Raw genomic sequence first — 144179 nt, 5'->3', positions numbered from 1 at the left:
TTTAACCAAATATAACTTTAATTTTGTATCAATATACAAAGATCTATACTAATGTGCAATTTTCTCTAGTTATAGCTCTATAGTTCAATAATCTACCCTTTATTTTTATTATTCCTGTATTAATAGGAATTGTTATTCATTGTATGCCCCATTTTCTTGAATCTCCATCTTTAACATTATATAAGAAAGAAGCATGAAGAAAAGAAAACCAAAGAGAAACCCTTGAGTCTAATTTCCCTTATTTTGTTTTCTCCCTGACCATTAACAACATGTAACCAACTTCCCTAAAATGTCAGTAAATATCTATCACTCATCAAACAACCAAAACCCACTCACTCTATATTTTTGAAAATATGGTATCATTCTCATCAAATTGCTTCCTTCTGACTTCCAATGTTGTTTCCTTTGTGGGGGGAAGGAAATTTTAATAATGGGCAAGTTCAAAAAAACCTAGCTTTAGCAGTTGTTGTCCTATCTATATGCTCAGAAATTTCAGGGCTTAAGGAAATTCTGACTGGAACTGTGTTTGATGGTGGACAGTCTAGATACCTGTTTTTTTTTTTTTCTCTTGGTTGCAGACTTTTGAGGAATCAACTATTGAGACTGACTGAAGTGGGATCAAACCATATGTTTTAATAAACATGTTTTAGCAGACCTAATAGTCAACCTTCCAGGGTGGCCTCAATTCCATTGGTATGTGATTTTGTTCTTGGTTTCTTGGCTTCCTCTTTTCCATCATTAAAGTCTTGGATCCCTGAGTCTACATAGTCTTGTGGTCTACCTAAGATGAAAATATGAACTCTAATGAGATAAATAAGGTTCCCCGTTCTGAGATCTGTTTTTTTTTTTTTTTTTCTTTTTTTTTGGAGCTGGGGACCAACCCAGGGCCTTATGCTTCCTAGGCAAGGCGCTCTACCACTGAGCTAAATCCCCAGCCCCCTGAGATCTGTTTATACCTCTTATTACTACATTTTATTAAGTCATTTAACCCTTTTCTCACACTCTTAACAATTTTGAACTCTTTGTATATTCAATATGTCTTATTTTTATCCTTATTTTTTGTTTTATCCTTAAACTGGATTCTCTTTTCCTTTCTTTCACATCTCTGTCTTCAAAGTTCTTCTTACATCTTTGAAAACTCATCTCAGCTATTATCAAGAATCCATTTCAATCCCCTTTCTCTTAAGTTTTTGCCAGTTTCTCTGTACCCCATGTACCTCTATTATCAACATATTATTCTAGGGAATAATATGTGTGTGATTCCCTAAGTGTTTTGTTTTTAAATTCCATTGCTGTGATATTAACAGAAAAAGTCAAGATGTATGGTGCTCATTCTTCATGAGAACTACTTCAGTGCTTGCCATAAAATGTTCCATTTATACATTTGAATTAACATGTACACATGGTTTTTTAATTTATTTTTATTATGGCCAGAAAACAGTTTTATTTTTCCTGAATGAAACTACTTTCTCTATGCTCAGACAATAATCATAGTAGGCAAAATTATCACTAAGAAAAGAAAATGAATTCTCCATTGATATATATTCTTGTCTCAATAGGAAACCACTCCCTATAATACATACATGGAACTAACATTTTTTAATAAAAAGAACATTTTATTTACCATAGGAATATATCTTCTATTTTTACATGGTCTTACATTCAAGCATGAAACTACCATTACTTTCCCCTAAACTGTCAATTTTTCCAACAGTAATGTATCTATGTCACATGTTTGAAGCAGAGGATCAATAACTTAAAGAACGATTGGGAGAAGAATGTACATCAGTCAAATTTTGGAACTTGCTACCATCAAATAACAGCTTCACTACTGGTTCTATACTCCAGTGATGTTGAATGACAATGTCAGCTTTTATATTTATATATCACACACGTAGGTTGAAAATAGCCCATTTGTCACCTATTTCTATTTAATCTTGCTGGGTTGTATGTGTGTGTAAATTAACTTTTGCTATTTTACAAAATAAAGTATTGCTTTCTTTGTTTTTCCTAATGTCAATCTCACCACAAAAAGAAAACAGCATAGAGCAAGACTGTTTATTGCAGAAATAGGATGATAAATAGAATAGAGAACAATTAGGGAAGAAATTTTGCGAAAATGTGCTACTAAAGAACTCTGAAGCTCTGTACCAAAATCCCAAGAGGGAGAGAGCTGGACTCTCAGAAGTACAGACAATCCCGAGAGCTCAGGGGAGACCTTCATGTCTGCTCACATTCCTGGCCCAAGAGGAACCTGCCTAGTGCCCTCTGAATACAGGAACATAGAATCAGTCAGGGACAGGACCCATCTGGTTTCTGCCTAAGCCCAGAGCTAAAAGACAGGCACATGGAGCACGGACACACCTGAGAACAGAGGTAAGATCAACTCTTCGACTCCAAGCATCATGACAGGAGGCTTCAAGACACCCAAACACAGGAGCAGCTCTCTGTTCCCATATCTGGTTGAAAGAAAACAGGTTTACAGGAGTTCTAGCAAACAGGCTTACAGGAGGGTCAAGCTACTGTTAGAGATAGCAAGACAAGCAAACACAAGGGAAAAACCTGATGGCAGGAGGCAAGCACAGGAAACAAAGCAACAGAAACCAAGAATACATGGCATCATCAGAGCCCAGTTCTCCCACCATAGCAAATGCTGGGTATTCAAACACATCAAAAAAACAAGATTTGGACTTGAAATCACATCTCATGATGATAATAAAGGACTTTAAGAAGGCAATGAATAACTCCCTTAAAGAAATATAGGAAAACAAAGGTAACCAATTAGAAGCCCTTAAAGACAAAACACAAAAAGTCTTTAAAGAATTAGAGGAAAACACAACCAAATAGGTGAAGAAATTGAACAAAACCATCAAAGATTTAAAGGGAGACAACCTGGAGATAGAAAACCTAGGAACTAGACCAGGAGTCACAGATGCAAGCATCACCAATAGAATATAAAAGAGAGAAGAGAAGATATCAGGGGCAGAAGATACCATAGAACACCTTGACACAACCATCAGAGATAATGAAAAATGCAAAAAGCTCCTAACCCAAAATATCTAGGAAATCCAGGACAAAATGAGAAGATCAAACCTAAGGAAAATAGGTGTAGAAGAGAGAGAAGACTGTCAACTTGAAGGGCCAGTAAAAATCTTCAACAAAATTCTAGAAGAAAACTTCCCTAACATAAAGAGATGCCCATAAACATACAAGAAGCATACACAATTCCAAATAGATTGGACCAGAAAAACAATTACTCCCATCATATAGTAGTCAAAACACCAAATACACAAAACAAAGAAAGAATATTAAAAGCAGTGAGAAAAAAAAGTCAAGTAACATATAAAGGCAGACCTGTCAGAATTACAACAAATATCTCAACAGAGATTATGAAAGCAGGAAGATTGTGGGCAGATGTGATACAGACCCTAAGAGAACATAACGATGGAGAAACCAAGATATTACATCTCAAAACCAAATTTAAACAGTGTGTTTCAGTAAGTCTAGCCCTACAAAGGATAATAGATGGAAAACTCCAACACAAGGAGGGAAACTGCACCCTAGAAAAAGGTAGAAAATAATCTTCTTGAAAAAAAACAAAAAGAAGGGAGACACACAAACATAATTCCACCTCTAACAACAAAAAAATAACATGAAACAACAATCACCATATTTAATACTTCTTATTATCAATGGACTCAATTCATCAATAAAAAGACATAGACTGACAGAATGGATAGTAAAAGAGGATCTAGCATTTTACTGCATACAGAAAACAAACCTCAATGACAAAGATAGACACGACCTCAGAGTAAAAGGATGGAAAACAATTTTTCAAGCAAAGTGTCTGAAGAAATAAGTTGGAGTAGTCATTCTAATATCAAATAAAATTGACTACCAACCAAAAGTTACCAAAATAGTCGGGGAGGGACACTTCATATTCTTCAAAGGTGAGTCTACCAAGATAAACTCTCAATCTATGTTCCAAATGCAAAAGCACTTACATTCATAAAAGAAATCTTACTAAAGCTCAAAGCACAAATTGCTCATCACACGTTAAGAGTGGGAGATTTCAACACCCCACTCTCATTAATGGGCATATCATGGAAAGAGAAACTAAGCAGAGACATAGAGAAACTAACAGAAGTTATGAACCAAATGGATTTAACAGATATTTATAGAACATTTCATCCGAAAACAAAAGAATATACCTGTTTCTCAACACCTCACTGTACCTTCACCAAAATTGACCATATAATAAGTCACAAAACAGGTCTCAACAGATACAAGAAGATAGAAATAATCACATGCATCCTCTCAGTTCACTGTGCACTAATGCTGGTACTCAATCAAAACAAAAATGTCAATAAAAAAATTGAAGACTTTTTTAGCATTTAATGAAAATGAAGGTACAACATACCCAAACTTATGGGACATAATGAAAGCAGTAAGAAGAAAAATCATACCTCTGAGTGCTTCCAAAAAGAAAAAGGGAGAGAGAATACATGAATTGCTTTACAGCACACCTAAAAGCTATAGAACAAAAAGAAGCAAATACAACAAACAGGAGTAGAAGGCAGAACTCAGGCCAGAAATCAACCAAGTAGAAACAGAAGGGACTATACAAAGAATCAACAGAAACAAAAGTTGGTTCCTTGAGAAAATCAACCAGATAGGTAAACCCTTAGCTAGACTAATCAGAGGATACAGAGGCAGTTTCCAAATTAACAAAATCAGAAGTGAAAACAGAGACATAACAACAGAATCGGAGGAAATTCAAAAAATTATCCGATTCTACTACAAAAGCCTATATTGAAGAAAACTGGAAAATCTGTATGAAAATGGACAATTTTCTAGACACATACCAGGTACCAAAGTTAAATCAGGATCAGATAAACCATCTAACAGTCCCATTTTAATAACAGTCCCTAAATTAATAGATCAGTTATTAAAATCTCCCAACCAAAAAAGACCCAAGACCAGGTGGATTTAGTGCAGAATTCTATCAGACCTCCATAAAAGACTTCATACCAATACTGTCTAAACTATTCCCAAAAATAGAAATGGAAAGAGCACTACCAAATTATTTCTATGAAGCCACAATTACACTTATACGTAAAGCACACAAAGACACAACAAAGCAAGAGAACTTCAATCCAGTTTTCGTTATGAATACTGACACTAAAATACTCAATAAAATTCTTGAAAACTGAATCCAAGAACACATCAAAAGAGTAATCCATCATGATCAAGTGGGCTTCATCCCAGGGATGCAGGGGTGGTTAAATATATAGAAATCCATCAACGTAATTCACTTTGTAAACAAACTCAAAGAAAAATAAAACCCATGATCATCTTGAAGGAGCATGAAAAATTCAGACCCCCTAGCAAACAGCGTAGAGCCAAAAATGAACAGGCAGTTCAGTAACTGTTTCAGGAACTTGACTGACCAAAGAACTGATGATTATGCCAGCCAGTTCGGAAACTCTCTCTCAGGCACTAGTTGACCATAAAGTTAGATTACAATCTTGAAAAACAGGAAGCTTCTCCTTGTGATTTTTCACTGATGTTATCGACATTTTCCAATACGCCATCACTACCCCCTTGGGTTGCAGTTTCTTTCTTAAAATACCCCTTTCTCCCAGCTACTCAGAGTCGAACTATTCTACCCCTGCATGGGATTCAAGTCTTGACTCCAGTGCACTGTTCCTATCAATAAACCTTGTGTGATTACAGCAAGGATGATCTCTCATGAGTTCTTGGCAGGTAGTGTCATCCCGAGACTTGAATGAGGGTCTCCCTGCTCTGGGGGTTTTTCAATCTCATTAAATGCTAAAAGAGCATTTTAAAAAAATCAACTCCCTGTCATGTCAAAAGTCTTGAAAAGATCAGGAATTCGAGGCCCATATCTAAACATAGTAAAAGCCATATACATCAAACCAGTAGCTAATATTAAACTAAGTGGAGAGAAATGTGAAGCAAACCCACTAAAATGAGGGATAAGACAAGGCTGCCCACTCTCTCTCTCTACATATTCAATATAGTTCTAGAAGTCCTAGCCAGAGCAATCAGACAACAACGGGAGATCAAAGGGATATAGATTGGAAAGGAAGAAGTCAAAATATCACTATTTGCAGACAATGTGATTGTATACTTAAGTGATCCCAAAGGTTCCACCACAGAACTACTAAACCTGATAAACCCCTTCAATAAAGTGGCTGGGTATAAAATTAACTCAAATAAATCAGTAGCCTTCCTCTACACAAAAGAGAAAGAAGCTAAGAAAGAAACTAGGGAAATGACATCCTTCATAATAGTCCCAAATAATATAAAATACCTCGGTGTGACTTTAACCAAGCAAGTGAAAGATCTGTATGATAAGAACTTCAAGCCTCTGAAGAAAGAAATTGAGGAAGATCTCAGAAGATGGAAAGATCTCCCACGCTCATGGATTAGCAGGATTAGTATAGTAAAAATGGCCATTTTACCAAAAGCCATCTACAGATTCAATGCAATCCCCATCAAAATACCAATCCAATTCTTCCGAGAGTTAGACAGAACAATTTGCAAATTCATCTGGAATAACGAAAAACCCAGGATAGCTAAAACTATCCTCAACAATAAAAGGACTTCAGGGGGAATCACTATCCCTGAACTCAAGCAGTATTACAGAGCAATAGTAATAAAAACTGCATTGTATTGGTACAGAGACAGACAGATAGACCAATAGAATAGAATTGAAGACCCAGAAATAAACCCACACACCTATGGTCACTTGATTTTTGACAAAGGAGCCAAAACCATCCAATGGAAAAATGATAGCATTTTCAGCAAATGGTGCTGGTTCAACTGGAGGTCAATAAGTAGAAGAATCGAGATCGATCCATGCTTATCACCCTGTACAAAGCTTAAGTCCAAGTGGATATAGGACCTCCACACCGAACCAGATACACACAAACTAATAGAAGAAAAATTGGGGAAGCATCTAGAACACATGGGCACTGGAGAAAATTTCCTGAACAAAACACGAATGGCTTATGCTCTAAGATCAAGAATCGACAAATGGGATCTCATAAAACTGCAAAGCTTCTGTAAGGCAAAGGACACTGTTGTTAGGACAAAATGGCAATGAGCAGATTGGGAAAAGATCTTTACCAATCATACAACAGATAGAGGGTTTATATCCAAAATATACAAAGAACTCAAGAAGTTAGACTGCTGGGAGACAAATATTCTTATTTAAAAAAATGGGATTCAGAGCTAAACAAAGAATTCACAGCTGAGGAATGCAGAATGGCTGAGAAATACCTAAAGAAATGTTCATCATCTTTAGTCATATGGGAAATGCAAATCAAAACAACCCTGAGATTCCACCTCACACCAGTTAGAATGTCTAAGATCACAAACTCAGGTGACAGCAAATGCTGGCAAGGATGTGGAGAAAGAGGAACACTCCTCCATTGTTGGTGGGATTGCAGACTGGTACAACCATTCTGGAAATCAGTCTGGAGGTTCCTCAGAAAATTGGACATTGAATTGCCTGAGGATCCAGCTGTACCTCTCTTGGTCATATACCCAAAAGATGCCCCAACATATAACAAAGACACATGTTCCACTATGTTCATAACAGCCTTATTTATAATAGCCAGAAGCTGGAAAGAACCCAGATGTCCTTCAACAGAGGAATGGATACAGAAAATGTGGTACATCTACACAGTGGAATACTAGCCAACTACCAAAAACAATGACTTTATGAAATTCATAGGCAAATGAATGGAACTAGAAAATATCCTGAGTGAGGTAACTGAACCACAGAAAAACACACATGGTATGCACTCATTGATAAGCGTATATTAGCCCAAATGCTTGAATTGCCCTAGATGCACAGAACACATGAAATTCAAGAAGGATGACCAAAATGTGAATGCTTCACTCCTTCTTTAAAAGGGGAACAAGAATACCCTTGGCAGGGAATAGGGAGGCAATGTATAGAACAGAAGCAGAAGGAACACCAATTCAGAGCTTGCCCCACATGTGACCTATACACATACAGCCACCAAAATAGATAAGATGGATAAAGCAAAAAATGCAGGCCGACAGGAACCATATGTAAATCTCTCCTGAGACACACACCCAGAATACAGCAAATACATAGTCAAATGCCAGCAGCAATCCACTGAACTGAGAATGGGACCCCCATTGAAAGAATCAGAGAAAGGACTGGAAGAGTTTGAAGGGGCTCGAGACCCCATATGAACAACAATTTCAACCAACCAGAGCTTCCAGGGACTAAACCACTTCCCAAAGACTATACATGGACTGACCCTGGGCTCCAACCTCATAGGTAGCAATGAATAGCCTAGTAAGAGCACCAGTGGAAGGGGAAGCCCTTGGTCCTGCCAAGACTGAACCCCCAGTGAACATGATTGTTGGGGGGAGGGTGGTAATGGGGGGAGGATGGGGAGGGGACGCTCCCGTAGAAGGGGAAGGGGAGTGGTTGGGTGTTGTTGGCCTGGAAACCGGGAAATAGAATAACAATCGAAATGTAAATAAGAAATACCTAAGTTAATATAGATGGAGAAGAAAAAAAAAAAAAAAGAACTTAAGAGTGTATAGAGCCTTTTTTGGTCTACTTGCTTTTAAACTCTTGATGGGAATTCGACGTTATCAGGACAAAAGAAAGAAGCCCAGGGCCGGAGTTTGGCTTGGGCTTGGGCTCAGGAAATGGCCCTTTATTATGAACATTTACCTTTGAGTTAATGCAAAGCTCAGAGCAGGTTCAGGATAAGCAACTGAGGCAGTCCTTTCATCTTGCTCATCCTGACCAGCCCCTAGAAAGGTATTGACAATGTCTTGATTATTACCTTTTGTTCCTCAACTCAGAACTTATCTTACCATTCTTTATATATTTAAAGTGGAATAAAAGCAGATTGGAAAGTAAAATATCTATTTCAAGGTCAGAACTGGCTGGAGTCCTGTTAAATGTTGACTATTTGTCTTTTTTTCTTTTCAATCCTCACTTCTACCCTGGAGTACCTATTGATTGACTCTGCTGGCTTTGTCATTCATGTCTCTGAAGAAAGAAATTGAAGAACATCTCAGAAGATGGAAAGACCTCCCATGATCATGGATTGACAGGATTAATATAGGAAAAATGACCATTTTGCTAAAAGCAATTTACAGAGTCAGTGCAGTCTCCATCAAAATTCCAATTCAATTCTTCATAGAGTTAGAAAGATTGATTTGCAAATTCATGTGGAATAACAAAATGCCAAGACCTACAGGGGGTTCAGCAGAGACCTGAGGTAGGATTGAAAGAATGGGGGACAAGAGGTGCAAAGGAGAGCAAGTAGTTGTCTGATCAAGCTCTTGAACTTTATTTCAAGGCAGTGGATTCTAAAGACAAGCAAGTGAGAAGGTCACACAGGGCCCAAGACCAATCCATCACCATCCCCACCTTCTCATTGTTCCTTTGGTTTCTGTGACTGCAAATTTCAGATGTACTGATAAGAACAGATAACTGGCTAGGTTTTCCAGAAACATGGGCTATAAAAGTGGGCCTGAAACATTCCTGAGAACATTCCTGAAATAGAGGGTTTATAAGAGGTCTTGGCTCCTGGCAAGAAAAAAATCCAGGATATTGAAAATTATCCTCAACAATAAAAGAACTTCTATGGAAATCATCATCCCTGAATTCACACAGTATTACAGAGCAATAGTGATAAAAACTGCATAGTACTGGTACAGAATGGCAGGCAGATCAATGGAATACAATTGAAGACCCAGAAATGAACAACACACCTAACATCACTTGATCTCTGACAAAGAATCTAAAATCCTCCAGTGGAAAAGAGATAGCATTTTCAACAAATGGTGCTGTTTCAACTGGAGGTCAGCATGTAGAAGAATGCAAATCAACCCATTCTTATTGCCCTGTAAAAAGCTTAAGTCCAAGTGGACTACATAAAACCAAATACAATCAAACTAATGGAAGAAAAATTGGGGAAGAACCTTGAACACGTGACTGGGGAAAATTTCCTGACCAAAACACTATGACTTATGCACTAAATAAGGAATCGACAAATGGGACCTCATAAAACTTGAAAGCTTCTGTAAGACAGAAGACAATGTCATTAGGACAAAATAGCAACATGTTGGTTGAGGGAAAAGATCTTTATCAATCCTATATCCTATAGAGAGCTAATATCCGATATATACAAACAACTTAATAAGTTCGACTCCAGAGAGCCTAATAATCTTATCAAACGTGGGGTACAGAGCTATAAAAAGAATTCTCAATGGAGGAATATCTAATGGCTGAGAAGTGCCTAAAGAAATGTTTAACATCCTTACTCATCAGGGAAATGCTAATCCAAACAATCCTGAGACTCTACTTCATGCCAATCAGAATGGCTAAGATCAGAAATTCAGGTGATCAGATGCTGGCGAGAATGTGGAGAAAGAGGAACACTCCTCCATTGTTGGTGGGATTGTAAACTAGTACAACCAGTCTGGAAATCAGCTGGAGGTTCCTCAGAATATTGGATATTGCACTACCTGAGAACCCAATTATACCACTCCTGGGCATATACCCAAATGATGTTACAACACACAACAAAGACACATGCTCCACTATTTTCATACCAACCTTTTTGTAATAGTCACAAGCGGGAAAGTGTGGAATGTGTGGATCAAGCAGACTAAAACTATCTTAGAAAACATCAGGTGCCTAGGGCTTCCCAAAAACACCAGGTGCCTAGGACTTCCTGCTGGGAACCAAGCATCAAGCAGACAAAAGCTATCTTAGAATACTCAAGTATTTGAAACTTCCTGCTATGGAGCTCCACAAGAATTTGCTGAGTAAACACCCCATTCTAGAAGTATCATAACCACAATAGGGACAGAATCCTCCACCACCCACTCTACAGTGTCAAAGATATCTCCCTGACAGAGCATGAATGTATGTCATACTTATTAGCCAATAGATTTAAAGGTCAATATATTTAGCCAATAAGTTTAAACTGTAACCTTGCTGATGTAATTTGTACCCCTAAAACAGTATGAAGTGTATTTGCCTTTGCTCCCGGGGTTGCCTCTGCCCTGATTGCAGAACGACCCTAGTGCATTGGACTAGTAAAACCTCTTGTTTATTATATTTGTCTCAATCTCTGAGTGGGATATCTGGGACACAGGACTCAGTGAGCTTTTCTCAAGTCTTACATTTTGGTGCATGGGCCGGAAAATCGTCTTACTCATGGAATGAGTGACTGAAAATGGAGGAAAAGCTGCAGCAGGTACCGTCATTGTTTTAGTCTGTGTCTTGTAATGAGCCATATTGGATTTGGGCCTGGCTGCTTTGTAACTGTATGGCCACAGTTAAGAAGTCATGGGATTGTTGGACAGAGGCCTCTCCCATGTATTTACGGCACAGGAAGAAAAGACGAAGTAGTAAACACCCGGTGTCTCCACTGCATGACCACTGCTGAGCCTGGCTGATGCATCTGGAACCAACACACCTGGACCACACCTGGGTGGTAGTCAATTTACTTCTGCCTTTTGCTTCCTCAGCCTTTATCCTTGAGATTTAGGCTGGTCTTCTTGAATTTCTCCCTAATTAATTCAGATCTCGTAGTCGGTCTTTTGTTACCCAAGTCACGAGCCAGGTAGTCACGAGCCAGGGTTTCCCACTGTGCTTCCCAGATACTTTCTACCTGGAGACTTGGGTATATAAGTGGTGAATAAAGCTACAGGAGACTCTTCTGCTCTCCTTCCTCTCTCTCTCTGACTCTCTCTCTCTCAGACTCTCTTCTGCTCTTCCTCTTCCTCTCTCCTCTCTCTCTCTCTCTCTCTTCCTCTCTTCTTCTCCTGGCTTGATACAATAACCTCTCTCTCTCTCTCTCTCTCTCTCTCTCTCTCTCTCTCTCTCTCTCTCTCTCTCTGTGTGTGTGTGTGTGTGTGTGTGTGTGTGTGTGTGTGTGTGTGTGTGTGTTTCTTTCATCCCGTAGGCTTTTGCCCGATTCTTGGTATCCTGTCGGTGCTGGTGCCGACATGTCTGACTTGCCTAAATATATGTCTAGTTTTTCTGAATCTGTGCGGACTCTGGGGAAGAGGTGGGAGGCCGCTGCGCCATCTGGGAGTTGGAACCGTTACCGTGGTTGTCTTTGTCTGTGAATCTGTGCGGCCATTGGGGCAGCAGTGGCAGCCTCTGTCCTGTTTGGAACGGCCCAACTTCACTCAGAAGCAGTGACTGGGAGGCCACTGTGGAGCTTTCTGGTTTGGTCTGGTCTGGAGAGAGTCAGGAGGACTCCACTCCTTTTAGAACCTGTTAGTGTGTGTACTCACTAAAATCATGGCAGGTGTGTATCAATCTTGAATTTTCTGTTTTTCTGTTTGCATGTGTACTTGTGACACTTGTGGCAGGACTGTATCGGTCTTGTACCTTATTTGCTTGTATGTGGACTTGGACTGATGATATTTTTGGACAGCATGGGACAGACTGTAGCAACTTCCTTGAATTTGACTCTTAAACATTGGGTAGAAGTGAAGTCTAGGGCCCACAATATCTCAGTAGAGGTGAAAGAGCATAAATGGGGACTCTTTGTGCTTTGGAGTGGCCTTCCTTTGAGGTTGGGTGGCCAGTCATGGGCTCTTTTTCCTCGACTCTTATTCAATTGTTCAAACAATATTTTTTGGGGGCAAGTCCTTAAAGTCACCCAGATCAAATCCCATATAGTCTGGTCTGGGAAGATTTGGTATCTAACCCTCCCCCATTGGTAAGGTGTCTGTTTTCACTGTCACAGGACCAAGCCAAGAAGAACGTCCTCATGGACACTGAAGCTGACCTTCTTCTCCTGGACCCCACTTCCTCCCTATCCTCCTAGTTTCCAGCCTCGACAGGTCCAGCCACCAAATCCCTGGCACCATCGGCTGCAGGCTCTTCAGCCCCACCAGACGAGAGAAAAGGGGCAGAAAGTCTGCTTTCAGGACCAAAGGGACCTGAACAAGGGACTTGAAGCAGAAGAATGATGGCACCGGACCAGACAAACATCTTGCTGCTCCTAGCCTATGGCCCCCCTGTCGATCAGGGCCTCCAACCTCCTCAGTATTGGCCGTGTCCAGCAGACAATTTATAAAACTGGAAGACCCACAACCCTTCCTTTTCTGAGAATCCTCAGAATCCAACTAACCTCATTGAATCTCTCCTCTTTTCCCATCAACCCTCCTGGGAAGACTGCCAACAACTTTTACTGGTTCTGTTCACCACTGAGGAGAAACAGCGTATTCTCCTTGAGGCCAGGAAAAATGTCCCTGGGGCAGAGGGGTGACCCTCCCTTCTACTGGTAGATATTGATGCGGGTTTTCCACTGACCAGACCAGACTCAACACGCCTGAAGGTAGGGAGCATCCGAAAGTCTTTTGTCAGACTCTGCTGGCACATCTCAGAAGGGAGGCGAAATGCCCCACAAATTTGACAAAGGTGAGAGAGGTGGTCCAGGGACTGGACAAGTCTCCCTCAGATTTCTTAGAAAGGCTCATGTAGGCTTTCCGCCAGTTCACTCCTTATGATCCCAGCAGTGAGGAGCATAAGGTTACGGTTACACTTGCTTTTATTGATCAGTCGAGCTGAGATATCAGGAAGAAGCTACAGATAAGATATCTGGAAGGGATACAAGAAAAGTCTTTGAGAGATCTAGTGCAAGTTGCTGAGAGAGTACTTCATAACTGAGAAACAGAAGAAAAAAAAGAAGACAGGAAACACAGAGAGCAGGAAGCTAGAGAATTAAGGAGAGAAAAGAGGCAGAAAAAAAATCTTCACAGAATCTTGGCCACAGTAGTTAGAGAATCTAGAGTGGGGACTCAATTATTTGTGGGGGTCAAGGGGGACCCATACCTGCGGGAGAATGGGTGAGAAAGAGGAGCGAGACCAAGCAGAGTCCTTGTCAAGGTCTGTTTATTGAAAGGAATGTACAGCATTTAAAGCTCTGAAGCAGGAATTGAAACTTAGGGCGGGAGTGGGGGGCGGAGGAGGAGTACTGGGAAGTGCCCAAGGTGAATCATAGGACTACAAATATCCTCCTTAGACAAAGAGGCAACAGTCTTCTGGGGACATGTTCTTTCTTTGAAAAGGTCAAGTCCTTCTCAGGTATCTGCTCAGGGCAGGGCTCTAGCTTTGCCCAGTCCGGCAGTCCAGTCCCAGTCCCCAACATCTCCCCCTTTCCTTAACTCTCAGTGGGAGGAAGGTCTGGGCTATATGGTGTGCATCCACGACCAGCACCTATTAGGAGTCAGTGAAGCCTCGTGTCTTAGGCTACACAGGTTGCCCCCACGTCTCGCACTCTCACTTAGGTTTCATTATTTCCAACAGGGTGGAAGTAGTGGTCTGAGATAGACCAGACATACCTCACAGAGTGCCCAGCTCAGCCATGGCGAGCCACTCTTGAAGTTAGGACTGCACCCCAATGGCTAGGAATGATCTTATGCTTTAACACAACGTTCTGGGCTATACGTGTGTGTTCTGTGAGAGTGGGTGACCCAGGTCATGGATCTGGCACTCTCACTTAGGTTCCATTATTTCTGCCAGGGTGGAAGTAGTCATCTGAGATAGACCAGACATGCCTCACAGAGTGCCCAGCTCAGCCATGGCGAGCCACTCTTGCAGTTAGGACTGCAACCGAATGGCTAGGAACAATCTTATGCTTTAACACAACGTTCTGGGCTATACGTGTGTATTTTGTGAGAGTGGGCAACCCAGATCGTGGACCCATGTTAATCCCATTGTAAAGTTACTTCACAGAGGTGAGGTGTGTGTGGCACCATAATATCCCCGTCATTGATGCTTCCACCAGCGACTGATTTTCAAGCCTGAGTTATAGACTGTATTTAGGGTGGAGAAGTCGAGGCCAGCCACGGGCAACCAAAGGAGAGTATCACACTCCCCAGTTGTCTCAGCCTCCTCATAATGGAGGTGGTGGCAATGGACTGAGACCTGCTTGGTATCTGAATCTACCTGGGCCTTGATAAAATCAGTTAACTTTCTAAGCACCCATGGACCAAAGGAGATGAGCAGCAGGAGTCCTATAAAGGGACCCTGGATACTGGGTAGAAGAGTGGTGAGCAGGGGAGAGGCAGAAAACCAATTTTTATACCAGGCTTCACTCTTTTCTCTTTCTCTATGTCTCTTTTGTAGATTTTCTCTAACTTTTGTAGGCTGTTTTCTACTAATCCTGTCTTATCAGCATAAAAGCAACACTCCTCCTTGAGGGCCACACAGAGCCCTCCCTGTTGGAGAAAGAGAAGATCTAATCCTCTTCTATTTTATAGAACAACCTCAGCCAAGGAAGCACCTGAATCTTTAAGATAGATTATTCCTTGTTGAATATCACTGATGTCCCTGTCTATGGCGGCACTGAGCTGATGATAATTCTGTTGGGAGGTGATCACGGAGGCAACCCTGGTTCCTGTCCCCACAGCTGACAGGCCTAGCAGTACTGCAAGAGTCACGGCAGTGATGGGTTCTCTCTTCGTATGTGTGGAGGTGCCTCTTTTCCAGAATTGCAGGAACTCAAGATTGGGACAGGGAACTCGTGCAGCGGTGGTGGAGTTGGAAGACACCACATCTCTGGCACCATTAAGAATCGCCCAGGTATAGTTGAAGATCTGGTGAGGTGATGTAGCAAGGGCAGATGTGATGATGCTTCCAAGGATCCAGATGAAGGGGAACATGGTCAGCATGGTCTGTAATTCAGCATAGTTAGACTTTTCCTCACGGTTGTCCCTGGGTGGGTTAAAGGTCTTAAGGCTCTCGGGTAGCCAACAGGCACCCCCAGTCTTTGAATCATAAATGCAGGCTGATCCACGTCCCCAAATGAGGACTGGATCAGGGCCACACCATTGGGATGTTAACGGGTCCTTCCATAGGACTCATGCATAATCATAAGTATGGGGTGCCACAGGCGGTCTGCTGCAGTTTTTCCAACCTTGTCCATGACAATGTAGTTAAGGACAAAGAGTGCATGATTTATTAAATTTTTTGTTATTACCGGCGAGGGGGAATAATATTCCCCCATTTGACTCTAATTTATGGATCATATTTTTAAGGGTTTGGTGAGCTCTTTCAACAAAACCCTGTCCCTGAGGATTATAAGGAATGCCGGTGACATGTTTAATTCTGAGTTGGGAACAAAGGTCTTTAAAATTAGAACTAGTATATCCAGGTCCATTATCTGTATTAACAATCTTAGGCTGAGGTAAAACTGTGAGGCAAGCCAGAACATGACTTATAACATGTTTGGTGGCCTCCCCTATCTGCAGGGATGTATAGATAAAGCCGCTAAGGGTATCAATGATAACATGAATATATTTTAATTTAGCAAAGGAGGGAAGATGGGTGACATCCACTTGCCAGAGCTCTCCAGGAACCAGCCCATGGGAGTTGACCCCTGGGTGGGGGTCAGGCAGTAGGGTCACGCAGCCTTTGCAATTACAGACTATTTGGCTAGCCTGTTCACAGGTGATCTTATATTTAATCCTAATGCAATAAGGTGCTATAAGTCATGTGCTTTTTGGGCAAGTGTAAAGGGCATAGAGAAGGCCTCCTGGGCCAAGGCCACAAGCCGGGTGAGGTGATCAATGACATCATTACCATCAACCAAGGGGCCTAGCAATCTGGTATATGCTAGGATGTGTGCCAAAAGAAGGGGCAAGAACGCCTCTGAATATACTTTTGTAAGGTAGCAAACAGGGGGGCAGCATTGGTGGTAGGACACTGTTTCTAACATGGGGTAGAAAACGCAAGATATGAGCTATCTGTATACAAGTTAAAGGGTGCATCGGGCAGTGCACGAAAACTGCAAGGATGACTTGAAGCTCTACCAGCTGAGTGGAATCTAAAGGGATAGAGAACTTTTGTATTTGCCCATCAATGGAAAATGTGACTTGTCCATTAGATGAGCCGTTTGTTTTAAGACAAGGTGGACTCCCAACATAGGGTGGTCACGTGTTACCTTTGGAAAGACCACTGGGACTGTAATTTTGTGAAAAAACTGTATTAACTTATCTGAGGGGTAATGATTATCTATCTTACCTTGAAAGGCAATGCAGCTAATTGTCCATTCGTCTACATGTTGACTAAGTCAAAAGACCTGGGAGGGGATATAGGGTAAGAATAAAGCATCGGAGTCCCTTCCAAAGAGCTTATGGGACTGTTCTCTTCCAAGATGTATGATTTGTGCCACCAGCAAGGGATAGGTGGGAAGGACCCTAGTTGAGGAGGCGGGTAAATGTATCCATTAAAGAGGATATTGCTGCCAAAAAACTGCTGTTGGGGAAAAGAGGGTAGGAAGGACATCATTGGAAAATGTCGAGAACACCAGTGAAAAATCACAAGGAGGAGCTTCCTGTTTCTCAAGATTGTTTAACTTTATGGTCTGCTAGTTCCTGGGAGAAGCTTCCTGCTTCTCAAGATTGTTCTCTAAGGTTTTAATCTAATTTTATGGTCAGCTAGTTACTGGGAGAGAGTTGCCAAACCCACTGATATAATTACCCATTCTATAGTCCTAGGAGAAGCTTCCTGGAACCTACAATTCCAGGGCCTAACCAGTTTTTTTCTTCTACTCTGAACTTTGTCTGGTGAGGTAGGGGTAACCTTAAAACTTCTACCTTTCATTCCCCACTTCTTCTAGTGGCTAGTTCTAATCATAGAACTAAATTAAAACATGATATTGTTGACATAACATCAAAATCTGAACAGCACTTACTCTTTCTCTAATGAAGGTAACTAGTTTATTTAACACACGTGGACTTATAATCAGAAACAGAAGCAAAATTAAGAAGGGTCCCATAAGGGAAGATATCAGAGTAGTCATCCAAGGAGATCTACTAAACCAGCTCTCGAACCATCCCTGATGGTCTCTGTCTCTCTGTCTTTTGTCTAACCCTTTTTTAAGTTTACTCTTGGAGTCTTTAATTAGTCCTGAATGGTCTACATAAAAGCAACATTCTTCTTTTAGTGTAGTACACAGACCTCCTTCTTTAAGGAATATCAGGTCTAATCTCTTATTCTGAAGGACTACCTCTGAGAGGGAGGTTAGGGATTCTTGGAGGTCAGCTAAAAAGTCGTTTTTACTCTTTCTATATCTAAGTCAATGGCAGATCTGAACTCTCCCTGTGTTGCAGGGCAACAGCAGATGTCCTTGTAGCTGCCCTTGCAGCACCTAGACTCAGCCTTAACATAGCCATAAGTAATTCTCAACTCTCTTTTGTGTCTTACTAAGTCTTTAGCATCAGGATTCCAATCTGGACACTATCTGAACCTACACACAAAGGTCATGACTGCCTTTTAGAACTTCTAAACTCATACAGGTTGTGATCCCTGAGGCACTGTCCCAAGAAGTGTTAGGAGTACTAACATAGGCAATGTTACATCATTTGCAATAGAAATCAAGCCTATCCCCACACCTATCCTGATGGAACCCAGGGCATACATGAAATTCTTGTTTCTAAAGCACACTCCTCGAGTGAGCATTATAGATTTTCTGTAACACCTACTAACAAGCATCTCATGTGGGATGGTGAGAAAACAAGAAGAGAGTCCAGAAAATAGAGGTCTGCCGAAAAGGACAAAAGCATTCAGTCACACAGAAAGACAATCCAAAGATTAACAGACAAAAAAAACAAAACAAAACAAAACAAAACAAAACAAAAAAACAAAAATGCACACAAAAACAAAAAACAAGCGGCCGCCGCAAGATTGTCCCAAAACCGAACTGATTCAGATGGGAGCATCCACAAGCTCACCAAAGACAGATGAAGGGGAGCAGATTCCACATCACTCCTCCTTCCCAACCAGAATCTTCCCATTGTCAAAGTCACAAGTAACAAAAAACAAAGACCTAAGACACACAGACAGAGAACACTCTAAAATACAGACGGCCGGGAAGGCGGGTCTTTTCTCCAACCCAGGAGAATCACTGAATCCTCACCGGCACCCAGACAGGAATCTCCCAGGCATCCGTTGGGTCCCTTCTCACCTCCTGGGACATCTCCTAGGGCAGTGCAATCAGTGAGCCCCTGGCACATCTACCGCCATGATGCCCCCCTCTCAGCCCGAGATGGGAGCAACTGCAAAACCAGAACTCCAGAACTCACGAGTAAATACAGACCCAGAGTAGCAAATACAGACCCAGAGTAGCAAATACAGACCCAGAGTTTAGCCGGCACAAAACACAAAGACACAAAGACACAGATGTTATCTCCTGAATCGGAACCACCTCAGATCCTTTTTCTTACAATAAGTCATTTAAACACTTTCCAATCTTGTCCCAACTATATGAGCTAATTTCTGGTCCTTCAATAATAAACCAAGGACAAGTTTCTGACACAAAGACAAAAAAAAAAAAAAAAAAAAAACGAGATCCTTTTTCTTAACTCTTACTCCCCTTTCCCTGAGAGAAGCCTTAAGGTCTTTGATAAAGACCACTTCCTTAGACATTTTTTGCCCATTCTCAATTAGACAGAAAACTCTTACCTGCTGTGTCTTTCTCTCAAGAGCTGTGAGAGTGCGCGGCCATGAACACCAGTTCCGTGCAGCTACTTTCACTTTATCTGCATCGGTTTCTAGACAAATACCTCGAGGTCTGTACCTCGAGCCTCATGCTGGGTGCCACTTGCCCCCCACCAGCGGGGACTCAGTTACTCGTGGGGGTCAAGGGGACCCATACCTGCAGGAGAACGGGTGAGAAAGAGGAGCGAGACCAAGCAGTGTCCTTGTCAAGGTCTGTTTATTGAATTTAAAGCTCGGAAGCAGGAATTGAAGCTTGGGAGGGGGGAAGTACTGGGAAGTGTCCAAGGACATAAGGTGAATCATTAAACCACAAGATATCCTCCTTAGACAAAGAGGCAACAGTCTTCTGGGAACATGTTCTTTCTTTGAAAAGGTCAAGCCCTTCTCAGGAATCTGCTCAGGGCAGGGCTCTAGTTTTGCCCTGTCCAGCAGTCTGGTCCCGGTCCCCAACACTAGAGAATCTAGCATGGTAGTACCTGACAACTGAAGAGAACCCCTGGTCAAGGACCAATGCGTCTACTGTAAAGAATAGGTACATTGGGCGAGAGACTGTCTCAAGAAAAAGAAAAAGGGACCCTATGTTTCAGACAGGAAGCCGGCAGGGCCTAAAGTACTGGCCATTCAAGGGGATAGTGAATAGGAGGGACGGGGTTCAGTGGACCTAGGCATGGGCTAGGTAACCTACTCGTTCCTTGTCATCCCAGAATGTCCATGCCCCTTGTTGGGAAGAGACCTTCTCACTAAAATGGGAGCACAGATCTATTTCCTCCCAGAAGGTCCCCAGGTTAGACGCTGAAACGGAGAACCCATCCAGGTGCTGACTGTGAAATTAGAAGATGAATACCAACTCTTTGAGAGTAAAGATTACAGGACTGAAGATTATAGACTGGTGGTTACAGAAATTCCCACAACTTTGGGCTGAGACAGCAGGAATGGGAAAAGCTAAGAATCAGCCTCTGATCTATGTGGACCTAAAAGCCCAGGCCAGCCCAGTCACCTGTATGTCAGTATCTAATACCTAAAGAAGCCCTAGATGGGATTCAGTCCCTTATCCTATGCTTCCTCCAATTAGGGATCATGCAAAAATGCCAGTCTGCATGAAATACTCCTCTCCTCCCAGTACAAAAGCCTGGGTTCAATGGCTACCGACCTGTCTAGGATCTCAGAGAAGTGAACAAATGAGTGACCAACCTCCCCCTTACAGTCCCTAACCCATATAACCTGTTGAGTTCCTTGCCTCCCTCTAGGACCTGGTATACTGTGTATTGGACCTCAAAGATGCCTTCTTCTGTCTATCCCTTGCCCCTAAGGGCCAAGAGTACTTTGTCTTTGAGTGGAAGGTTCCGGAGTCAGGTATAACAGGCCAACTCATGTGGACCTGCCTACCTCAGGACTTCAAGAACTCCCCTACTATTTTTGATGAGGCTCTACACCAAGACCTAACCACCTTCTGAGCATCCAATCCTCATGTATCCCTCTTGCAGTTCTTTGATGACCTCCTTTTGGCCATGTCCAGCAAAGAACTGTGCTTGGAAGGGACTAAACGTCTTCTCACAGAACTGGGGAAGTTGGGCTATCGTGCCTCAGCAAAGAAAGCCCAAATATGCCACCAAAACATCAGTTACCTGGGGCACCTGCTCAGTGAGGGGAAGAGATGGTTGTCAGATGCCAGAAAGGAAACTGTTTCACATCCTACCACCCACTTGTCAGAAACAGGTTAGAGAATTCCTGGGCATGGCAGGATTCTGTCACCTATACATACCCTGGTTTTCTGAGATGGCAGCCCCCGTCTATCCTCTCACCAAGAATAAACAGCACTTTGTATGGGGTGAAAAGGAACAAAGAGCTTTTGACGCTATAAAAACAGTCCTCATGTCAGCCCTGGCACTGGGGCTTCCTGATATGACTAAGCCATTCCACCGATATATGGCAGAAAATAAGGGCATAGCCAAAAGAGTTCTGACTCAAAAACTGAGTCCGTGGAAGAGGCCGGTGGTGTACCTCTCAAAGAAATTAGACCCTGTGGCCACTGGGTAGCTTGCCTGTCTGACAATTGTGGATGCAGTCGAAGTGTTGGTCAAGGATGATGATAAGCTGACTTTGGGACAAGACCTGATAATATCAGCCCCACATGCCCTGGAGATTATAGTCTGCCAGCTTCCTAATCATTGGCTCACAAATGCCTGAATGACTCATTATTAGACTTTACTGCTCAACTCTGACAGGATCATGTTCATGCTCCCCACAAGCCTAAATCCAGTCACCTTCTCCTGGACCCCAACCTCAAGCCATCCACAATTCTCAGCAAGTGCTCACTGAGGAACATGGTTGGCACAAGGACCTGTCTAATCAGCTCTTGGCTGACATGGAAGAAATTTGATTTGCAGATGGGAGTAGTTACCTAGAAGAACGGCAGAGAATAGCAGGTGCAGCTGTGGTTGATGGGCAGCAGGTTATATGGGCACAAACTTTGCCAGAAGGAACCTCTGCTCAGAAAGATGAGCTCATTGCTCTCATGAAATCTCTTGAGCTAGGAGAAGGCAAAAAGATCAATATCTACACAGATAGTAGGTATGCCTTTGCCACAGCCCATGTCCATGGCACCATCCACCGACAGCAGGGGCTACTGACCTCAGGAGGCAAAGAAATCAAGAACAACTCTGAAATTCTGGTGTTACTAGAGGCCTTGTACAAACCAACAAATTAAGTATTATCCACTGTCTGGGCCACCAAAAAGGTGATTCCTTTATAGCTCGAGGAAATAATTTGGCAGATCAAGAAGCTAGGGTGGCAGCCTCCAGAACAACTCCAGTGATGGTGGTCAAAGAACCTGAGTTGCCTGAACCTAGATTTCAGTACTCCACTGATGATCTGGCAGTCATCTCAAGGGACCCTGAAAATCATTTTGATCAGAAGAGGGTCTGGGTGAACCCATCAGGTAAGAGAATACTGCCATAAAAACAGGCAAAAGCAATGATAAAGCAGATGCATCAGTGGACTCATCTAGGGGTAAGCAAGTTAATCCAAACAGCCTTGAGACCTAAATATCAAATTCTAGGACTGAAACATCTAGTAGAGCAAGAGGTTCACAATTGTGTACCTTGTCAGAAGGTCAACACTTGCAGAAACAGAACTGACCCCGGTAAAAGATACCAAGGAGACTGGCCAGGAGTCTACTGGAAAGTAGACTTCATGGAGATGAAACCAGGGAAGTATGGCTACAAATATCTTCTGGTTTTCATAGACACTTTCTCAGGATGGGTAGAAGTTTTCACTATCAGGCAAAAGACTGCAATGGTGGTGGTCAAGAAGATACTAGAAGAAAATTTCCCCTGATTTGGAGTGCCCAAGGTAATTGGGTCCGTTAATGACTCTGCCTTCGTTGCCAAGGTAAGTCAGGGAGTGGCCAAGTATTTAGAGGCTGAATAGAAACTTCATTGCATTTATAGAGCTCAGAGTTCAGGACAGGTAGAGAGGGTGAATAGAACTCTAAAAGAGACTTTAATTAAATTGACCATAGAGACTGGCGCAGCCTGGGTAATGCTGCTTCCCTTGGTCTTGTTCAGGGTCAGAAATAGCCCTTCCCACTTCAATTTGACTCTTTTTGAGATTTTGTATGGTACTCCAGCACCCCTGACCCTGCTAGGGGATGTTACTGAGCCAACCTGTCACAGTAATAATGATTTATATGCCAGGATAAAAGGGCTGCAGGTGGTACAGAAGAAGGTGTGGTCGAAGCTGGCAGCCACCTATGAGACAGGGACCCCTGAGACATCCCATTGGTTCCAAGTCAGAGACTCAGTCTACATGTGGGGACACTGAGTGCAGACACTTCCACCTCACTAGAAAGAAGCATTCCTAGTCTTGCTGACCACCTAGACAACTGTCAAAGTAGATGGGATAGCTGCCTGGATCTACGCATGCCACGTGAAGCCTGCTACTTCAGGAGAAGAAGACAAAGCTCAACTCAGCTGGAGGGTCCAGATTACTAAAGACTCTTAAAAATTAAAAGTCACCAGGAGAATCGAGGAATCCTCCTCCTGACAATGGTATTGTATCTTGGTCCCTTTCCCTTGGGACCAACTAATGCCAGCCCTGAATGGTGATAAATGATGCAAAAAACATAGTATGGAGCACATCCAAGGTCACCACTCCCAACCAATGGTGGTCAGACTTGTTCCCTGACATCTGCAAACTGGCTATTGAGGCCAACAGCTGGGACCTAGAGGGACACTCAGATCTTCAGAAGGTCCCCCTTACCTGTCCTTCGGAATGGCAGGTCAGAGGATGTGCATGGGGAGGCTGTTGTCACACCTACTGGAGAAGTTTACTTTGAACATGCGACTTATATGTTTGCCCTGGGTTCCATTGGGATAGATCCCTTAATCCTAAGTGTGGGGATAAACTCGATTTTTATTATAAAAATTGGAATCCTACCTCAAATTGGGATTACATCAGGGTAGCTGCTAACCATTCCCATGGAAATTTTGGGGGAGGGGATCCCTATATAGAAGAGTGTAAATGGAATTGGTATCACCCTCTCAGAGTCACTTTCACTGAAAAGGGAAAAAAGGATACAGATTGGTTAAAAAGATATATGTGGGGCCTCAGAATCCATTACGGAGGACTCGTTGAGAGGTTAATATTCACCATTAAATTACGGGTAGAGGCCCTTTATGCCTCCCTTGGTCTCAACCTAGTTATAAGACCTCAGATATCCCCCAATCCTTCAAGACCATCAGGAAAGATCACACCCACTGAGGGCGTGTCCACCATGACTCCCACCATTGAACCTCTGGGAGAAGGCTTTCATCTCTTTAATTTAGTTAATGAGGCTTTTAAAACTCTTTTTTTTTTAAAAGATTATTTATTTAATGCATATAGTACATTGTAGCTGTCCTCAGACACACCAGTAAAGGGCATCAGATCCCATTACAGATGGTTGTGAGCCACCATGTGGTTGCTGGGAGTTGAACTCAGGACCTCTGGAAGAGAACTCAGTGCCCTTAACCGCTGAGCCATCTCTCCAGCCCGAGGCTTTTAAAACTCTTAATGCTACCAATCCTAAAGCTAGAGAATCATGCTGGCTATGTTATGATGTGCCCCCGCCCAACTTATTATGAAGGCATAGAATTTATAGAGACTGTAAATCAAACAAAGGAGGTCAATCAGTGTAGGTGGCAAGAGTGAAAAAAATGTCAAAACTTACTCTATCTACAGTCACTGGATCGGGATTATGTGCTGGAAAAATTTCCCCCCTCACAGAAATTCCTCTGTACCCAATCTTTATTCCCCCCAAGTAGAGGAAAATTCCACAAGATACACCCCTCTCCTATGAAAAATTCCCCTGCCAGCAAATTCCACCAGTTATAACTCATCCACCAATTTTCGGTTTTATGACCTACTTACACCCTGTCCTTGTGGGCCTATTGAAAGACCCCCGGAGCAGGGAGACCCTCACTCAAGTCTCAGGATGACACGACCCCCCAAGAAGTCACTAAAGACTGATCTTGATGCAATCAACAAGAATTTTATTGATAGGGATGAAAGAAACCAGTGCACGGGGGTGGAAACTTGTAACCCAGGCAGGGGTAGAGGAGTTCGACCTCAAATGGTTGGGAGAAGGGGTATTTAGAGGAAAAATCATACTGAATCACAAGGAAGAACTTCCTGTTTCTCATGATTGTTCTTTAAGATTTTAATCTAACTTTATGGCTAACCAGTTCCTGCTACTATGGTCAGCTGCTATTATGGTCAGCTGCTATTATGGTTAGCTAGTTTCTGGTACAAAGCAGCTGAACCAGCTCGTGCAATTACTCTTTTTGTGATCAGCTAATTTCTGGAACAGGCAGTTCCAGGGCCCACTTTTGGCTTCAACTTTTGTCTAGGGGGCAATTTTAAACTTTTTCCTTTCACTATGTCCAGCAGGTGTTAGTCTCATGACAGGCAGGTCCAGCAGGGACTTTTCACCACCCAAAACCACAGCACTGCTCCAGTCACCAAAGGCCATATGGTGACTAGGACATGAACCAATGAAGTTAAAGGGGAAATGGTTTCAACTAATCTTTGTGTGCCTCGATTTACCCATCCCCATTCCTGTGGTTTTTGTGCTTAAAAGTAGCCTGTATCTATAGCACAGGATTCTGCTCCTTCTCCCACTTGAAGGCTAAGGAACCCTGGGGCGCCAGAATACAATAAATCTCTTGCTGATTGCATCAAATCTTGCCTCTGGTGGTTTTTGGGGATGAGTAGATCTTTGGTGGTGGTCCTTTGGGTCCAACACTCCCACCCACAAAGGATAGTGGACCTGTTCCTCCGGACCCTTGTGTTGACCTGCAAGTCTTGAGAGATACCCAAGACTTCTGTGTCCTGGTACAGCTAATCCCCAGACTTATTTACCACCCTTATGGAGAACTTTTATCCCATTGGCATGACATCCAGCCATGGGCCAAGAGAGAATCCCTAGACATTATGCCCTCTGTTTATTGGGTCTGGGGCTAGGGGCAGCAGGCACTGCCATGGGAGCCTCTGCCTAGGTCATATAAGATCAAAACTTTAAAGGCTTGCAAGCTGCCATGGATGCATATATACAATAATTGATAAATTTCATCTCAAAACTTCAAGAATTCTTAACCTTATCAGAGGTAGTACTTCAGAATAGGAGAGGCTTTGATATTCTGTTTCTTCAACAAGGGGGTCTTTGTGCTGTGCTTAGGGAAGAATACTGCTTTTTTTTTGTCAACCATTCAGGAGTGATAAAAGATTTTATGGCAAGGGTTAGAGAAGGACTGGCAAAAAGAAAGAGAAAGAGAACACAACCAGGGACGGTTTGAATCATGGTTCAACTCTACTCCCTGCCTCGCTCCTTTGATTTCCACCATTACAGGGCCTTTAAAGTGATTTTAGTGCTTATTCTGACTTTTGGACCTTGCATTTTAAATTGCTTGCTTATGATTAGGGAACGTATTAGTACAGTACAGATTATGATGTGTAGACAGCAATATTTAGAGTTAAATCAAGATGAGGTATAACAGGATAACAAATGATCCAAATGATCTCAGGAATGAGATATTCCCAAGGAAAAGGGAGGAAAGTGGAATGTGGGGACCAATAAGACTAAAGCTAAACATCAGGTGCCTAGGACTTCCCAAAAACAGCAGGTGCCTAGGAATTCCCACTGGGAACAAAGGACCAAGCACACAAAAGCTACCTTAGAAAACATCAGGTGTCAGGAACTTCCCACCATGGAGCTCCACAAGAATTTGCTGAGTAAACACCCCTTTCTAGAAGTGTAATAACTGCAATAGGAGTGGGATTCCCCAGTACTCCCTCTACAGGGCCAAAGATATCTCACTGCCAGAGCTTGAATATATGTCATACTTACTAAAGGTCAATATGCTTAGCCAATAAGTTTAAATTGTAAGCTTGCTGATGTAGTTTGTACCCCTAAAACAGTATAAAAAGTATGTGCCTTTTTTCCTGGGGGTCGCCTCTGCCCTGATTGCAGAATGATTCTAGTGCATTAGACTAGTAAAACCTTTTGTTTATTACATCGGTCTCTGTCTCTGTGTCTCTGTGAGAGGGACATCCCAATCGCAGGACTCAGTGGGCTTTTCTCAAGTCTTACAGAAAGAATTCACATGCCCTTTACCAGAGGAATGGATACAGGAAATGTGGTACATCTACATAACGGAGTACTGCTCAGCTATCAAAAAAAATTACTTCATAAATTTGATAGTCAAATGGATGGAACTGGAAATACCTGAGTGAGGTAACCCAATCAAACAAAAAGCACTCATGCTAGACACTCACTGAAAAGTAGATAATAGCCCAACAGCTTGAATTACTCACCCACGTGAATCTCAAGAAGAAAGATGACCAAAATGGATGCTTCAGTCCTTCTTAAAAGGGGGAACAAAAATATTCATAGGAGGGGATATGCAGACAAAGTTGGGAGCAGAGACTGAAGGAATGGCCATTTAGAGCCTGCCCCACCTGGGAATCCATCATACACACACACACACACACACACACACACACACACACACACACACAGAGCCACCAAAACTAGTCAGTATTGATGGAGCCAAGATGTAAATGGTGACAGGCACCTGATATAGCTGTCTTCTGAAAGACTCAACCAGAGTATGAGAAATACAGAGGGAAATTCTAACAGCAAACAATTGAACTGAGAACAGGGTCCCTGTTTTAGGAATTAGAGAAAGGATTGAAGGAGCTGAAGAGGTTTCCAACCCCATAAGAACAACAATATCAACCAACTGGAGCCCCCAGGGACAGAAAATTGGACAGTGAACTACCTGAGGACCCAGCTATACCTCTATTGGGCATATACCCAAAAGTTGCCCCAACATAAAACAAAGACACATGCTCCATTATGTTCGTAGCCATCTTATTTATAATAGCCAGAAGGTGGAATGAACCCAAATGCCCTTCAACAGAGGAATGGATACAGAATATGTGGTATATCTACACAATGGAATATTACTCAGCTATCAAAAACAATGACTTTATGAAATTCATAGGCAAATGGATGGAACTGGAAAATATCATCCTAAGTGAGGTAAACCAATCACAGAAAAACACGCATGGTATTTACTCATTGATAAGTGCATATTAGCCCAAATGCTCGAATTACCCTAGATGCACAGAACACATGAAACTCAAGAAGGATGACCAAAATGGGAATGCTTCATTCCTTCTTTAAAAGGAGAGCAATAATCCCCTTGGGAGGGAATAGGGAGGCAAAGTTTAGTACAGAGGCAGAAGGAACACCCAGTGAGAGCCTGCCCATACATATACAGCCACCCAATTAGATAAGATGGATGAAGCAAAGAAGTGCAGGCAGACAGGAACCGGATGTAGATCTCTCCTGAGAGACACAGCCAGAATACAGCAAATACATAGGCAAATGCCATCATTAAACCACTGAACTGAGTACAGGACTCCTGTTGAAGGAATTAGAGAAAGGACTGAAAGAGCTTGAACATGCTTGAGAACCCATATGAACAACAGTGCCAATCAACCAGAGCTTCCAGGGACTAAGCCACTACCCAAAGAGCTGACCCAGGGCTCCAACTTCATAGGTAGCAATGAATAGCCTAGTAAGAGCACCTGTGGAAGGAAAAGTCCTTGGTCCTGCCAAGACTGAACCCCCAGTGAATGTGATTGTTGCCGGGAGGGCGGTAATGGGGGGAGAATGGGGAGGGGAACACCCATAGAGAAGGGGAGGGAGAGAGGTTAGGAGGATAGGGGGATGTTGTCTGGGAAACCAGGAAATGGAATAACAATCGAAATGTAAATAAGAAATACCCAAGTTAATAAAGATAAAAAAAAAAAAAAAGAAGTGGATGGAGATGGGATAGTGGACTTATGTCTGGGAAACCAGGAAAGGGAATAACATTTGAAATGTAAGTAAAAATATCTCATTAAAAAAGGGAAAAACCAACCAACCAGACAAACAAACAAAACAACAAAATACCTAATATATAGATATAATGTATAGATAGCTTAGCACAGGATTTTTAAAAATGTTTTCTGCTTGCAATTCCTATTTGCCCAGAAAATTTCTATGCAACTCTAGGTATAAAAATATACAAAACATGTAAAAGAATGAAATGTTTATTGATAAAAATATTAATAACATTTTTAAATTGGGAGGAAAGGCATTGAGATTAACAGCATTGTTGTGAGTTTTTAGGAAGAGAGAGCAAGTTTAGAAGGAGAAGGAAGAGTGGACTAACTTAGAAACTATAGTTAATATAAAAACTAGGAGAGCAATTTGCAGAATGCAGAGCAGAAAAGGAAATAGAGAAGCTGCAGAGAACAGAAGGAGCAGGCAGGTTTCTCCTTACCCTGTGCCAAAACATGTGTTTTCTTACTAACAAGGCAGTCTTAATCTTCTTAGAGGAACAATGCTTTCTTCTTATAAACTTAGGCTTAATTCATTTAACATTAAAAGGGTAGGCACTTTCTTTCTCTATGCAATAAAAATTGGAGCTATAAAAACTAAAAGAACGTTGAAAACTCTTGACCCTATCCTGGAAACAATTAACTTTATAATTATTCATTACATAGCAACTTGGAAATATTTAGTCCATGTTAATTAAGGAAAATTAAGTAGCAAGCAAGGTTTGTACTGAGACAGAACAACTTGAGTGTTTTCATTTGGTGGCTTGAATGTTACTTGGAGTTTTAGATACATTAGTTATCTTGATAAAGTATTTGGAAGGACCAATTCCTTCCCAGTTGCATCTTTCTGGGGCACAGCTGTCAGAGGTGAGATTTTCATGGTCTCCTTTTTTGTTTGGCACTGGATTCACCCTTTGGTCCCCAGGAGAGAAGTGGGTTGCCAAAATCATCCTGTTACCTAGCAGAGGCCTCTGAGGACACAAGCTTAAATATCTTGAAACCCTGCCCCACCAATCCTTTTGTGGTTTGCCCTGGAGTTATTTGTATTTTGATGCTAATTCCACTGCCCTAAGGACAGTTGTCTAGTCACTTTAGCAGGAATCAGGTGACTTCACCAAAACCTTCTGCACATTGAATTTGTAAAATTCAGGTGGGGGCAGGCACAGGATAGAAGGAGACCTGTCATTGGAGGAAAAGGAAGCATGGGCAGGAGAGAAATTTGAAGGAAGAGAAGGAGACTGGAATAGAGAGAAGAGATGGAAGGGAGAGGGAATGAAGTCATGGCAGGTGACGTGAAGATTCTGCTCTGTGAATTTACAGATTGTTAATAATGTTCTTAAGGGATGGTTGGTACTGGGCTTTGTATGTTTAGGTGGACAATTATACCTCACTAATTGGGTCTAAGGTTATTGTGTTGTGTGTTCTTTCATGTATCTGTTTGAGTGTAGAAAAGTGTGTCGGGGCAGGAGACACTGGGACACCACAGTGCAGGACCTAGCAGGGTAAAAGACAACCGTACCTTCTTATTTTTTATATTTTACAACAACAGATAGCAAATCAACTTGTGGGCAAGAGTTCATTAGTAATCCTAAGAATTGAGAGAAAGTTTTTAGTTTCTAAGAGGAGACCAGTACCATGCTAAGTCATGTGATATCTCAAGGGTGAGAATTCAAACAAAGAAACAGGGAAGCTTGGGCTGGCAGGCTATAGGTCCTCTGTTGTGTAATAAGTAATGACAGATCAGAGAGTTAGAGATTAAAAGCTGTTTTTGTTTTTTTTTATTTTAAAGAAAGTTATTTAGAAAATCTTTCAGGATACTAATATTCCCTCTAATGTGGGCTCCATGGGAATTTTGGGTTGAAATTCTATTTAGACTAGCTACTTCATAATGTCAGATATTTTTAAAAGGTGATTAAGTTTGTTCTTAGAAAGAAGAGAGTAAAGAGATTACCTGAATCATGTGGTGATTTTCACCCACGGTTCAGAACTTAAATAGGGAAAAATTAGTCACTAACTGCAGGTAGAGAGTTGTGATAAATGTCTGTAACACTGGGCAGAATGAAAGCAGAGATATATTATAGAAGTTACTATGGTTAAATGAAAATCTGTGGCTCTGGGTAGAAAGCTTAACAGATGGTTATATTCTGGACTAAAGTCCTGGTTTGATACATTGCTTATTGGTATTAGAATTGATAGAAGGTGTTTAACTTTGTTTTAAGGAGCACATAGAGATTACGCAAATCATGTGGGGATTTTCATTCATGGTTTGGAACTTAGGGAAAAATTAGTCACTGACTCCAAGTAGATTATTGTGATATTTACAAGTAATTAAAGTTAAATAAAAATCTGTGGCTCTGGGTAGAGAGCTTAACAGATGGATATATTTTGGGCTAAAGTCCTAGTTTGATATGTTGGTTATTGATATTGGAATTGATAGAAGGCATTTGGTTCGTTTTATGAATTACCCCACTAAAGGCCATATGGCTCAGTGATGCCGGCTAGCAAGGGTTTGTTTTTACTTTTGATATTTACCACAACAGGAAGCTCAGATTCTCTTAACATGTGCTCCACAGAATTTTGGGTTAATTTCCTAATGTGACAGATTACAAAAGACTACCAAGCTCATACACTATTTTTTTTAGCTTACTACCTTTTTAAAAAATGCTTAATCTTCATAATGTACTTGACTTTGAGTTTTATGGTTATATTATTACTCTGGGAGAGAGTGCAAAATACAAGCTTTTCTGGTTACAGACTAAGAAACACAGTATTTTGGGAGAAAGATTTTGTCTTTGTGTTTTTAAAAACTGTGATTAGGCTCTGGAAACCTCACAGCATCATACTGATCAGATTTGATAGTGGTAGACCTCCTGAAAAAAAAAATGATTCAGGAGAATCAAACAAAAAGATATCTCAATTCTAAACTTTTGTCTTGAGAGTTATATTTTAGAGTGTGCCTACTTAGATTCCTGGTCTCAAGGACTTTCAGCTGGGTCCAGTCAGGACACATTGACTAAAGAATTTGTTTCATTCTTCCCACCCCTTACCCCAAGGATATCTCAACGCCCATGTACAACTTGAAGAAGTTATGGAGGAGTCATCGTCCCAATTCCCTGGACTTTTGGGGTGCTGAAAGCGGTTATTTTAAAGTTGTTTTTATGAGAAATTTAGAAATGGTTGTAATTTAACAGAGAGGAATCAGCTAGATTGAGTTATACAGTCATAATCTGATTTAGTAACTACGCTAAAATCATCTTTGCTTTGGTATAGAATTTATTTGACAAAGTTTAAAAGTACAAGGTTTAGAGCCAGTCCTTCTAATGATGTCATTACAAATTTCTGAGTTTATTACACATGTGAGTTAAGGGCCAAATAGCAAATTTATGGCTCTGAGTTTGTGAGAGTACTTTCAAGATAATATTAAGATTTAAAGACAACAGTTCAGATAGTCTTATATAGATAAACGGTTCTAAAAAACGTCAGAAATCCACAAAATTTGAGATTTAAAGTTATATATCTTTTGTTGAGACATATTTGCTCCTAACAGTTCCTCTTTGTTGGATTTAATAAAGAAAATGAACATCTCTACCTACAGGTGAGGCAATACTTTGTGGCTAGGCAGCAACTGGACAAAACTTCCTGTTTCATCTGCAGACTAATACTGTCCAGAAAAGGACAAATCATACAGAATAGTTGACTGATAAGCTCTGACAAAACAGGGTCATCAGCCCTTCAAAAATCTGTGGGCTAAAAGGCTGAAGACTTGCGCTCACATGTTGCTAACAGATGACTGTGCTAGTGGAGATTTGTCTCTGCAACCTCTTAGTTCTGGAAGCCCTGTTAGGCTTCCTATATGTGTAGTTATTGGGTCATTCAAAGATTTCTGATGTGGATGAAGACTGGTAGTTTTGTAAACAACCCAAGCTGTTTAGCATTGAGAAGGATAATAAATTTGAAAGAGTGTTTTTTTAGATGGTGTACAAACTCAAACCAGGATATAAGTCAGGTATAGAATTACAGTCTTTTAGCATAGGTAACACAAGGTACTTTAGGTAATGGACAAAATTAATGGATGGGGTGTTATGTGTATCGCATGTTTTATAAATTGTAGAATGGTAATAATTTATATATATATATATATATATATATATATATATATATAGAGAGAGAGAGAGAGAGAGAGAGAGAGCACCTTTTTAACTGGACAAAAAGGGGGAAGTGTGGTTTGCCATGGAGTTATTTGTATTTTGATGCTAATTCCACTGCCCCAAGGACAGCTATCTAGTCACATACGCAGGAATCAGGTGACTTCACCAGAACCTTCTCCCCACTGAATTTGTAAAATCCAGGTTGGGGGGGGGCAGGTACAGGATAGAAGGAGGCATGTCATTGGAGGAGAAGGAAGGATGGGTGGGAGAGAAGTTTGAAGGAAGAGGATGAGACTGATCTGTTTCAGGAGAAGAGACAGGAGGGAGAGGGCAAGAAGCCATGGCAGGTGACGTTAAGATTCCACGCTGTACCTTTGCAGGTTGTTATAAATGTTTTTAAGGGATGGATGTGTACCAGGCTTTGTATGTTTAGGTGGGCAATTATATCTTATCAATTGGGTCAAAGGTTATTGTGTTGTATGTTCTTTAATGTGTAGATTTAAGTGTAATGGAGTGTGGGGCGGCTGGTCTGGGCTACCACGGAGTTGGGATGTGTGTTTCTGGCATGGAAACTTGCCTTGGGAACTAGATAGGTAGAGAGATTGCTGACAGCTCAGAGAGAAAGAGGCTTTCAGCAGTGTGATATACGATGGAGCAAAGTGGGTGAGAGGCTTTGCTGACTGGGAATTAAGATATCTAGCAGATATCTTGGGGCACTGCAGTGCCGGACCTAAGTGGGGACAAAAGACAACTGTACTTTTTTTTATTTTTTATATTTTACAACAATACAACCTTTTCCCATTTATGTCTGTTTAGGGGCACAGCCAGCAGAGTTATGTCCTCCAAACTCAGTTGTCTGGCCCATGGGTCCCATTGGCTTCCTGAGAAGTTCTACTGTTATAATGATCATCCAACAGCAAAAAGAGATGGTTATTCAAGAAAATCAATAAGAGAGACCCTTAGTCATTGGCCAATTGACAGAGTCATGTGGTTCCTTCTGGATAGAAACACCTTTGCTGAGTTTTGAATTGTGTTTGATTAGATCAATCTACTGCTGCTAATTCTTGTGAACTGAACAGCACAGCTGATATCCTGACAAAGCAGATTAGATTCACTCCAAAGAACTATTTCTAAACAGGAATATATCTTCTTTTATTCCATTATCCTTTTCTTTTACTACCTCTGGTGGGTGGTGAACTAGAAAGGAGGTTAAAGCATTTAAGTACACTTATTAAAATAGGTTTTGAAAAATATAAGCCTACGCCAGATAATATAATTAAAAATTTGGTACATTTTGTATGCCTTTGACCTCCTTTTGCTGTCTAATTACTCTCACAAGAACTTCAAGTACTGTATTGGAAAAAGAGAGAGAGTGGGCAGCCTTGTCTAGTTCCTAATTTTAGTGGGATTGATTCAAGTTTCTCTCCATTTAATTTGATGTTGGCTATTGATTTGTTGTATATTGCTTTTATTATGTTTAGGTATGTGCTTTGAATTCCTGATCTTTCTGAGAGGTTTAACATGAATTTTGTGAAATGCTTTTTCAGCACCTAATGAGATGAGCATGTGATTGTTTTATGTGAGTTTGTTTCTGTACTGGATTACATTGATGGATTTCTGTATATTGAACCATCCCTGCATACCTAAGATGAAGCCTATTTGATCATGGTGAACGATCATGGTGATGTGTTCTTTGATTTGGTTTGCAAGAATTTTATTGAGGAATTTTGCATTGACATTCATAAGGAAAATTGGCCTGAAGTTCTTGTTCTTTGTGGGGTTTTTGTATGGTTTATGTATCAGCATAATTGTGGCTTCATGGAATGAATTAGGTAGTGTTCCTTCTGTTTCTATTTTGTAGAATAATTTGAAGAGTATTGGTCTTTGGTCTTCTTTGAAGTTCTGTAGAATTCTTCACTAATGACTCAGGCACTTAGATCAACTATAGGCAAGTGGGACCTCATAAAATTGAAAAGCTTCTGTAAGGCAAAGAACACTGTCAACAGGACAAAATGGCAACATACAGATTGGGAAAAGAACTTTATATACCCTACATCCCATAGAGGGCTAATATCCAACATACATAAAGAACTCAAGAGGTTAAACCCCAGAAAACCAAATAACCTCATTTAAAATAGGGTGTAGACTAATGCCAACCAATCAGAGCTTCCAGGGACTAAGCTACTACCCAAAGACTACACATGGACTGACCCTGGGCTCCAACTGCATAGGTAGCAATGAATAGCCTAGTAAAGGCACCAATGGAAGAGGAAGCCCTTAGTCCTGCCAAGACTGAACCCTTAGTGAACGTCATTATTGGGGGGAGGGAGGTAAGGGGAAGAGGATGGGGAGGGAAACAACCATATAGAAGGGGAGGGGGAAGGGTTAGGGGGATGTTGACCTGGTAACTGGGAAAGGGAATAACAATTGAAATGTAAATAAGAAATACCAAATTTAATAAAGATGGAAGAAAAAAAATCTGTAAAATAAGAAAAAAACCCAGGATTTATAAAGAAAATCCTTTACAATAAAAAAATGGGGTGTAGAGCTAAATAAAGAATTCTCACCTGAGGAATATTGAATGGCTAACAATCACCTAAAGAAATGTTCAACATTCTTATTCATCCGGGAAATGCAAATCAAAATCACCCTGAGATTCTACCTTGCACCAGCCAGAATAGCAAAGACCAAAAACTCAGGTGACAGCAGATGCTGGTGATGATGTGGAGAAAGAGCAAAACTCTTTCATTGCCTGTGGGATTGTAAGCTGTTACAACTACTCTGGAAATCAGTCTGATAATTCTTCAGAAAATTGGACATAGCAATAACTAAGGACCCAGCTATAGCACTCCTGGGCATATACCCAAAAATGCTCCAACATATAGCAAAGGCATGTGCTTCACTATGTTCATAGCATCCATATTTATAATAGTCAAAATTTGAAAACAACCTAGACGTCCCTCGACAGAGAAATGTATACAAAAAATATGAAACCATTTACTCATTAGAGTATTATTGAGTTAATTTAAAAAGAGGACTTCATGATGTTTGCAGGTAGATGGATGGAATGAGAAAATATCATCCTGAGTGATGTAACCCAAGTCACAAAAGAACACATGTGGTAAGTACTCACTGTTAAGTGAATATTAGCCCAAAATCTCAGAATACCCACGATACAGCTCACAGATCATATGAAGCTTAAGAAGAAAAAGACCAAAGCATGGATGTTTCAGTCCTATTTATAAGGGAAACAAAATAATCACAGGAGGTAGAGAAAAGGAGGGTCCTGGGAAGGAGGGAAACTGGGAGGGAGAGAGGAGGCAGGGGGAAAATTGGGGACAAGATCAGGTGTGAGAGGATATGGGGGAGAAGTACAGAGTGTCAGGAAATTGAATGTAGTTATTTAGCAGTGGGGGATGGAGAACTGGAGGAAATCACTAGAAAGTCACAGGTGCCAGGAAACAAAGAGGTTTCCAGGACCAAACAGAGATGACATTAACTGAAATACCCAATAAAGAGGAAAGAGAACCTGTATGAACCATATCCAGTAGTTAGGCACAGCCTCTGGTTGAGGGATGGGCCACCCACCCATCTCAATAATATTAACCCAGAATTTATCCCATCTAATTGAAATACAAGGACAAAAAGTAGAACAGAGACTGAAGGAAAGGCCATCTATAGACTGCCCCACCTAGGGATCTATCCTATATGCAGACACCGAACCCAGAAACTATTGCTAATGCAAAGAAATGCTTGCTTATAGGAACCTGATACAGATAGTCCAGAGAGGCTCTGCCAGACCATAACCAATACAGATATGGATGGTCACAGCCAACCATCTGACTGAACATGGGGATTCCAATAGAGGAGTTAAAGAAAGGACTGAAGGAGTTGAAGAGGTTGGCAACCTCATAGGAAGAACAATATCAACCAATCAGATCCCTCAGAGCTCTAAGAGACTCAACCCCCAACCGAAGAGTATATATGGAGGAACCCATGGCTGCAGTTGCATATATAGCAGAGAATGACCTCATTGGACATCAGTGGGAGGGGAAGCCCTTGGTCCTGTAGAGGCTCGATTCTCCAGTAGAAGGGAAAGCTAGGCCAGTGAGGCAGAAGTGGGTGGTGGGTGGTGGGTGGTGGGTGGTTGAGCATCCTCACTGAAGCACAGGCAAGAGGGCATTAGAAAGGGGATAACTTTTAAATGTAAATAAGTAAAATAACTAATAAAAATTATTATAAACCCCAACAGAGAACTCTCAAGAGTGGAATCCATAATGGCAGAGAAGCACTTGAAGAAATCTTCAAAGTCTGTAGCCATTAGAGACGAAAAAAAAAAAAAAAAAACAAAACCCTGATATTCCATTTTATATACCAGTCAGAATGTTTAAGATCAAAAACATAAGTGACCCATCATGCTGTTCAGGATGTGGAGCATGGGGACCATTCCCCCATTGCTGGGAGTGCAAGTTTGTACAGTCACCTTAGAAATCAACATTACAATTTTTCAGAAAATTGGGAATTCATCTACATCAAAACCAAGCTATATCACACATGAGTATATGCCCAAAGATGCTCTACCATACCATAACGATCCATGCTCAGCTGTGTTCATAGCAGTCTTATTCTTAATATTTAGAAACTGGAGACAACTCTGATGTCCGTAAATTAAAGAATGAGTAAAGAAAATGTGGTACACTTAAAAAATGGAGTATTATTCTACTATGAAAAACTACATCTTAATATTTGTAAGCAAATGGATGAAACTAGAAAAAATGTTGAGGTGAGCTAGTCTCACAAAAGAAAACAGGATAACCTTGCTACAATACACAGACTCAAGGAGGACAGAAGGGGCAAATGATGGATCTCACTGTGAAGGTGAAACAAAATAGATATCTCAGGTGGATGGGAAGAAAGGGCTAGACAGGGATGGGGGTGTGTGAACAGAAGGGATCAGGTATGTAGAGGACTGATGGAGAGAGAGTACTGAACAGACAACTGAAATTGGAAGAGCAGGACAAAAAAATACTCCCAGGAAATGATAAGAGTGACCCTAACTAAGTCTCCTTGTGGTAGGCATACAGACCCATATCCTAAAACCAGGCAAAAATTTTAGTATAGATATTGGGACAGAAACTCACCCACACAACCTTTGACTTATAATTTGTCCTGCCTCCAAGATGTACTGGGGTAAAACTAGAACAGAAATTGTGGGAGTGGTTAACCTGTGACTGGTCAAACTTGAGTACCATGTTCTGAGAGGGGGTCTACTTTTGACACTGCCTGGAGGGCCAGAAATCAGAGGCTGGATAGCTCAGAGACCCATGAAAGAATCAAACACAAATAGGAAAAAAGTCAATAAAATGATTCCTAATGATATTTTGTTATACTTATAGATTGATGTGTAGCCCAATTGTCATCAGAGAGAGTTCACCCTGCCACTCGTAGAAACAAACGCAGAGACACACAGCCAAACATTAAGCAGAGCTTGAGGGATTCAACAAAAGTATGGAAGGAATGATTTTAAGAGCCAGAAGGGTCAAGGACTTCACAAGGAAACCCAAGGAAACAAACAACAAGTGACCATAGGGACTCATAGAGACTGAATAGTGAACCAGAAAGACTACATGGGACTTACCTAGCTCTTCTATACATATGTTTCCGTTGTGTAGGTAGATCTTTTTATGGAACTCCTAACAGTAGGAGAAAGAGCTGTCTCTGACTCTGTTGCCAGCTTTTGGGATCCTTATCCTTTATTGGATTGACTTGCTAGCCTTTAAAGATAACAAGGTACATAGTCTTACTGCAACTTGGTATTGAAATGGCTGGTTGATTTCCACTGAGGTCTTCCCTTTTCTGAAAAAAAAAAAAAAACAGAGGAAGAAGGGATAGGGGGTCAGAGAGGAGGTGGAAGAGGGACTGAGAAAAACAGAGAGAGGAAAAAGTGTGGTTGGTATGTTCTGAAGGAGCTGAAGGGGTTTGCAACTCTATAGGAAGAACAACAATATCAACCACCCAGACACCCCAGAGTTCCCAGGGGCTAAACAACCAAAGAGTACCATGGTAGACCCATGTTTCCAGCTGCATAAGTACTAGAGGATGGTTTTGTCTATCATCGATGGGACAAGAAGCTCTTGTTCCTGTGAAGGCTCAATGCCCCAGTATAGGGGAATGCTAGGGCAGGGAGGAGGGAGGGAGTGGGTGAGTGGGTGGGTGGGAAGGGAAGCACCCTTATAGAAGCAGGGGGATGGGGGATAGGGTAGGGAGTTTCCAGAAGGGAAACTAAGAAAAGGGATATTTGAAATATAAGTAAAGAAAATATCCAATAAAAGAAATGAAAAAATAAAATAAAAATATATACTAATTATGTATATAAATATATAATTATGACTACATTATTTAACATATAGCAATATAATATGATAAATATAATATATAAATATTATGGCTATTAAGCATGTAAAGTTAATAGTTCAGTCTAAACTACCACAAGATCAGGCATAATACTATCAAAGTGCAGCCTAAGTGTGTTTTGGTACTCCAAAACACATGAGCTAAAGTGAAGTGTATAGAGAGCTAAGAATGTTGAGTATACACTTTAGAGACTAAAAGATTGGATATTATAGCCGGGTACATAGCTTACTTGAGCTACTGGATAGGAAGGAAAAACGATTATCCACTATACATGGTTCAGCACAAAGCCACGTGAGATATGGAGTAGTCTGCTAGAGGTGCCAAAATACAATGTTTAGTTACTAACTTTCCTTGTGCCTTTGATTTTTATTGGTAGAACCAAAAACATCTATTATCTATTTATCATTCTGAAACTATTAAGTATATTGTTAAATTTGCTGCTCTACTTGAATTCCAGACTATCTTTTTTCTCCCTCTCTAACAGTGAGCACCTCTAAAGGATAATTCTATGCTAGAATATAACCATAGGGTGATGAAATTACATTATCTCTCATGTGACTATTTGCAGATGATATAATCAGATTTTTCTCATTTTGGCACTACTTTTAGTCGTTAATTTTCCTTAAAATTCTGGAAGAATACATAATACAACATTCCTTTTTATACTTTAGACTTTCACTGGAAAGGTACACCTGGCCCCTGTTAGACTGTGGAGGAGTGAAACACTGTCTTCTGGATGTGATATAGCTGACATACTCATACACTTAGAGTCACTGTCATTATGTGCATGCGACTAGGCTCTTCAATATTTTGTCACAGAAAATGTTCATGATGCTCCTACCTTTCGTACTTCTGACAGGTTATGGTAGCTGGAGGAAGTGATACCACTTTCGTTACCTGTAACTCCACAATGACTATGTTGCAGTAAATAACCTACTCATGCTATAACAGCAAATGTCCCCAAAGAAACTAGGAATAAGAGAAGCATATCTTAATACAATAAAAAACTGTGAGGATATAAGAATATGCCATAAAAAATGGTATGTGTGTGTGTGTGTGTGTGTGTGTGTGTGTGTGTGCATGTGTGTCGATGTGTATGCATTCATGCAGTTTTTCAGGCTGGAAATCCAGAAAAGTTTAGTCTAGTTAATAATTTGACTACTATATTTCACACATGGCTTGCTATAACACAACAGATATGGTCCTTGTGAGCTGCCAGATTTATGCACAAATTGACTGTAGGGAAAGCTTTCTTGAGTCTTCTGGTACTATGGAAGAACACTCCATCAGGGAACATTTATAAAGATGTTGCAAATTTTCTTGCTGGAGACATAGAAGGAGGAAAAAGATTAGGGAAGTTCTGGGCTTTGCATATATAAAAAGAAAGGAGAATCAGAACTGATTTCTTTTTTTTTTCCCACGTGGAAAGGTTTAAAGAGAGAAGAGTAGAAGAGGAGAGGAGTAAAGGCCAGCCATGAGCATGTGGAGGGAAGAGGGGGAGGGGAATGGGGAGAAAAGGGACAAAGGGGAGAGGGGAAGAGCAGGAAGCAAGAGAAGAAAGAGAAAAGAAAGACCAGAACTGATTTCTTATTCCAATACATCAAGTGTAATTTTTCTTTGGTTCTGTGGGAAGGATAAAAATCAAATTAAATGAATTATCTTGACTACAAAGGTATATCTGCTTTCTAGTGTCTTTTCCCACAAAATTTATCAATCTTACCTAACTCCTAGGTACCCAAAATAGATAAATATATAAATATATAATTTACAAATTATATATATATATATATATATCCCACAGAATAACAAGATTTAAAGACTTCTTTAATTACACTTTATAGATTGCTTGGTTGCTTGATTGTATATGTGCATGTGTATGTGTTTGTGGGGGGTGCTTCTGATTGATGATATATATGTAAAGGTTAGAGCAGAGCTTGTGCGCAAGATAGTTCTTTCTACCATATGGTTCATAAGCACCAAATTTATGTCATCAGGTTTGATGGTAGATACTGATACCTGCTGAGCTATCTTTTAGGTTTATATTTGTTAATATTATATTATGATAGATCAGTGTAGCTAGGTTTCTGGGCATGAATTGCTCAGCTTTCTCCCTCTTAAAATAAAACCATAGATTATTCAATTGCAATATGATTTTGTTAGTTTAAAGTAGAGGTAGTGTATTTACTACCTCTGAAGCAAATTTTCTAAATGGAAGGTAGGTTATAATTATCTTTGATAATGTTAATTCAAATATAGAACAAAGCTCTCTTTATATTGAAAGATTTTGAAATTTATTCTTTAACAGGAATACAAAGAAACTCTTGAAAGCAAAGCTGATGGTGCCCAGTTCATATTTGGACTTCCATTTCTTTATGGTTTAAAAGTCAGTGGGAGGACTATGATCAAAGGCAGGGCGATTCCTATGAGAAACCGTGAGACCACTTCATCTGAATCACTTCCGGTAAGAATCTTTTATTCAAATCACACACACACACACACACACACACACACACACACACACAAAATGTCAAATAGATTCAGATTTTTTTCTGGAAATAAACTTCCACTGTAAACAGGAAGATGTGTAATCCTTCAAGTGTTTCAAATACTAACTGTTCACAGTTCCTAAATGATAAGGAAATGGTTCAGTTCTAAGCTCTGATTTTTTTAATCCCTGGGGTTACAGAAGCCCAAAACAGGGAGGATAGAGACAACTAAAGAATAATGACACACAAGTATAAAAATTCCATAGTGATTTTGATTATATTGTTTGATTTAAAAAGATTAAGATAAGTTTTAGAACTTTTTTTGGAAAGAGGGGTACAGTAATAGTTAATTGAAGAAATAGGAAGGGAAGGTAGTACTTAATGTATTTAAAAATAGCTGTAAAAATCTGTCATTTAAAGAACTTGAAAATTGCAATATCTTTACTAAAGAAGATAATTAGGAATTAACTGAGCTGAACATATGATATTTTACCCAAAAGTTGGAAGAATGCAATTTTCAAAAAATATCATCAATTGTAACACAGAACAGAGAGACCTATGAAATTTTTTAGTAGAATTGATCACTATAGGCCATGGCTAGTTTCAAACTTTTAATTTACTTACTCAGCTCCGTGTGTTTGTGTGTGTGTGTGTGTGTGTGTGTGTGTGTGTGTGAGAGAGAGAGAGAGAGAGAGAGAGAGAGAGAGAGAGAGAGAGAGAGAGGAGGGGGGGTCCCATTTGTGGCTAAGATTCAACTAGCACATATTCTCTGCTCTTCAATCAGTTCTTAGTTTCTTTGCTACCTGTCATTGCCTGTACAAATAAATAGCTCTGGTGAGATCTGAGAGCCAATCAGTGGTTGCAGAGGACTGGGGACACTGTGTTTTGAATGTGACAGATCCACTGTACTCATGAAGCCACAGAACCTATGGTTATCTGCAAAAGACCTGCATAAGATCAAACCTATTGTCATGCCACCATAGAAGGGCACATAAATCCTCATGTGAAATTAAGGTGGTATGGGACAATGCAGACCCTGTTATACCCAACAAATTCCAGGGGATAGCACCACATATATGAGTATATGGATAATACAATGTGGATTTCATGAGTTTGAGGGAGGGTAGCATGAAGGAACCTAAAGAAGGAAAAGAGGTGATACAATACTATCTCAACTAAGAACAGTAATATTAACCCATCAAAATATTAAAAAGAGAACATGAAGTTGTGACAGTGTGGGTAATTGGAGCAGTTAGAGTGAAGAGCCTGTATGTAGAAGTGGGGACATAGATTTCTGAATAATTGGAGTGAAGAGCTGTGTGTAGGGGTGAATTTGATCAAAATACATTGTATAAAGTCCTCAAATAATGAATACAAATGAAGCTACAAGAATTTTATAATTGCAAAACATGTAATTAGTGTTTAATTACTATAGCTGAGACTCATTTCCAATCCTGTATCTAATTTTAACATAAACAAAGACATATAGGCTTAATTGATGCAATGGTGAATTCAACCATGAACCTGTAATACAATATAAATACTATTAAGGATGATGGTAATATTAATAATAAATTTAAAACACAGGCTTGAATTTAATCTGGTAAAATGTGAAATCACACAGTGGGATCTTTTACCATAGGCTGTGAAACAGTATGTACACATGTATCGACTACATATATAGCATACATATGAATATGTATTTAAATAAGTTAATAGTACTGCAAACAATCATTTCATATCTGTAATGTCTATTTAAGATCTGATTTTTCCAAAGTATAAAAGGAAAGCTCAGTACATTTTTACAGTTTGTTCTAAACAATTAAGAAGATTTAGAATTAAAAGCAAATTGGAGTAGGGAAGCAATAATAACTCTGAGGTTTTCTTTTGTTTTGAAATATGCTCTGCCCATTTAAACTTATCTAACTTACCCAGACTAGCCCTTTGCAAATGAGCATAAAAACTCTGTGGCTTTTGTGTCCTTCAAGTTAAAGCCCAAGCCCTTCTAAGATCAGGAGGAGAGGAAGGTGCACAATCGCTTTCACCAGGAAACTAAGCTTGGAACTCCTCCCCTGGAATACTGCAATTTCCTCTTCCTTTTTACCATCGTCTATTAAAAATTTCAGAACAATCTTTTTTGGAACTAACCAAGGGCTCTGGGGCCACCCCTGCGACTGGTGGCAATGGTTCAAATTGTAAAACGAAGCTGGTGTGCTGAAACTAACACTCAAGAGACCCATAGTGTGGCAAATCTGTTCTTGGTGTATGAATCGCCACTGCCCTTGGTTTTCCCAAATGCATATCTGGAACAAGGAGTTCAGTGGTCTAGGTTCATAGGAACCTCCTGCATGCTCCTTAGGGTCAGGTCAAAGAGAGGAGTCTGCACAGGAATAGATCAGATGCAGGACAACCTGACAAACATGGTGCAGGAGGTGAGCGGAGCTGTCCAGCACTGGAACTTAGAAAGCTGGAGCTGAGAGATGCTCCTCCAAAAGAGCCCCCACAAATGAAGCAACAAGGAACAGATGATAGCCTCGCTGACCTCGTGGCCTCACTAGAGGGGGGGGGGATCATCCTCACAATCTGTCCCGTAGTTTTTTTCCTTTGCCTGTGTGTCCGCTGGAGCAGTTGATGTGACTAATCTGAACTTCTAAAATAAACTAGAATTAGACATTGGACTTTGGACATGGCGCGCGTGTGTGTGTGTGTGTTTTGAGTGTGTGTATGAGTTTGTTTGTGTCCGTGAGCACGCCTGTGTGTAGGGACCCCAATACTCTAGGTCGGGCTGTCAGTTTTCTTCAGAGAGAGATCACTCCCTCAATTCTATGGCTCTCACCCTATCGTCAGACATTGGGCGTGCTCACTGCCCTTCTGTTTTTCAGGGGCCAAGGGACATTTGGGCTTAGGAACCTTTAGCCCTATGACAACTACTGTACGCTCCCCCTGGTATCAGGGCACAATGGCTGGGAACCGAAAGAACAGCAGCAAAGTGTCCTAGTTGCTCCCGAAATCTGGCGACAGAAAAGGAAAAGACTTCCAATGAGTATGCTTGGGACACGTGATGCCCGCGGAGGCAGCGCTGGAGGGAGGGGGTATAAAGGGAGGAGAAGGGAGTCGCGCAGCTCCTGGAGGGGGCGGAGGACAAGAGCCACGGGCGATCGAGATGCAAGGCGGAGGATCCTTGCTGCATGCACCCTTATCTCCGCAGTCCTTCAGTGGGAGCTTTGTGCACTGGCCGGTGCTGAGGCTGAGCTTGGAGAACAGCAGCTGCAGAGTCAGCGGTGGCGGTACTTGAGTCCTCAGCTCATCTCCGGCGCCACTGCGGAGCCTGGGCCGTAAGGAGCCTTGGCAACCCAAGTTCCCGCCATGAGCAGCTGGCTCGGGGGGCTCAGCTGCCCCAGGGACACGCATCTGGGAGAGCGCGAGCGCAACGCCAAGCGGCCCCGAAGCGACTGAAGCTGCCTGCTACAGCATATCCAGCCACGGTCACCACCACCACTGCGTCCCTGCCTCCACCACCACTACCACCACCATTACCACTACCACCACTGCTGCCGCCGCCGTCTCTGCTGCAGTAGTGTCTCCAAGCAGCATGTCTCGCAGGAAGATTTCATCCGAGTCCTTCAGCTCTCTGGGCTCCGATTACCTGGAGACCAGCCCGGAAGAGGAAGGGGAATGCCCCTTGTCTAAGCTCTGCTGGAATGGCAGCCGGAGCCCGCCAGGGCCACCTGGCTCCAGAGCAGCCGCTATGGCTGCCACCCCAGTCCCCGCTGCCTCTGTCGCTGCGGCAGCTGCTGCAGTCGCCGCCGGGTCCAAGAGAGCCCAACGCCGCCGGAGGGTCAACCTGGACTCACTGGGCGAGAGTATCAGTCTCCTGACGGCGCCCTCGGTGAGCCGGGAAAGGGATGGGGAAAGTTGGATCAAAGCTATCAGGGGAGCTTGGGGAGCTCCTGTCCGCTGGGGGGCGACTCGGCCTCACCCTCTTCGGCCTTGAGTTCCTAGTGGTCCCTAGAGGTCTGGGCTTAGGCAGAAGGGGAACATTGGGAAATAATGAGACCCATTCTTTCCAAGGTCTGCCTATCCACTTCCAGGCTTAAATCAAACTACACTGTTGTCTTCTTTGATAGCCTCAGGGATCCTTCAGGCCACCTGTTTTTCTATTTTCCTTCTTTCTCTTCTGCTTTCTTCTCCTTTAACTCTCTTTTCTTTCCTCTCTCCCGGTCTTCTTTCTTCTCCCTCCCTTCCTCCCTCCTTTCTTTCTTCTATCTTTTCTTCCTCCCAACCCTCCCTTCTTTCTGCTCAAAACTTTCCCAGGGTGTGTTCTGGTTCTGCAACTCCCATTTCCCTTTCCAACATTCCAAAGAGGCCCCAGCCCCCTCCTCTGGAAGCTCTTACTCTTCCTATTTCCCACACTCTCTTGGTCTGATTCGTGACCTTTTAGGGCATCTCTGAATTCCACAGGCTCACAGCAGTCTCTGTTGAATGCTTTTCTCACATTTAAGAAAGCTCTCTTAGATATTTTTCTGAGTTGTTTTTTCTCATACAAACCTGTAATGCTATGTTTACACACACACACACACACACACACACACACACACACACCATTACCTTTGCACACACAGAGACAGAGACAGAGAGAGAGAGAGAGAGAGAGAGAGAGAGAGAGAGAGAGAGAGAGAGGGCACTTTCGTGATGTTTTCTTATTTGTTATAAATTTATTGGCTCAGTTTTCCTTTTAGGGCAAACCTGGTATCTTTGTAAAAATAAAAGTCACTTGTACCCTTACCTCATCCTTTACTTTCTTATCCTTAGATTCTCCACTGTTTCAGTTTTTTTAAATGTTTTTATTTCTTCTTTTATGCCTTCGTTATATTAGAATCCACTACTATGTTTATTGAATGAATGCATGCCTTCATGTACTTCCTTCAAACATATGTTGATCTTAGGATATGTAGTATTAGCAGTTTCCCCTGTACACCCTGGTTCTAGTCATTCTTACATACCACTTCTTATTCATTCCTCCTCAGACATTTCTGCCACTCCTGCCTGTATGATTTTTCAGGAATGTCAGGCCTCTGTTTTTTACCATTTACCAAGCAGACTTTGGGTTTGTAGAAATCCACTCAATTACAGAATGTAAAGGAGATTCAATGTCAAATTTGCACCCACTTTTGAACCTCATCCAGGTTTTGAAAGCAAAAACTTTAACTTTCTTTAAGAACTACATTTTCCCCTTCTGCTCTCATTTCTTTGACTTTAACTTTCTCTGAACTTCCCTCAATGTATTTGGACAATGTTCTCTTATTTAGTGTATCCTAGGTTTCCCTTGGAAAGCATACTTGTACTCAGTGTAGAAAAGTCCTGGGGAAAAGCGAGATGTTAAGGATCTATGTTCTGGTCCAGGCAATGCCACAGACATCACTGTGGTATCTGTGTTATTGGAGAAGTGTTTCTTTCAACACTGAAACATATTTTCAGTCTCTTTTCTTTCTGGTGTGTTTTACTCTTTAACACACCATCCTACAGATAATCTAGAAAGATAATTCAGATCAGGTTGGCTGATTTGTTTTCAATCTTCCCTATAAATTTGTCCCACAGAAGATAATCCTGAGACATATATAATGCTACAAATTGTCAAACATAACTGACTATGAGAGGAATTCAGTAGCTGTGCATATGTAGGTTTGTATCAGCCCACAACATAACATTTTTGCAACATATCAATACTTCAGTTAACAGGTTCATATAACTAACTAAATATAATGATCCATTGGTAAAGAATCCTTGTAACCCAGATTTTTTTCTTTGTGCTTGAGAAGTAAAATATAGAGATTTCTAAAGTGTCTTTGATAATGATTTTGCATAGAATATTCTCAAGTACTCACTTGAGGCTTAGGGAAAATAAAGTGATAACTGATGTATCTACTGTGAGAATGAGAGGCAAGAAATAATTTCTGGTGGTTTCTTTTGTAAGTTGGAGTTTAGTGACTGATGTTAAATACATGTGCCCAGATAATGCTTTTCAGAACAAGAAATTTGAAAGAAATTGTGATATTAAAAAGTGCAGAAGGTCTGTGTTCTTTATAAGAACATATGATTTGCATTGGGAAACTTTGTAGAAAGTTACATTACTTTCTTAAGTTGTAAACATCAAGTCATTATTGTATTTAACTAATAACTAAGGCTCCACTGTGTAGCAGATATTGGATTGGGGAAACAGATGCTGAATCATCTACATATAGCTTTTATGGACTTCTTTAGTCCTTAATTTGAGGAATGTGAATTGAAAGGAGCATAGGAACTTTGATTGCACTGTGACATCCAAGGAACATTTTGTGTGTATTTTTTTTTTCACCGTGTGTCTCTGCAGTACAGTCATAATAACAAACATTATTGTACAGGCCCAGTTGGAGACATGACAATAACTTACTATGTCCTTTATTTGAAAGTAATTGGATACTTGGACACAAATGGAGTTATTAGCACGAGACTTTGTATCAAGGATGAATTTAGCAACTCATTTTATTGGATTTTATTTTATGACTCTGACATCAGGTTAGGATTTGTTCTCATCAGCTTGTTAGTGGATAAACGAAGTCAGATCCATTCAAGGTTCAGACTTCTTTTCAGAATTCTGTACATTATTGAGCCATTACAGGTAGCTTTGAAGATCTTAGAAAAGCTGGAAGAAATGTAACACAAATTGAAAGATGATAAAACAAGAGAGGAAATTTTACAACAAAAAGAAATTATCCCAAGAAAGTGTGAAATGAAAAATAGAGATACTGGGCATGCCCGAAAAACAAATAATGTTTCCTTATTTAGGGAAAGAAAATTATATTAGTGAAAGCCTAAGAAAAAGCAAGGAGAGACAATCATTATATTTAGCTTCTCCTGATACTACACAAAATAACTCTGACACATGTAATCACTGAAAATCAACCTCAGAAACAACGTGAACAATGAAAAATATAAAAAATTTCTTTGTGAAATAGGATATCTAATAATTTATGTACTTTAAAATTTTTGGTTCAATTTAATTAAATCATGAAAAGCAAATTGACTATACTCATAAAATTAATAGAATATATTCATAATGAAATATTTTCTTAGAAACATGTGTTAGTGTGTGTGATGGCTTGTATGTGCTTGGCCCAGGGAGTGACAGTGTTAGGAGGTGTGGCCTTGTTGGAGTAGGTTTGGCCTTGTTGGTGTAGAGTATGAGTGTGGGACTGGGCTTTAATACCCTCACCCCAACTGCCTGGAATTCAGACTTCTAGCAGTCTTCCAGTGAAAATGTAGAACTCTCAACTCTGCCTGCCTGGGTGTTGCCATGCTCCTCCATTGATGATAATGGACTAAACTTCTGAACATGTAAGCCAGCCACAATTACATGTTGTCCTTAGAAGATTTGCCTTAGTCATCTCACCTGTTCACAGCAGTAAAACCCTAAGATATTATTTTATGTATGTTTACTTTTTAAACCTTCATTAACTTAGTAAGAGGTTTTAGGGTGGGACTCATAAATTACAATCAAATGTAGATGCTTTGAAAAATGTTAACATTTTCTTTATTCCTCATTTTAATAGTATTATTTATAACCGTAATAGAAAAAATACAATAAATTCCATTAAGAGGAAAAAGTAAAAATCACTTTATTTTGTTTTATTAGCCAACAAATTCATTTGAAAATTTAAAACTGAGTCGCCTTTTGATCATTCTAGTTATGGTTCATAAGTGTACACAGGCCTATAAAATCATTGTACTTCTCGAAATTTCTATTAAACCACTAACTGCTGTGGGGAAATTCATAAAATTCCTTTAGGGACCATGTATTGACAGGAAGACAATTTTGTGTGATAGAATATGAATATTTCACAGAAAATGAATTAAAATTGCAAAAATGAAAGTACTTATTTTGGTTTTGATGAGAATTTAAAAGATTCCTCATCTAATGCTTTCAATCTAATCAGTATATGTATTCAAATTATATATAGGAGGCTGCAAGATAATACAATAAACATCAGCTTAAATCCTGTGTTCTTGGCTGCATACCTAGTGCTCTGTTCAATAGCTAAAAGCTCGGTTGCAGGCTTTTACTTTAAAGATACAATTGAACCACAGGGATAAATGTCACTGATCCTTAGTTGATGAAGAGATGATGCAATTACTTATTCAGTTTTATTGTACAATTTGTCTACCTTGAAGAATTGTGAGAGGCATCATAAAATTTCTTAATTTTATTAAAAGTATTTCCCCTGTACCTCATCATTATTTTTTGCAGTGATCTTGTCTATTGTTGTGTGTCTGTTTATACAAAGCTGAAAATAAAATATACACATCATTGACTGTGAGAAAAATAAATGCAGTATCTATAAATATCTACATTTGTATCATCAATTACCAAGAAGGTATAATTTTCCATTTGGGGATTTTTACATACATCAAGGAGGAAGAAAAATTTAAGTTGTGGGGGAATGTATTCCAAGGAGAATATACTGACTGACTCATTTGTAAGCTATTGCATGACACAGGAGCAGAAATTTAACTAATTCAAAACCTATTTAAATCTCAAATTTTTAATACTTTCCTATATTGTTGAGCACAGAGCTAAGTACCGTGTGTGTGTGTGTGTGTGTGTGTGTGTGTGTGTGTGTGTATTCAATAAAACGTATTGTAAAAAAATTGATATTTTCATTAATTATCTAATTGTGTTTGATATTTTTGCTTTTATTAAATGAAAATTGTAGAGTTTATACTCAGGCTCAAGAGTGTAAACTTGAACAAATTTTGTTTATTCCTTCTATTTGAAGTGAAACATCAGAATGTAGTTACAAAAGCTTGTGAAATGATGTTCTCGTCTGATAGCTCCTTGAGTACTTCATGTCATTTTAAGAGTTTAGATAAATGAAATGATACTCCACCAGTCTGGGTTGCTTCCATGTTCTACAAACTTCTCTGTCAAATGAGAGAAATGTTTCCCAATAAGTGAGCCACTGTTGCCAAAAACATACTGCTAGAGGGTGGACATAATGTCATTTAGTTGTAAAACATCACATCATTATATGATATAGAGATACAAAATATGTTCTGTGAACCTTGTGGAATCGAAAATTCTAGGCAAGGAGTGATTTAGGAATCAAGGTATTGGAGAATCTTTGAAGTCTAGAGATTTATTGGAGTTGTTGTGGGGAGTTGAAGGACAGTGAAGATTCTTATAAACATGTCAGGATGGAAGCATTACTTCAACCAATTTATTTGAGATTTGCTATCCTGAAATTGTTCATTTAAACTAGAGGTTATCAAATCAATGAGTAACTGGGGTTAACTTTTAATATACAGTTTCTTGCATCCTATCTTAGAGAGTCTAGTTTTAAGCCCCAGAAGCCCGGGGATTTGTAATTAAACTCAAGGTGATAGATAGACACAATAAATTCATGGTCAAATGTGGTTGTTTTTAATGACTAAAAGACAATTAATTTCTGCTCACTGAACTTTGTACAATGACTTTGTAATGACCGATCTTGGAAGTTCCTTTGATATGAACATATGAAATAATGTTCTCCTCTGAGAACTCTTTGAGAAGTTCATTTTTATTTTAAGAGTTCTGTTAGATGTAAATGTGCCCATGGGTACACACAGAGATCTTATTTTCATTCATTATATTGTTTTTGCAGAAATTACTATTCATTTCTCCACTAAACACTAAGCAAGTGAGTAGGGTTTAGTTGATATATATTTTTTCTTTTTTCTTTCAAGACACAAGTGCGTGTGCATGCACACATGCAAACACATACACATACACATGCACACACACACACACACACACACACACAAATGACTGTTTACTTTTGTAGCTTTAATTATTTTTGAACTCTTGCAAATTTTCCTGAGGACATTTTGTTGTTTCTCCTGTTTGTTTTCAGGACCCATTGATATAAGTAGTCTTGCCAATCAAAATGAAAGAATACACATCAAAAGGGATGGGATTATAGAGGGCAAAGAAAGGGTTATTGTGGCAGTCAATTTTGATATGACCAGGAGTGCTTTGTATGAGGTTAATATCTTCCTTGAATAACCCATCCAATGATTTATTTTAGAGAATGATTTGTTCCAGAAAAGAAACAACAGTAGGTTCAAATACTCATTGTATAGGAGTTACTTCTCAAGCCTGCCAAATTTTTACAAAAGTAAAGTCTGTTGCTAATATCTACAGTTTTAGAAAATCAATCATTGAAATAATCGTGGTTTAGTTTTCCTTAATAAATAAATAGCGATTCAGTATTGGGTTAGCATTTACAAACAGCTTTAGAATCAATGTATCATGAAAGAAGACAGTCTGTGTGGAAGCATCAGTATTACCTCAGCAATATGACCATGGAATCCATTAACTTCTTTTCTACCCACTGCAATATTCTTGTGGTCTGCATGGCAATAATCAACATGCTTTTGTTCTTCATTGTGTTGTACCTATGCATCTTTCATTCAGAAACACCCAACAGCATTTGCAGAGAAGATTTTTTATTTGTAGATGCACATGTGTATACACACACACACACACACACACACACAAAACACACACAAACACACATCTTATTTTCTTTCACTATGTATCCCTTAAAGATATGTGTAATGCTGTAAGCTAGAGGCATAAAATAGCAACCTATGGTTTTATTTATTTTTATTTTAGAGTATGGTAAGCAGTCTATTGAACAAAATGCTATAATTCAGGAATTCGTAAAACTATCTTGTAATCATTAGTAACTATAAGAGCATTAGAGATCTAGAGTCCTTGGCAAATATGGTATGGTTAGAAATGGTAATGATTGTTGAGTATTTATTTTATGGTTAGAAGAAATTCTTGAAAAAATGTGGAAACTTGTATATTTTGTTCAATGAGTCATTTACAGTTTGTAGTTACAACATAAGGTTTTCCCTTAAACTTTCTTCTTAATGAATGGATGGCTCTCGAAAATTTTCAGGCTTTCAATAAAAAGGTATGATGTGAAAAGGATAGAAGGATAGGTTTGGATCTGAGTATTTTGTATTTGGATAATGTGAATACTGGAAGACTGTGAGATCATTAAAAGCTTGGCATCACTGAGTTTCCAGCTTTATCACACTGCTCAATGAAGAGAAAATTGAGGATTCAGGATTACAGGTTGGAATAGTTGGTTAATAGATGGTTAAAGATAACAGCTTTAGAGGTGGCAGTTAATATTTTGAAAATTGACAAGTTAAATGAGTGAAAGGGAGAAACCAATAATAGAGAAGTGAAGACCAATGAACCCAAATAAACAAAACCATGAAAGAAGCTGTATCAAAATGTGTTTTCATTTGGAAGAAGGTGAGATGGTCAATTTAATTACTTTGCAAAGTAATTAAGAAAAGTTAAGAATGGCAATTTCAAAACTATTGTGAATGAACTGCCTCCAATGTTAGAAAAGAATACTTATCCTGCATCTGAAAAAGTATGAAATGAGATTTATGAGGAAATATATAACTAATACACAATGATACAGTGTTATACCTTTCTGATCTGATGTCCTTACCCATTTACCATCAATATGCTAAATGATATGCATTTTTCATTAAATACACCAGCAAGGTAGGCATGATGCCTTCACATGGTCTAAAAGGCATTAGTATCCGTTGTCTTAGTCCTTACATGGGGATGATTTGTCTAACTTTTACACATGGTTCTATAATATAGGTAAGGGAAAGTAGACATAAAATTCCATTCCTATAATTTGTCTCTGTACCAATACCCTATAGTTTTTATCACTATTGCTCTGTAATACAGCTTGAGATTTGGGATCATGATTCGCCAGCAGTTCTTTTATTGTTGACTATAGTTTTCGCTATTCTGGTCTTTCTGTTATTCCAAATGAATTTTCAAATTGCTCTATCTCTATGAAGAATTGAGTTGGAATTTTAATGGAGATTGCATTGAATCTGTAAATTGCTCTTGGAAAAATGGCCATTTTTGCTATATTAATCCTGCCAATCCATGAGCATAGGAGGTCTTTCCATCTTCTGAGATCTTCAATTTCTTACTTCAGAGATTTGACGTTCTTCTAATAAAAATCTTTTACTTGCTTGATGAGAGTCACACCAAGGTATTTTTTATATTATTTGTGACTACTGCGAAGGGTGTAGTTTCCCTACTTTCTTTCTCAGCCTGTTTATCATTTGAGAGAGGAAAGCTACTGATTTGAGTTAATTTTATATCCAGACATGTTGCTCAAGTTGTTTCAGGTTTAGGAGTTCTCTGGTGGAAGTTTTGAGGCCACTGAAGTATACTATCATAGCGTTTGCAAATAGTGATATTTTGATTTCTTCCTTTCCAATTTGTATTCCCTTGACCTTCTTTTGTTGTTTAACTGCTCTGGTTAGGACTTCCTGTACTGTATTAAATAGGTAGGGAAAGAGTGGGCAGCCTTGTCTAGTCCCTGATTTTAGTGAAATTGCTTCAAGTTTCTCTCCATTTAGTTTTATTTTGATACTAGTTTGCCTTATGTCATCTTTACTATGTTCGCATATTCCTTGAATTCCTGATCTTCCCCAAATTTTTTCTTGAAGCATTATTGAGTTTAGTCAAATACTTTCTCAGAATCTAATGAGATGATCATATGTTTCTTTTCACTGTATTTGCATAGTGGATTGCATTGATGGAATGAACCATCCCTGTATTCCCTTGAACATGATGAATCAATGTTTTGATGTATTCTTGGATTCAGAATGCAAGGATTTTCTTGAGATTTTTGACATTATTCTTGAGTGAAGTTGTTCTGAAGTTCTCTTTCTTTGTAGGATCTTTGTGTGGTTTGGCTATAAGCGTAATTGTGACTTCAGAGAATGAAATGGGTAGTGTTCCTTCTGTTTCTATTTTGTGGAATAGTTTGAAGAATTTTGGTACTAAGTCTTCTTTGAAGGTCTAGTAGAATTCTTCACTAAACCCATCTGGTCCTGTGCTGTTTTTGATTGCAAGACTTTTTTTTTTTTTTTCTTTTTTTTTTTTTTTTTCGAGCTGGGGACCTAACCCAGGGCCTTAAACTTTCTAGGCAAGCGCCTACCACTGAGCTAAATCTCAACCCCGATTGCAAAGACTTTTAATGACTGCTTCTATTTCTTTAGTAGTTATGGGACACTTTAGAAGATTTATCTGATCCTGATTTTTCTTTGGTACCTGGTATCTGTGTAAAAAGTTTGTTCATTTCCTCCAGATATTCCAGTATTGTTGAATATAGGCTTTTGAGGTAGGATCTGACAATTTTTGAATATCCTCCATTTCTGTTGTTATATCTCCCTTTTCATTTCTGAATTTTCTTAAATTTGGATACTATCTCTGTGCTCTTGGGTTTGTCTGGCTAAGGGTTTATCTTTGTTGTTGATTTTCTCAAAGAACTAGCTCCTGGTTTGTTATTCTTTGTACAGTTCTCTTTATTTCTACTTGGTTGATTTCAGCTTTGAATTTGATTATATCCTGCCATCTACTCCTTTTTGGGTGTATTTGCTTCTTTTCTTTTTTTTTTTTTTCTAGAGCTTTTAGATGTACTGTCAAGCTGTTCATGTGTTCTCTCTCCGGTTTCTTTTTGGAGGCACTCAGGACCATGAGTTTTCTTCTTAGCACGGTTTTCATTGTGTTCCATAAGTTTGGGTATGTTGAGTCTTCATTTTCATTAAATTCTAAAAAGTCTTTAATTTCTTTCTTTATCAAGGTATTAAATAGATCATTTTTCAGCTTCCCTGTATATGTGGACTTTCTGTAATTATTGTTGTTATTGAAGGCCAACCTTAATCCGTGGTGATTTGATAGTATGCTTGGGATAATTTCAATCTTCTTGTATCTGCTGAGCCCTGTTATGTGACCAATTATATGGCTAATATTGGAGAAGGTCCCATTAGGTGCTGAGAAGAAGGTATATTCTTTTGTTCTTTAGATTAAATGTTCTATCTGTTAGATTTATTTGGTTAATAACTTCTGTTAGTTTCACTGGGTCTGTTTAGTTTCTGTTTTCATGATCTGTCCATTGATGAGAGTGGAGTGTTGAAGTCTCCCAGTATTATTCTGTGAGGTATGCAATATATGTTTTGTGCTTTATGAAAGTTTCTTTTATAAATATGGGTACCCTTGCATTTGGAGCATTTGGAGGATTTATTTTTTTCCCTGATGACTATGGAGTGTCCTGCCTTATCTTTTTTTGGCTAACTTTTTTTTTTATATTAGAATGGCTACTCCAGTTTGTTTCTTGGGACCAATTGTTTGGAATCTTTTCTCCAGCCTTTTACTCACAAAGAGTGTCTGTCTTTGTCACTGAGGTGTGTTTCCTATATGCAGCAAAATGCTGGGTCCTGTTTCTTATTCAGTTTGTTAGTCTATGTCTTTTTATTGAGCAATTGAGTCCATTGATGTTAACAGATATTAAGGAATAGTAGTTGTGGTTTCCTGTTATTTTTTGTTGTTAGAGGTGGAATTACATGTCTTTGATACTCTTCTTTTGGATTTGTTGAAAGAAGATTCTTTCTTGCTTTTTCTAGACTGTAATTTCCCTCCTTGTGTTGGAGTTTTCCATCTATTATCCTTTGTAGGCCTGGATTTGTTTGAAGCTATTGTGTAAATTTGGTGTTGTCATGGATAATCTTGGTTTTTCCATACATGGTTATTGAGAGTTTTGCTGGATATAGCAGCCTAGGCTGGCATTTGTTTTCTCTTAGGGTCTGTATGACATTTGTCTAGGATCTTCCAGTTTTCTTAGTCTCTAGTGAGAAGTCTGGTGTAATTCTGATAGGTTTGCCTTTATATATTACTTGACCTTTTCCTCTTACTACCTGTAATATTCTTTCTTTGTTTTATGCATTTGATATTTTGACTATTATGTGACAGGAGGAATTTCTTTTTTGGTTTAATCTATTTGAAGTTCTGCATGCTTCTTGTATGTTTATGGCCATCTCTTTCTTTAGGTTATGCAAGTTTTTTTTTCTATAATTTGTTGAAGATATTTACTGGCCCTTTAAGTTTGGAATTTTTGCTCTCTTATTTACTTATTATCCTTGGGTTTGGTCTTATCCTTGTGTTTGGTCTTATCCTTGTGTTTTGGACTTCCTGGATGTTTTTGGTTAGTAGCTTTTTTGCATTTTGCATTTTCTTTGATGATTTTGTCAACATTTTTAATGGTATCTTCTGCTCCTGAGAATCTCTCTTCTATCTCTTGTAGTCTGTTGGGGATGCTTGCATCTATGACTCCTGATCTCTTTGTCAGATTTTTTTTCTCCAAGTTTGACTTTCTTTCTGATATCTTAATTGCTCTTTTTTTCCATTTTTAAATCCTGGATAATTTTCTTCAATTCCTTCACCTCTTTTGTTGTGTTTTCTTGTACTTCTTTAAGTGATTTTTGTGTTTCCTCATTAATGGCTTCTACATGATTATTTGTGTTCTACTGTATTTCTTTAAGTGAGTTACTTATGTCCTTTCTAAAGTTCTCTATCATCATCATGAGGTGCAATTTTTAAATCTGAGTTTTGCTTTTACAGTGTGTTGGGGAGAATTGAGGACTAACCTGTTTTGTGAGAATTGTGATATGATGATGCCCAATAGCCTTGGTTTCAGTTGCTTAAGTTCTTGTGCTTGCCTTTTGTCATCTTGTTATGTCTAGTGTTAATTGGTCTTTCTGTCTCTGAATGGAGGTTGTCCCTCCCTTTTAGGTGTGAGAGCACTACTGGCAGACCAACTCTCTGGACAGGATTTAGGTCTGGAGGGCTGTTGGTCATTCTTAGCCCCAGGGTGCAGATAAAAACAGGAAGAATCCTGTCCCTCGCTGCTCCCCAGTTCCTGTGACCTGCGACTCCTTGGCAAGTCCCTCTTTTAAAAAGTATTGGAAGGAAAGTAGGGTCTCAACTGTGGTCTTAGGAATGAGTGCACTTGGGGAGATCAACTTTCTCTGGACAGGATTTGGGTACCCAGGACTCTTGGAATGTCTTAGCTCCAGGGCCCAAATGGAAACAGCCAAACTTAATATTGTATCATTAAACAGATATTTGTTACTGATCTTTCTTGGGTGAAGAATTTGAAATATCTCAATTATTGATGAAAAATACAATTTCCTTTTATATTCTTATTTGATTTTTGTCTCACACATTACAGGAATGGAATTCAGATGCATTGCATCTTGCTTCCATTCTTTTTCTTATGGTCTTTTCGCAAAGGATAGCAGAAACATTTGAAAGATAAACTTACATTATTCCATCAACAAATTCAAGGAGCAGTTGTTGCTATACTGACAAAAAGCCTACAACTTTTATTTAGTAGAATCTGTAGACTTGAACAAAAAATATTCTATATATATATATATACATATATATATATATTCCTATTTATCTGATTGTTTCAGTGAGCTTTCTTTAAATTTTATGGCTTTTTTTTCTTATGAGATTGGTTTGTTTATGAGTGCTTTTATTTGCTGAATTTTTTCAATCAAATATCTGGTATTTTTGGTTAGCGATGGTTTTTATTTCCAAGAAAGGAGAGGACCAGAGATGCCTATGATTTACTTTAATAGTGTTTTTGAAAATCTGACATTGTGTTATTGGCTATATAGGGAAAAGATGATCCTGTTATTGGATTCTGAGTGGAGCAATATCATTTATTTGAAATTTGCAGAAAGCAAATTTATTCTCTGTATCCTTTTAAAATTTGCCACAAGTAATAAAAAACTTCCGTATTTCTTCAAAATATATATAAATACAACAACACAATTCAACCAACAGCAAAAAAGTTCTTGTTCTCCCTAAAGCATTTGTTTTAGAGAGTGATAATGTTGAGATTGGGTTGGCAGGCAGAGACTGAACGAGTAAATTTTAGCTATGGACAATAATAATTCCATTTGAAGCTTCAGACAGATATGAGGGAGTTTGTGGTGTAAATTCTAGAGAAAGGATATTTATTGTTTCTTCCAGATGCAAATATCAATAAATACTTTGTGGGCCTGACAGTATTCAGATTATAAAGTATCTCTTTTTTTCCCTCTTGTGCTAACTAACTGTCATTATGAAGGTAACTCAAAAAAAAAAAAAAAAAAAAAACCAAAACCAAAAAACAACAACAACAAAAACAACAAACTATCTTTCCTTTTGTTTTAAATTAAATTCTTTCTCCAAGTGGATGTATGGAAACTCAAACCTTTCTAGCCTGAGATACAATGGAGGAGACTCATGTACAGAGTGTCATCAGTGGCTGGCATTGTGAATGCCTCTTGTTTGCATTCTCTTTTCCTTCAGTAGCTGCACACTTAAGGTTATGTCTACCCTGGTTTCATTTCTGTTGCTGCAATACAGTACTAAGGCAGGCCTTTACAGCAGAAAGGTATTTCTGTATACAGTCCCAGGTCAGAGTTCATCACTGAGGTGTACGAAAGGCATGATTTTGAAACAAATAATCTTAGTTCAAAAAAGACTTCACATTCAGTCTTACTAGTGCCCAGTCCTTTCTGCAAAGTTAATAGTCGAAGATCCCATACTAAGGGACTGTTGCCATGCAGGGTGCCCAGTTCCTTAAAGAACAGTTAATGTAAATTATATATCTCCCTAATACAATCCCCAGAGCCTAACCTGATCTGGACAATCTCTAATGATAATTTTCTTCTCTAGAGATTCTAGATTGTGTCAAATTAATTATTAAAATTAACTATCCAGTTTGAAAGATGAAAAGCATCAAATATTAACATGTAAATGTAAATTTTGTTTTTTCCTCTTTTTATTTATTTAGTTTTACACTACAGATTTTCTTTTGGCAATGTACTTATCTTTATTATTAAGTAAAATCAAAGCAGTGTAGATAATAAATAGATAACCACTTATTTCAATTATAGAGCTATGATGTTTACTTTTCAATAGCTACATTAATAATATAGTAATATAATTATTAATGTAACTATTAACTATGATGAAAAACTGCATTAGACAAAATGCAAATAAATCATTTTAGTAAAACTTATTCAATCAGTAAACTTTTCAAAAATATAATAGAAAGATATTTTCATATATGCATCAATGAAAATATTGTAGTCCTTTTTAACAATGAATATGAATGTACAAATATGAATCAGATCAACTTTTGACTGCTAGGTGAGATATTCCTTCTGTGATTTTATAAATAAGATCTTGTTGTTTTTACCTGAAGATACCTTAAAAACTTAATATAACAGGTTTTATTATATTTCTATTCTATTATTATATAACATATTTTATTGTTTCTCTTCTAGAGTTACTAATAGATGAGAAAGGCATGACATATCAAAGCTTAGGTAAATTCTAACTCTGTATTTTATTTAGAATTTTTAATTTTTGTGGGTTAAGAGTAAGAAAAGGCTGTTAAGAAGTGAATTTTAATAATATATACTTCCCTCCTTCCTCCTTCTATCTTTCTCTCTCTATTTTTCTGATCCCTGAACCAAACTCTCACATCACAAATATGCCCCATGAATCTATCCCAATATATTCTTACTGAACATATTTTGAATGCAATTTTATATTAAATTTATATAATGGATCACTTTGATGGTTTTCTGTATATTAAACCATCCCTGCATGCCTGGGTTGAAGCCTACTTGATCATGGTGGATGATTGTTTTGATGTGCTCTTGGATTTGGTTTGCCAGAATTTTGTTGAGTATTTTTGCGTCGATATTCCTACGAGAAATTGGTCTGAAGTTCTTTTTCTTTGTTGAGTCTTTGTATGGTTTAGGTATAAGAGTAATTGTGGCTTCATAGAAGGAATTCGGTTGTGCTCCATATGTTTCAATTTTGGGGAATAGTTTGGATAGTATTGGTATGAGGTCTTCTATGAAGTTTTGATAGAATTCTGCACTAAACCTGTCTGGACCTGGGCTCTTTTTGGTTTGGAGACCTTTAATGACTGCTTCTATTTCAGTAGGAGTCATGGGGTTGTTTAAATGTTTTATCTGTTCCTGATTTAACTTCAATACATGGTATCTGTCTAGGAAATTGTCCATTTCCTACAGATTTTGACGTTTTGTTGAATATAGGCTTTTGTAATAAAATCTGATGATTTTTTGAATTTCCTGATTCTGCAGTTATGTCTCTTTTCATTTCTGATTTTTTTAATTTGGACACACTCTCTGTGTCCTCTTGTTAGTCTGGCTAAGAGTTTATCTATCTTGTTGATTTTCTCAAAGAACCAACTTTTGGTTCTGTTGATTCTTTGTATGGTCCTTTTTGTTTCTACTTGTTTGATTTCAGCTCGGAGTTTGATTATTTCCTGCCTTCTATGCCTCCTGGGTGTATTTGCTTCTTTTTGTTCTAGAGCTTTTAGGTGTGCTGTCAAGCTGGTGACACATGCTCTCTCCTGTCTCTTTCTGCAGGCACTCAGCGCTATGAGTTTTCCTCTTAGCACAGCTTTCATTGTGTTCCATAAGTTTGAATATGTTGTACCTTCATTTTCATTAAATTCTACGAAGTCTTTAATTTCTTTCTTTTTTTCTTCCTTGACCAGGTTATCGTTGAGTAGATCATTGTTCAACTTCCACGTGTGTTGGTGTTCTTCCCTTATTGTTACTGAAGACCAGCTTTAGCCAGTGGTGTTCTGATAGGACACGTGGGATCATTTCTATCTTTCTGTATCTGTTGAGGCCTGTTTTTTTTTATTTTATTTTATTTATTTATTTATTTTTTTACCAATTATATGGTCAATTTTGGAGAAAGTACCATGAGGTGCTGAGAAGAATATAATTTATATCCTTTTGCTTTATGAAAGAATGTTCAATAATATCTGTTAAGTCAATTTCGTTCATGACTTATCTTAGTCTGTGTACATCTCTGTTTAATTTCTGTTTCCATGATCTGTCCATTGATGAGAGTGGGGTGTTGAAATCTCCTACTATTATTGTGTGAGATGCAATGTGTGTTTTGAGCTTTAGTAAGGTTTCTTTTACGTATGTAGGTGCACTTGTATTTGGAGAATATTTAGGATTGAGAGTTCATCTTGGTGGATTTTTCCTTTGATGAATATGAAGTGTCCTTATGTATCTTTTTTGATGACTTTTAGTTGAAAGTCGGTTTTATTCAATATTAGAATGGCTACTCCAGCTTGCTTCTTCAGACCATTTGCCTGGAAATTTGTTTTCCAGCCTTTTACTCTGAGGTAGTGTCTGTCTTTGTCTTTGAGGTGTGTTTCCTGTTGGCAGCAGAATGCAGGGGTCCTCACTGCATACCCAGTTTGTTAATCTATGTCTTTTTATTGGGGAGTTGGGACCATTGATGTTGAGAGATATTAAGGAATAGTGATTATTGCTTCCTGTTATATTCATATTTGGATGTGAGATTATGTTTGTGTGCTTTTCTTCTCTTTGTTTTCTTGCCAAGACGATTAGTTTCTTGCTTTTTCTAGGGTGTAGCTTGCCTCCTTATGTTGGGTTTTACCATTTATTATCCTTCGTAGCACTGAATTTGTAGAAAGATCTTGTGTAAATTTGGTTTTGTCATGGAATATCTTGGTTTCTCCATCTATGTTAATTGAGAGTTTTGCAGGATACTGTAACCTGGGATGGCATTTGTGTTCTCTTAGGGTCTGGATGACATCTGTCCAGGATTTTCCGGCTTTCATAGTCTCTGGCGAGAAGTCTGGTGTGATTCTGATAGGTCTGCCTTTATATGTTACTTGACCTTTTTCCTTTACTGCTTTTAATATTCTTTCTTTATTTTGTGCATTTGGTGTTTTGACTATTATGTGACGGGAAAACTTTCTTTTCTGGTCCAATCTATTAGGAGTTCTGTAGGCTTCTTGTATGCTTATGAGTATCTCTTTCTTTAGGTTAGGGAAGTTTTCTTCTATGATTTTGTTGAAGATATTTACTGGTCCTTTGTGCTGGGAGTCTTCATATTCTTCTAGTCCTATTATCCTTATGTTTGATCTTCTCTTTGAGTCCTGGATTTCCTGTATGTTTTGGACCAGTAGCTTTTTCCATTTTACATTATCTTTGACAGTTGTGTCTATGATTTCTATGGAATCTTCTGCTCCTGAGATTCTCTCTTCTATCTCTGTATTCTGTTGGTGAAGCTTGTATCTACAGCTCTTTGTCTCTTCCTTTGGTTTTCTATAACCAGGGTTGTTTCCCTTTGTTCTTTCTTTATTGCTTCTATTTCCATTTTTTAATTCCTTCAATTGTTTGATTGTGTTTTCCTGGAATTCTTTCAGGGATTTTTGTGATTCCTCTCCTTATAAGCTTCTACTTTTTTTTTATTTATGTTTTCTGTGTTTCTCTAAGGGAGTTCTTCATGTCTTTCTTGAAGTCCTCCAACATCATGATCAAATATGATTTTAAATCTAGATCTTGCTTTTCTGGTGTATTTGGATATTCAGTGTTTGCCTTGGTGGGAGTATTGGGCTCCGATGATGCCATGTAGTGTTGGTTTCTGTGGCTTGGGTTCCTGTGCTTGCCTCTCGCCATCAGATTATCCCTGGTGTTACTTTGTTCTGCTATTTCTGACAGTGGCTAGACTGTCCTATAAGCCTGTGTGTCAGAAGTGCTGTAGACCTGTTTTCTTTCAGCCAGTTATGAGAACAGAGTGTTCTGCTTTCAGGCGTGTAGTTTTTCCTGTCTACAGGTCTTCAGTTGTTCCTGTGGACCTGTGTCCTGAGTTCACCAGGCAGGTCCCTTGGAGCAGAAAAGTTGGTCTTACCTGTGGTCCCGAGGCTCAAGTTTGCTCCTGAGGTGTTGCTTATGAACTCTCTGAGAGGGCAGCAACCAGGAGGACCTGCGCCGCCCTTTCTGGGAGCCCCAGTGCAACAGGGTTCCAGATGGCATTTGGTGTTTTCCTCTGGAGTCAGAAATGTGGGAAGAGTGTAATCTCTTCTGGCTTCCCGGGCCTGTCTGCCTCTCTGAAGGTTTAGCTTTCCCTCCCAGGGGATTTGGATGCAGAGAACTGTTGACTGTGTCCCTTCATGTCTGGTCGGTGTCTGGACTGAGGGGGACCTGCTGTTCTATTTCCCCTATCTACCGGTTTCTAGAGGCCATGTACAGTTTCCACTTTGGCCAGGGATGTGGGCAGGGGTGGGCAGTATTGGTGGTCTCTTCTGTTCTGCAGACTCAGGAGTGCCCACCTTTCCGGGTGGGGAGCTCTCTCTCCCACAGGGTTTGGGAGCAATGAGGTGTGGGTGGGGATCAGCGAGGTTGGGCTCAGACATTTTTCTTAATCTTTAAATAAGGATATAACTCTTTTACAGCTGACCATTTGGGACCGGATTTATATATTGGTCTTTTTCCTCATACTCAAAGCTTGAAAAGAGTTATTTCAGCCTTGACCATATATTAGAGAAAGCTGGGTTTCTCCAGACAAGATGAATAGGAAGTTGTAGTGGTTACATACACTCACTGGTATTTTCACCAAAGTTTCCCAAAGGTTGACAGACAGTTGAGAAGCACAACTATAGAATTTGTAGTTTAGTATACTAAGTAATCTCTTAGTTTTCACCGCTGATAGATAATGTTATCAGGCTCAAATAAATAAAATAGTTTTCTATGGGTAATTCTTTAAACCCATCCTGTTGTTTTCATTATGTCTACACCTTATGATTATGCATTGGGCAACAGAAATGAGGAGTTTGTTTAATTAAGATTATACATTTTTGTACAATGAAAAGTTACTTATATCATGCAAAAGTCATGAATATCAAGTAAAAGAATCTCAGAATATAAGTATGGCAAGGGATTTCTAAGAGTATCTAATAGAAAATAAGATTCATTTTGAAGCTTGCAATGCTGATGTAACTTATTGCCTATATAATCTTGTAGAATGTATCATTCCTACCTTACCTTTTTTCATCTCTAAAAATGAGATGCACATGCCATTTCATCAACTAACAAGTCACTTATGCTGCCTGTGCATGTGTGCATGCATGCTTAGGCATGTGGACAAACATACACCCTGATGTTCCCTGCACCATCTGGCATGGTATCCTGAGCAGGGACTCTGTGAGTATCTCTGAGGGACTGCCTGCGCATGCAACAGCCAGCTCCTGGGATCATTCCCTCTTACTGTCAATGCCTAGTATCTCTAGTTCTGTTATGTCAGATTCACAACTGTTTATTTTGATCTTGTGAACTTTTACAAGCATAAAGTTTGGTGTGTGGAGTTAGGCATTACAGGAGAGGTGGAGTAATGCTTCTTCTGACGATGCCTCCTGCCACAAATTAGAAGCTTATGGGAATCCTCTGCCTGAGCTCCAGAAAATATGTCTGCCTTCTCTTTCCAACTCATTTCCTAGCAATATTTTTTTATGTGGAATTGAAACAACTAGAGGCTACTGTCCTTATATTATAAGAAAGGAGAGAAAAATCAAAGCATTCTGAATGGATTTTCAAGATAGCAACCTCTCTCCAATCTCCCTTCTCATTTGTATTTTTCTAGATCTTTCAAAATAAACAGAGCACTAAGCTCACTTCTTATACATTCATTGTGGCAAGAAAAGGAAGTTCATGAATGTTTCTTACTAGATGTAAGTATCTCTTCGACAGGTCTTATTTTAGCTATGCTCTTTCAGGATGTATTTATTTGTAGATTTAACTTTAGCCATAACTTCAGTTTTTATGTTGAGAACTCCTTGAGTCACTATTTCCCTGAACTGACCAAAGGGAAATATTTATAAATTAGCTTGCCATTTTCTTATTTTTCTTTTCTACTAGCTTCTCATGATTATATAGCAGAGAGAGCTCTATTTATTATCTAATTAATTGGTAATACTTTTGCATCATATCACAATTATTGTTTGATACACACACACACACAACACACACACACACGCACACACACACACACACACACACACACACACACACACACACACAAACACACACTTTTGTTCTCCAAGAGATTTTGGGACTGTGGAGTTTAAGAACATGTTTTTCTCTTTGGCACAAGCAATGACTGTCATTTATTATCAATTTACTATATGCTAGACATGTTGCTTTATTTCAGATATTTCCCATAAAATATATGTACACATGAAAACTCTTATTTATTTATTTATTTTTAAAATTGGGCAGTGTTTTATTTTCCTTTACAATTTAATAAATCCTTTTGATGACTGCACATGGGGTAATGCTGCTTGGTAGTTCAGAAAGATCACAGCAATGATATTTTCCTGACAGTATTCAGTCTTCCATAGTCACTGAAATGACCTGTATGATGTAACTGTCAAACCAGCAAGACTGCATTTATGCACCCATCATTTTCAGGATTGTTTGTGACTTGAGCATACTTTCTCCAAATAAGCTTGCCTCCTTGTGTCACAAGGACCAGCTCGTTCACATTCACTTCAATAACTGTACCTTTGGTGATCACACCCAGGGTTGTCTATAATGGGGATGATGGATTCTTTTTCACACCGAGTTTAGGCAGGTAAAAGATAACTTTCAGCTCAGGGTGTGTGACATGGTCTTTTTTGAAACATAGACCAATTGGCCTAATGAACCTTTCGTATTTAGGTGTTTTTTTTTTTTTTTTTTTTTTTTTTTTTTGTAAAATCATCACCAACAAAGCAGACTTTTGTAACCATTCTCTTCCATGCCTTCTTTTTTCTTTTTCTTGTTCGAATAACTTTCAATACTTCTGTTCCTCCTTGGGAATGAACTTTGGGTAGAGGGACCTTCCATTTTCTCACCTTTTCATTTCTCTTAATCATGTTGGAAAGTGCTTTTGCTCTCAACTGCCCTTCTCTGTCCAGCAGATAGGCAGGAACTGCTTCCCATGGAGTCTTCTCATCATCTTTCTGCTTAGTGTTTCTCTTTTCATGTATCTTAATGGTGTTTTTCATTTGTATTTTCTCAGCATGGCACTGTTTATTGTAGAGCTTAAACTTCAGGCCAATCTTTTTTTTTCTCCTTCTTTGAATGTTCATTTGCCTCCAGACATTTTTCCTTTCTCTTTTTCTCATGGTAGTCCAAACAATATCCATATCGTTTACGGTACAATTCAATATATTCATTTTGTGGCATGATGACAGCGCCGGAGCAGCCATCTGGGACCTCCCATGTTCCAAAAAACTTGTAATTCCTGGGTGTCACTGGCCCAGAAGCCTAGTTCACTCAGGCCAGAATGGGAAAGGGTAGTCGAAAGCTCTTATTTTATATGGTCTAATTAAACTGCTGAAGTAGATATAACTAATAAATCAGATTTTGATTTTGAAATGAGTTTGACATTAAAGTCAAAGTATAAACTATAAAACATGTTTTTAAATTTGTTCTTAAAGGTAAAGGGAAGTAGGTTAGAGGATTGGGGATTTTCCCCATTTTCTATGCTGATTTGCATCATTAGCACATATGAACATTTAAGAACATTTAAGAGTGTTTTAAAATTTTCTCTCTCTGTCTCTGTCTCTAACTCTCTCTCTCTGTCTCTCTGTCTCTCTGTCTCTCTCTCTCTCTCTTTCCCTGTGTGTGTGTGTGTGTGTGTGTTTGTGTGTGTGTGTGTGTGTGTGAGTGTGTGTATGGTATAGGCATATGTGTGGAAGCCAGTAGCCAAAGTCAGTTGTTTTTCTTCAATACTCACTACTTTATTTATCTGAAACAGTGTTTGTCACTGTACCTGTACCTTATTAGTTCAGCTAATCTAGCTGATCAGTGACAAGCCTACTGTCTCTGTGTCTCCTGAGTAATTTTGGTGTGCTACCATGCATTGCGTGGTAAGCACTTTACCCAGTGAGTTGTTTCCTCATTGCACCACAATAAAGACATGATGAAAAAGTAGTTTCCCTCATTTGAGATATATTTTTAGTCATTCATTTCATGCTACTTATTAAAGACAGAAAGATCATGAGACTATGTGAAAATATCTCTCACTGGTAACACATTAGGTTAAAGCCATGAAGTGAAATCTGAAAACAGAAATCAATCCATACTTCTCAGGCACTCTAAGGGGTCAGGATGGTGTTGAAGTTGTCCTTGACTCCATTTCAGAGATGTCTTCAAACCTGCCTATCTGTTCAGGATTCAGGCCACTACTATGTACCCACTAACTGCTCTTCAGAAAGAGCAAGTGTGTAACTATTTATCAAGCTGAAGGATTTCTGCTTGTCTTCAAGAATGATTTCTTCCAATGTGTTTGTAAACTGAAAGACTAACTTTTAGCAACCGTAGAGGTAATTCGTTCACACAAGAGCAAAAGTCAGCTTTTTAATCAGCACAAACATTTTCCAAAAAATTTACCATTAAATGATGTAAAAATTTCTAGCGTAGGGAAAAGTTGTCTTTTTGGACAAATGAGATCATTCTCATAGTTGCAGGCTCTGTGCCAGAAACCTCTCAGGGGCCTTGGATGTGAGAACATCTTTTCTTTATCACAAAAGGAGCCCTGTCTATTCCACTCTTTAGATTTCTCAAAATGTTTCATGATTACTTGATTCCAGAGTATATTTTCTTTCTTAGGTATATTCTATTTATTCTGTAATATTCACTGTAATAGTTTGATATCTCCTTTATCTTTCAACTTAATGTAAATGAAACAATCTATGAAGAAGAGGAGGCAGAAAGATTGTAAGACCCAGGGATGACAGATAACTTTAAGGAAAAAGTGCTTTTCAACTACAACAGAGCTGAAACACAAATCAATTCACAGAAATTGTGAAAGTATACATTACATAGGCCCTGCAGAGGTTTAGGATAAACAAAATCCCATCAGAGAAGGGGAAGTAGGCACAATGTCTCACTTTGAATTCATAGCGTATGTTTTTTTTTTCTAACATTGTCTCATGCCTTGGCTTTATCTAGGTAAAGACTATGTGCAAAGCCTTAAATTTCTACAATGGAATGATACTCTGACCTAACCTTATATACTCTTGTATGTCATAGTGTGTACCCCTGTTTTATTTTATTGCATAAACTCAGTTCTGGCTTTAAAGCAAACATTCCCAACAAAGGGAGGTCTAAAAGAATTGAACGAAGATCACCAAAGTTATCCTGTATGTTATATACAGACCTAATGTGGCTTGGGTTGAAGTAAAAGTTAACCGAGATCTCTTGTGTCTGCTTTAATTTACATGCTCTTTTTTGTCTATTTTATTTAATATTTTGTGTTTAATTTTTAAAAAAATTGATATTTTATTTATTTACAAAAATTATCTCCTTTCCCAGTTTCCCCTCTGTGAACCCTTTATCCCATCTTCCTTTAACCTGCTTCTATGAGGGTAAGTTATATGCTTTCAAGATTCAATTTGAAGAATTAGAAACAAGCACTAGTCAACCCTTTCTTAGGCAACCAGCTCGGCAGTAGATCTTTCTACAGATGACCTTTGAGAGATACTAGTTTTGTAGAATTCATTAGTAGTGGTCCCTGGCATTACCAAACTGTAGTGGTACTTGCATATAGAAGAACATATGTTATTGCCATATTTCTTAAATTTATCCTTGGTATAATGGATCAGCATTTTGCTAAATATATAATGGCTTTATTTCTGTTGGACAATAGAGAACAGAAATATTTTGAGAATTATTGTCAACAGAAATTGTTTGAGAATTTCATATAATATTTGGTCAAATCTCCCCTTTACCATGTAACATTTTTCCATTTATCTCCTCACTTCTTCCATGGCATTATATACCTACAAGAAACAAACAAACATAAAATAAAAACCAAAAAACTTCACTAAGTTCACTAAAGTCTCCTTCCTATATATATAATTGGTGTTATGGAATCATCTACTGGAACATTGTTAGATTCTCAGGAGCCACATCCCTGAAGAAAACTGGTTATTTTTCTCAACCAGCAGCCATCAGTTGCCAATAACTCCTCAGGTAGGGGTAGAACTTCATGAACTCCACACAGTATAAGCTGGGGGTTGTTGGATGGCTTGATCTCTTGTAGATTTTGTGCAGGTAATCACACCTGCTTTATGTTCATATATATACAACAGCTCTGTCATGTCTGCCATGTTCCTTCTTCCACTACTATCTCTGAGTCTTTGTGTTGGCGGTATGATACCAAGGTCTCATTTAGAGCTGATCATGCCCTCACCAGTCTATTTTCTATAGGTTTCTGTCTTAATAATATACTGAAACCTCTTCTGATACCTGAACGATACATAATCTATGGGTATAAATGTTAGAATTTAGGGGGGATACTTTTGTTTTAAAGATTTACTCTTTTGCCATTGAGAATTTAATTATTATAACATCCTAATAAAATTAATGTTCTGAGATATTAGTACCTAATTCACTTGTATACATGGATTTTCAAAATTTAGAGCACTACTGTTTAAATAAATTTGTCAATAATTCCTTGATCTGGAATAAATAATGTTAGAATTAATAATGTATCTGAACCTGCCATGGGAGGGAAAATTACATAGTTCATAGATGAGTTACAAACTTCTCTTTTGAAGACATGAGGGAGAAATCCAAAGCACTAGAGGCCTGTTCATGAGACATGAGAACAATCTTCTATTTGATATTTCTTGAGTCACACAGGAAGTTAGGCTGACTTGAAGTATTGCTAATGGACTCTGGGTGACTGCTTCCCATATTATTCCAGCCATCCTATGACTATTTCTAAACAAATATTAATACAAAAAAGAACATTGAGTTTAAAATATATAATTATAGAGTTGAAAGTTTTAACTCAATTTACTGTTACTTCCAGACTACCTTTGAAAGTCTCCTTACGACAGGAAAGAACAAATAAAGGTGTGAATTTTCAGCTAGTTATTATCTCACAGAGATTATACAAGGTACCTGGGAAGGAATGCAAGTCACATTCCAGTAGTGCCTTTTCCATTTCTCCCAAACCTTCCACTGAAGCCACTGAGTATTTTATTTTGTACTCATTAATAGCTCATCAAAAGAATTGAATACAGTACAGAAAAGACCATTGTATTCAACATTGGTAAAGTAGGCGATTTCTGATTGGCTCATTTAGTACCTCTTGGGAATACACATGACCAGATGGTAATTGCATTAATACTGTAAAGTTACAACATTTATGAATTAATCTGCTTGTCCTCAGATTGGAAACTATACTGATGAACTGATAATGTGTTTTCATTCTTGTAGCCTCAGACGATACACATGACTCTCAAGAGGACATTGCAGTATTATGAACATCAAGTTATTGGGTGAGTAAAAATGTATTTTAGCTCTTGATGAAAAAATTCAAAATGATTTATCAGGTGCAGCTCTTGAGCTAGTAAGTTAGTGTGCTCCTAAAGTTAACTTTATGGTGTCTGTTTGTTAACATGTAGGCTAGGACTAATAAGAGTACTTTACAGTGAAAAAAATACTTCAGTTTATTTGTGTTTTCTGCTTTTAAATGTAAAATAAAATTCTTTTTTTGTTTTCCTCACATTTTCCTCCTTTCTTATGTTATTTTTCATTTGTAAGACTGAATCTTATAATTTTGTTTTGCTACTACCAATGGATTATTGGTACCAAATAGAGGTTTTGAACAGGGTTTTGAATCTTTACATAGAGTTTGGATGCAATCAACTTTAAGGATATATCTTGTTTTAGCCAGTGCCACATGCTTCATGTTTTCTCTGCTAGCACCCATTTCTTAAAAATGGTTTTGGAAATTATGTGTATTAATAATGCTTCATAACAAAAAGTAAGAAATAGAGACCTTGTACAGAGATATTTTAATAAAATGTAATGGTTATGTTAATAACCCAAAATAGATGTCATGATTAAGTGATATTTCAGTGAAAGAATTTTTCAGTAAGAAAACTCCAAATAAATAGGCCTAAACCCACTTTTAATTAACCGTAGTAAAAAGAAGTCTGGCAAATAACAAAAGAAATTTACTTTTGGGAGTAATCTAGCCTGTCATATTAAATCAACTAACACTAGAAACAATGGATATTGTCACTGTTCCTTGTTAGTAGTTTCTTTGTGTGGCAAAGGTTTGGCTTATAAAAATTCAAACATATTTAATCCCTGAAATATTATTTGGGATCATTTTACATTATAGGGATCATTATAGCCCACATTTTGGAATATTGGGATATAATATGATTAGACTAAAACAGGACAGAAGAATACAAAGTAATCTCAGTGCTTTACATAATGCCATGTACTTTAAAGCACTTGATTATTATGTTGATTGTCACTCAGTGGCCATTACTTCAAAACATTGACACATTAAATCTCAGAAGTTCAGTGCTAAAAAATATATTTAAGCTTATTAGATGGCTTTTAATCTGAAGCCATTAGTGTTTTAAAATAGTTTATCTTAATGGAGCAAGAGAATGCCAAGTGAACCTTTCCTTGCACATTTTAAAATAAGAGCAATTACCCATTAAAGTTGCTACCTTCCAAGTATATTCTGTGGCTAAACTCAATACATGTACCTAAGCAATTTGTAAATTATACTACATAATTGTATATTTTTATAATCATTTTAAATATTTTTTTATGATAATGCTAGTGAATAAAATCAAAGTATTGTTTTTTGAAATTGTAAGTGCCAGGTTTTGTTTTGAAATGAAGTAATTGTTAAAACGCTCTTATTTACAAACCAATTGCATTGCTATAGGGACAAATTGGGAGAGGAACTCTTACATGTCCATCGAAAAAAGTAATTAACCTCACTGTGATAATGAGTAGAGTAGCCTTTGGTCATTTGTGGGATGAAGGTCCCTTTTATCTTACTGCCATAATTCTCCTCAGTATGTATGTTGACATGGACTGAGATAATTCCTTTCCTGTTTATTAAATTATCTTTCCTTAGTTCTCGTTATTCTGTCCAACACCATATAAGAATTATGGATAATCTGTCTATAACAAGGTGTCCTGATGTTGTACTTGATTAAAATAGACCATCAACCTGTTTACTTGAATGATGATTAGGATATGGACCACCAATGCATCCATTTGCCTGATACTGACGGAGACTAAGAAGCTAGTTGTCTACAGTCTCATTGAGTTTGCCTTTCTTGACACTGTCTTCCCCTTTCCCTACTTCTCATTCTATAGCTTCCTTTTACAACTTTCTTATTTGACTTTAAGTCTATCTGCTCCGTATTTCTCTTTACAAAACTGAAAAAAAAAAACAGAAAAGTTAATATAATTAACACTGGGATTAATGTCTTCACACCTATGTGCTGCTCCTCCTCACAAAATAGTTTACTTATTTCTAACTGTGGAAATTGATGTATTTCATTTAAAAGAATTTCAAACAATGGCAAATAAGCACTACAAAGCATAATTTTCCATAATTTTGGGAGACATATTCCTATCAAGAAAACACTTTTCCTACTTTCTGAAGATTACACTACTCAGAGGAAAATTTTGTAGTAATTTGGAAACTATAGATTGAGAATCTAAACCAGCAGAGATGACAGAGTGCATGTATAGGTTCTTTTTAATTTCTTAATATGGTCTCAACCTCTGGCTTACCAATTTCCACTCTGCTTTCCTTAAAACTGTATTTTTTGATCTGTTTTACATATCAATATCAAAGGTAGCATATAACACTCCTTGAGTTCTTATAAATGTTGCCAATAGAAACTTGTGGAGGCTTTTGGCAGCCAACAAAATCCTAGGATTGGACTCAAAGAGCATCTGTTCAAAGGATCACAAAGAGGATGGAACTTCTTGTTGTAGAGTCATATAACCTCTCTGCCAGAGGCTCTTCATCTTAACACAATTATTCTATAGTTTAATTAATTTAATTTAATTTATTTAGGAATAATTTTTATTGGAAAAATGAATGCTAAAATAATATATTCGTTCTATGTGATAAATCTCTCCCTCTCTACTGTTGTGGTCATCATCATTGACATCATTATTATAATCATCATCGTCGTTGTCGTCGTCGTCATCATCATCATCATCATCATGATGATCTCTTACTGAGAGATTTTGACCTAGTTTTCTGGCATCTGCTCATTCTTACCTAGTCCTGAATTTTTATTATAAAAATTTATTTAAAATAACTTTAAGTCAGTGGTGCTTAAATATTAATTTGCATTAGGATTACCTTGTAACTACATATATTTATGTATGCATATGCACCCCCCCACACACAAACACTTACAAATGACAATGTATTAGTTTGACTTTGAAGCTGAACACAGTGGTTCACAGTGGTTGATCACACACTGGAGTGAAATCAATAGTGCCCAGTCAAGAAGCTGGAAGCTACATAATACAGAAAACAGTTAAGTGCCCAGTGTGAAGATAGAGGCCCAGAAGCCATCTTGAAGAATTTGTTGTGTAAATTTGGATTTAAAAGCTGATGAATATCATGTCCATAGGCAATAACAACAAGATAAGTTCATCTGTTTAAAAAGAGTTGAGCATGTAAGAATGTGCTAGCCTCTCTCTTTTGCTTTTGTACCATCTCAGATCCCTATCCTATTAGGTAATGGCACTGATGCTCAAGGTGACTGTTTTCTAATCAGTTTACTGACCCACACATTGCTCACTTCTGGAAGCATATTCATAGACACACTCAGTAATGACAAAGATTAACCCATATATATCTATATATCTATATCTATATATATATCTATACCTTTACCTATTCTTATATCTATATTTATCTATGTCTATGTATCTCTCTCTCTCTCTATATATATATATATATATATGTACATATATATGATATAAGTACATATATCACCGAGTTGTTAATTTCTTAAATCTGATGTGAGCTCAAGATTACCATTTCTAACTAGTCATCAGGCCAAACTAATGCTTCTAATTCAGACATTTCAATTTCAATAATTTCTATAAAACCTATAATTGTTCATTAGAAGAGGTTAAAATCTGAATTCTCTGTCATCTGACTTCTACTTTTAAAATTCCATTGTCTTCTACCATTCTCTTTTCATCTCACTCCAATTTCTAGTTTTCTCATGATGAGTCTCAGGGTTTGTACTATTTTCTTGAATGTTCTCTTTGCAGAAGTCTACATACTATTTTTCTAAAAGGTCTTTCCTGAGCACCCAACCTCAAGAATCTCCCCTCCTTTGACCTCAGTCTCCAAATCAGTCATTTTTATTATAGTATCACCTATAATTTCACAGTGATCTCCATTAGCTAATACTACCTTTTATTCATTTATCTTGCTTATTCTATATCCCTCTGTTTTTGTTAGTGGTTGACAGGTATGAGGGACTAAGTTTTAGAAATATGGGGAGAAAGGGGATAAATAAATAAATTATAACCTAGAAGTATGTGAGTTGTAGCATAGTGAACTAAAAAGTTATGCATGGGAATGGTATAACCTGAGTGATTGAAATTAGTATCTCTGTCCAGTATAAATGAAAATTTTATAGTGTTAATGATCCTGTATACTTAGTAGAATAATTTTGCTTGAATAGCATCACATTAATGGTTAGTTTTCTATATCTGTGAACTAGAATGACTTTATATAATAATCTGATTTTATATTATTCAAGACATATCTTGTTTGTATACACATTTTTGCTTCTATCCTCCAAAATATGGCTTCTGGGAGGAGCATTATCTCATGGGTAGGACAATTCCAGATAAACTCTTTTGTATGGAACTCTGCCTACTTTAAAATATCGTAAAACAGTAACTTTCCATATGTTGTTTTAAATATCCTTAGTGCCAGTTATACTTCCACTATCTCCCTGATCTGTTATACACTCCAATCCCTCTCTTCACCTAAACTTCCCTTCTTACTTCATATCATTTTTCTACTCTCACTTTTTGCCCAGGCTGTTAGAAAGTTTACAACTAGTAGATGTGTGTTTGGCTTTTTCAAACATGCCTAATATTAGTTATTCCCCTCCATATCCTGTCAAATCCTCTGATCCCTACTTAAACCACTTTTCTCATTATTTCCCCCTTTTCTTTCAGAGAAGAAACAGTTGCCTCCATATATAATATTGTAGTGTGACTGTTAATGGGACTGGTGGCTTATGACAGAATTATGTGTAAAGAGTCAGTTATTTTAAAGTTGGCTATACAGAAAGCATAGACTGTATGTACTTGTAGACATGAATGCATTTTCAAATGCTTTCAAAATTTTCTTTGTATGCTAATTTTATTTTCTTCTTAGTTATAGGGATGCAGAAAAGAATTTCCACAATATCTCTAACAGATGCTCCTCTGCAGACCATTCCAACAAAGAGGAAATTGAAGATGTCTCAGGAATTCTTCGGTGTACTGCTAATGTACTCGGTATATTAACTATATGTTTTTATATGATTAACAGAGATTATGAGGGGAAGGGAAAGTAAAGGAATGAGTGTTTCATTATTCTTATGTTTGGAGACTGTTGAAATTAGAGACCAAGATTTTGTCACTAAATATTTGATTTCACCCATGAAAATATTTGTGTGTGAATTACAAACAAGTTCTTTACTTGTAAACTCAAAAAAACAAAAAAAAAAGCAAAAATAAATTGTTTCATTCCTGGGGAACATTTTCAAATATTTATATGATATTAGTGTTAGCCAGACATAGTACATGCTTCTCTGGTGCTTACCTTAACCTGAACTGCATGATCTTCCATTCTACTCAAGGTTAAACTTTTCTTATTTCTTAGATGCCCTTGTTGTAGCATATCAGTGAGGCTTGTCATCCACTGGGTTGCCATAATTGGGCCTAGGCCTAAGGACTGTGTATCTTGAAGATGCCACTATTTACCTTCAGGATTTTGAATACTTCCAACATGAATAAATGTACTGCTATGAGTGGAACCATGTACTCTGTTCTTCAGTTGAAAAAAGTATGAAGGCCTTGGTATACAAGAGTAGTCTACATAGATGATATCACAGCTGTAATCTGTTTAGCCCTTATTTCTTACAGAAGTTATGTAATTTTTTATCATTTAATTTTATTTTGCTTACTTAATTTAAGTGAACAGAATTCCATTCTTTTTGGAATACCCATTCTTCTTTATGCGTCAGATAGGAATATAGAGCACATTGGAGGACCAACAATGGATTCATTGTTTGTTGCTTCTATCGATCCCTTCCTGCATTGAAGATCTTGAAAACAGTTGCTTAACAAAGCCTGATTCTTAGCCCTCCCAAAATGTGGAGGAAAAGTTTTCACAAATAAGAAACCTCCTGGGGTTGGGGATTTAGCTCAGTGGTAGAGCACTTGCCTGGAAGGCGCAAGGCCCTGGGTTGTCCCCAGCTCGGAAAAAAAAAAAAAAAAAAAAAAAAAAAAAAAAAAAAAAAAAGAAACCTCCCCAGTGGATGGTGCTAGATTGTGAGGGACACTTTTAATATATTTGATATCTCTACCAATCACCTATTGTTTATAATTCTTGACTCTGACTTGCTATATAAAAAGGAGTTAATAAACTCATCCAAAACAAAAAATAATTTTTTCTTCTACTTAGTAACCAGTTGAGTCCATTTTTGTCCCATGATTTGCACATTGATTTCTTCTTTTCCTTTTTCAATTTATTAACTTGAGCATTTCTTTTTATCTTTTCTATCTTTATTAACTTGAATATTTCTTATTTACATTTCGATTGTTATTCCCCTTTCTGTTTTCTAGGCCAACAACCCCATAACCCCTTCCCCTCCACTTATATAAGGGCTTCCCCTCCCCATCCTTCCCACATTACCATCCTCCCCCCAACAATCATGTTCACTGGGGGTTCAGTCTTGACAGGACCAAGGGTTTCCCCTTCCACTGGTGCACTTACTAGGCTATTCATTGCTACATATGAAGTTGGAGGCTAGGGTCAGTCCATGTATAGTCTTTGGGTAGTGGCTTAGTCCCTGGAAGCTCTGGATGGTTGGCATCGTTGTTCATATGGTGTCTTCAGCCCCTTCAAACTTCCAGTCCTTTCTCTGATTCCTTCAATGGGGGTCACGTTCTCAGTTCAGTGGTTTGCTGCTGGCATTTGTCTATGTATTTGCTGTATTCTAGGTGTGTCTCTCAGGAGAGATCTACATCCAGTTCCTGTCGGCCTGCACTTCTTTGCTTCATCCATCTTATCTAGTTTCGTTGCTGTATGTGTATGGGCCACATGTGAGGCAGGCCCGGAATGGGTGTTCCTTCTGTCTCTGTTTTAATCTTTGCCTCGCTATTCCCTTCCAAGGGTATTCTTGTTACCCTTTTAAAGAAGGAGTGAAGCATTCATATTTTTGTCATCCTTCTTAAGTTTCATGTGTTCTGTGCATCTAGGGTAATTCAAGCATTTGGGCTAATAGCCACTTATCAATGAGTGCATACCATGTGTGTTTTTGTGTGATTGGGTTACCTCACTCGGGATGATATTTTCCAGTTCTATTCATTTGCTTACGAATTTCATAAAGTCATTGTTTTTGAAAGCTATAATATTCCATTGTGTAGATGCACCACATTTTCTGTATCCATTCCGCTGTTAAAGGGCATCTGGCTTCTTTTGAGTTTCTGGCTATTATAAATAAGGCGGCTATGAACATAGTGCAGCACATGTCATTGTTATATGTTGGGGCATTTTTTAGGTATATGCCCCGGAGAGGTATAGCTGGGTCCTCAGATAGTTCAATGTCCAATTTTCTGAGGAACCTCCAGACAAATTTCGAGAATGTTTGTACCAGTCTGCAATCCCACCAAGATTGGAGGAGTGTTCTTTCTCCACATCCTAGCCAGCGTTTGCTGTCACCTGAGTTTTTGACCTTAGCCATTCTCACTGGTGTGAGGTGAAATCTCAGGGTTGATTTTGATTTGCATTTACCTTATGACTGAAGATGTTGAACAGTTCTTTAGTTGTTTCTAAGCCATTTTGCCTTGCTCAGCTGTTAATGATTCGTTTAGCTCTGAACTCCATTTTTAGTAGGGTTATTTGTCTCCCTGCGGTCTAATTTCTTGAGTTCCTTGTATTTTTGGATATAAGCCCTCTATCAGTTGTAGGATTGGTAAAGATCTTTTCCCAATCTGTTGGTTGCCGTTTTGTCCTGACAACAGTGTCCTTTGCCTTACAGAAGCTTTGCAGTTTTATGAGATCCCATTTGTCGATTCTTGATCTTAGAGCATAAGCCACTGGTGTTTTGTTCAGGAAATTTTCTCTAGTGCCCATGTGTTCCAGATGCTTCCCTTGTTTTTCTTATATTAGTTTGAGTGTATCTGGTTTGATGTGGAGGTCCTTGATCCACTTTGACTGAAGCTTTGTACAGGGTGATAAGCATGGATCGATCTGCATTCTTCTACATGTTGATCTCCAGTTGGACCAGCACCATTTGCTGAAAATGCTATCTTTTTTCCATTGGATGGTTTTGGCTCCTTTGTAAAAAATCAAGTGCCCATAGGTGTGTGGGTTCATTTCTGGGTCTTCAATTGTATTCCACTGCTCTCTCTGTCTGTCTTTGTAACAATAGCATGCAGTTTTTATCACTATTGCTCTGAAATACTGCTTGAGTTCAGGGATAGTGATTCCCCAGTAAGTCCTTTTTATTGTTGAGGATAGTTTTTTTAGCTATCCTGGGTTTTTTTTATTCCAGTGAATTTTGCAAATTGTTGTCTAACTCTCTGAAGAATTGGATTGGTATTTTGATGGGGATTGCATTGAATCTGTAGATTGCTTTTGGTAAAATGGCCATTTTTACTATATTAATCCTGCCAAACTATGAGCATGAGAGATCTGTCCATCTTCTGAGGTCTTCTTCAATTTCTTTCTTCAGAGGCGTGAAGTTCTTATCATACAGATCTTTCACTTGCTTGGTTAAAGTCACACCGAGGTATTCTATATTATTGGGGACTATTATGAATGGTGTTGTTTTCCTGATTTCTTTCTCGGCTTCTTTCCCTTTTGTATAGAGGAAGGCTACTTATTTATTTGAGTTAATTCCATACCCAGCCACTTTGCTGAAGTTGTTCATCAGGTTTAGTTGTTTTCTGGTTGATCTTTTGGGATCACTTAAATATACTATCATATCATCTGTAAATAGTGATATTTTGACTTCTTCTTTTTCAATCTGTATCCCTTTGATCTCCTTTTGTTGTCTGATTGCTCTGGCTAGAACATCAAGAACTATATTGAATAAGTAAGGAGACAGTGGGCAGCTTTGTCTAGTGTCTGATTTTAGTGGGATTGCTTCAAGTTTCTCTCCATTTAGTTTAATGTTAGCTACTGGTTTGCTGTATATGGCTTTTGCTATATTTATGTATGGGCCTTGAATTCTTATTCTTTCTAGGACTTTTATCATGAAGGGGTGTTGAATTTTGTCAAATGCTTTCTCAGTATCTAATGAAATGATCATGTGGTTTTTATCTCTCAGTTTTTTTATATAATAGGTTACATTCATGGTTTTCCATGTGTTATACCATCACTGCATGTCTGGGTGTAGCCTACATGATCATGATGGATGATTGTTTTGATGTGCTCAGTTTGCCAGAATTTTATTGATTTTTTTTTGTCGTTATTCATAAGGGAAATTTGTCTGAATTCTCTTTTTTCGTTAGGTCATTGTGTGGTTCATGTATAAGAATAATTGTGTCTTCATAGAAGGAATTCAGTAACCCTCCATCTGTTTTAATTTTGTGGAATAGTTTGGATTATATTGGTATGAGTTCAGATAGAATATTGTACTAAACCCATCTGGACCTGGGGTCTTTTTGGTTGGGAGACCTTTAATGACTGCTTCTTTTTCTTTAGGAGTTGTGGGGTTGATTAAATGGTTTATCTCTTCCTGATTTGACTTCGGTACCTGGTATCTGTCTAGGAAATTGTGAATTTCCTGCAGATTTTCAAGTTTTGTTTAATATAGGCCTTTGTAATAAAATCTGATGATTTTTTGAATTTCCTCTGCTTTTGTAGTTTGTCTCCCTTTTCATTTCTGATTTTGTTAATTTGTACACACTATCTGTGTCCTATTGTTGGTCTGGCTAAGTGTTTATCTATCTTGTTGATTTTTTTCAAAGAACCAGCCTTTGGTTTTGTTGATTGTTTGTATAGACCTTTTTGTTTCTGCTTGTTTGATTTCAGCTCTGAGTTTGATTATTTCCTGCCTTCTACTCCTTCTGGGTGTACTTTCTTCTTTCTGTTCTAGAGCTTTTAAGTATGTTGCCAGGCTCCTGCTGTATGCTCTCTCCCGTTTCTTTCTGCAGGCACACAGAGCTATGGGTTTTCCTTAGTACAGTTTGCATTGTGTCCCATAAGTTTGAGTATGTTGTACCTTCATTTTCATTAAATTCTAAGAAGCCTTTAATTTCTTTCTTTATTTCTTCCTTGACCAGGTTATCATTGAGTAGAGCATTGTTCATCTTTCACGTATATGTGGGCGTTCTTCCCTTATTGTTGTTGAAGATCAGCTTTAGCCTGTGGTGGTCTCATAGGACACATGGGATTATTTCTATCTTTCTGTATCTATTGAGGCTTGTTTTATGACCAATTATATGGTCAATTTTGGAGAAAGTACAGTGAGGTGGTGAGAAGAAGGTATATCCTTTTGTTTTAGGATAGAATGTTCTATAAATATCTGTTAAGTCCATTTGGTTCATGACTTCTCTTTAACTGTCTATGTCTCTCTTTAATTTCTATTTCCATGATCTGTCTATTGATGAGAGTGGCGTGTTTTAATCTGATACTATTATTGTGTGAGGTGCGATGTGTGCTTTGAGCTTTAATAGGGTTTCTTTTATGTATTTAGGTGCCCTTGTATTTGGAGCCTAGATATTTAGGATTCAGAGTTCATTCTGTTGCATTTTTCCTTTTTATTGAATGTGAAGGGTCCTTCCTTACCTTTTTTGATGACCTTTAGTTGAAAATTGATTTTATTTGATATTAGAATGACTACTATAGCTTGTTTCTTCAGACCATATGCTTGGAAAGTTGTTTTCCAGCCTTTCACTCTGAGGTAGTGTTTGTCTTTGTCTCTGAGGTGTGTTTCCTGTAGGTAGCAGAATGCCGGGTCCTCATTGCATATCTAGTTTTTTAATCTATGTCTTTTTATTGGGGAGTTGAGACCACTGATGTTGAGAGATATTAAGAAATAGTGATTGTTGCTTCCTGTTATATTCATATTTGGATGTGAGATTATGTTTGTGTGCTTTCCTTCTCTTTGTTTTGTTGCCAAGACGATTAGTTTCTTAGTTTTTCTAGGGTGTACCTTGCCTCCTTATGTTGGGCTTTACCATTTATTATCCTTTGTAGGGCTGGATTTGTAGAAAGATATTATGTAAATTTTGTTTTGTCATGGAATATCTTGGTTTCTCCATCTATGTTAATTGAGAGTTTTGCAGGATACAGTAGCCTAGGCTGGCATTTGTGTTCTCTTAGGGTCTGTATGACATCTGTCCAGGATCTTCTGGCTTTCATAGTCTCTGGGGAGAAGTCTGGTGTGATTCTGATAGGTCTGCCTTTATATGTTACTTGACCTTTTTCCCTTACTGCTTTTAATATTCTTTTTTATTTTGTGCATTTGGTGTTTTGGCTATTGTGTGAAGGGTGAAGTTTCTTTTCTGGTCCAATGTATTCGAAGTTCTGTAGGCTTCTTGTATGTTTATGGGCATCTCTTTCTTTAGGTTAGAGAAGTTTTCTTCTATGATTTTCTTCTACGTTTTTTTATTGGTCCTTTGAGCTGGGAGTCTTCACTCTCTTCTATATGTATTATCCTTAGGTTTGATCTCCTCATTCAGTCCTATATTTCCTGTATGTTTTGATCCAGTAGCTTTTTCCATTTTCCATTATGTTTTACAGTTTTGTATATGATTCCTATGGAATCTTCTGCTTCTGAGATTCTCTCTTCCATCTCTTGTATTGTGTTGGTGATGCTTGTATCTAAGGCTCCTTGTCTTTTCCTTTGGTTTTCTATATCCAGGGTTGTCTCCCTTTGTGAGTTCTTTATTGCTTCTATTTCCATTTTTAATTCCTTCACCTGTTTGATAGTGTTTTCCTGGAATTCTTTCAGGGATTTTTGTGATTCCTGTCTATAGGCTTCTACTTGTTTATTTATGTTTTCCTGTATTTCCGTAAGGGAGTTCTTTATGTTTTTCTTGAAGTCCTCCATCATCAAGATCAAATGTGATTTTATATCTAGATCTTTCTTTTCTGGTGTGTTTGGATATTCAGTGTTTTCTTTGGTGGGAGAATTGGGCTCCAATCATGCCATGCAGTCTTCGTTTCTGTTGCTTGGGTTCCTGCGCTTGCCTCTCACCGTCAGATTATATCTGGTGTTACTTTGTTCTGCTATTTCTGATAGTGGCTAGACCGTCCTATAGGCCTGTGTGTCAGGAGTTCTGTAGATCTGTTTTCCTGTTTTCTTTCATCCATTTATGTGAAGAGAGTGTTCTGCTTTCGGGCATGTAGTCCTTCCCGTCTACTTGTCTTCAGCTGTTCCTGTGGGTATGTGTGCTGAGTCCACCAGGCAGGTCACTTGGAGCACAAAACTTGGTCTTACTTGTGGTCCTGCGGCCGAAGTGTCTCCTGTGGGGCTAGTTTTGAGCTCTCTGAGAGGGTGGAAACCAGTAGGGCCTGAGTATCCTTTTCCTGAGGCCCCTGTGCACCGGTGTCCCAGATGGTGTTAGGTGTTTTCCTCTAGAGTAAGAAATGTGGGCAGTGTGTAGTGTCTTCTGGCTTCCCAGGTGTGTCTGCTCCTCTGAAGGTTTAGCTCTGCATATTGATTTCTGTTCCCTTCGTGTTTTTGTTCTATTAGTCATTGTGAGAACACAGCAAAGTCCTCCCAAGAGGCCCTTATGCAAGAGAAAATAGATACAAATGGTAGCTTCTCTGCTTATGGCTCTGAGTATTAAATTGTTGCATTATTTCAATCCCAATGTCTGATGCATGCTAAGATAATCTAATTCTAGTTGCTTAGTATTTTAAAACAGTGATATGCAAAGCCTAATTTTAGTTTGTAGCAGTTGTAAAACTATGCTTGTACTCCTATAAAACAGGACATTTTAAATTTTATTAGAAATTATGCTGGTATAATGAAATGTGTATCATAAGGGCCTGTGCTGTATTTGTTTTGAACATGTTGCTACTTGGTACCGTGGCTTAGACTTAGCTAGCAATAGAAAGACAGAGGGAAAAAGAATGTAGAGAATTAAGAATGTTGGATGAGAATTTATGCCATGCTGTTTGCTACAACCAGTTAAATATCAATGTAGTTATAACATTCTCATTTTTAGTAATCATTCCATTCATTTACATCTCAAATGATATCCCACTTCCAGGTTACACCTTGACAAGCTCTACCTCCCTCTCCCTCACTTTGCCTCTGTGAGGGTGCTCCCCCAACTATCCACCCTTTCCAGCCCCACCACTCTAACATCCCCCTGTACTGGGGCATCAAACCACCACAGACCAATGGCCTTTCCTCAAATTAATGTCAGACAAGGCCATCCTCAGCTACATGTATATCTGTAGCCATTGATCCCTCCCTGTACACTCTTTACTTGATGGTCTAGTTCCTGGGAGCACTGGATGGTCCGTCCAGATGATGTTTTTCCTATGGGGTTGTAATCACCCTCTCCTCCTCTGGTCCTTCTGCTAGCTCTCCCACAAGGATTCCCAAGCTCAGTATGATTGTTTGTTCCAAGCATCCTCATATTGCATTGGTCAGTTGCTGCATGAACCTCCCAAGGAGCAACTACACCAGGTTCCTGTCAGCAAGTGCCTCTTGGCAACATCAATAGTGTCAGGTTTGGAGTCTGCAGACAAGATGGATTCCCAGGTGGGACAGTCCCCAGATGACCCTTTCTTCAGTCTCTGCTCCACTTTTTTTTTTGTCCCTATTCTCTGTTTGAACAGGAACATTTCTGGGTTAAAAACTTTGAGATGGGTGTGTGGTCCTCAACTGGGGACAGTGCCTATCTAATGGAGATTGTCTCTACAGGTTCTATTTCCCCTTCTCTGTGCATTTCGACTAAAGTAGCACCCATTGGAATCTGGGAATTTCTCATTTCCCTGGTATCAGGAATCTTCCAGTGGCTATCCCCAGTTCATTATCCCCACTGCTACATATTTTTATTTGATTTTCTGACCCTATGTACCTCTTTGTTGTCTTCTCCTGTACCTGATACTGCTTCCTTATTTCCTCTCCCTCCTCCCTACCTCCCAGGATCTCTCTCCCTCCCACAATCATCCTGCTCCCCCACCTCCACCTCAATGCAGGACTGAAACATCCCTACTTTTCCTTCATCTTAAGTTCCCTATGGTCTATTGTGGTCATTGTAAGCATTTGAGATAATATCCACTTATCAGTGAGTACATACCATGTGTGTTCTTTTGTGTATCAGTTTTACCTTCTTTACAATGATATTTTCTAGTTTGATCTATTTTCCTGAGAATTTCATGAAGTCTTTGTTTTTAATAGCTGAGTAGTATTCCATTGTGTAAATGTACCACATTTTCTGTTTCCATTCCTCCAATGAAGTATATCTGGGTTGTTTCTATTTTCTGGCTATTATAAATAAGGCTGCTATCAACATAGTGAAGCAGGTGTTCTTGCTATATGTTGGAACATCTTTTGGGTATATGCTCAGTAGTGGTATGTCTGGATCTTCAGGTTGAACTATTTACAATTTTCTCAGGAACTGGCTTATTGATTTCCAAAGTGATTTCACTAGCTCGCAATCCCACCAACAATGGAGGACTGTTCCTTTTTCTCCACGCCCTTGCCGGCATATACTGTTGCCTGCATTTTTTTATCTTAGCCATTTTAAATCGTGTTAAGTAGAATCTCAGGGTCATTTTGATTTGCATTTTGCTGATGCCTAAGGATGTTTTACAACTCTTTAAGTGCTTCTCAGCCATTTGAGATTCCTCAGTTTAGAATACTCTGATCAACTGTGGACTCCATTTTTTAATGGGGTAGTTTGGTTCTCTGGGGCCTAACTTCTTGAGTTCTTTGTGTATTTTGGATGTTACCACTATGTTGGATGTAGGATTGGTAAAGATCTTTTCCTAATCTGTGCACTGCTATTTTGTTCTATTGACAGTGTCCTCTGCCTTACAAAGCTTTGCATTTTTATGAAGTCCCATTTGTTGATTCTTGATTTTAGGACATAAGCCACTGGTGTTTTATTTAGGAAAATTTCTCCTGTGCCCATATATTTGAGGCTATTCCCCACTTTCTCTTCTATTAGATTCAGTGTATCTGGTTTTATGTAGAGGTTCTTGATCCAGTTGGACTTGAGCTTTATACAAAGAGATACGAATGGAACAATTTGCATTCTTCTATATTCAGACCACCAGTTGAACCAGCACCATTTGTTAAAATGTTGTCTTTTTTCCATTGGTTGGTTTTAGTGTCTTTGCCAAAGATCAAGTGACAATAGGTGTGTGGGTTCATTTCTGGCTCTTGAATTCTATTCCATTGTTCTTCCTGTCTTTTGCTGTACCAATAGCATGCATTTTTGTTTGTTTGTTTTTTTATCTCTATTGCTCTGTAATACAGCTTGAGGTCATGGATGGTGGTTTCTCCAGAAGTTCTTTTATTTTTGAAAACAGTTTTCCCTATCCTGGGTCTTTTTTTAAAAATGAGTTTGAGAATTGCTCCTTTTAACCTCTATGAAGAATTGAGTGGAATTTTAATGGGGATTGCATTGAATCTGCACATTGCTTTGGGTAAAGTGGTGTATTAAATCAGCTAATCCATGAGTATGCCAGAGACTAAACCACTACCCAAAGAGTACACATGCACAGACCCATGGCTCCTGCTGCATTTGTAGCAGAGGATGGCCTTGTTGGGCACTAATGGGAGGTGACACCCTTGGTCCTGCCCAGGAGTGATGCCCCAGTGTAGGCGTATGTCAAGGCAGGGAGGTGTGAAGTGGTGGATGGATGGGTGGGAAATATCCTCATAGAAGAAGGATGGAATAGGGGGTTTATTGATGGGAAAACAGGAGAGGGGTTAACATTTGAAATGTAAATAAAAAACTATTCAGTAAAAGAAATGTATGTGTCTCACAACTCTGTGACTTACTTCATTATCAAGGAAGTAAGCAATAGAAGTAGTTGACAATTTTATATTTACTGTTATATTTTCATAGATATACTATATCTTCTATGTAGACAAAACTACTTTCTAGAACACATAGAAGGTAATTTTCCAGTCCGATACAAACTGCTGTGTAGTACTGAATGAATAGAATAGGATGATATTCACACAGAAATGTACATTGCAAAATCAGGATACAAGTGAGAGTATAGAACCAGAGAATAAACTTCATAGGTTCATTTCTAATCTGGACATTGATTATAGAATCTGTTATTTTATTGAAAATACTAGGAAAAGCAAAATATTCTCAATTTTAAGGAGACACCACAATTTCTTCATTGGAGTTAATGTTTGACATTATTATTTTCATTTAGTTTAGCATTTTTGTTAATATTTTAACTGGGATTCAAACCTAGTAAAACAAAAAATATCTTATTAAGACACAGGATTATTTAAATACAGTTTAACTTTATGAAACAAATTCATACTTAGTTTTGTTAATATAATTTTTGTAATTTAGAGGGAAGCTCGAAAATAGCAAAAATTTAAAATCCCAAATTACTTTGCCAATTACCTTCTAATATTCTCTTTTTTATTCTCTCTTCTTTCAACCCTCTTTCCTTCCATCTCATACATACATGTTCACACTACACACACACACACACACACACACAAAGAAACACACAGCATACATTCCATTTGAAAACCTTAAACATCATAGCCCTTACCCTAACTCTTTTGTTGTATTTTGATAGTATATGATCATCTAATCTTCAGTGTATATTAACCTTTTGTTGACTATCTCAACAATTTCTTTTATAGCTAATTATTTTCTTTTTTTATTTATTTATTTATTTTTTATTAACTTGAATATTTCTTATATACATTTCGAAAGTGTTATTCCTTTCCTGGTTTCGGCAACATCCCCTTCCCTCCCCCTTCCTTATGGGTGTTCCCCTCCCACCCTCCCCCCCATTGCTGCCCTCCCCCAACAGTCTAGTTCACTGGGGTTCATTCTTAACAGGACCCAGGGCTTCCCCCTTCCACTGGTGCTCTTACTAGGATATTCATTGCTACCTATGAGGTCAGAGTCCAGGGTCAGTCCAGATGTATAGTCTTTAGGTAGTGGCTTAGTCCCTGGAAGCTCTGGTGGCTTGGCATTGTTGTACATATAGGGTCTCGAGCCCCTTCAAGCTCTTCCAGTTCTTTCTCTGATTCCTTCAACGGGGTCCTATTCTCAGTTCAGAGGGGTTTGCTGCTGACATTACGCCTCTGTATTTGCTGTATTCTGGCTGTGTCTCTCAGGAGCGATCTACACTTCTGCACTTCTTTGCTTCATCCATCTTGTCTAATTGGGTGGCTGTATATATATGGGCCACATGTGGGGCAGGCTCTGAATGGATGTTCCTTCAGTCTCTGTTTTAATCTTTGCCTCTCTCTCCTGCCAAGGCTATTCTTGTTCCTTTTAAAGAAGGAGTGAAGCATTCACATTTTGATCATCCGTCTTGAGTTTCATTTGTTCTAGGCATCTAGGGTAATTCAGGCATTTGGGCTAATAGCCACTTATCAATGAGTGCATACCATGTATGTCTTTCTGTGATTGGGTTAGCTCACTCAGGATGATATTTTCCAGTTCCAACCATTTGCCTACAAATTTCATAAACTCGTTGTTTTTGATAGCTGAGTAATATTCCATTGTGTAGATGTACCACATTTTCTGTATCCATTCCTCTGTTGAAGGGCATCTGGGTTCTTTCCAGCTTCTGGCTATTATAAATAAGGCTGCGATGAACATAGTGGAGCACGTGTCTTTTTTATATGTTGGGGCATCTTTTGGGTATATGCCCAAGAGAGGGATAGCTGGATCCTCAGGCAGTTTAATGTCCAATTTTCTGAGGAACCTCCAGACTGATTTCCAGAATGGTTGTACCAGTCTGCAATCCCACCAACAATGGAGGAGTGTTCCTCTTTCTCCACATCCTCGCCAGCATTTGCTGTCACCTGAGTTTTTGATCTTAGCCATTCTCACTGGTGTGAGGTGCAATCTCAGGGTTGTTTTGATTTGCATTTCCCTGATGACTAAAGATGTTGAACATTTCTTTAGGTGTTTCTCAGCCATTCGGCATTCCTCAGCTGTGAATTCTTTGTTTAGCTCTGAACCCCATTTTTTAATAGGGTTATTTGTCTCCCTGCGGTCTAACTTTTTGAGTTCTTTGTATATTTTGGATATAAGGCCTCTATCTGTTGTAGAATTGGTAAAGATCTTTTCCCAATCTGTTGGTTGCCGTTTTGTCCCAACCACAGTGTCCTTTGCCTTACAGAAGCTTTGCAGTTTTATGAGATCCCATTTGTCGATTCTTGATCTTAGAGCATAAGCCATTGGTGTTTTGTTCAGGAAATTTTTTCCAGTGCCCATGTGTTCCAGATGCTTCCCTAGTTTTTCTTCTATTAGTTTGAGTGTGTCTGGTTTGATGTGGAGGTCCTTGATCCACTTGGACTTAAGCTTTGTACAGGGTGATAAGCATGGATCGATCTGCATTCTTCCACATGTTGACCTCCAGTTGAACCAGCACCATTTGCTGAAAAATGCTATCTTTTTTTCCATTGGATGGATTTGGCTCCTTTTGTCAAAAAATCAAGTGCCCATAGGTGTGTGGGTTCATTTCTGGGTCTTCAATTCTGTTCCATTGGTCTATCTGTCTGTCTCTGTACCAATACCATGCAGTTTTTATCACTATTGCTCTGTAATACTGCTTGAGTTCAGGGATAGTGATTCCCCTGAAGTCCTTTTTATTGTTGAGGATAGTTTTAGCTATCCTGGGTTTTTTATTCCAGATGAATTTGCAAATTGTTCTGTCTAACTCTTTGAAGAATTGGATTGGTATTTTGATGGGGATTGCATGAATCTGTAGATCGCTTTTGGTAAAATGGCCATTTTTACTATATTAATCCTGCCAATCCATGAGCATGGGAGATCTTTCCACCTTCTGAGGTCTTCTTCAATTTCTTTCTTCAGTGTCTTGAAGTTCTTATTGTACAGATCTTTTACTTGCTTGGTTAAAGTCACACGAGGTATTTTTATTATTTGGGTCTATTATGAAGGGTGTCGTTTCCTAATTTCTTTCTCGGCTTGTTTCTCTTTTGTGTAGAGGAAGGCTACTGATTTATTTGAGTTAATTTTATACCCAGCCACTTTGCTGAAGTTGTTTATCAGCTTTAGTAGTTCTCTGGTGGAACTTTTGGCATCACTTAAATATACTATCATATCATCTGCAAATAGTGATATTTTGACTTCTTCTTTTCCGATCTGTATCCCCTTGATCTCCTTTTGTTGTCTGATTGCTCTGGCTAGAACTTCAAGAACTATATTGAATAAGTAGGGAGAGAGTGGGCAGCCTTGTCTAGTCCCTGATTTTAGTGGGATTGCTTCAAGTTTCTCTCCATTTAGTTTAATGTTAGCAACTGGTTTGCTGTATATGGCTTTTACTATGTTTAGGTATGGGCCTTGTATTCCTATTCTTTCCAGGACTTTTTATCATGAAGGGTGTTGAATTTTGTCAAATGCTTTCTCAGCATCTAATGAAATGATCATGTGGTTTTGTTCTTTCAGTTTGTTTATATAATGGATCACGTTGATGGTTTTCCAGTATATTAAACCATCCCTGCATGCCTGGGATGAAGCCTACTTGATCATGGTGGATGATTGTTTTGATGTGCTCTTGGATTGGGTTTGCCAGAATTTTATTGAATATTTTTGCGTCGATATTCATAAGGGAAATTGGTCTGAAGTTCTCTCTTTCTTTGTTGGGTCTTTGTGTGGTTTAGGTATAAGAGTAATTGTGGCTTCATAGAAGGAATTCGGTAGTGCTCCATCTGTTTCAATTTTGTGGAATAGTTTGGATAATATTGGTATGAGGGTCTCCTATGAAGGTCTGATAGAATTCTGCAGTAAACCCGTCTGGACCTGGGCTCTTTTTGGTTGGGAGACCTTTAATGACTGCTTCTATTTCCTTAGGAGTTATGGGGTTGTTTAACTGGTTTATCTGTTCCTGATTTAACATCGGTACCTGGTATCTGTCTAGGAAATTGTCCATTTCCTGTAGATTTTCAAGTTTTGTTGAATATAGGCTTTTATAGTAAGATCTGATGATTTTTTGAATTTCCTCTGAATCTGTAGTTATGTCTCCCTTTTCATTTCTGATTTTGTTAATTTGGACACACTCTCTGTGTCCTCTCGTTAGTCTGGCTAGGGGTTTATCTATCTTGTTGATTTTCTCAAAGAACCAACTTTTGGTTCTGTTGATTCTTTCTATGGTCCTTTTTGTTTCTACTTGGTTGATTTCAGCTCTGAGTTTGATTATTTCCTGCCTTCTACTCCTCCTGGGTGTATTTGCTTCTTTTTGTTCTAGAGCTTTTAGGTGTGCTGTCAAGCTGCTGACATATGCTCTTTCCTGTTTCTTTCTGCAGGCACTCAGCGCTATGAGTTTTCCTCTTAGCACACTTTCATTGTGTCCCATAAGTTTGGGTATGTTGTACCTTCATTTTCATAAAATTCTAAAAAGGTTTTAATTTCTTTCTTTATTTCTTCCTTGACCAGGTTATCATTGAGTAGAGCATTGTTCAGTTTCCACGTATATGTGGGCATTCTTCCCTTATTGTTATTGAAGACCAGCTTTAGGCCGTGGTGGTCCGATAGCACGCATGGGATTATTTCTATCTTTCTGTATCTGTTGAGGCCTGTTTTTTGACCAATTATATGGTCAATTTTGGAGAAAGTACCATGAGGAGCTGAGAAGAAGGTATATCCTTTTGCTTTTAGGGTAGAACGTTCTATAAATATCCGTTAAGTCCATTTGGCTCATGACTTCTCTTAGTCTGTCTACGTCTCTGTTTAATTTCTGTTTCCATGATCTGTCCATTGATGAGAGTGGGGTGTTGAAATCTCCTACTATTATTGTGTGAGGTGCAATGTGTGTTTTGATCTTTAGTAAGGTTTCTTTTACGTATGTAGGTGCCCTTGTATTTGGGGCATAGATATTTAGGATTGAGAGTTCATCTTGGTGGATTTTTCCTTTGATGAATATAAAGTGTCCTTCCTTATCTTTTTTGATGACTTTTAGTTGGAAATTGATTTTATTTGATATTAGAATGGCTACTCCAGCTTGCTTCTTCTGACCATTTGCTTGGAAAGTTGTTTCCCAGCCTTTCACTCTGAGGTAGTGTCTGTCTTTGTCTCTGAGGTGTGTTTCCTGTAGGCAGCAGAATGCAGGGTCCTCATTATGTATCCAGTTTGTTAATCTATGTCTTTTTATTGGGGAGTTGAGGCCATTGATGTTGAGAGATATTAAGAATAGTGATTATTGCTTCCTGTTATATTCATATTTGGATGTGAGGTTGTGTTTGTGTTTTTCTTCTCTTTTGTTTTGTTGCCAAGATGATTAGTTTCTTGCCTCTTCTTGGGTATAGCTTGCCTCCTTATGTTGGGCTTTTTACCATTTATTATCCTTTGTAGTGCTGGATTTGTAGAAAGATATTGTGTAAATTTGGTTTTGTCATGGAATATCTTGGTTTCTCCATCTATGTTAATTGAGAGTTTTGCAGGATACAGTAGCCTGGGCTGGCATTTGTGTTCTCTTAGGGTCTGTATGACATCAGTCCAGGATCTTCTGGCCTTCATAGTTTCTGGCTGAGAAGTCTGGTGTGATTCTGATAGGTCTGCCTTTATATGTTACTTGACCTTTTTCCCTTACTGCTTTTAATATTCTTTTCTTTATTTTGAGCGTTTAGTGTTTTGACTATTATGTGACGGAGGTGTTTCTTTTCTGGTCCAATCTATTTGGAGTTCTGTAGGCTTTTGTATGCCTATGGGTATCTCTTTTTTAGGTTAGGGAAGTTTTCTTCTATGATTTTGTTGAAGATATTTACTGGTCCTTTGAGCTGGGAGTCTTCACTCTTTCTATACCTATTATCCTTAGGTTTGATCTTCTCATTGAGTCCTGGATTTCCTGTATGTTTTGGACCAGTAGCTTTTTCCACTTTACATTATCTTTGACAGTTGAGTCAATGATTTCTATGGAATCTTCTGCTCCTGAGATTCTCTCTTCCATCTCTTGTATTCTGTTGGTGAAGCTTGTATCTACAGCTCCTTGTCTCTTCTTTTGGTTTTCTATATCCAGGGTTATTTCCATTTGTTCTTTTCTTGATTGCTTCTATTTCCATTTTTAATTCCTTCAACTGTTTGATTGTGTTTTCTGGGATTCTTTCAGGGATTTTTATGATTCCTCTGTAGGCTTCTACTTGTTTATTAATGTTTTCCTGTGTTTCTCTAAGGGAGTTCTTCACGTCTTTCTTGAAGTCCTCCAGCATCATGATCAAATATGATTTTGAAACTAGATCTTGCTTTTCTGGTGTGTTTGGATATTCCATGTTTGTTTTGGTGGGAGAATTGGGTTCCGATGATGTCATGTAGTCTTGGTTTCTGTTGCTTGGGTTCCTGCACTTGCCTCTCGCCATCAGATTATCTCTAGTGTTACTTTGTTCTGCTATTTCTGACAGTGGCTAGATTGTCCTATAAGCCTGTGTGTCAGGAGTGCTGTAGACCTGTTTTACTGTTTTCTTTTTGCCAGTATTGGGGACAGAGTGTTCTGCTTTCGTGCGTGTAGTTTTTCCCCTCTACAGGTCTGCAGCTGTTCCTGTGGGACTGTGTCTTGAGTTCACCAGGCAGGTCACTTGCAGCAGAAAAGTTGGTCTTACCTGTGGTCCCGAGGCTCAAGTTCGCTCGCGGGGTGCTGCCCTTGGGCTCTCCGAGGTGGCAGCACCCAGGAAGATCTGCGCCGCCCCTTCCGGGAGCCTCCGTGCACCAGGGTTCCAGATGGCCTCCGGTGTTTTCCTCTGGAATCAGCAATGTGTGTAGAGAGCAGTCTCTTCTGGTTTCGCAGGCGTGTCTGCCTCTCTGAAGGTTTAGCTCTCCCTCCCACGGGATTTGGGTGCAGAGAACTGTTTATCCGGTCTGTTTCCTTCAGGTTCCGGCGGTGTCTCAGGCAGGGCTCCTGCCTCACCTGGGCCCTCTCCCACGGGAGCCCAGAGGCCTTATACAGTTTCCTCTTGGGCCAGGGATGTGGGCAGGGGTGGGCAGTGTTGGTGGTCTCTTCTGCTCTGCAGCCTCAGGAGTGCCCACCTGACCAGGCGATAAGGTATCTCTCCCACGGGTTCTGGGAGCAGAGAGCTGCTGCGGGCCGGGATCCGCGGGTGTGGGAGCTAATTATTTTCTAATTCAAGAATCAGTTCAAGCATGATGATAGTTCTTATCTATTCCTTTTTTTCTCTGGAGTCTTTTCTCTTTTAAACCATATGTTTAACCTGTCAAATCATGTTTTTCAGGATGTAGTTCATTGATAAGGTGATTGTCTTTCATGTCAGTGGCCCTGGTTTCAACATCTAATATTGCCAAAAACAGATTAAGAAAGGTACTTAAAAGTATTTCTAATTAAAAACAGTGGCTAAACTAAAGCTGTAGTGTGCAGTAATATACATGTACAGGGTTGAGAGATTGGCTTAAGGAACATAAATAGTGCTTTTAATGTGATTCAATTTTTTCTAGCAGAAATATTTTTTTTTTAAATTAACAGGTAACAAAGCAGTGCCTTCTTGTCTGAAGTTGAAAAAGTTTTTGGCAACGAAGAATGTAGCACATACTCTCTGCATGTGTGCTTAAATGAAACAACACTGATGCTCATTAGTACATAGATACCAATCCTTTCCATCCTTTTGTGTCAGGGTCCTTAGCAGCCAGCATTCTGAAATTACTTTACTTGTTATTTTCTGTTATTTCCCATATCTGCCCCCCCATTTTATATCTGTTTTTCCTCCTATTTATAATTGGTACCTAGAAGAGAAGCTAAAAATAGAAACTGCTCAGAAAAATTGCACTGGTAGAAACAATACTTAACTGTTGCTGTAACCTTGCAAACATTTTCCCATAAACACACAGAATTCTGTGGGGTAATAATCCTCCCACACATGATGAACTGTGGTTTAACAAAAAATTCATTGATCATTTAAATCACCCACTAAAGTAATATTATAGGTATATAGCAAACTTTAGTCTATTGATTACTCAATTTTCCTTTATTTTCTTTTTGGTTTTGCTTTTGTTTGGTCATTTTTTATTGGTTATTTTATTTACTTGCATTTCAAATGTCATTCCCTTTCCAGGCTTCCCCTCCAGAAACTGCTATCTGATCCTCCCTAATCCTGCTCCTATGAGGTGCTTCCATATCTACCCACCCATCCTCACTGCATTGGCATTCCTTTACATGCGAGCATCAAGCCTTCACAGAACCTAGGGCCTTTCCTCACATTGATGTCCAAAAAGACCATCCTCTGGTACACATGTGGCTGTAGCCATGGGTTCCTCCATTTGTACTCTTTGGTTACTGGTTTCGTTGTTGGGAGCTCTGGGGCATCTGTTTGGATGGTATTGTTGTTGTTCCTGTAGAGTTGTAAACCCTATCAACTTCTTCAGTCTGTTCTCTAACCCCTCCATTGTGGATACCATGCTAAGTCCAATGATTGGTTCCAAGCATGTCTCTATATTTGGAAGACTGGCAGAACCTCTCAGGAGAGAGTTATATCAGGCTTCTGTCATCAAGCACTTCTTGACATTTACCATAGAATCTGAGTTTGGTGTTTGTATATGGGATGGATCCTTAAGTGGGGCAGTCTCTTTCCTTCATTCTCTACTACACACTTTGTCTCCTTAATTCCTCAAATGAATATTTTTCTCCCTTATGGGTCTTCAATTATATTCTGCTGATCTACCTGCCCGTCTCTGTACCAGTACCATACAGTTTTTATAATAATTGCTGTGTAATACAGCTTGATGTCAGGGATTGTGAATCCCCCAGAAGTTGTTTTTATTATTGAGGATAGTGTTCAATATTCTGGGTTATTTGTTATTACAAATGAATTTGCAAATTGCTCTTTTAAACTCGATGAAGAATTTAGTTGGAATTCTTTCCCATCTTTATTAAATTGGATATTTCTTATTGACGTTTCAAATGTTATTCCCTTTCCTGGTTTCCAGGCCAACATCCCCATATCCCTTCTATATGGGTATTCCCCTCCCCATCCTCCCTCCAACTACCGCCCTCCCCCCAACAATCACATTCACTGGGGGTTCAGTCTTGGCAGAACCAAGGGCTTCCCCTTCCACTGGTGCTCTTAGTAGGCTATTCATTGCTACCTATTAGGTTGGAGGCCAGGGTCAGTCCATGTATAGTCTTTGGGTAGTGGCTTAGTCCCTGGAAGCTCTGGATGGTTGGCATTGTTGCTCATATGGTGTCTTCAGCCCCTTCAAACTCTTCCAGTCCTTTTTCTGATTCCTTCAACAGGGGTCCCGTTCAAAGTTCAGTGGTTTGCTGCTGGCATTCGCCCATGTATTTGCTGTATTCTGGGTGTGCCTCTCAGGAGAGATCTACATCTGGTTCCTGTCGGCCTGCACTTCTTTGCTTCATCCATCTTATCTAATTGGGTGGCTGTTTAAGTGTGGGCCACATGTGGGGCAGGCTCTGAATGGGTGTTCCTTCTGTGTCTGTTTTAATCTTTGCCTTTCTATTCCCTGCCAAGGGTATTCTTGTTCCCCTTTTAAAGAAGGAGTGAAGCATTCGCATTTTGGTCATCCCTCTTGAATTTCATGTGTTCTGTGCATCTAGGGCAATTCGAGAATTTGGGCTAATATTCACTTATCAATGAGTTCATACCATGTGTATTTTTCTGTGATTGGGATACCTCACTCAGGATGATATTTTCCAGTTCCATCCATTTGCCTATGAATTTCATAAAATCATTGTTTTTGATAGCTGAGTAGTATTCCATTGTGTAGATGTATCATATTTTCTGTATCAATTCCTCTGTTGAAGGGCATCTGGGTTCTTTCCAACTTCTGGCTATTATAAATAAGGCTGCTATGAACATAGTGGAGCATGTGTCTTTGTTATATGCTGGAGAATCTTTTGGGTATATTTTGATGGGGATTACATTGATTCTGTAGATTGCTTTTGGCAACAAGACCTTTTTTTTTTTTTTTTCAATATTAGTTCTTCCAATCCATGATTATGGGAGGTCCTTCTATCTTCTTAGATCTTCTTCAATTTATTTCTTCAGAGACCTGAAGTTCTTGTCATACATATCTTTTACTTGTTTGGTTAGAGTTGCACTGAGGTATTTCATGTTATTTGTGACTATTGTAAAGGGTGTCATTTCCTTAGTTCCTTTCTCAGTCTGTTTATCCTTTGAGTAGAAGAAGGCTACTGATTTGTTTGAGTTAATTTTATACTCAGCCACTTTGCTGAAGTTGTTTTTCAGACTTAGTAGTTCTCTGGAACTTGTGGGGTCACTTAAGTATATTCTTATCTCATCTGCAAATAGTGATATTTTGACTTCTTCCTTTCCAAGTTTTATCCCTTTTCCCTCCATTTGTTGTCTGATTGTTCTGGCTAGGACTTTGAGTCCTAGAGAGAGTGGTCAGCTTTGTTTAGTCCTTGATTGCTTTAAATTTTCTGTATTTAGTTTGATGTTTGCTACTGGTTTGCTGTATATTGCTTTTACTGTGTTCATGTATTGGCCTTGAATTCCTGGTCTTTCCGAGACATTTAACATGAAGGGGTGTTGAATTTTGACAAATGCTTTCCCAGCATCTAATGAGATGATCATGTGGTTTTGTTGCTTGCATTTGTTTATATAGTGGATTACATAGATGGATTTTCATATATTGACCATTCCTGTGTCCCTGGGATGAAGCCTACTTGAATATGATGGATGACCATTTCAATGTGTTCTTGAATTCTGTTTGTAAGAATTTTACTGAGTAATTTTGCATCAATAAAGGGAAATTTGTCTGGAATTCTCTTTCTTTGTTGGGCCTTTGTGTGGTTATGTATAAGTGTAATTGTGGCTTCATAGAAGGAATTGGAAGGTGTCCCTTCTGTCTCTATTTTGTGGAATTGTTAGGACAGTATTGGTATTAGGTCTTCTATGAAGGTCTAGTAGAATTCTGCACTAAAGTCATCTGATCCTGGGCTTTTTTTTTGGTTGAGAGATTTTAATGAATACTTCTATTTCATTATGAGTTATGGGAATGTTTAGATGGTTTATCTGATCCTGATTTGACTTTAGTATATCTGGTATCTGTTTAGAAAATTGTTCACTTCATCCAGATTTTCCAGTTTTGTTGAGTATAGGCTTTTGTAGAAGGATATGATCATTTTTCGGGTTTCTTTATTTTGTTGTTATGTCTCCCTTTTCATCTTTTTGTGATTTTTGTCAATTTGGATACTCTCTTTATTCCCTCTGGTTAGTTTGGCTAAGGGTTTATCTATCTTGTTGATTTTCTCAAAAAACCAGGTTTTTTCCATTCTTTGTATAGTCTTTTTGTTTCTACTTGGTTGATTTCAGTCCTAAGTTTGACTATTTTCTGCTTCTCCTTTTGGGTGTATTTTCTTCTTTTTACTCTACAGGTTTTAGGTGTGCTCTCAAGCTGCCAGTGTACGCTCTCCTCAGTTTCTTTTTGGAGGCACTCTGAGCTATGGGTTTTTTTCCCTTAGCACTGCTTTCATCATGTCCTATAAATTCGGGTATGTTGTTCTTTAATTTTCATTAAATTCTAAAAAGGCTTTAATTTCTTTGTTTATTTTTTCCTTGAACAAGTTGTCATCAAGCAGAGCATTGTTCAGCTTCCATGCATATATGTATTTTCTGTCATATTTTTTTTTTTTGTTAGTGAAGACCAGCCTTAGTCCTTGGTGATCTGATATGATACATGGTATTATTTCAATCTTCTTGTATCTTTTGAGGCCTGTTTGGTGACCAATTATATGGTCAGTTTTGTAGAAGGTCCCATGAGGTGATGAGAAGAAAGTATATTCTTTTATTTTAGGTTAAAATGATTATATATATTCACACTTCTGTTAGTTTCTCTGTCTCTGTTTAGTTTCTTTTTCCATGATCTGTCCATTAATGAGAGTGTTGAAGTCTCCCACTATTATTATGTGAGGTGTAATGTGTGCTTTGAACTTTAGTAAGGCTCCTTTTATAAATGTAGGTGCACTTGCATTTAGAACACAGATATTCAGGATTGAGAATTCAACTTGGTGGATTTTTCCTTTGATGAATATGAAGTATTCTGCCTTATCTTCCTTATTTCTTTTAGTTGAAGATTGATTTTATTCAATATTAGAATGGCTAAGGTACTTCATTTTATGGGACCATTTGCTTGGAAAATTGTATTCTAGCCTTTTACTCTGAAGTAGTATTTGTCTTTTGTGCATTTCCTATATGCAGCAAAATGCTGGATCCTGTTTAAGTGTCCAGTATGTTAGTCTAAGTCTTTTTATTGGGTTAGTGATGGTGAGAGATATAACGGAACAATGCTTGTTGTTTTTTTTGTTATTATTGTTGTTACAGGTGGAATTATGTTTGTGTGGTTATCTTCTTTTGGGTTAGTTGGAATTAGATTACATTTTGGCTTTTTCCAGAGTATAGTTTCCCTCCTTGTGTTGGAGTTTTCCATCTATTATCCTTTGTAGGGCTGGATTTGTGGAAAATATTATGTAAATTTGTTTTGTTTTTCATGGACTATCTTGGTTTTTCTACCTATGTCATCTGAGATTTTTGCTGGCTACAGTAGCCTGGGCTTGAATTTTTTTTTTTTTTTTTTTTTTTTTTTTTTTTATTAAGATACAGATCTATGAACAGAACAATTATTTGCTAGCTAGATTACAGTTGTTTGTAAAAAATAATATGTGAAAATTAGTAGAAAATGAAAAACCTGAAAGTTATCTGAATCTGAAAATGTTAAGCAGTTTCTGCTACACATTACCATGGATCGTTTCAAAGAAGGCGGAGACGCATTTGGACAGAACGTAATATCTGGTTTTATTAAAAGCACACAGTGGGTCCTTCAGAGCTTGGCATAGTCTTTCAGAATCATCTGTAGCTTCTGGCTCAGCATGATGTTTCCTCGGGCCTTCAGTCTGCCACTGAAGAAGGCGTTCTGTGGGTTAAGCTTGCCCAGGACCACTTCCATGAAATCCTCATCAGAAATTGTGATGGTCGTGTCAGCAGAGCCTTTGGCAGGGCCTTGGTAAACCTCTCCAGAGCCGTTCTTCAGGTCAATGGTCCACTTGGCTGCAATATTCCCATTTTTCGTGATATGCCATTCAAATACAGCATTTACTTTCTTTACCACCTCACGTCCAACTTCCTTGAGGCGTCGACCTATTTCCCCAAATACAAGAGCACTCTGCAGTGCTCCACCCTCAGCAGGTGTCTGAGCGGAAACTCCAGATGTAGGAACAAGATCCACATATGCATTGGAGATGACAATGTCTCCAGTCTCTTGGACCTTGGTTTGAAAATGAATTCTGTTTCCTTCCTTCCACATCTCAGTTTGTAGAGTTTGTCCTGGATACACTGGTTTGGCAAAACGAACCTTAATCGCCTTGAATCTTGACACATCATTATCCGCAAACTGCTGTAAAACATGCCTTGCAGAAAACCCAAAAGTACATAATCCGTGTAATATGGGCTTCTCGAAACCGGCAATGCTCGCAAAGCTCGGGTCAATGTGTAAAGGATTCCAGTCTCCGCTGAGGCGGTACAGAGCGGCCTGATTCAGTGAGGTGGTATCTCTCAGTACAGCATCTGGAGGTCGACTTGGTACGGCTACAGCTGCTTTGAGTTTTTCTGATGTCCGTTTTCCACCAAAGCCCCCAGAGCCAACAACGAAGACAGAGAACTGATTATAGCATATAAGTTCCTTGCCAGAATAAGAATAGACGTCCATAACAATCACTACGCCAGAGCCTTTATCCAGGATGTCAGCAATAACTGCTTCACATTTTAATTCCCCTGATCGGGGAAGTGGCTTATACAACTCCAAGTACTGCTCCCCATGAAGAACCTTTGCAAAGTTGATTGACAGCCCAGGAACCTCTGCTAAGCCTCCACTCATCATGGACTTCTGAGCGACAATGACTCCAAATGTAGGCAAACAGGAGAAGTCAGCACTCCCTTCATAAACAAACTTCAAGTCCTTTGGATTTTTGACTGAAGCTCCTACTCCGAGGGCATAATGCACTGCAGTTCCGTATATGAAGAAGAAAATGAAGGAAGTTTGTGGCCCACAACGCCAGCAAATCCTGATGCGTCTGCAGATGCCACGTGACCGGTGTGATTTTGTGAGATTCCTTCTGAATCTATTTTATGTAAAACTTCGATTATACCACCTGTGGACTCTTGAATGGTCTTCGGCTTGCTGGCATTGCTGAAGTCACAGATCTTCTCCCAGTTGTCCCTCACTGCCTCGGGAGTCATGGGCTGATTCCGCTTCCTGACAATGGCTCCCAGGGTCCTCTCCCAGCGCAATTTTCCAATCCATCCTGCTCCAACCTCAAATAAGCCACCATTTTCCTCACAGCTCTCATGGCAAAGCCAAAGTACCAGAGGTGCCACATACTCTGGCTTCAGGGCTTCAACGAGGTCTTCCGGCATCACCGTCTCTGTCATCCGTGACCCAGCGTTTGGGGCAATGGTGTTACAGTGAATGTTGTACTTCCTGCCTTCAATCACGAGAGTATTGGAGAGACCCAGAAGGCCCAGCTTTGCAGCACTATAATTTGCCTGGCCAAAGTTGCCGTATATTCCAGAAGCTGAGGCCGTCATAATGATTCTTCCATAATTCTGCTTCTTCATATGATCCCATGCTGCCCGGGTCACTTGGAAGGAGCCCCGCAAATGAACTCTTTGAATTATATCCCAGTCTTCATCACTTATCCTGGAGAAGGAACGGTCCCTCAGGATCCCAGCATTGTTCACCACAACATCTATTCTGCCGAATGTGTCCAGTGCTGTCTTCACAAGCTTCTCGCCTGCTTCTACTGAATCGTAATTGGCCACCGCTTTCCCGCCTTTCCTTCTTATTTCTTCCACGACCTTGTCTGCGGCAGAAGAGCCTTTCCCAATGCCTTTGAAGTCCCCTCCTAAGTCATTCACAACAACTAATGCTCCTCTTTGCCCAGCCCTCCCGGCGCCGTGTCCGAACCTCAGAGGCGAAGCCATTCTATCCTGCACCACGCACACACTGGCAGTGGCCCCAGTACTGCTCTGTGAGACCGGCACGGAGGGTGGGGAGAGGAGGGGCGGAACACCTTGAATTTTTGTTCTCTTGTGATCTATATCACTTCTGCCCAGGATCATCTTGCTTTCATTTTCTCTGGTGAGAAGTCCAATGTAATTTTGAGGACTGTCTATGTATGTTACTTGACATTTTTTCCTTACTAATTTTAATATTCTTTCTTTTATCGTGCATTTAGTATTTTGACTGTTATGTGATGGGAGGGATTTTTTTTTCATGTCCAATCTATTTGGAGTTCTCTATGCTTCTTGTATGTTTATGGACATCTATTTTTTTTAGGTTAGGGAATTTTTCTTCCATAATTGTATTAAAGATATTTACTAGCCCTTTAAGTTGGGAATCTTTGCTCTCATTTATACCTATTTCCCTAAGGTTTGATCTTCAACTTGTCTCCTCGATTTCCTGTATATTTGGATCTTTTTGTGCTTTATATTTTCATGGACAGGCGTGCCAATGTTTTCTATGGTATCTTCTGCCCCTGACATTCTGTCTTCTATCTCTTGTATCCTATTACTAATATTTTGGTCTATAACTCCTGATCTCTTTCCTAGGTTTTCTATCTCCAGGTTTTTCTTCCTTTGTGTTTTTGTTTTATTGCTTTTATTTCCATTTTTAGATCCTGGATGGTTTTGTTCAATTATTTCACCTGTGTGGTTGTGTTCGTGTAATTCTTTAAGGGATTTTTTTGTGTTTCCTCTTTAAGGACTTCTACATTTTTACTTGGTTGTCCTGTATTTCTTTAAGGGAGTTATTTATGTCCTCCTTAAAGCCCTCTAAGATCATCATGAGTTGTGATTTTAAAACAAAATCTTGTTTTTCCATTGTGTTGGGGCTTCCGGGGTTTGCTTTGTTCAGGGAACTGGGTTCTGATAATGCCAAATATCCTTGTTAACCTGTTGCTTAGGTTCTTGCCCTTGCCTCTTGCCATTTGCTTATCTCTGATGTTAGCTACTTTTGCCTTCTCTGATAGTAGCTTGTAAGCCTCCTGTAAGCCTGTGTGTCAGCACTCCTGGAGACTGGCTTTCTATTGGCAAGTTCTGGGTAGTAGATAAATTTCTGAGCTGCCAGGGTAGCTTAGGATGACACTAGGCCAGAGAACCTTCAATCTTTCCAGTGGCAAATTTTTAGTGCCTCAATATTTCTTTTAAAAAAACTATTACTATATTATAATAATTTTAGGTTTTCCCAATATTTTGCCTGAATTCTCATCAATCATTGATATATTCCACTCTGTAGACACTGATTTTTTTTTATTGTTTTCCTGTCATTTTATATACCATGGAAGTTTTTTTTCCATAGCCCACCATCAATCACCATACAATGCTGCATTTAACTTCAGAACTATGGCATTCATTAGCAATGTTCAGCTGTTTTGTACCTCCAGATGTACAATGAGTCAAGTAGAGTCTTCACTTAGAAGAAGCCATAATGCTAAGTGGATGTTCCATTGTATGAGTTCTTAATCATAGAGCCTGTTCCAGTCATGTTATCTGTTAATTTTTTTAAAACAGCTACGATATAAAAACTCCAGAGCATAAGTGGGCTTTTTATACATAAAACTTGATCTCCTAAGCAATATAAATGAAATCTTCTCTTCTAAAATGTTCACTCTTCCCTTCCCAACTATTCTTATTCCTATGCCCCCACCAACAATTTTCTTGCTATCTTTGAGCTCCTGGTCATGATCTTTTGGAAACTAAGTTTTTATTTAAATGGTAGATGAAGTTTCTAGAGTTACAAGTCAATAGTAAACTTCTAAAATGTAAGTTTTCTAGGTCACATGTGTTAACCATTGTAGTGTTACTGAGTTAAAAAATTTTGTTGATTTTTGACATCTTGAAAACTATTTAGTCAAGAAATAATAATATTCTAGCAAAACTGATAGAAAACTAGCTTGAGAAATCCAACTTGTTTTTTTAATTACATAAAAAAATAAAAAGGGACTCAATATGTAGTCCAAGATTGTGTAAAACTCATTATGTATAAACCCAGGTGAACTTGAATTTATGGCACCCCTCCTGGCTCAGCTTCCCAATCAGATAGGGTTATAGGTGTAAGTCACTGTGGCTCAGAATTTTCACTCTTAATTGTGACTTTTTCTGTTTCACACTAAAGAAATATTTTTGGAAACAACACAGAGTTTGTAAATGTGTGTGAATTCAGAATACTCAGCTCTGTAATATCATCTTCTTGAGTACCAGATTCAGCTGACCTTTTGGATAATGCAGTTCTGTTTGCTTTGCAATCTTCCAAAGATCTCTCATCATACAACCTCTGATTTCTTTAAGAATTAAAGGGTTTTCATAGATCTCAGGGACTAAACCACCAACTTAAAGTATACCTGGAGAGAACCAGGACTCTAGATACACATGTAGCAGAGAATGGCCTTATCTGACATCAATGAGAAGGGAGGGAGGCTTGATTCCCCAAGGTAGGGTGATGCTAGAGGGGTGAGGCAGGAATGGATGAATGGGTGGAAGAGCATCCTCATAGAGTCAAAGGGAAGAGGGGCAGCAGATGGGATGAGAGGGTAGGTGGAGGTGTAACCCAGAAGCAGAAGGTCATTTGAAATGTAAATGAATACAATGAATATAAAAGTTACAGTACATGCTACAATGCCACAATGAATTCAGCATCTTTTTAAAAATGAATATGTATCTAAATAACAGTAAAAATTCAGTATCCTATTTAAGTAAAAAAATGGTGTTATGTACATGATAAAATTCATAGGATCAAGAATTAAATTAGTGTTTTGTTTTACATTTTTCTTATGTCAGCCAGTTTCAATCGTACATATACAATTAAACTAAGTGACACTGTATTCTCCCTTTTCTTGCTTCTGTTTTTTTAATATTTCCTGCTTACTCTTTCTCAAAAAGAGTCTGACCTTCTTTATTCTTCTTCTCTAGCTTGGGCATTCCAAGAGAGGGAAATGTGAGTGAATGAGCAGGGCGTGCACGTGGCACACCAGGGAGAGTAATTTGATTTGAGAAATGTTTCTTGTGGAGTTTTGTGTGAGATAAGAACAGAAAATGGATTTTACCTTTTATCAAAAAGAAACATGCACATATCTAGCCTCATATCTCCATTCCTTTCTCACTTGTTACCAAACTTAAGGAGTTATAATTTTGTTCATATTTTCTCCTCATATTTAGCATTGCTACCAATAAATTTATGATGGGAATACTGGGTAGACAATTACAAATGCAGTTTGTTTCACTTCTTGTTCCTGTGACAAAATCAGCCTCAAGGAAGAAAGGTTTATTTTGACTCACACTTTGAGGACATAGTCTATTACAAAGCTTGAAGCAGCTGATCATATTGTATCCACATGCAGGAAGCAGAGTTGAATATCTATGCTCAGCTCTCTTTCTCCCTTTAATTCATTCCAGAAATTCTGCAGATAAGAGTTTTACCTCCTACAGTTAGGATGGACCTGCCTACCTAACCCAGTTTAGAAATTCCCTCAGAGACATAACCCATGGTTTATCTCATAGGTGATTCTATATTCTATCAAGTTGACAATATTAACTATCACACTTGGCCTATTGTATTATGGTTGGTTCCAAATGTTCTTATTGGCCATTAATTTACTCTGCTCTGTCTTAATTCTTGATTTTAGTCATTTCTTTTCTAAGCTACTTAAAGTGGTCTAATGTACCCATAATGTACTACCACTCTTGCCACAACTTTACTCTTGCTTCAAAAGGTTTAAATAAGAACTTGGAGCTAAAAGATTATAGCTATAATCAGACCATATTATTACATTATGCATTTTATTTACATTTATGTGTTAGTAAGGCCATTTGGACAGATTAAAGATAAAATATAAATATTCACTTATTCATTAAACAAATGTTTTTTATATCATGGAGGATGGCTTTGCATAAGTAATTTTAACTTAGCCAACAATAGTGGAAGGCTTTGTGAGTATTAACTATAAACCATTATTTTTTCTCTGTGGAATTCTCTAACACCAAAATATGAATCTTGGATCAAACATATAATAATCCAGAAAATAATGTATCTGAATCTTTTAGGATCCTATTGATATATCTTACCAGTGGAATTTAGTTTTTTATACAATAGTCTAGAGAACCTTCATATTACTAGATTTAAAAATAAGGTTTGTCTTAATAATGACTTGTGACTGAGCTGTTTTAGATGAAATAATTTAATAAACGGAGATTAGAATTCAAATAATGACCTGACTATGTTTGTTGAATAGGTTTTCTATTTTTAAAGTATTATTGTCAACAAGAAGCAGCTCTATGGTATGGAATGGTCAATTAACAGATGACACATCAGCTTGAAAATGTCAAACAGGTTTTTAAATGAGAACTATGTGCACAGATATATTCAGCCCAGGGAAATGTTTATGATATTACATCTCTGGTTCCCTGGTAAACAGATGCTGACATGGAAATTTACAAGTAGAAAATTGAACTTCAGGATCAGTAATTCAACCAGCCAAATGTTATTAAGTTTCAAGACCTGAGACTGGTCCTTCATGGCTTTCTGCTCTGGTACCTAAGTCATCTTTCACTTTTTCATGAGAAGTAGCACATGTTCTTACCTAAGCTCACCTTGCTAGAACATTTCTTTTTCAGAATTTGTGATGAGTGTGAAGTTAAGTCCTGGTTGATCTTGCCAGAATTGCTGACAAACACAAAGAAGTGAAGCTTTGTACTTCAATGCTTTACTCCCAAACTAGCTTGGTTTTGATTAAAATTTCTCCTTGGAGAGGCAAGAGCTTAGGTCAGCTTTTAGATTAGCTGCAGTCAAACCAAGAGCAACATTCAATTAAAGGTTGACAGCTACAAACACTCCTAACTGCCATTAGACATGACAAATTACACAAAGCAAGAAAAGATGAAAACAACATCATGAAAACAACAAAGCATTGTTGTTTATTATGAACATTATGAATTTAGCTATGAAAAATATATGTGGGCCTACATATTTTGGAAAGAAATACAGAAAAAGAACAACCATTTTGCAAATGTAGAATTCATAATAACCTATTAGGATGCCAATCAGTTTATTTCTTTTATAATAACCAAGAATTCAAGTTCTATTTTCTCTTCCTTAGTCCAGTTTTTCACTTTTTTATTGGATATTTTTTTAATTTACATTTCAAATGTTATCTCCTTTCCTAGTTTTCTGTCCATAAACCCCCTATCCCTTCTGCTCTCTCCCTGTGCACCCCTTCAGCTCCTTCAATCCTTTCTCTACCTCCTTCACTGGGGACCCTGTTGTCAGTTCAATGGTTGGTTGTGAGCATCCATCTCTGTGTTTGTCATGTTCTGGCAAAGCCTCTCAGGAGACAGATATATCAGGTTCCTGTCTGCATGCAATTCTTGGCATCAGCAATATTGCCTAGATTTGGTGGATTTTTTTTTTGTTTGTTTGTTTGTTTGTTTGTTTTGTATTTTTGCATGTCTCAAGGTTCTTATATGTTTTCAGAAGTATGTCAAAGTGTGGCACTGACAAATTCATCTCCATGCTCCTCTATCAGAAGCAGTATCATAACATATATGAACAGGTGCTTAGTGTGGGTAACTAATGTCAGTCATTCATAGAATGGCCTTGTTTAAGATAATAAAGAAGCAATGTGCACGAGTCAAGTTTCTACGTGTGCCCTGCATGCTCATTTTTACTTCCCTAAATTTCTTCTTTATTCATTTCAATATCTTTTAAAATAAGATTTATTTTTAGAATTCATTTTGGTGTATTTGTGTATTCATTTTTTGTGTGTTTGTGTATGTGTGTGTGGGTGCATATGTTTTCATGTGCATGTGAGTGACTCATAGAAGTCAGTGACACTGGATATCTCTGGAGTTAGAATTACAGCCTGTTATAACTAGCCCGACATGAATGTGGGGAACTGAACTCAAATATTTGGGAAATTAGCTATAAAGGAAATTGCAAATGAAAAATATACATCAAACAGGGTAAGGAAAACAAATATGATAAAGATACTATTTAAACACACTTGTTAATAGGAGGAACATTTAGAGAGATCTGTTTCATAAGCTAAAATATATCAAATCTATACCGAGGAAAGCCCCATTATCTATAGCAAATTTTCTATTTATTTATTTATTTTTATTTATTTATTTATTTTTTTGTTCTTTTTTTCGGAGCTGGGGACCGAACCCAGGGCCTTGCGCTTCCTAGGCAAGCGCTCTACCACTGAGCTAAATCCCCAACCCCAAATTTTCTATTTATATTTGCACTCTTCTATGACTTCTTGCTGAGTCTTAATTCAGAGTGTCCTTCAAATCACAAAAACACTGGTTTTTTTTACTTTTCCTTTCTATTTTTCTATTGTTGCTATGTTTCATCTTTTTATTTAAGCTTCAGTAGCTATTTAGTGTTGCTTTAAATAAATTTTGAATTTGTTCTTTTAAAATTAAGACTAAAAAAACAAAAGTGAGCATGAGAGATGTTTTCGGGTACTTAAAGGATGTCTGTGAAGAGAGGAGGCAGATTTCTTACAGTCATCACAGATTATGTAACACAACAAGTCCACTGAATTTATAGGACTAGATTTTGCCTCGGATACAAGGTGGAATGATCTTTGAAATTTCTGGAGCAATTGGGCTTGGAGAAAGAGGCTTACCGAGTTGTTCATAACTGGAGGAGTTGAAACAAATGAAGGATGATGATGCAGGAGGACCACTGCATTTCAAGAGGTATTGGACTGAGTTTTTAGGGAAGGCCTAGTGGATATCACAGCACTGTGATAAAAGATCTTGTTTCCTTCATATTCATGAAAGAAAATATGAACATAATCTTGTGGCTGCATCCTTTAAATGTAAAAAAATAAAGTATGGGAGCCACTTGTTTATGAATCACTTATGATTACAGTAATAACCCCATTCTAAACACATGCAAATATATTCATTTTCAGTTTTGTTTTTTAAATTGTGTTTGGCTAATAACAACTGCATCCTAAGACTTTGCTTAAGTACTTGTTACTTGGTATAATAAGGAATTTGTAAGAAAAATTGTTCATCATGAATTTTATTCTTTACCACACCATATTTGTTACTGCTAAACTTTTCTCCTGTGGAAATTGGACAGCGAAATAGCTCTCCCTAGATTTCATTTGCAGCTTTGGGGGTAGGGATCAAAAAAGCAGTGTAGTAATTATCCCAAAAAACAATCAAAGAGGAATGAGCAGTGATTAACAACTCTGAGTAAAGGCCTCTCAGAATGCATCCATGTGGAAATTATGCTTTTTGAAGCCACTACCATGGTTTTCAGTCTGAACAGAGACAGGAAAAAAATTGAGAATCCATGTACTTGTATAGTAGTTTCCTCTGAATCTGTAGTTATGTCTCCCTTTTCATTTCTGATTTTGTTAATTTGGTCACACTTTATGTGTCCTCTCAGTAGTCTGGCTAAGGGTTTATCTATCTTGTTGATTTTCTCAAAGAACCAACTTTTGGTTCTGTTGATTCGTTCTATGGTCCTTTTTGTTTCTACTTGGTTGATTTCAGCTCTGAGTTTGATTATTTCCTGCCTTCTACTTCTGCTGGACGTATTTGCTTCTTTTTGTTCTAGAGCTTTTAGGTGTGCTGTCAAGCTGGTGACATATGGTCTTTCCTCTTTAGATCTTTCCTCTATAGACCTTTAGTCCTTTCCTCTTTAGATCTGTGGAATAGAATTAAAGACCCAGAAACGAACCCACACACCAATGGTAACTTGATATTTGACAAACGAGCTAAAGCCATCCAGTGGAAAAAGAATGGATTTTCAACAAATGGTGTGCATTGAAGTGGAGGTCAGCATGTAGAAGAATGCAAATATATCCATTCTTATCTCCCTGTACAAAGCTTAAGTTCCAGTAGATCAAAGACCTCCACATAAAACCAGTTATACTACACCTAATAGAAGAAAAAGCGAGGAAGAGCCTGGAACACATGGGCACTTGAGAAAATTTCCTGAACAGAACACTAGTGGCTTTTGCTCTCAGATCAATAATCGACAAATGAGACTTCATTAAATTGCAAAGCTTATGTAAGGCAAAGGATACTGACATTAGAACAAAACAGCAATCAACAGATTGTGAAAATATCTTTAACAATCTTACATCTGATAGAGGGCTAATATCCAAAATATACAACGAACTGAAGAAGTTAGACTCCAGAGAGTCAAATAACCCTATTAAAAATGGAGTACAGAGCTACACAAAGAATTCTCAGGTGAGGCACATGGAATGGCTGAGAAGTATCTAAAGAAATGCTCAACATCCTTAGTCCTCAGGGAAATGCAAATCAAAACAACCCTGAGATTCTCCCTCACACCAGTCAGAATGGCTAAGATCAAAAGCTCAGGTGTCAACAGATGCTGGTGATGATGATAAAGAGAGGAAGAGTCCTCCATTGTTCGTGAGATTGTAACCTGGTACAACCATTCTGGAAGTCAGTCTGGAGGTCCCTCAGAAAAGTGGACATTGAACTACCTGAGGACCCATCTATACCTCTCCTGGGCATATACCCAAATGATGCTCCATCCTATAACAAGGACACATGATCCACTATGTTCAAAACAGTCTTATTTATAATGATCATAAGCTATAAAAACCCCAGATGCCCTTCACCAGAGGAATGGATACAGAAAATATAGTACATCTATACAACGGAGTACTATTGAGCAATCAAAAACAATAACTTCATGAAATCCATAGGCAAATGGATGGAACTAGAAACTGTCATCCTGAGTGAGGTAATCCAATCACAAAAAAAAAAAAACCCAAACATCCTATGCTCTCACTGATTAATGGATATTAGCCCAAATGCTTGTATTAACCAACATACAATTCACAGACCACATGGAGCTCATGAAGAAGGACAACCAAAATGCAGATGCTTTAATTTTCTTAAAAGGGGAAATAGAAATATTCATAGGAGGAGATATGGGAACAAAGTTTGAGCAAAGACTGAAGGAATGGCTATTCAGAGCCTGTCCCACCTGGGGATCCAGCCCATATACATACAGACAGCAAACTCAGACAATATTGCTGATGCCAAGAAGTGCATAATTTCAGGAGCCTGATATAGTTGTCTGCTGAGAGGCACAGCTAGAGAATGACAAATACAGAGGTGAATGCTTGCAGCAAAACATTAAACTAAGAGCAGGGTCCCCATTGGGTGAGTTAGAGAAAGGATTGAAGGAAATGAAGAGGCTTGCAGGACCATAATAACAAGAATATCATCCAACAAGAGCTCCCAGGGACTAAACTCCTACCCAAAGACTACACTTGGACAGACCCATGGCTCCAGCTGTATATGTAGCAGAGGATAGCCTTGTTGGGCACTATCAGGAGAAGTCCTTGGTCCTACCATGACTGAACCCTCCAGTGTGATGGAATGTCGGGGCTGAGAGGCTGCAAGAGAGGATGGTTGGGGAGGCAGAACACCCTCATAGAAGAGGGGGGAGTGATGTGATGGGGGGCTTATGGATGGGAAATCAGGGAAAGGGAATAACATTTGAAATGTACATTAAAAAAATCCAGAAAAAAAGAAAAAATGATAAGAAGAGAAAGAAAGAAAGAAAGAAAGAAAGAAAGAAAGAAAGGAAGAAAGGAAGGAAGGAAGAAAGAAAGAAAGGAAATAGTACTTTTACACTTATAGGAGTGGATAGCTACTATATACATTATACATGTGTCTATCTACTATATATATCATGTGTGATATTTGTTGTACAAGACATATTGTACACATAAATCAATTTATTTTCCTATTAATTAACTGTTTAATTTTTGTCTTTTCATTAAAGTGTTACTCCAGACAAGGTATTGTACCATGGATTAAATTACAAGGGTATTGTCACTTAGTTTCCCAAAAGCTTTCCTCTTTCTCTTTCAGGATCTAGGAATAAAACTTTCTCTTTTTCCTAGTACAATCTCCTTTTTTATCTATCTACTTTCTACCAGCTTAGTTAATTCTTATTCATCTCTTAGCTCTGTTAATGTTTTTTTGACTTTTTATTATTTTATCTATCACTGTATTTATTTTTGTGTGTATTTGGATATACATTTGCACACATGTACAAAGCCTAAGACTGTTTTCGGACTTGATGAAGTTCATTTTAACATTCTGGATCATTTTACTGCCCTGTCATTCTTTGTCTTATACATGTCCTGGTTGTTGGCTGACATATAGAATTATTGAGTTATCTGTAACATAAGCTTTAGAAACCAAACTTTCTGTCTTTATCAACCTTGGATATTCAATGCTCAGCATTGAAAGCAGATACAGACAGTTTGATTTGTTTGTAGCTTCATCAATCTTACCTAGTTTGGGTGGCTGTATATATATATGGGCCACATGTGGGGCAGGCTCTGAATGCCCATTCCTTGAGTCACTGCTCTATACTTTGCTTCCATATCCCCTATGGATCTTTTTCCCCCTTTTAAGAAGGAGTGGGAGCATCTGCATTTTGGTCATCCTTCTTCTTGAGCTTCCTGTGGTCTGTGGATTGCATCTTTGTTTTGCTTTTTCTCTTAGATGAAGAAATAAAAAGTAAACAGGAAAATAATCTTTTATCTTCAAGTTAGTTAGGTCTTGTTGATGGAGTGACGAAACCATCAGACTTTGTGATACATGCTAAGATGCCAATGCCCATTAGGTAATCTGGAACCCTAGCAAATACAGGCATCTGTCTCACACTACATAGGTCCCACAAAATATTCTGGATATATGTAGATGTAAAATTCATGCAATGAGAGAAAGCAACTAATCAATTTGGCAGCTTTGGTAGGATAAGAGAATTCTATTCCAATATAATAAATGTGACATGAATCGTACATGTTCAGGGTGTTATTAACAGGTAAGACTGTTGAGAACTTTTAATAAGTGTCTCATTTGAGACTTAAGGAGATGAAAGTATACCAAAATATATCACATGACACTGAGTTTGGACTCTATTTCTAAGGCAACAAATAGTCTTTGGAAAATCTTAAGCAGAGAAGTGATGATAACTTTTTGGTTTGCGAAGGCATATGAAAAATGGACTAGAAAGTGATTGGGAGAATGCAGATCAGTCTCTTGAGAGGCTGGTGGACTAGCTCTATACTGGACACTTACTTGTTGTAATCTAAGTCCATTTAGTAATAAAGAGACTAATTGAAACTCAGGATGGATGAATACTCACATACTTTTACTTAAATAAAATGTTATTCTGAGTTTCAGCACATGCTTACAGGATACAAAATCAAATACTTAATAATGTGTGTGTGTGTGTGTGTGTGTGTGTGTGTATGTGTGGGGTGGGGTGGGAGGTTTGTGTGAGTGCACATGTTCACATTTTACACTTTTCCTGATCTGGATATGATTTTGTTTAAAGTGAGAGATCCTGTTAATTTTAACATTTTCCAGATGGTTTGCTAGTTAGTACCATGTAGTAAGTGTTCCCCTCATTTTTCATCAAAATTATATACTATTTTAAAAAGTTTTAAATATCTTACCATATGTACTTGGATTTATTTTTACACAATTGTCATTCCATTATTTTGCAAAATATATAAAATTGTATTTTCATATGTAACAGTCTTTGTTAGAATATCCAACACATTGACCAATGGCCATGAAATAAAGTCGCATATTTAATTTGAGTTGAGTAGAAAATGAATTTTTTTGTATTTTTTCATTATTTAAAATAAGCATTGCACTTTTGGAAAATGGCTTTTATTGTATTTGAGCATTCTTTTTTCTATTTTATTAAATATACATTTTAAACTTTTGAATCGTTGATGTTTTAGCATATACTAATATGATTTTTTATTTTTTTTATTTAATTTTATGAATTCAGCAATTTTGTTTGATTGTCTTTTTAATGTTGAATTGATTTTTCATTTATGTTATAAACTTGATACTTTATATTTGCTAGCTTGTAGTAATAGTGCCAAGTTCCTACTACTTTAGAAAACATTCATAAAAACTTGGTCTTAATATATCCTATGGATTATTGACATGTTCTATGAGCCTTAATGAAATAAAATATATTTAGTTTGTTTATTTATTTAGTGTATTTTCTTTCCACCATAAGAGAGTGTTGGATAGCATGGGATTGCTGTTACACATAATTGTAAGCAGTCACGTAGGTGTTGGGAACTGAACTCCAGACGTATGGAGTTCAGTAAAGTCAGTAATTTCACCATTTGTGTATCTACTATGGCTTCCAGTATTGTGTTTTTATGGGATTCTTGAGTATCTGAATGAGAAGGAGGTCTCAGCATCTATATCCGTTTCTTGTCTTTTGAGTACTTTTTCTTTTGTTTTACTTTTTGGTTTTATTTTATATTATTATACTATGTTTTATTTTTGTCTTTTGGAAACCTAGTTACTTTCTAGTGAGAGACAGAAAGAGGTAGACCCAGATGGTAGGAAAAATGGGGAGGAAGTAAAGAGAAGTCATAATCAGGATATATTATATGAAAAAACTATTTTCAATAAAAAATATTTCCTCATATTATTTGAAAAGAATTGTCTAACTTTGGAACTGTTTTTCTTAAATGTGAGCTAATTCACTTCAGCCCCTACAATTTTAGCACTTTTTTGTTCAAACTGTTGCCCACACAGATGTGTGTGAAACATTGCATGGTTCTTTCCTGTATTTGTCAGTGAATGACTTTGACAAAAGACTCAGTCACATGGGGGAGCAATGAGTTATTTTGGCTCCTGATACAGGATTTAGTTCACAGTAGCTTGATCCCTCTTGCAGGACTAGATGAACGAAAGACATCATTGGGCAAAGTGTGCAGTGAGGTTCTTTTTTTTTTTTTTCTTCTAGGTTTTCAGCATGGCTCTAATGCTCCAGTATATTTTTTCGCCTCTTTTTAAGAAAAAATATTGATTATTTTATTTATTTACATTTCAAATGTTGCCCTCCTTTCATGTTCCCCTCCAAAAACATCCCTGACCCTTGCTTCTATGAGGGTGATCCTCCATGCTCGCACCCACTCCCATTTCATGGCCCTAGCATTCTCCTACTCTGGGCTATCAAGCCTTCTCAGGACCAAGAACCTCCCCTCCCATTGATGCTAGAGGCCATCCTCTGCTACATATAGCTGGAGCCATGGGTCCCTTCATGTGTACGTATTCTTTGGTTGGTGGTTTAGTCCCTGGGAATTCGGGGTGAGGGGGTCCTGGAGGGGTCTGGTTGGTTGATATTATTGTTCTTCCTATGGGGTTGCAAACCCTTTCAGTTTCTTCAGTCCTTGCCCTATCTCCTCCATTGGGGTCTCCATACTTAGTCCTATGGTCATCTGCAAACATCCTCATCTGTATCAGTAGGGCTCTGGCGGAGCCTATCAAGAGACATCCATATTAGCCTCCTGTCATCTATCACTTCGTGGCATCAGCAAGAGTGATTGGGTTTGTTGACTGCATATGGTATGGATCCTCAAGTGGGGCAGTCTCTGAATGACCTTTGCTTCAGTCACTGTTTGTCCCAGTATTTCCTTTGGACAGGGGCAATTCTGTGTTAAAAATGTGAGAAGGGTGGGTGGACCAATCCCTCAACTGGGAGCCATGCTCCAACTCTGGATATAGTGTTTACAAATTCTCTCCTCTTTGTTGGATGTTTCAGCTAATCTCATATTTGTTGGGTCTTGGAAATCTGCTTTCCTGGTGTCTGGGACTTTCTGTTACTAACCCCAGTTCCCCATCCCACATTACTGCACACCCCTCTTCAATTACTTGACCCCCTGTACAACTCCTCCATCTTCTCCCACACCTGATCCTGTCCCCCCCTTTTTTCACTGCCCTCCTATCTTCCTCCCAAGTCTCTCTTTCCCTCTAACTCCCGTGATTATTTTATTCCCCCTTCTAAGTAGGAATGAAGCATCCAAACTTTGGTCTTTTTCTTCTTAAGCTTCATATGCTCTGTTAGTTGAATCATGGGTATTGCAAGCTTTTGGACTCCACTTATTGGTGAGTACATACCATTTGTGTTCTTTTGTGATGTGTTACTTCATTCAGAATGATATCGTCTAGTTCCACCCATTTGCCTTGAATTTCATGAAGTCATTATTTTTAATGGCTGAGTAATACTCCATTGTGTAAATGTACCACATTTTCTATATGTATTGCTCTGTTGAGGGACATCTGGGTTGTTTCCATCTTCTGGCTTTTCCAAATAAGGCTGCTATACCCACTCTCACCAATGGAAAGATTATGGAAACAAAAACTAAACAAAAACACAGTGAAGCTAACATAAGTTATGAACCAAATGAAATTAACATGTATCTATAGAATATTTCTCTCTAAAAGAAAAGAATATACCTTCTTCTCTGCACCTCATGGTATCTTTTCTAAATTTGGCCATATAATTGTTCAGAAAACAAGCCTTAACAAATACAGGAAGCTTGAAATAATACCACACAGTTTATCAGATAACCAGAGACTAAGGCTGGCATTGCTCTAAAATTATAAAAAATAAAAAGCTGTCTTTTGCCCCCATTAGGTTTGGCACTGCAGTGCTCCAAGATACCTGATAGATATCTTAATGTCAGTCATTAAGACCTCTCACCTGCTTTGCTCCATCCCATATAACACTGCCGATGTCCTCTCTCTGAGCCTGACCACAATCTCTCTACCCATCCAGTACCCAATGCAGGCTGTCACCATGCCAGAAATATACATCTTAATTATGTGACAGCTTAGTGTCCCAGCTGCCACATACTCTCTTAAACTTAATTAGCCACAAGAGAGAACACAGAACACAATAACCTCAGATCCAATTGATAAGATATAATTGCCCATCTAAACATACAAAGCTGTATACACAGCTATCCTTAAGAATATTCATTACAGCCTATAAATACACAGAGTGGAATCTTAATATCAGCCTCCATGTTCTCTCTGTGGCTTCTCTACCTTCCAATTCCAGTCTCCTCTTCTTCCCTCAAACTTTTCTCCCATCCATCCTTCCTTCTCATCCAAAGATAGGCATCATTCTATCTTGTACATGCCTCACCTGTGTAATCACATCATCCTACAGGCTGGTCTTCAATAACGACAAATACCACAGAGAGGCCACATGTACATGGAACCTGAACAATGCTCTACTGAAAGATAATTTTGTCAGGGAAGATATAAAGAAAAAAAATTAAAGCCATTTTAGAATTTAATGAAAATGAAGGCACAGCATATGTATACCTATGGCAATGCTAAGAGGAAAACTCATAGCTCTGAGTGCCTCCAAATAGAAATTGCAGAGAACACACACTAGCAGTTTAACAGCATATATGAAACTCTAGACCAAAAAGAAGTAAATACACTCAAGAAGAGTAGAAGGCAGGAACTAAACTCAGGGCTGAAATCAATCAAGTATAAACAAAAAGACTGTACAAAGAATTAACAAAACCAGGGGCTAGCTCTTTGAGAAAATCAACGAGATAGATAAACCCTTAGCCAGACTAACCAGAGGGCACAAGGACAGTATTCACATTAAGAAAAATATGAGGAAGGACACATCATATTCATCAAAGGGAAAATCCACCAAGAGAAAGTCTCAGTTCTAAACATCTATGCCCCAAATGCAAAGTGAGAACAGTAAAGTAAGGCACAGGCTACATAAGTTTCTCTGCACTCAAATAGAGTGTTAAAAAAAGGATGAAGCGTTTAGAATGGTGATTCTTCCAAATGAAAAGAGAAGAGAAGAATTAGAATTATAGTCTGCTGAACAATGTTTAAGCATGAATGTGCTCAGTTTGTTTCAAACTTCTAAGTGATTTATTTTTTGATATATATTGATATCCACACATTTTATCTCATAGTGAGTGAATGTACAGGGGACAATAAAATTAACAACAAAGGAAAATTTCAAACTGAAGAAGTATGACCATTAATATTGAGTGTCAACTTGAAAAAAATTGGAAACCACCTAAGAAACAAGCCTCTAGACATCTCTTTGAGAAGAGGAATAAGTTAATAAAGATGGATGATGCACCATAAATGTGGGTGTCACTTTTCCATGAGTTGTGCCTTAGGCTAAATAAAACAGGAGAGAGGAGTATGAGAACCAACATTCATCACTCTCAGTCCCTGCTGCTGCTATCCTGTCAGGATGGAAAGAACCTTTAAGCTATGAGCCAAAATAAACCCTTTCTTCCTTAAAGATGTTCTTTTTTGCAGCCCTTTTGATTTTAGAACTTCCTTATAAACAGAAGAAATGATAGACAAAATACAGGTATTAATTTCAATCAAGTTAAAGGAGAGGCCTAAGCATGAGTTCATTCCTCTTTGAATAATACCTTTTCTTCATATTTTCCCTCAGACCATACTGAACAAAGGCTCACATCATGCATCTGAATACCTGATAACGCATGTCTTTAAGGTAGAATTTCTTTTTCTAAGACAATTGCAACTGTGTATGTATGAGGGAAAAAAAGACTTTGATATTCTTTTCTCAGATTACTTCTACTCTTTGCATCTTTCATTCTACTGTTTGGAAGAATACCAATTTCTTTTTGAAGTGGAAAACACTAACCTTTATGTTTTTTGTAGTCTTCTATTTTTAAAAGTATTTATTTTCATTTTTTGTAGTTATATACAGATTTTTCTTTTATTGGATTGTTTTATTTACATTTCAAATGTTATTCCCTTTCCCAGTTTCACGGACATACGCTCCAATCCCATTACCCTTCCTTTCTTCTATAATGCTGTTCCCCTCACCATCTACCCCACCTTGCTGCAACCCCCGATAATCCCCTACACTGGGAGTCCAACCTTGAGAGGGCCAAGGGCTTCTCCTTCCATTGGTGCCCAACAAGGCCATCCTTTGGTACATATGCAGCTGGAGCCATGGGTCAGTCTATGTATAGCTTTTGGGTAGTGGTTTAGTCCTTGGGAGTTCAAGTTGGTTGGCATAGTTGTTTTTATGGGGTTGCAAGCCCGTTCAGCTCTAATTCCTCCAACTGGGGTCCCATTCTTAGTTCAATGGTTGGCTGCTAGTATTTGCCTCTGTATTTGAAATGCTGGCTGTCTCTCAGGAAACATCTATATCCGGCTCCTGTCATCATGCACTTTCTTAGATTCATCAATCTTATCTAGTTTTGGTGACTGCATACATCTATAGGCCATGTGTGGGGCAGGCTCCGAATGGCTGTGTCTTCACTCTCTGCTCCAAACTTTGCCTCCATATCGCCTCCTATGGATATTTTTGTTCCACCTTTTAAGAAGGAATGGAGCAGACACACTTTGATCATCCTTCTTCTTCAGCTTCATGTTATCTGTGAATTGTATCTTGAGTAATTCGAGCTTTGGGGCTAATATCCAGTTATCAGTGAGTGCATACCACATGTGTTTTTCTGTGATTAGGTTACCTCACTCAGGATGATATTTTCTAGTTCAATCTATTTGCCTATGAATTTCATGAAATCATTGTTTTTGGTACCTGAGTAGTAGTCTCCACTGTGTAGATGTACCACATTTTCTGAATCCATTCCTCTGTTGAAGGGCATTTGGATTCTTTACAGTTTCTGACTATTATAAATAAGGCTGCTATGAACATATGTCTTTGTTATATGTTGGACGATCATTTGGGTATATGCCCAGGAGTGGTATAGCTGCGTCCTCAGGTAGTACAACATCCAATATTCTGTGGAACTTCCAGAACGATTTCCAGAGTGGTTATATGAGTTTGCAATTCTAACGAACAATGGAAGAGTGTTTCTCTTTTATCCTTCTCTCCAGCACCTGTTGTCACATGAATTTTTGATCTTAGCCATTCTGACTGGTGCGAGGTGGAATCTCAGGGTTGCTTTGATTGCATTTCCCTGATGACTATGGATGTTGACCATTTCTTTAGGTACTTCACAACCATTCAATATTCCTCAGTTGAGAATTCTATGTTTAGATCTGAACCCCAGTTGTTAATAGGGTTATATGAGTCTCTGGAGTCTAACTTCTTGAGTTCTTTGTATATTTTCAATATTAGCCCTCTATCAGATGTAGGATTGGTAAAGATCTTTTTCCAATCTGTCAGTTGCTGTTTTGTCCTAATGATAGTGTCCTTTGTTTTACAGAAGCTTTGAAATGTTGTGTGGTTCCATTTGTCAATTCTTGATCTTAAAGCATAAGCCATTTGTGTTTTGTTCAGGAAAATTTCCCCAATGCCCATGTGACCGAGACTCTTCCCCACTTTTTCTGCAATTAGTGTATCTGGTTTGATGTATAGGTTCTTGATCCACTTGGACATATGATTTTTACAGGCCGATAAGAATGGAAAGATTTGCATTCTTCTACACGCTGACCTCCAGTTGAAGCAGCGCCATGTGTTGAAAATGCTTTCTTTTCTTTCTATTGGCTGGTTTTAGCTCCTTCGTCAAAGATCAAGTGAAAAAAGGTGTGGGGGTTCATTTCTGGGTCTTCAATTCTATTCCACTGCACTACCTGCCTGCCTCTATACCAATACCATGCAGTTTTTTATCATTATTCCTCTGTAATACTGCTTGAGGTCAGGGAATGGTGATTTCCCCAGAAGGTATTATATTGTTAAGTATAATTTTTTCTATTCTGGATTCTATGTTATTCAAAATGAATTTGCAAATCATTTTTTCTAACTCTATGAAGAATTGAGTTGGAATTTTGATGTGGATTGCATGGAATCTGTAGATTGGTATTGGTAAAATGGCCATTTTTACTATATTAATCCTGCCAATCCATGAGCATGGGAGGTCTTTCCATCTTCTGAAATCTTCAATTTCTTTATTCAGACACTTGAAGTTTTTGTCATACAGATTTTTCATTTGCTTGGTTTGAGTCACACAGAGGTAATTTAAATTATTTGGGACTATTGTGAAGGGTGTCGTTTCCCTAATTTTTTTCTCAGTCTATTTATCCTTTGAGTAGAGGAAGGCTACTAATTTGTTTGAGCTAAATTTATATGCAGCTTCTTTATTGAAGTTGTTTATCAGGCTTAGTAGTTCTCTGATGGAACTTTTGGGGTCACTTATGTATACTATCCTATCATCTGAAAATAGTGATACTTTGACTTCCTCTTTTCAATCTGTTTCCCTTTGACCTCCTTTCATTATCTGATTGCTCTGGCTAGGATTCTGATTAATGTAATGAATAAGTTGGGAGAGAGTGGGAAACCTTGTTTAGTCCCTGATTTTAGTGGGATTGCTTCAAGTTACTCTCCATTTAGTTTAATAATAGCTACTCTTTTGCTGTATACTGCCTTTACTCTGCTTAGATATTGTCCTTGAATTCCTGATTTTTCTGGGACTTGAACCCTGAAGGGGTGTTTAATTTTCTTAAATGCTTTCTCAATATCTAATGAAATGATTACATGATCTCTTTTCTTTGAGTTTGTTTATATAGTGGATTATGTTGATGTATTTCCATATATTGAATGATCCCTGCATCCCTGGGATAAAGTCTACTTGATCATGATGGATGATCGTTTTGACCTGTTCTTGGATTCGATTTGCAAGAATTTAATTGAGTATTTTTGTATCAATATTCATAAAGGAAATTGGTCTGAAGTTCCCTTTCTTTGTTAGCTCTTTTTGTGTTTTAGGTATAAGTATAATTGTGGCTTCATAGAAGGAATTGGGCAGTGAATAGTGTGTTTCTATTTTGTGGAATAGTTTGGACAGTATTGGTATGAAGTCTTCTATGAAGGTCTGATAGAATTCTGCACTAAACCTATCTGGTTCTGGGTTCTTTCTGGTTGAGATATTCTTAATAACTGCTTCTATTTCTTTAGGAGTTATAGGATTGTTTGTATATTTTTCTGTTTCAGATTTACCTTATTACCTCATATTTGTCTAGAAAAATGTCCATTTTCTCCAGATCATCCAGTTTTGTTCAATACAGACACTTGTAGTAAGATCTGATGACATTTTGAATTTCCTCAGATCTGTTGTTATGTCTCCTTTTCATTTCTGACTTTGTTAATTTGGACTCTCTCTGTACCCTCTGGTTAGACTGTCTAAGGGTTTATTTATCTTGTTGATTTTTTTCAAAGAGCCAGCTCCTGTTTTTCTTCATTCTTTGTACATCCATTTTGTTTCTGCTTGGTTGACTTCAGCCCTGAATTTGATTATTCCCTGTCTTCTATTCCTCTCTTTTTTGTTGTAGAGCTTTCAGGTGACCTGTCAAATTGGTAATTTTTTGTTTGTTTGTTTGTTTGTTTGTTTGTTTTTTGCGACACTCAGAGCTATGAGAATTCCTATTAGCACTGCTTTCATTGTATGTCATAAGTTTGGGTATGCTGTACTTTCATTTTCATTAAAAGTCTTTAGTTTTTTCTTTCTTTAGAAAGAAACAAGCAAGTTATTCTTGAGTAGACTATTCTTCAACTTCCATGTATATGTAGGCATTCTGTCCTTTTTGTTGCTATTGAAGACCAGCCTTAGTCCATGGTCATCTGATAGGATGCATGGAATTATTTCTATCTTCTTGTATCTATTGAGGCCTGTTTTCTGGCTGATTATATGGTCAATTTTTTAGAAGGTACCATGAGGTGCTGAGAAGAAAGTATATCCTTTTTTTTTTTTTCTTTTTTTTTTTTTTTTTTTTTCCGGAGCTGGGGACCGAACCCAGGGCCTTGTTCCCTAGGCAAGCGCTCTACCACTGAGCTAAATCCCCAACCCCGTGAAAGTATATCCTTTATTTTAGGATGAAATTTTCTATAAATATCTGTTAAGTCCATGTGGTTCACAACTCTCTTACTTTCTCTATGCTGTGTTCAATTACCTTTCCATGATCTGTCCGTTGATGACAGTGGGTTGTTGAAATGTCCTATTATTGTGTGAGGTACAGTATGTAATTTGAGCTTTAGTGAGGTTTCTTTTATCTATGCATTTGGAGCATAGATATTTAGGATTGAGAGTTCATTTTAGTGGATTTTTCCATTGATGAATATGAAGTGTCCTTTTTTATCTTTTTTGATCAGTTTTGATTGGGTGTTGGTTTTGTTCGATATTAAAATGGCTACTCCTGCTTTTTTCTTTGGACCATTTGCTTGGAAAGTTGTTTTCCAGCTATTTCCTCTGAGCTAGTATCTCTATTGTCTCTGAGGTGTGTTTCCTCTATGCAGCAAAGTGCTGGGTCCTCTTTATGTGTCCAGTCTGTTATTCTATGTCTTTTTATTGGGGAATTGACTCTTGGTGTTAAAGGATATTAGGGAATAGTGATTGTTGCTTCCTGTTATTTTTTGTTGTTAGAGGTAGAATGTGTCTGTGTGTCTCTCTTCTTTTGGTTTCTTTGCAAGGAGATTGCTTTCTTGCTTTTCCTAGTTAGTAGTGTTCCTCCTTGTGTTGGAGTTTTTCATCTATTATCATTTGAAGGTCTGAATTTGTAGAAAGATGTTGCGTAACTTTGGTTTTGTCATGGAATATCTTGGTTTCTCCATCTATGTTAATTGAGAGTTTTGCTGCATATAGGAGCCTGGACTAGCATTTGTATTGTCTTAGGGTCTATATGACATCAGCCCAGGATCTTCTAGCTTTCATAGTCTCTGGTGAGAAGTCTGGTGTAATTCTGATAGGTCTGTCTTTATATGTCACTTGACTTTATTCCCTTGCTGCTTCTCAAATTCTTTCTTTGTTTTGTGCATTTGGTGTTTTGACTATTATGTGACAGGAGGAATTGCACTTCCAGTCCAATTTCTTTGGAGTTCTGTAGGCTCCTTGAACGTTTATGGGCATCTCTTTGTTTAGCTCAGGTAAGTTTTCTTTTCTCATTTTGTTGAATATTTTTTCTGCCCTTTATGTTGGGAGTCTTCACTCTTCTATACCTATTATCCTTACATTTGATCTACTCATTGTGACCTGGATTTCCTCAATGTTTTCAGGCTAGGTGTTTTGAGAATTTTTCATTATTTTTAAGAGTTGTGTCGATGTTTTCTTTCTTCTATCTCTTGTATTCTATTGGTGATGCTTGCATCTCTGAGACTCCTGATCTCTTCCCTAAGTTTTCTATCCCCTGTGTTGTCTCTCTTTTTGCTTCCTTTATTTTTTTCTATTTTGATTTTTAAATCCTGGACAGTTTTGTTCAATTCCTTTTTCTGTTTAGTTGTGTTTTCCTGTAATTCTTTAAAGGATTGTTGTGTTTCTTCTTTAAGTGCTTCTACTTGTTTACTTTTATTGTCCTATATTTCTTTATGGTAGTTATTTATGTCCTTCTTAAAGTCCTCCATCATCATCACAAACTGTGATTTTAATTCTAAATCTCGCTTTTCTGATGTGTTTGGATATCCATTATTTGCTTTTGTGAGAGAACTGGGCTCTGATGATGCCAAGAACTCTTGGTTTCTTTTCTTTAGGTTGCTGTGTTTGCCTCTTGACATCAGGTTGTCTCTGGTATTAGCTTGTCTTGCTTTTTCTTATTGTGGCTTGACCCTCCCATAGGCCTGTGTGTCAGCATTCCTGTAGACATGTTTTCTTTCAGTTGGATCTGAGAAGAGAAATCTCTGTTATCAGGTGTTTTGGAGCTCCTGGCACCTTGTTTAAGCTCTAGGTGCAGCAGAAACCTGAAGGGTCCTGCTCCTGACTGCTCCTAGGTCCCTCTGCCCAGGGGACACAGATTTCACTCTTGATTTCCTCTTCAGTCAGAAATGTGAGCAGAAAGTCGTTGTCTCCTCTACGTTCTCAGGACCGTCTGTGCTTCTGAGGGTCCAGCTCTCTTTCCCATGGAATTTGGGTGCAGGGAGCTGTGTTAACAGTTCAGTTCTGTTCAGGGCACAGACAGAAACCAGCAGGTTCCTGCTGTTGACTGTTCCTATATTCCTGAATCCAGAAGCACTACGCAGTTTTTCTTGGGCCAGGGATATGGACAGAAGTGTTGGGCTGTGTTGTGGTCTCAGCATGGTCAGCACTTCTGGGAGTTCAGCTCTCTCCCCCATGGGATTTAGGTGGAGGTAGCTGTGGGATTGGTTCAGTTAAATTCTGAGCACAGGCAGAAACCCAAATGCCTTGTTCCAGAGGACTTCTGCCTTTCTATGTCCTGAGTCCACCAGGCAGTTTACTTGGGGCAGAAAAGGTGGTCTTATCTCTTCTCTCAGGTGTGTAGATGCTCCTGTTGACTGGCTTTCAGCTCTTGGCCTAGGCAGAAACCCAAAGGGTCCTGTCTCTGACTGGTAATATGTCCCTGTGCCCAGGGGGCACAGATAGGAATAGGGAATTTCCTCTTGGGTCAGAAATGTGGGCAGAAAGTAGCTGTCTCCTCTGAGTTCTCAGGGGTGTCCATAATTCTGACAAGTCATTTCAAGTTCTACAATTTTATATTCTTTTTATTAAAGTTTATCTAATTTTCATGATTTACCCTGTTATGCTATAATAAACACTCTATCTACTATTTCCAGTGAATAGTTTGATGCTTTTCCCCACACATGCAGTATATATTATTTTTGATAGGTGTTTCCCACTTAATGAACGTCTAGTTTTGCATGTGTGCTGTATGTCCTCTAACGATTAATAAAATCATTAAGAAAAAATAATTTGTATTGTTTAAATAGTGAGGTAATAAAGAGAAAATTAATTTCTAGATTATTTTCATTTAAAAAGCTCTCTGAGAGTCAGGGGAAGAAAGAGAGGAATAAAAAGAAAATAGAGTTTGAGGTAATAAAAATATTCTGAAGATATTATAATGGTAATATGTTAATCAACATAATAGCCTAGCATCTAGAATGAACTATGGTCACTCTTCTTCGTGATCAGAGCTTGTCAGGGTAAAGTGATTGCACAATGTGCAAGGTCCTTCCATTGTAGACATCTGATAAGGAAATCTATACAATGCATGTGTGCATGTATGGGGCAGTGAGACTATTTGGAAATATTCATGCTTTTTACATATTTTTGTTCCAAACCTAATTTTTGGCAACAGCATAGAGTCTTCTTAAAGGTAAAAAACAAACAAACATCAACAACAAGCCTTTAATAATTTCTTAACATCTTAGACACATGCAAATTAATTGAAAAAAAAAACCCTCTAATTTAAACTGGGACTCTCAGAGACTGAACCAGCAACCAAAGAACATACATGGGCTGGATCTAGGCCTTTTTGCACATATATAACATATGTGCAGTTTGGTCTTCACGTGGATCCTGAACAACTGAAATGGGTACTATCCCAAAAGCTGTTGACTGTGTGTGGGATATTTTCTTCTAGCGAGGTTGCCTTGTCTGGCCTCTTCAAGAGTTTCTGCCTAGCCTCACATAGAACTGGATGTGCCAAGTGGGTGATACCAAAGAGGGTCCCCACCCACTCAGAGGAGAAGGAAAGGGAGAGTCAGGGGAAGGATTGTGTAAGGGGGTGGCCAAGAGGCAGGCAGTGAGCAGTATGTAAAGTGAATAACTAAAAAAGAAAATCTTGCCAAATTGAAAAACCTAAAATAAATGAATAAATCTCTTGATATTTATGACCTGTATATTTATGACCTAAATAAAGATATAATAAGTAATTTAAACACAAATAAATAAACTCATACATAATAAGCCAAAAATTTTAACCTATATGGGAAATTTGGGGACTCTGGAAAATATCTCTTTTATTTCACTTACCTATTACCACTTTAAAAAAGTGTTCATCACCCCTCAAAATAAATGTTTTTTTTTTTGGCTCTTTTTTTCGGAGCTGGGGACTGAACCCAGGGCCTTGTTCTTCCTAGGCAAGCGATCTACCACTGAGTTAAATCCCCAACCATGTGTTTATTTTTAATTATGTGTATGTGTTTCCCTGTGTGTAGGCATGGAACTATAAATTCTGAGTCAGATATTCTTGGGCCTGGATTTAGAAGCTGTTTAGAATCACTTTATATAGGTTCTGGGAACCAACTGAGGTGTTCTTTGGGAATATTATGCCATCTTATCTACTGAGCCATCTTTCTGTCTCAAAATTGCTGACTCTTTAGGTGAGTGATTTGAAAGATATATAGCTAATTACATACAGTTTATGTACTGCCATTTTTATTCTCCTTTACTTTTAGGACTGAAGTTCCAAGAAATTCAAGAAAGGTTTGGTGAGGAATTCTTTAAGATATGCTTTGATGAGAATGAGCGAGTCCTTCGAGCTGTAGGCAGCACATTGCAGGATTTCTTCAATGGCTTCGATGCATTGTTGGAACACATTAGGACTTCATTTGGGAAACAGGCCACTCTAGAGTCACCATCTTTCCTATGCAAAGAGCTTCCTGAAGGTACTCTCAAGCTCCACTACTTCCACCCCCACCATACAGTGGGCTTCGCAATGCTGGGAATGATTAAGGCGGCAGGAAAGAGAATCTATCACTTAAATGTGGAAGTTGAACAAATTGAAAATGAGAAATTTTGCTCTGATGGTTCAAACCCAAGCAATTATAGCTGTCTTACCTTCCTTATCAAAGAATGTGAGACTACTCAGATCACAAAGAACATTCCACAAGGTACTTCCCAAATTCCTACAGACCTCAGAATCAGTATCAACACCTTCTGCAGAACCTTCCCATTCCATTTGATGTTCGACCCTAACATGGTGGTCCTTCAACTTGGAGAGGGCCTACGAAAGCAACTTCGATGTGACAATCACAAAGTACTGAAGTTTGAGGACTGTTTTGAGATCGTCTCTCCAAAGGTTAATGCCACTTTTGATAGAGTCTTGCTACGATTGTCCACCCCATTTGTGATAAGGACAAAGCCTGAAGCTTCTGGTACTGACAATGAAGATAAGGTAAGTAATCATGTACTCCAGATGCATGATGGCATCTAGTTGAATGGATAATTATTTCAATAAATTATATATGGGTTGTAGTTGTAATTATTAGGCAAGAGAACTTCAAGTGCCATTTATAAGATAAGTGGTTTCTGGATGTATGTAGAAATAGTTGGCTGTATTCCCAGGCTTTTTAATGTAGTGTCTACTTCATTTGTTAATTTATTTCACCACATAAAAATAAGACACTTATTAATACTAGCCACAGCAATTACAAAATGATAGAACTCAGTAAAAATCCAAAATTATCAACTCATGAATATTTCCATGGACTGACCCAAACTGTGAGAGAAATTTCAAGGTTGTGGGGTTGTCTGGCTTATCTTTAAGCAAACAAAAAGAAAAAAAATAAAAACATGCTTTATTTTGATTATGATCTCTTTGAAATTTCAGTCTCTGATCAATCCATTTATGATTTGTGCATGTGCTAAGGAAAAGAAAAATATATCCCTTGTAAGTTGTATATGGACTCATTAAATTTTAGTATTCAAATTGACTTATCTTTGTAAACAACTTCACTACTTGAGATAACATAATGCGTAGTATTTAGTCGAGCTTTCATCTTTTAAATTTTCATTTGGAAATCTGGGTCATAAGACTTTAAGTACCTAATAAAAAGACACTAGAAATAAAACTGAAAATAGTTGAGTTCCTCCAAACATTTGTCTCTCAGGTACTTTAAAAAAATAGCTGAGAGTAATGCAATATGAAATATAAGAAAAAATCAGTGTGAATACTTTTACCTTTTTGGTGATATACTTTAGTAATCCATAGGAAGAGCATGTTAACTTTAAGGGTGAATATTTGTATGTATACTCATTTAGTTTCCAATAATGCATTTTCAGTCTCTTCATCATAGCACACATAGCTATTTTGAACTATTCCATGGGATTCTAAGTGATTTGGGGAGATCCCTGATTTTTAAAATGTACAGGACAGAAGATTGTAGAACAAAAAAGTTGACTAAGTGAATAATTTACCTGTGTTCTGAAGTTTGTAAATGAATAATTTACCCATGTTCTGAAGTGTCTGCAGTGATAAGTCAAAGAAGAAATGACTTCTGGAAACCATAAGTAATGATTTTTTTATTAGATAGTTTATATATTTACATTTCTTTTTTATTGGATATTTTATGCATTTATATTTCAAATGTTGTCCCCTTTTCTTATTTTTTTATTATTGACTAGTTCTATTATTTTGTAGTTTCTCGGGAGAATTTTAAACAGAGTACTTGAGAAAGATAGAAAGATGTGCCTTTATTTCAAGTGGCTGAATCAAGTAATCTACAAGATTTACCATAATTGTTTTGGCATAAAAGTCCTGTGGTTTGAAATTACTTGAAGATAGACTTGGGTTTTATTTAGATATTTCAGTTTAACTCATTAGTACTATTGGTCCTAATCAAACTAATACTAGTGGTCACAAAGAGATATTTTGTTAATATTTTAACATTTCTGTTATGTATTTGACAAACTTTGCACTTTCTGAAGTCTTTTCAGAACAGTGGACACTTACTAAATGTGTATCTTTGTCTATATTTGGAGTTACTTAAAACCTAAAGTTATTGTTTTATATTTAGATAATATTGAAACTGTCAGTTTTGTTTTATAAAAATTTAATATTTGGCTAAAAGATTTTGATGCAGTTTTGTCCTTTAAATTAAAGCTAGCCTTTTAAAAATTGCCTGAATGAGAATATATTATAAATGCCAATTTGCATCTTCTATAGGTTTAAGGAAAACAAATCTACAATGTAAAGTTACTGACTCAGGCTTTTCTCTCTGCTTGGATTTCTATTTGTGTAACAAGATAATAAATAGACATAATGAGATGATGATTCAAATGTCAGGGCCCCATGCCAAGTCAAATAATAACGAACTGTGCTCACCGAGAGAATGCAGTTATCATATAAACATATCAGTGATGGTTTAAAAATAATGTGATTGCAGGATTTTTAGTTAGAATGTGATGGTAATGTGTTCAACTTTACATTTACATTCTTGCCAGGTTGCTTATATTTGCCAGAATAGAATTTGTGAGGCTACAGTTGTTCCCCCTTGAATGTTACACGGATAATGGCATAGCTTCTTGAACAGTGAATAATCTTTTGATTTAGTATTTAACTAAATTCACTGTACATAGTTTTTTTAATATGCAAGGAAGAAAGAAATGACTTGAAAATTATGTGCTTCCTGTTGTTTGACCTTCACATGAATCATTTACTTATAAAAGCTAGCCTTTTAAAAGCATGTGCCTGGAGATTCTGCTTCTTCATAAGAAAGTACCATTTTATCTACCCCATTTATTTTATTTTTTATTTCATTTCTTTATTTTAAAGACTCTATTACCATGCCCACATTGAAGCCTTTCATTATTAACTCTTTTGGAGGTATGCATTAACTAGTAATGAACTCTCAGCTGCCTTTAAAATGATAAAGCCAAGAGTTAAGTTAAGGGATGCTAAAACTTTTGCAGAACTAAAATGCTTTCTATAAACCATGTTCATTGCTATTTTGACTTCTAGTCACTGGTTAAGTGTAGGTCTTGATTGAACATGCTCATGAATGATTTCATGAGACATTAATGAAATAAAGCCATCATCCTAAACTCCTACACTCTTAATCCTCCTGTATGAGTTATAGATGTATAAAGGTGACAAGTTTCCTATTTTCATCTATATTTAACTTCAACTTTCCTTTCATCATTTTCTTTCCATATTTTAAGTCAGACCTTAAAAATAAATAATCCAGTACTGCAATCAGTGTTTGAATACTATAGAGACAACAAAACCATGGAAATTTTATAAAGAAAAGCATTTATTTGATGCTTGTTTACATTGTCAGAGATTTACTCTATCGTTATATGGTAGGTAGTACTGGGACATGCCGGCGGACATGATATTGAAAAGTACCTGAGAGCTCTACATGTAGATATTCTGCAACTTGCAAGAAGAAAGAAAGTCACTTTTGACTTGGTCACTGAAACCTCAAAACACAGTTCCAATGACATATTTCCTCAATGATCTCACATTTATGCCAAAAAGATACAATTCCTACTCCCTCTCAAGTAGTGTTATTCTCTGATAGCTAGGTAATCAAAGATATAAACCAATTGGGGAACACTCTTATTCAACCTGCCACATTTCACTCCCTGGTCCCCATAGTCTTTCAGCCATATCACAATACAAAAATGCATTCATTCCAACTTCAAATGTCCTTGCAGTCTAGACAGACCAACTTTTTTTTATGTGATGTTTTTAAAATTACACTTCAATTCTTATCCCTTTTCCAGTTTCCTGTACATAAAAACCCTATATGTTTGAGGCCCATTTTTTCTTCTATTAGTTTGAGTGTATCTGGTTTGATATGGAGGTCCTTGATCCACTTGGATATGAGCATTGTTTAGGGCAATAAGAATGGATCAATTTGCATTCTTCTGTAGGCTGACATCCAGTTGAACCAGCACCATTTGTTGAAAATTCTTTCTTTTTTCCACTGGATGGTTTTTATCTCCTTTGTCAAAGATCAAGTGACCATAGGTGTGTAGATTCATTTCTGAGTCTTCAATTAAATTACATTGATCAACCTGCCTGTTTCTGTACCAGTACGATACAGTTTTTACATCACTATTGCTCTGTAATACAGCTTGAAGTCAGGAATTGTGATTCCCCTGGAAGTTCTTTTATTGCTAGGGATAGTTTTTGCTATTCTTTTTGTTGTTGTTGTTGTTGTTGTTGTTGTTGTTATTCCAAATGTATTTGAAAATGGCTCTATGAAGAATTGAGTTGGAATTTTGATGGGAATTGCACTGAATCTGTACATTGCTTTTGGCAAGATGGTCATTATTACAATATTAATCCTGCCAATTCATAAGCATGGGAGAACTTTCTGTCTTCCAAGATCTTCAATTTTGTTCTTCAGAAAATTGAAGTTCTAGTCATACAGATCTTTCCCTTGCTTGGTTAGAGTCACACCAAGGTATTTTATATTATTTGTGAAGGGTGTAATTTTCCTAATTTCTTTCTCAGCCTGTTAATTCTTTGAGTAGAGGAAAGCTACTCATTTGTTTGAGTTAAATTCTTAATCCAGCCACTTTGCTGAAGATTTTTTTATAAGGTTTAGGAGTTCTCTGGTAGTATTTTTGGGTCACTTAAGTATAGTATCACATCGTCTGCATATAGTGATATTTTGACTTCTCCTTTTCTAATTTGTATCTCTTGACCTCTTGACCTGCTTTTCTTTGTCTGTTTGCTATGGCTAGGACTTTGAGTACAATATTGATTAGGTAGTGGATGATTCTTTTAATGTGCTCTTGGATTCGTTTTGAAAGAATTTTATTGAATAATTTTACATCGATACTCACAAGGGAAATTGGTTTGAAGTTCTCTGTTAGGTCTTTGTGTGGTTTAGGTAGAGATGTAATTTTGGCTTCATAAAAGGAGTTGGGTAGTGTTCCTTCTGTTTTTACTTCTAGAGATAGTTTTCACAGTATTGGTATTAGGTCTTCTATGAAGGTTTGATAGAACTTAGTACTAAACCCATCTGGTCCTGGGCTTTTTTTTGGTTGGGAGACTTTTAATGTCTGCTTCTATTTCTTTAGGAGTTATAGTGACTGTTTAAATGGTTTATCTGATCCTGATTTAACTTTGGTACCTGGTATCTGTCTAGAAAATCGTCCATTTCATCCAGATTTTCCAATTTTGTTGAGTATAGGCTTTTGTAGTAGAATTTGATGAACTTTTGGATTTCCTCACTTTCTGTTACATCTCCCTTCATATTTCTAATTTTTGTTTTTTAATTGGTATACTGTCTATGTGCCCTCTGGTTAGTCTCCCTGAGGGCTTATATATCTTGTTGATTTTTCCAAAGAACCAGCTTCTGGTTTTGTAGATTCATTGTATAGTTTTTATGTTTGTTTCTACTTGGTTGATTTCAGGCCTGAGTTTGATTAATTCCTGCTGTCTACTCCTCTTGGTTGTATATGCTTCTTTTTGTTCTAGCTTTAAGTGTGCTGTCAGGCTGCTAGGGTATGGTCTCTCCAGTTTCTTTTTGGAGGCACTGAGAGCTATCAGTTCTCCCTGTTTTCATTGTGTCCCATAAAATTGGGTAGGTGGTGCCTTCATTTTCATTAAATTCTAAAAAGTCTTTAATTTCTTTCATTTTTTTTCTTCCTTGACCATGTTATTGAGAAGAACAATGTTCAGCTTCCATGTGTATGGGGCTTTTTGTGATTTTTGTGCTTATTGAAGACCAATCTTAATCAACATTGATTTAATGGGATGCATGCGATAAATTCAATATTCTTGTATCTCTTGAGGCCTGGTTTGTGACTGGTTATATGGTCAATTTTAGAGAAGATACCATAAAGTTCTGAGAAGAAGACATATTGTTTTGTTTTAGAATGAAATGTTCTATAGATATCTCTTAAATTAGTTTGGTTCATAACTTCTGTTAGTTCCTCTATGTCTCTGTTTAATTTCTGATTCCATGATTTGTCCATTGATGAGACTGGATTTTTGAAATTTCCTACTATTACTTTTTGAGGTGCAATGTGTGATTTGAGCTTTAGTAAGGTTTCTTTTATGAATGTAGGTGTTCTTGCATTTGGAGCATAGATATCTAGGTTTGAGAGTTCATATTGGTGGATTTTTCCTTTGAAGAACATGAAGTGTCCTTATCTTTTTTGATCACCTTTGCTTGAAATTAGATTTCATTTGATATCTGAATGGCTGCTGCAGCTTGTTTCTTGCAACCATTTGCTTGGGAAAATTTTTTTTCTTCTTTTTACTCTGAGGTAGTGTCTGTCTTTGTCACTGAGGTTTCTTTCTTGTATGTGACAAAATGCTGAGTCTTCTTTATGTATCTAGTCTGTTAGTCTATGTCTTTTTATTAGGAAATTGAGTCCATTTTGGGTGAGAGATGTTAGGTACCAATGATAGTTGTTTCCTGTTATTTTTGTTGTTAAAGGTGGAATTATATTTGTGTGGTTATCTTTTTTGGGGATTAGTTGAAATTAAATTACTTTCTTACATTTTCTAGGGTATACTTTCCCTCCATGTGTTGGAATTTCCAATCTTTTATCCCTTTTAAGACTAATTTTTTGGAAAGATTTTGTGTAAATCTTTTTGTCGTGGAATATCCTGGTTTCTCCATCTATGTGAATTGAATAGTTTGCTGGATATACTAGGATGGGCTGGCATTTGTGTTCTCTTAGGATCTGTATGACATCTGCCCATGATCTTCTGGCTTCCAAAGCCCCAAGAGAAGAGTTTGGTGTAATTGTGGTAGGTCTCTCTTTATATGCTATGTGACCTTTTCTCCTTATTGTTCTTAATATTCTTTCTTTGTTTTGCGCATTTGCTGTTTTCAATATTAGGTGACTGGAAGAATTTCTTTTCTGGTCCAATCTATTTGGAGTTCTGTAAACTTCTGGTATTTTTGGTGGGCATCTCTTTCTTTAGGTTAGGGAGTGTTCTTCTAAAATTTTGTTGAAGATATTTACTCGCCCTTTAAGTTGGGAATCCTCACTCTCTTCTATACCTATTATTCTTAGACTTAAACTCATTGTATCCTTGGTTTCCTGGATATTTTGAGTTAGGAGCTTTTTGTGTTTTGCATTTTCTTTGATCATTGAGTCAATGCTTTCTATATTATCTTCAACACCTGAGATTCTCCCTATCCCTCATTCATTTCTCTCTCTCTCTCTCTCTCTCTCTCTCTCTCTCTCTCTCTCTCTCTCTCTCTCTCTCTCTCTCCTCTCTCTCTTCTTAGTAATGCTTGCATCTATGACTCCTGACTTAGGTTTTCTGTTTCTAGGGTTGTCTTCCTATTTGATTTCGTTATTGTTTCTACTTCCATTTTTAGATCCTGGGTGATTTTGTTCGATTCCTTCACCAGTTTTTTTGTATTTTCTTTCTTTCTTTTTTTTTTTATCTGTATTAACTTGAATATTTCTTATTTACATTTCCTTTGTTATTCCCTTTCCCGGATTCTAGCCCAACATCCCCCTAACCCCTCTCACTCCCCTTCTATATTGGTATTCCCCTCCCCATCCTCCCTCCATCAATGTCCTCCCCCAACCATCATGTTCAGTGGGTGTTCAGTCTTGGCAGGACCAAGGGCTTCCCCTTCCACTGGTGCTCTTACTAGGCTATTCATTGTTACCTATGAGGTTGGAGCCCAGGGTCAGAACATGTATAGTCTTTGGGTAGTGTTGTAGTTCCTGGAAGCTCTGGTTGGTTGGCATTGTTATTCATATGGGGTCATGAGGCCCTTCAAGTTCTTCCAGGCCTTTCTCTGATTCCTTCAACTGGGGTGCCGTTCTCAGTTCAGTGGTTTGCTGCTGGCATTCGCCTATGTATTTCCTGTATTCAGGCTGTGTCTCTCAGGAGAGATCTACATCTGGTTCCTGTTGGCTTGCACTTCTTTGTTTCATCCATCTTATCTAATTGGGTGGCTGTTTAAGTATGGGCCACATATGGGGCAGGCTCTGAATGTGTGTTCCTTCTGCCTCTGTTTTAAACCTTTCCTCCCTATTTCCTGCCAAGGGTATTCTTGTTCCCCTATAAAGAAGGAGTGGAGCATTTGCATTCTGGTCATCCCTCTTGAGTTTCATGTGTTTATGCATCTTGGGCAATTCAAGCATTTGGACTAATAGCCACTTACCAATGAGTGCATCCCATGTGTGTTTTTCTGTGATTGGGATACCTCACTCAGGATGATATTTTCCAGTTCCATCCATTTGCCTATGAATTTCATAAAGTCATTGTTTTTTATACCTGAGTAATATTCCATTGTGTAGATGTACCACATTTTCTGTATACATTCCTCTGTTGAAGGACATCTGGATTCGTTCCAGCTTCTGGCTATTATAAATAAGGCTGCTACAAACATAGTGGAGCACGTGTCTTTGTTATATGTTGGGGCATTTTTGGGTATATGCCCAAGAGAGGTATAGCTGTTTCCACATGTAGTTTAATGTCCAATTTTCTGAGGAACCTCCAGACTGATTTCCAGAATGGTTGTACCAGTCTGCAATCCCACCAACAATGGAGGAATGTTCCTCTTTCTCCACATCCTCGCCAGCATTTGCTGTCACCTGAGTTTTTGATCTTAGCCATTCTCACTGGTGTGAGGTGAAATCTCAGGGTTGTTTTGATTTGCATTTCTCTTATGACTAAAGATGTTGAACATTTCTTTAGGAGTTTCTCAGCATTTGGCATTTCTCAGCTGTGAATTCTTTGTTTAGCTCTGAGCTCCATTTTTTAATAGGGTTATTTGTCTCCCTGCGGTCTAACTTCTTGAGTTCTTTGCATATTTTGGATATAAGCCCTCTATCTGTTATAGGATTAGTAAAGATCTTTTCCCAATCTGTTGGTTGTCATTTTGTCCTAACCAGAGTGTTCTTTGCCTTACAGAAGCTTTGCAGTTTTATGAGTTCCCATTTGTCTATTCTTGATCTTAGAGTATAAGCCATTGGTGTTTTGTTCAGGAAATTTTCTCCAGTGCCCATGTGTTCGAGATGCTTCCCCAGTTTTTCTTCTATTAGTTTGAGTATATCTGGTTTGATGTGAAGGTCCTTGATCCACTTGGACGTAAGTTTTGTACAGGGTGATAAGAATGGATCAATCTGCATTCTTCTACATTTTGACCTCCAGTTGAACCATTTGCTAAAAATGCTATCTTTTTTCAATTGGATGGTTTTGACTCCTTTGTCAAAAATCAAGTGACCATAGGTGTGTGGGTTCATTTTTGGGTCTTAAATTCTATTCCACTGGTCTATCTGTCTGTCTCTGTACCAATACTATGCAGTTTTTATCACTATTGCTCTGTAATACTGCTTGAGTTCGGGGAAAGTGATTTCCCCAGAAGCCCTTTTATTGATGATGATAGTTTTTTGTTATTCCAGATGAATTTGCAAATTCTTTCTAACTCTTTGAAGAATTGGATTGGTATTTTGATGGGGATTGCATTGAATCTGTAGATCGCTTTTGGTAAAATGGCCATTTTTACTATATTAATCCTGCCAATCCATGAGCATGGGAGATCTTTCCATCTTCTGAGGTCTTCTTCAATTTCTTTTTTCAGAGGCTTGAAATTATTATTGTACAGATATTTTACTTGCTTGGTTAAAGTCACACCAAGGTATTTTATATTATTTGGGACTATTATGAATGGTGTTGTTTCCCTAATTTCTTTCTCAGCATGTTTCGCTTCTGTGTCAAGGAAGGCTCTTGATTTATTTGATTTAATTTTATACCCAGCCACTTTGCTGAAGTTCTTTATCAGATTTAGTAGTTGTCTGGTGGAATTTTGGGATCACTTAAATATACTATCATGTCAACTGCAAATAGTGATATTTTGACATCTTCTTTTCCAATCTGTATCTTTTTGATCTCCTTTTGTTTTCTGATTGCTCTGGCTAGAACTTCAAGAACTATATTGAATAAGTAGGGAGAGAGTCGGCAACCTTGTCTAGTCCCTGATTTTAAGTTTCTCTTCATTTAGTTTAATTTTAGCGACTGGTTTGCTGTATATGGCTTTTACTATGTTGAGGTATGGGCCTTGAATTCCTATTCTTTCCAGGACTTATATCATGAAGGGATGTTGAAATTTGTCAAAGACTTTCTCAGCATCTAATGAAATGATCATGTTCTTTTGTTCTTCCAGTTTGTTTTTAAAATATATCACAGGTGTTGATGGTTTTCCGTAAATTAAACCATCCCTGCATGCCTGGGATGAAGCCTATTTGATCATGGTGGATGATTGTCTTGATGTGCTCTTGGATTCGGTTTGCCAGAATTTTTATTAGTATTTTTTGCCGATATTCATAGGGAAATTGGTCTGAAGTTCTCTTTCTTTGTTGGGTCTTTGTGTGGTTTAGGTATAAGAGTAATTGTGGCTTCATAGAAGGAATTTAGTGCTCCATCTGTTTCAATTTTGTGGAATAGTTTGGATAATATTGGTATGAGGTCTTCTATGAAGGTCTGATAGAATTCTGCACTAAACCTGTCTGGACCTGGGCTCTTTTTGGTTGGGAGACCTTTAATGACTGCTTCTATTTCCTTAGGAGTTATGGGGTTGTTTAACTGGTTTATCTGTTCCTGATTTAGCTTTGGTACCTGGTATCTGTCTAGGAAATTGTCCATTTCCTCCAGATTTTCAAGTTTTGTTGAATAAAGGCTTTTGTAGTAGGATCTGATGATTTTTTTGAATTTCCTCTGATTCTGTAGTTATGTCTCCCTTTTCATTTCTGATTTTGTTAATTTGGACACACTCTCTGTGTCCTCTCCTTAGTCTGGCTAAGGGTTTATCTATCTTTTTGATTTTCTCAAAGAACCAACTTTTGATTCTGTTGATTCTTTCTGTGGTCCTTTTTGTTTCTACTTGGTCAATTTCAGCTCTGAGTTTGATTATTTCCTGCCTTCTACTCCTCCTGGGTGTATTTGCTTCTTTTTGTTCTAGAGCTTTTTAGTGTGATGTCAAGGTGCTGACATATGCTCTTTACTGTTTCTTTTTGCAGGCACTCAGAGCTATGAATTTTCCTCTTAGCACAGCATTCATTGTGTCCTATAACTTTGGGTATGTTTTACCTTCATTTTCATTAAATTATAAGAAGTCTTTAATTTCTTTCTTTATTTCTCTTTGACCAGGTTATCATTTACTAGAGCACAGTTCATCTTCCATGTATATGTGGGCATTCTTCCCTTATTTTCATTGAAAATCAGCTTTAGGCCGTGGTGGTCTGATAGGACGTATGGGATTATTTCTATCTTTCTGTATCTGTTGAGGCCTGTTTTATGAGCAATTATATGGTCAATTTTGGAGAAAGTACCATGAGGTGGTGAGAAGCATGTATATCTTTTTGCTTTAGGATAGAATGTTCTATAAATATCTGTTAAGTCCATTTGCTTCATGGCTTCTCTTATTCTGTCTATGTCTCTGTTTAATTTCTGTTTCCATGTTCTGAGAGTGGGGTGTTGAAATCTCCTACTATTATTGTGAGTTGCAGGGTATGCTTTGAGCTTTAGTAAGGTTTTTTTTATGTATGTAGTTGCCCTTGTATTTAGAGCATACATATTTAGGATTGAGAGTTCATCTTCGCGAATTTTTCCTTTGATGAATATGAAGTATCCTTCCTTATCTTTTTGATGAGTTTTAGTTGAAAATCCATTTTATTCGCTATTATAATGGCTGCTCCAGCTTTCTTCTTCAGACCATTTTCTTGGAAAGTTGTTTTCCAGCCTTTCACTCTGAGGTAGTATCTGTCTTTGTCTCTGAGTTGTGTGTCCTGTAGGCAGTAGAATGTAGGGTCCTCATTACATATCGAATTTTTTAATCTGTGTCTTTTTATTGGGGCGTTGAGACCATTGATGTTCAGAGATAATAAGGAATAGTGATTATTGCTTCCTGTTATATTCATATTTGGATGTGAGGTTATGTTTGTGTACTTTTCTTCTCTTTGTTTTGTTGCCAATATGATTTGTTTTTTGCTTTTTCTTTGGTGTAGCTTGCCTCCTTATGTGGGACTTTACCATTTATTATCCTTTGTAGTGCTCGACTTGTAGAAATATATTGTGTAAATTTGGTTTTGTCATGGAATATCTTGGTTTCTCCATCTATGTTAATTGAGAGTTTTGCTAGATGCAGTACCTGGGCTGGCATTTGTGTTCGCTTAGGGTCTGTATGACGTCTGTCCGGGATCTTCTGGCTTTCATTGTCTCTGTTGAGAAGTCTGGTGTGATTCTGATAGGTCTGCCTTTATATGTTACTTGACCTTTTTCCCTTACTGCTTTTAATATCTTTTTTTCTTTTGTACACTTGGTGTTTTGACTATTATGTGATGGGAGGAGTTTCTTTTCTGGTCTAATCTATTTGTAGTTCTGTAGGCTTCTTGTATATTTATGGGCATGTCTTTCTTTAGGTTACAGAAGTTTTCTTCTATGACTTTTTTGAAAATATTTACTGGTCCTTTGAGCTGGGGGTCTTCATTCTCTTCTATACATATTATCCTTAGGTTTGATCTTCTCATTGGGTCCTGGATTTCCTGTATGTTTTGGACCAGTCTCTTTTTCCATTTTACATTATCTTTACCAGTTCTTCTGATAATTTCTATGGAGTCTTCTGCTCCTAATATTCTTTCTTCTATCTCTTGTATTCTATTGGTGATGCTTGTATCTACGGTTCCTTGTCTCTTCTTTTTGGTTTTCTATATCCAGGGTTGTTTCCATGTGTTCTTTCTTGATTGCTTCTATTTCCATTTTTAATTCCTTCAACTGTTTGATTGTGTTTTCCTGGAATTCTTTCAGGGATTTTTGTCATTCCTCTCTACAGGCTTCTACCTGTTTATTTATGTTTTCCTGTGTTTCTCTAAGGGAGTTCTTCATGTCTTTCTTGAAGTCCTCCAGCATCATGATCAAATATGATTTTGAAACTAGATCTTGCTTTTCTGGTGTGTTTGGATATTCCGTGTTTGCTTTGATGTGAGTATTGGGCTCCGATGATCCCATGTAGTCTTGGTTTCTGTTGCTTGGGTTCCTGCGCTTGCCTCTCGCCATCAGATTACCTATTGTGTTACTTTGTTCTGCTATCTGACAGTGGCTAGACTGTTCTGTAAGCCTGTTTTACAGGAGTGCTGTAGACCTGTTTTCCTGTTTTCTTTCAGCCAGTTTTGGGAACAGAGTTCTGCTTCCGGGCGTGTAGTTTTTCCTATCTACAGGTCTTCAGATGTTCCTGTGGGCCTGTGTCTTGAGTTCACCAGGCAGGTCGCTTGGAGCAGGAAGGTTTGTCTTACCTATGGTCTCGAGGCTCAAGTTTGCTCGTGGGGTGTTGCTTTTGAGCTCTCCGTGGGGGCAGCAACCAGGAAGATCTGCGTTGCCCTTTCCGGGAGCTTCCGTTCACCAGGGTTCCAGATGGCATTTGGTGTTTTCCTCTGGAATCAGTAATGTGGGCAGAGTGTAGTCTCTTCTGGTTTCCCAGGAGTGTCTGCCTCTCTGAAAGTTTAGCTCTCTGTCCCACGGGATTTGGGTGCAGAGAACTGTTTATCTGGTCGGTCCCTTCAGGTTCCGGCAGTGTCTCAGACGAAGGGGACCCACTGCTCCTGGCCCTTATCTCCAGGAACCCAGAGGCAGTATACAGTTTCCTCTTGGGCCAGGGCTGTGGGCAGGGGTGGGCAGTGTTGGTGGTTTCTTCTACTCTGCAGTCTCAGGAGTGCCCCCCTGTCAGGTCGGTGAGCTCTCTCTCCCACGGGGTTTGGGAGCAGTGAGCTGCTGAGGGCAGGTTTGGGAACCCGTCTAAAAACCGGAAGTGCTCCCTACACTTTGTTCCTCCATTTCAAGACACTGCCTTCCAGCTGATGTCCCTTCTGTCACATTGTCCCACTTCTTCTGTTTTGTAGATGGATCAACTGGGACCTTCATCCACACTCAATTTTTCTCTGCATTTTGACCAGTTTCCACTTTCCGTAATGGTCTTTATTTACTAAAAGAAGCATCTTTATAGAGGGAAAAGTATACTTACTTATGGATATAATAAGTATTTAGTATACAGTTAGAAATTTTGTATCATAATATCCAAAAGATTCAATATAAGGTATCTTTAACTTCTTCTTTTTAATTGTATTTAATCTTTTTTTTTTTAACAGTCCAGACTTTATTCCTCTCTCGGTCCACCCTCTGACTGTTCTAGATCTCATACCTCCTCTCTGGTCTCCATGAGGTTGTCCCCACCCCCACACTCCACCAGAACTCCCCACTCCCTGGGGCCTTCAGTTTCTTGAGGGTTAAGTGATTGATTCTTCTTTGAGTCCTGACCAAGAAGTCCTCTGCTGTCTATGTTTTGGGGGCCTCATATCAGCTAGTGTATACTGCCAGGTTGGTGGCCCAGTGTTTGAGAGATTTCAGGGTTCCAGGTTAGTTGAAACTGCTGTTCTCCCTGCAGGATTGGCCCTTCTCCTCAGCTTCTTCCAGCTTTTCCCTAATTCAACCACAGAGGTCAGCAGCTTCTGTCCATGGGTTGGGTGTAACATCTGATACTTAGTTGCTTGTTGAGTCTTTCAGATGGCACTCAAGATAGGCTCCTTTTTGTGAGCACACCATAGCTTCAGTAATAGTGTCAGGCCTTTGAGCCTCACCTTGAGCTGGATCTCAATTTGTGTCTCATCTTTTTCTAGAACTGCCTTTCAAATTGGATAGCACAAACTGAGATTTTTATGTATATGCTAATTCTCTTGCCACTTCTCTTTTTGTGTACCCGTCTTTGTCAGTAGTCTATGCATTATAACTCTTATAAAAAGTATTTAATTGGGGTTGTTTATAGTTTCAGATGTTTAGTCAATTATAATCATGGTGGGAAACATGGTGACATGCAGTTCGGTATGGTGTTGGAAAAATTGCAAATTCTACATTTGGATCTGCATGCAGAAGGAAGACAGAAAGATGCTAGGTCTGGCTTGGGCTTTTGAAACCTCTAAGCCCAGAATAAGGGCTATACTTCCTGCAACAATACCACACCTACTTCAATTAGGTCCACTTTCTAAGTATTCAAATATGTGAAACAATGGAGTCCATTATGATTGTTCCTGTATAGCTATTGTATTATCTGTTGAAGATCCTCTAAATTCCAAATAATTGTTTGCTGGGTTATAGACTCTTAACAGTATCCTCATGTTTAAAACACATATTTTACCAATTTAAATTTTTTTTCAGAAAAAAACATTTGACCTTCAGCTTTACAAAGGAGATGCCTGATATTAGAGATAAAATATTTTTTATTACACTGTGGTATAGTAGATGCTATATGAAGTCATTAGCTCTTGACTTGTACACTTGACTCACAAGGATTCATTATTAGAGACCTTTTCTATCCAAAGATACTGGTTTTATTTGTGGAAAATCCCTGCCTTCGCTGCTACTCACTCTCTGACTTTCATGCTTAGAAATTTGAGTTTTATAGGTATTTCTTATAATTGTAACCATATACCTTGCTTGGTTTTGTACACGGTATATCATGTATCAATAGCCTGTGCCTTTCTGTTACTGAAAGCACTTCCATGGTAAAGATATGTACATATTAGACAGTGCCTATTGTTTATCAATTCACTTGTGGATGGGTATCAACTGATTATAGATTTTGTCTACTATGAGTGATATCAAAGTGATTGTTCACATACAAAAGTTTGCAGGAACATTTTGCTGTTTCTATTTCATGACTGATAGGAAAGAAACTGTTGTGTCTCATCGGAAACATGTGTTTAGATTCTTAAAATATTACTAATTATTTCCCATGAAAGTTACAGCAGCATGTAAATTCCAACATTTTTATAATATTACTAAAACAAAAATTTTTATGATTTTTGCTTAAGTGTGCATATTCATTAGTTTCATTTCATTGTTTCATCCCACAATTCATGCTTTTTACATACGATATTGGCATTTTCAAGTCTTCTACATTTATATTAAGATTGAAAAATATTGTTTGTTCACCAATAATGAAAAGCAGCTGGGGTTCTCACTTTTCACTTGACAAGAATGTACATTGGTCCTCACAAATTCTGAGCTAGCACTCTTCACAGAGTTGTTTATCTCCAGCCCTATTGCTGGAGCCTTGATCATCCGTACTGCATCTATAGACCAATTTACTATAAGATTGGAAAAGCTCCATGAGAACATTATCTATTTAATTTTTTTAAATAACATTTTTAACCTTTGTGAAGAGATGTTTTACAATTGTAGGTCTGGAAGAATTTTGCTAATTGTTTTGTTTTCCTTTATTGGATATTTTTATTTACATTTTAAAAACCCTTTCCTTTTTTCCCCTCCAGAAACCCACTATCCAATTCCCCAAGCCCTGTTTCTATGAGAATGCTCCCTCACCCTCCTAACCATTCCCTTCCACTTCCCCACATTGATATTCTCCTACACTGGGAGTCCAGCCCTGGCAATGACTTTTCTTCCCATTGGTGACCAACAAGACCATCCTCTGCTACATATGCCGCTGGAGCCAGGGGTCTGTTCATGTGTACTCTTTGAATGGTGGTTTAGGCTCAGGGAGCTCTGATATTGTTTTTATGGGGTTGTAAAATCCTTCAGCTCCTTCAGTCTTTCTCTAACTCCTCCAATAATGACCCCATTCTCAGTTCAATGGTTGGCTGTGAATATTCACCTCTGTATTTGTCATGGTATGTCAGAGTCTATCAGGAGACAGCTACATCAGGCTCCTGTCAGCACTTCTTGGCATCAGCAGTATTGTCTGAGTTTGTTGGCTGTATGTATATGGGCTGGATCCCAATATGGGACAAGCTCTGAAAGACCATTCCTTCAGTCTCTACTCCAAATTGTGTCTCCAAAAAAATTATGAATATTTTTGCTC

At 38.2% G+C, this 144179-nt stretch overlaps 2 protein-coding genes and 1 pseudogene across 2 annotated transcripts; 1 reads left to right on the top strand and 2 right to left on the bottom strand.

Moving 5' to 3' along the window:
- Positions 1 to 45074: 45074 nt before the first annotated feature.
- Positions 45075 to 128907, top strand: Gucy1a2 (guanylate cyclase 1 soluble subunit alpha 2). Its single transcript, XM_032909481.1, has 4 exons — positions 45075 to 45927; positions 71097 to 71158; positions 76075 to 76196; positions 127053 to 128907. Exons 1-4 carry the CDS (start codon positions 45631 to 45633, stop codon positions 127808 to 127810), a joined length of 1239 nt encoding a protein of 412 aa, XP_032765372.1. The 5' UTR covers positions 45075 to 45630; the 3' UTR covers positions 127811 to 128907.
- On the bottom strand, positions 66250 to 67049 carry LOC116906691 (annotated as a pseudogene).
- Positions 99798 to 102027, bottom strand: LOC116906689 (peroxisomal multifunctional enzyme type 2-like). Its single transcript, XM_032909480.1, is given in 2 exon segments — positions 99798 to 101038; positions 101041 to 102027. Coding segments are annotated over 2 exon segments (2157 nt in total). The 5' UTR covers positions 102023 to 102027; the 3' UTR covers positions 99798 to 99863.
- Positions 128908 to 144179: the final 15272 nt, after the last annotated feature.

The sequence above is a fragment of the Rattus rattus genome, chromosome 8, assembly GCF_011064425.1.
Source record: "Rattus rattus isolate New Zealand chromosome 8, Rrattus_CSIRO_v1, whole genome shotgun sequence".
NCBI lineage: Eukaryota > Metazoa > Chordata > Mammalia > Rodentia > Muridae > Rattus > Rattus rattus.
The sequence above is the reverse complement of the archived record's forward strand: the minus strand, read 5'-3'. Positions and strand labels throughout refer to the sequence as shown.

What these genes read in the sequence shown, in the direction of transcription:
- Gucy1a2 (XM_032909481.1), top strand. Translation starts at nt 45,631, where the DNA reads ATGTCTCGCAGGAAGATTTCATCCGAGTCCTTCAGCTCTCTGGGCTCC. An exon ending in TATGAACATCAAGTTATTGG is followed by an intron (nt 71,159 to 76,074) that starts GTGAGTAAAAAT and finishes TTTTCTTCTTAG; the next exon opens with TTATAGGGATGCAGAAAAGA. An exon ending in GTGTACTGCTAATGTACTCG is followed by an intron (nt 76,197 to 127,052) that starts GTATATTAACTA and finishes CTTTACTTTTAG; the next exon opens with GACTGAAGTTCCAAGAAATT.